Genomic DNA, 144,179 nt, shown 5'->3' with positions numbered 1-144,179 from the left:
TATCAGTAAGTGATAAATACTGTAGTTACATTAGATATAACCGATACAGATGTGCTAAAATTTGTTGGTATCCCTCCTCAAAAAACGAAGAATGCACAGTTTTCTCTGAAATAACTTGAATCTGAAAAAAGTAATTGGCATTCACCCTTGTTTATTTCATATTTAATAGAAATAAGATTTCACTTTTTTATTCAACATAATATTGAAAGTATTAAAACAAATGAAAATGTCATGGCCAAAAATAATGGGACCCCTAACCTTATCTTTTGTTGCACAACCTTTAGAAGCAATGGCTGCAAGCTAAATTTTTCTGTTGCTCTCAATGAGACTTCTGCACCCGTAAACAGGTCGTTTGGCCCACTCTTCCTGAGCAAAATGCTCCAGCTGTCTCAGGTTTGATGGATGCCTTCTCCAGACTGCAAGTTTCAGCTCTTTCCATAGATGTTCGATAGGATTCAGATCAGGACTCATAGAAGGCCACTTCAGAATAGTCCAATGTTTTGATCCGTGACCTGCGACTGAGACGGAGCTTTCTGACACTGGGCAGTACGTTTCGCTCCAAAATGCCTTGATAGTCTTGAGATTTCATTGTGTCTTGCACAGATTCAAGGCACCCTGTACCAAATGCAGCAAAGCAGCCCCAAAACATAACCAAGCTTCCTCCATGTTTCACTGTAGGTATGCTGTTCACTTCTTTGAATGCTTGATTTTTTTTTAGTCTGTGAACATAGAGCTGATTTGACTTGCCAAAAAACTCCAGTTTTGACTAATTTCTCCAAAGGAAATTCTCCCAGAAGGATTGTGGCTTGTCAATATGAATTTAAGCAAATTCCAGTCTTTTTATGTTTTTCTTTCAAAAGTGGAGTCCTCCAGGGTTTTCTTCCATGGAGCCCACTTTTGCTTAAAAGCGACGGATGGTGCGATCAGAAACTGACGTACCTTCACCTTGGAGTTCAGCTTGTATCTGTTTGGCAGTTCTCCTTGGTTCTTTTTCTACCATTCGCACAATTCTGTTCAATCTGGGGTCGATTTTCCTCTTGCGGCCGCGCCCAGGGAGGTTGGCTACACTTCCATGGACCTTAAACTTCTTAATAATATTTGCAAATGTTGTCACAGGAACATTGAGCTGCTTGGAGATGGTCTTGTAGCCTTTACCTTTACAATGCTTGTCTATTATTTTCTTTCTGAGCTCCTCAGACAACTCTATCTTTTTCTTTCTCTGGTCTATGTTGAGTGTGGGGCCATTTTAGGCCATTTTAGAATATCTTTGAAGAATAAGCAATAATTCATATATTTTTCCACAGCTTCTTTGCTTTATTCTATGACATACCAAAGGCATGCAGGTATATATTATCCAATAGCTTTTAATTTCATCACTCATCAGGAGGAATGAAGCATTATTTCAATGAGCTGTAAGGGTACCAACAAAATCGAGCATGTCTGTATCTGCCAAAGTCTGAAAAAGCTGCAATATCAAACTTTGTGTCGGTTAAAATCAAACAAAAAGAAGTTATTAAGTTGTTTGACATCATTTGAAGTTCGACCCATGCGACTGTAAAGTAACCTGTAATTTTATGTTTCAGACAGAGATGGCGATAGAGAGGTAAAAGTTACAGCTTGCTGTTTTAAAGTCTGTTGATAAAACGTAATTACTTGCATAAAATGTAACAGTAAAACTAAATAAATATGATGAATTTTCAATACAGTGCTGACATATTTACAGTGTCATTTTACCTTAAGGTATAGTGACACATTTATATTTATTTTGAAAAAAGCTAATACAAACATTCATAAAGACGCCACAACTAAAAACAAAACTCTATGCATGAACACCAAGAGCGTTCTTTTGTTTCCTGCATGCATAAGCACAGGAGGTCCACCCATCAAACTGGCAGAATTGTTCACTGAGACGGAGCCCAGTTGTGCCAAGGTACATCAGTATACTGCACCTGTCAGGGGGCTGCATGCGGTAGACTCGCTGCTTGACCTGCAGCTCACTCTATTGTCACATTCAGTTTTGCCCTTCAGGTGAAGAGCTCTGATTGGCCGATGTGGATATAGCCGGGCTGTCACATGCTCCTGTGTAGAAAGTGTGAATGGGCCTGGGGCAAGAAGAAGGGATGCATGCAAACAGGTAGAACATACAACTCTGACCCGGGGGGAGGTCGTGCACGGTGGTATATACGCACGCATACAAATGTGAGTCTTTAAAAATTAACTTTTTGTTTTACATGGAAGAGAGAAAAATTTTACAAAATGGGATGTAATTAAATTATTCATGGGTCAGTGTCTCTTTTAAATGTCACTGCAAATAATTACATGACCATTTCCAACATTTGATTGTTTAGTAACCCGCCAATTCAAGGTGAACTCGAGAGCACGCACATGCTAACATAAATGACATTTATCACACCACAACAGAACAATTTACGATAACAAAAAGATTGTTTCTTTTGTAGTGGTTTTGTTATCTCTCCCATTCTGCTTAAATTTAATAAGCCCTGAGGACGGCTGAGAGAAACAGAAAATTTGGCCCTGCTAAGTTGGAAAAGCTTTTGTTTTTCTTTATCATCTCTCGCTCTCTCTCTCTCTCTCTCTCTCTCTCCCTCTCTTATCAGGATGACAAGTGCCATACCATCCTGTGAGATGTGCCAAGACAGAATGAGCATCTGTCAAAACACGTCGGTCCCAGAGGACGCTTCTCTGATGGACGCAGACATGCAGGAGAGAGAGCGCATGAGACAGCAATGTATTGTGGGATGGGTGGGGTCTCCTACCTACCTGATGCTCCCAGTTTTATCTTCACAAATGTGAGTCCACTGCCCAGATTCCTTCTCTCGAAAGTGATGGCATGTAGTTACTGGTAAACTAATGAATTTAACAATAGATTGGGAACAAGAAGTGAAATGGAAATAAATGCTATTGCTGAAAATACAATTAAGTAAAAACAACACATTTGGTTCATCTTTGCAGCCCAACGCATCTCCCCAAGATCTGTGGCATTTGAATTGCAAAGAACTATTTAATATTGCCTGTGCAAATACAACCATAGTGCAATTGAACTCGGTCCCCCTGAGTAGCTTTTGACATCTACTGCCAGACCAGGATCCATTTAAACACATCCACTCTTTGTAATTATGCTTTACTGTGATTGAAAATGTAATTGGTAACGTTAACGCTGTTAATTCGTCATGGTGATAAAGAACATTTGTAGGTTTTTCTTTAAGTTACGCTGAAATTACATTTACCAGGGCCGTGTTGGGTATGGTATCAGCAGTTTTGTAGTACTACAGCGGTATCTAATAATACGTTTTGTTGTACAGTCGTTGGATTGTGTTTCCTTTGCATGTGTGCTGACTCTGTTCCTGTTGGCTACAGGCAACTCGGGCTGCGCGCACAGTGGGAGATCTTCTAAAAAGACAATGTTACATTACCATTGCAAACACAGTAAAGCACACCATGCTAGAAGCGTTAATTACGCCCCCAGACATTTAGCAGCACCGCACGGCCTCGCTGATGTTAGCAAGGATAGGAAAGATTTATGTATCTCTTCGTTTCTTTTTCAGTTTATCATTTATTTATTATATTATTTTTAATTTATACTTTAACGAATAAACAATGGGGACCAAATTGTGACACCACTATTAAAAGGCTTCTGGTTTTACTTTTTGTATCTCCCTTAATACTTGATCGGTCTCCCTCTTGGTTTTATTTGTTAACTTTAGTTAATGGATGAACCTGAACTAATAACGAACATTATATATTCACAGCATTTATGAATCTTTGTTAATGTTAATGCCTTTGTAATACCCTTGTTAATGTTAATTCCTTGTGCATTAACTGATGTGAACACGTACAACTTTAAAAAAATTATTAGTGAATGCTGAAATGAACAATTCCTAAGATTAGTAAATGCGGTAGTTCATGTTAACTGTTGTGGTTTACTATCTTGAATAAATCAAACGTTATTGTAGTGTGTTACCACTTTCTCACTTACCACTTTTTTATCAGATTGACTAACAAGTTAAAAATGTGTACATCTTACACCCAAGCTGGCATAAACTTGATGAGCTGTGTTAACCCAGCATGGTTCGAAAATCTTCAAGAAAGCATTTTGCAACCTTTTTTATGAAGAGGGCTTAACATTATCATTTAAATGTTTTAGCCTTAAAATAGTGCAAAACTGTAAATATTTTCCATTCATCATCACAACCGTTTTGAGTTTTCCAAATGTTTATCCTAACATTATTAGTTTGAATTACAAACATTCACTATCAAACTTTTGAATCCTGCTGTACTCTACTGTACAGTATATGCCGCAGTCCATAACATGCTAAGTTTCTTCCCCTGTGCTCTTGAGCAACAGGCGTCCCCTGACGCCATAGCCGTGACAAGATCGTTTTAAGAAAATTCCATAATCTAAAGTCGAACACGGCTTTTGCGACCTGCTGTTTACATTACTGTTGATTGAGCCGATTGGAATCGTCCCTGAGGCGGTGAGACTTATCATTCACCGCAGAGGAATGAAAAACTGACAGAAGTCTTTGCTTTTTTTCCCCAAGCAAATTACAGCCGGGTACACTAAATGTTCCCATTATCTCACACCTGCAATACAAAGACAAACAGGAGACTCTTTCCCTCTCTCTCTTTCTATCTCTCTCTCTGTCTCACGGCAGGTCTGCTAGATGTTGCTTCATTAGACTTGCAGCTGTTGAGTAGAAAGGCAGTAGGATGAGAGAAAGAGAACCCAGGAGAGGCTAGCAGACGTGACAGATGAAGAGAGAGAAAGAGAGAGAGTGGGAGAGAGTGAGGGAGGGAGGGAGGAAAACTAACAATGGGCTGTCATTCTGAGCGCCTGCCAAGCGATGCCCATAATTGATTGCTTGTCCCATTTTCAAAAGCTTTTTGGACACAGACACACACTGTTTGAACATAGACTATGGTGATATTGGAAGAATCTGTGCAAATGAGGGAGTCACAAACCGTGAATTTGTGAAAAAGAATATTTGGGTTTATTATGGATGGTTGTGGCTCTGTATTATGATAGGACCAGAGACAGTTGAACCCGGTGTGAAATGCTGATAAATGCACATCTGAGACCGTACATGTTATACGAATGCGCTGAGTTGCAGGGTTGCCTGGCAACCGTAAACAGTCTAAAGTTACTACAGTGCTTTGAAGAAAGATTGAAAATGGGCACTGGGGTGTTAGTATAGACCACTGTAAAAGATGGTCCAGAGGAACTTTCTGGTTTAATTTATATTTGAATATTATGGTAAATCTCACATGTTGGTTATATTTTGGTCACATGTTTGTGTAGTGTTAACAAACTGTAACTAAGTTGTTCTAGACCAGCGTTGCACCAGCATTAATTACATCTTCAGAAGTGGTCTATAAGTGTTATTAAATATGCTCTTGATAAAAGGGTCCAAATTATAATCGTATTCTGTGCTGTTTCCTAGTAAATAAAATCTAATATCTAATCTCAGTTTTCCAATTAGAAATATTTACCTAATAAACACATGCAGTACATGTTCAGTCATGCAAGCTCCAGTATAGATTTCATCGCAGTGGTCTAGTTTGTGACATCTTGAGGAAATGAAGAAGCTTATTTGCTTAATTATGACACAACCAACAGATTACAAAATACTGAAGCTTGAATACACCATGAATGTAACAAAGAGATATTAGACGATGAAGATGTCTTGTATATTTGTGTGGTTGGTTGTGATGGGTCAGTGCCTGTTTGTTATTGTAGAAGTCAGTTTGTGCTCTGTTGGTTGACCTAGCCTGCAGCTCTCTAAAGAGACGTCGAAATCTACCAACCATATACCTGCTTTAATACTGTATGACATGCTCAGCCTCCAAGAACCAGCCTGCAGCTTAGGTGAGTTTCTGTTATCCAACCGTGCAAACACACACACACGAGCGCGGTATGATCGACTAATATCAGATACAGGCTTAATACTTTCTAAATAGTTTGCTATGAAAGTAAAAGCAGTAAATATTTAAAACATTTGTGTTCTATATTATTAACGTTATGTGACAATGCTTCCGGTGTACAGCACTTTGTACAGTATTTTGAATCTCAAGTACACTTTCAAGTATCTGTACTTTATCTGTGTGTTTCACTATATTATAAAGCATATATCATACTTTTTATTCCACTACATTTCATTAATGTGTACATTTTTACCTTTAATACTCAAGAATATTATTATTTTTATATTTACAAATATTTTCTCAAATATTTGGCCTCAAAAATGTACCTGAGTATAAGTAAGAAACACTCTGATAAAGTACAGACTTGAAAACAGTACTTAAGAAAAATGTATATACCCTTCACCTCTGCATTGCATTGTGGGATACAGTATTTCATGCAGCAGTTATGTATACCACTCATTTAGGCAAGGATGTCATTACTGTATTCAAGCATGTGGGACATTTGCATACTATGCACAGCATACTGTACATACTGTGGTTATAGTCAGAGTAGTATGATAGAATGCTTTTCTTACATTGCTATTATTTCCTCTCTCTCTATCTCACTCCCCTGGCTTTCCCTGTAGCTCTCTGGCAGTTTTGCGTCAGTGCTGGAACCGCAGGGACGGTTGACATTTCAGTCTGGCTGTGTTTCCAGTCGCTGTGATCAGAAGCATGCTGCCTCCACCATCTTAAAGGTCACAGTTGTTGTTTGTCACAATTTCGAGAAAAAAATTTAAAAGGTAAATGGTGTGTGTGTGTGTGTGGCACACACTGCATCATATTCTTTACTGTTAGCTGATTCTAATGTATGATATGATTGCCAAAATAAATATACCCCAGTACACATAAATGGGTCAAGCAGAGCTTCCCACATTGTAATGAGATTGAAACAGCAATGTTAAACATAGTTGTGAAGAAAGAATGTTGCTCTCAGCTTTACTTTAAAAGAAAATATTCCCAGTATGAAGGATCCTGTACCTATTGGGTAGATTATTTGACTCTGTAGCATGGGGTTTATGGTCTTTTAATCGGCTTTGAAACGTTTTACTTAGTGTCAAAAAAATCTTAATACTTTCGTAGAGGAGATTCCTCCACAATTCTTACAAATCTTTATAACTTGAAAAGTGTTTGCAATCTTTCTTTCATTCTTTCATAGCGTCCCTGCTTGTTTTCAAGCACATGCAAAGATTATCCCATCCCGTTCAGGGCCACTGTCAATGAGCGAGGGAGGAGAAATCGAGCTGGATGATATACGACGTGTCATGTGTTTAAGTGGAGAAGAAGGACAGAGGAGACCTCCAGGGAGCGCTTGATGATCTTGCCCTAAAGACTCTGGACCATTCTATCGCTTCGTCTGTTTGTCTCGCCAGGGCCCGTTCTGTGCATCTGCTCGCTGCCAGAATAATGAACACGTTAAAGGGGGAAAGGAAATACGGAGCTACTGTAAAGAGTCGGTATGTGTGTTCCTCCGACAAACGGAAGTGAAATGTCTTCCATCTCGCCGCCTGCACGTTTGAAGAGAGCGTCACTTCATCCCCAAGCTTTCCAGTGGGACCTACTGGGGTGGGTTGGAGGCAACAGAAGAGACTTTGAAACCATTCCAGAAAAAAACATCCCAGCCTGCAGCGGGGCTTAGGAGTACACGCACAGAAATGTCTGGGAGCTTTGTGGATTATTAGCGGTTTATATTCAGTTTTGCCTGAAAATGTATGTTTGAGGTGTGAGTTTGAACATTGTAAGAGTAATGCGTCTGTAAATTTGGTGTCATTTTGCTCATATATGTTGTGAACATCCCTCAAGGGTTTTGTGACTGTCAGTTTCAGAAGAATACTGATGAATGCGGGATGAATTATAGATGAAGATACTTTAGACCCTGTCCGACACCAAACCACAAGACCCCTAGTCTCAGCCACAAATGGCATGTCGGACCACCATCAGACTGTACACAGATTAACTGTCATATTGACCTCAAAAAAGCAAGAGCTCTCGTAAATGACAAGCAACAATCTGATGCAAAGTAAATAAACTGCTTACATTTTTAACAAGCTCGAGAATGTTTTAAAGTGTATGTTAAAATAAACTGCAAACTAGACCAGACCAGCCCAGATTTACAACACTAACAAGACTTGAATTAGGACAAAACGCCTATAAATAAAAACTGTAAGTGAGAGGAACTTCACATCAATATTTTGGACTGAATAATGAAAGCATAAAACCTTTTCTCTTATGCTATTTTCACGTCTGCCCACTTCCCAACACAAACCCAAAATGCACTAGTTGCTGTGCAAGCCATTATTGCATAAAGAATGGCTGTCATTATTTCTGGGGCATGAGTCTTAAATCTATTTGCACGTTTATTAATGAATGTGTTTCTTGCAACATCATCCAGTGAATAATGCACTGTAAGCGAACCGCAATCCCATATGGTACAATAAAGTTAAATATTACATTTCACCCTGCGTGAGAGGCGTTCAGTAGCATTCTGTGAGTAGAAAAAGAAATGAGATACTAATATTTGCTTTTAAACTGAAAGAAATTGGAATTGAAGTTTTCTTGTCTTTTGTAGTTTCTCTAATCTGAATGATAACACATGGTCAAGACAAATACGTTGAAATAGTTTCCTCATAAACTCATTGAATTAGCAAACACAGTCAAATTTATATGATACAGAAGTGCTCAGCTCATCTTTTTTCACATAGCAGGCTGTTCTTTGGGCAAGGGTTGTACAACATTTAGAATTCAATTGAAAACACCAGTTCAATTTTAGTTGTATTTCTGAATTTGAATTGAGGTGGCAAATATACAGAGTCGTTTGAAGCACTGTACAATTCAAAATGCTATGATATTACATTTATGTATACATTTGAAACACAGTTTGATAAGCTATTTTATTTGTTTTGATAGTATTTTACTTCGTTTTGCGCAATCTTTCTTATTTAGAGAAATGCACAAATGTAAAAAGGTACAATACATGTACAAAATAATTATTAGTTTTGTTGCTAAATTGTGTTGGAGGTATGAAAATCCTATGTGTCATTCCAGTTCAGGTTCCTGTGGGATGTGATTCAAAGTTCAGCTTATGAATCCATGGTTGCGGTCACCTTCAGGTATTTTTGGTTGTTATTATTATTAACTTAATTTTGCATCATTTACTTTTGCATTTCATAGCACTGGTATGTGTTCAATTAGTCAGGGTCATTTTTAAGGTGTTTGTCTGGTTAGCTTCAGTTGCTAATGCGGTTACTATCAAGTAGCCATGTAACTATTGCAATATTTTTGGCATGAATTTAACTTTCCATCAACCAATCCAGAACATTGTTTTGCTATTCACATGCATCCTTTGCTTGTGCTAGCCATGCAGCCACCATTGAGATGAATGACAATGCTAGCGTTTAGCTTCCTCCAGGTATTCCAGACCTCCTTACTGAGGTGCGCCACTGCTCTGGGTTTATTTGCGAGTTTGTTATCTATTGGCTCAGAGTGGTTTGTTTCCCAGCAGTATTCTTTCACCGTATGCTTTTGTCCGTGTGTGGTATGACACCTGACGGCACATGTGTGTGTATCTTTATTTGGAGTGCACCAGATGAGCTCTGATCAGGAGATGGACCATAGAATCGAGTCGAGACGGGGGGTGTGTGTGTCTTATTGGGAATTTGAAGTGTGATTGACAGGAGAGAAGTCTATTAGCCGAGATTGTTAACTCCGGGGCACAGTAAAGGCTGTTATCGGCTGCAGACAGCCGTGAAAGGGCTCGGCTGATTCACAGGAAAGCCATTGTGCATTTCAAAGGTGTTGTCTGAGTGATTCTGGTCTGGGCTGACCAGAATGTGCTGGAATCCAAATGATCAATGGACTTTTAGACATCCTTGAACACCTCCCTACACACACACACACGCACGGTCACCGTCTTTCTGAAGAACTAGCGTGACAGTCATGGATAGAAGGATGGGTTGAGAGGAGAGTTAAATGTTTAAAGTTAAACTGGATTGATTGAGGCGGTTTGTCTGGCTGCCCGCTCGTGTTACTGTGTGGGCCGTGATTGGCGTTACATTGGACTTTTCCATCTGTGGGTCAGACAGTGAAATCAGACTGCGTGAGATGTTGAAGAAATGGTGGCGTGGGGCACCTGAAGCATGTGATAGCTCATAGGAAAAAATATGGATACTAAATACTTTCTTTAAAGTTGCAATCTGTAACTTTTTTTGATGGTTAAAAACCCATTATTGCTCAACAAGAGTTCCTATAGCTCAACTAGGGAATGAGAAACACTGTCTCATCTTCAAAAACCAAACACATTGTTTTGTATAAGTGAGAGTAAGACAAACACGTTATCTGATTAAAAACTCAGGACACTGTTTACTGAGTGAACGCAATTCGCGTAATGTCTTTGTGCAGATTGTTTTTATACGTGACAATACACGGGACAAACGCGTCATATGTTTAAAAACTGAAATCATGACCCATTATTAAGGCAGCATTTTACTATCATTCGTTTGTAAAGCACCCCGGTGTAAAGTGACATCACCTGATGTGTTCTGCACATTCCGGTGAGAAATAAAACTAATCCACAGCGTCTTCAGAGGATCGATGTAGGGAGTAAATGAATTTTATTGAATTTTATTTAGATAGCGTTTTTCACAACGTGCCAATCGTTCCAAAGCAGCTTTGCATGAGAAAAATCCCAGAATAGGTAAAACACAGCACAGTGCATGGTGTTTATAGAAAAAGCAAGATCATTCTAGTACATCATTTCTAATAAACACAGTGATTTGTTGAAATTTCAAAAAAATGTCAACATTATTTGCGGCCAAAGGTGATATTGATGCATTACATTGACAAATCAACTATTTTAACATTGATTCAATAGGTTTTGCATACTCCCGTGCTATCTGGGCTACTGTTAATATGGTCTTAATATTTTACTACATTATATGATATGATATGTTTTAGATGGTTTTAAGAAAATAGACTATAGTGGGGAATGTACTGTACATGTTACAGTGTGGAAAACGGTCAACTTTGTGTAGGCATTTACCACAATGTGTGTCAATAACAGCAAATTTGGTGTACAACCATTTTGATTCGACAAGAATTCTAGTTCTCTTTGAGAACGTGGATATTTTGTACAATATAAAAAACTAATTTTCAAATGATGAATTGTATCAGGCATGGAATGTAATGTAATAATGGAGCGGATAGCGGAATGAGTGGCTCTTTAGCCGGGGGTGGGGTCGAGAGGTGCACCTCAGACGATGAGGGCAGCGGGCAGTGTGCACGCCCTGCTGTAGAATCTTTCTTTGTCTTTATTTAGCCTTTGTAGGCCACTCTTTGGTTGGTTTCCTTTATTTCTATCCTGTTATGCTTTCTTTGTTTCATCTGTTCTTGTATTTGATCTTTTTATGGCTTTTTTCCAGGTCTTATCTCCGGCAGATTGTTTTCTCTCAAGCATGCGCTATAGACAGTTTCCGTTGAAACGGGAGTTTCGTCGCGTCGCGTCGTTCACCGACACAGAATTATAGTTCAGGCGGTGCGTTTTTGATAATACCCAGAAATTTGCAGCACAAGAGGAACTGCTTTTCTATTTCAAATCTGTCTTTTTCTCTTCCCCGTCATAAAGACACGTACAGTGCTTCAAAAATCATTTCCCCAACACAGCAGAGGGATGGAGAGACGTGGCGCTATTTTCCCCGCTCCCCCCGCAGCACAGAGCATACTGTTCTCTAATCAGCCGCTCTCCCTGTGAATTCGCCTCCACTGATGGCAGCATCGGCTCTCTGGAAGCGAACGCTGACTGCATTTTGTTGAATCTCAGCGGTGGAAAAAGCTTCATAAATTGAGATGCGTTCTGTCGCGCTCTCTTTCTCTCTCCGTGCCTCCTCCCCAAACGCATAATCGCTGTAAACAAGCACGCTGAGAGCGAGCGCATGTGTGATTTGGATGTTGTCATGGTTTATTTTCCCCGGCTAGAGACGCTGCCAGCATCATCGTCATCCTCCCTCGTATTCTTCCTCTCCCCGCGCAACCGTCGTGGCAGCAATTTCTCCCGCTGTCACAAAGCAGCTCTCTCTCTCTCTCTCTCTCTCTCGCTGGCTGTCCGCCCGGTAATTTCTTTTCATGCACGCTGCAAATGTTGCTGTTGCTCTGACAGTGGGTAGACAGTAGATTAAGAGAAAGAAATTGCAGAGTGTGGAAGATACGGCGGCCACTCCGCGTTCGCACTGGAAACGCAGATAAGACGTCGGGATGAGTTGAGAGCGCGGGCCGTTCTACAGACGTTATAGTTTTTCACAATCGTGCAGCAAATTATAACAGAATAGCTTAAGGGCTTTTATTGGAGTCGGTAAACCGATGAGACTGCGAATGAAGAATGCATTTATATCCCTGAGCATGAGAAGGCTTGGCTAGTGGTCAGACTTTTACTCCAGTACTGGATGGAGACATGCCTCAAAGTCGTGGCTAAGAAAACATTACCAAGAAGAGGACATTAAACACATGTTGTTTTTTGGGGCATGTTGTCACACCGTATGAGGTTTCGTTATGTTGAAACCTGCCATTAAATGGCCTTTTATAGGGTTTTAACCGTGATGTATGCAGTAAAACTTCCATAAACAATTCGTTAAACCGCATAACATACAATAATAATCCTACTTAAGCAATTGAAATGATACTTTTCACAACTTTCAAAACGTGAAAGCTTCATATTTATAAAATAACCTTGCCTTAGGAATACAGACCAACCTTTCAGTTTAAATGTATTTTTATGACATCATTTGTCATTGTTTGAACGCATGCGGTTGAGATTTTATTGTGTTCACTTGTTTGGCCCACGGCTATAACAAAAATATCACGGTATTGAAAGCTGTTTAGAAGTTATTTACAGAGAATGTTTTGAATGAGTTGTTTAAAAACAAACATATAAAGCCACTGGCTGAAAAAACAAGCTTTTGTGTTTTGGGACTTTTGACCAAACATCATAGTTCATAGAATTTAGTGGTGCTTGTAATGTGTAGTGTAGAGTTTCTTGACACTTTTTCCTCAATCCAAAAAGCAATTTTAACCCAATAGCAAAAACAGCCTGTTTTGATTGTGAGCAATTATTTATAATCAAGAGATCTATCAGTTTGATTTCATATTCATGTCAATGACAGTTGCTTGGCTGGCACAAGACGCAACCTTGCTGCTCGGTATTATATTTTATGTGTTTTTTTAAAGCTGTCTAAAGATGTTTCCTATAAATTATATCAAACAAATAAAACGAAATGTGATCAAATCATTTATATAGCCATTGGGCAAACAAGTAAACAATAATACCATGCTGGCATACATTTAGACGATAGTCAATTACATAATAAAAGTTTAAATAAAAGATTTCAACTTTCATTTTATCTAATCTTTGCTTATGATAACAGATGATTTTTCCCTAAATCTTGAAATCCTGTGAAAATCATGTAGTTAAGTTAGGGTCATCTCTACTTTTTAAATACTTTCTCCTCTCCACTGTTGAGATTTTTATGGTCCTAAATATGAAGTTGTTTCCAGTGAGCCCACTCCATCATAAAGATCTGTGAGGATGTACAGCAGCGTCAGCCTTCGGCTTACGTCCCGTGGGTCATTTTATTCAGCAGCCACAAATAAACAAAGCGCTTTTTCTGAATCTCCAATGAGGAATAAAAAAAAGGTTTTAAAGATATATTTAGTTTGATTATATTAAGTGCAAAGTATGCCCCCCACACTCTCTCCCTCTCTCTGCTCATCTCGCTTTTTCAAGATAAAGTGATCTGGTGTGATGCGTTAGCCATGTCCAATTCTCAAAGGGCAAAATGCTCCAGATCTGAATGCATCCTAAACGCCAAAGCTGGATGCCTGTGTTGGTATTTACACAGCCTTTGTCATTAAAGCTGCGGAAGGTTCGATGACGGTTGGAATCGAGCAAAGCTTCCATAACTGAACATCCAATTTACTGTCACAATAACTACGGCCCCTCGGCGTGATGCAGGGAAACGAGCGGAGAGTGTAACTATGACAACATGCGTCTGTGCGGACACACGGCCTGAGATTCAATATAGATGGCATGATGCGGGGATTTGCCTGAAACGAAGTTGTGGGGGGGATTGAAAGTAGCAACCGCTGGAATGAGTGAACGTGTGGGTCCATTTCCTCGTGCAGCAGTAGGATGGATCCCCAGATTAAAGCTTTACGTGGGAAGGAGGGGATGCGGGCTGTGGCCTGGCAGAGACGATAAGAGAAGGCCTACCCTCACATCTCAGCGGATGCATTATTGATCAAGACGACCGGTACATGAGGGGTTCTCCCATCTGGAAACGTCCCCTCCGGGGATAGGGGCTGTGTTTGCCTATGCGGGAGAAGGCTGGAATTATCATATGATATTATTACAAATGCTCGTCTGTTAAAGTGAATTTAGAGCTTGTTCTGTACATATTTTGATGCAGTATGTGTGCGTGTGTGTGTGTGCGCATGTGTGTGCAATACACTCTCAACTCATATGCGCAATAGCGAAAGTTTTCAGAAAGTCGTCATGAACTTCAAGCTGCTCACACTGAGATGGTTTTTGAACCCTATAAAAATCTTCCCTGCCGCACTCAGAAGACACAAAAGTCACACGAAATAGTTTAAGCTCCAGGTAATGTCGAACAACCTTGGATTTCACCAGGTGTGGTGTTAAGCCCCTCCAAAACAATCTTTTAAAAGATATCATTCCTCCCAGTAAAATGTGTTCACAGTAAAAGAAAGTAAACGTTTTAAAGGAGATCTGTAAAACACGTCCAATCAGACTCAAGGTGTCTCTCTCCTTCTTTTTCTCCCCCTCCATCTCTATCTCTCCACTCGATCTTCCTCTCTCGCTATCGGTCTGCGACGTGGCGTTTCCTGCGCAGAGGCTCCTGGCTTGGGCTAGATTAATTGAACGGCCCCAGCTGTGCTTTAATTAGTGTTAAAAGATCAATGATGTTCGATACCAAGATGCTTGCTTTTAACCCCTTTCGGGCTGCCATGTTTTTCATTTCCCATGATTCCTCCTTCCTGTCAGCTTGGTTCTCACCTGAGAGCGATTAACGCCGGTGTCGTTCCGAGCGTCTGCACGGCTTTTGAATCCCTGGCCTTGAACACGCGAGTGAATAGAGGTATAGAATTGCTCGAGACATTGCTTTGCTTCTCGCCAGGACAATTAATGTTCCTTTGGCAGCAGATCTAATGACAATTAAAAAGAGTTAATTATTTCTGCCACAATGATCAAGAGCATGTTAAGCATTAGGAGGAGGAGGAGAGAGAGCAAGGAGACTTCTTTTAAACAATGTAAAGCCTGAGGCGCAGTGAGCGCTCTGAAGTCTTCCTTTAATAGAAATATATCACGGCAGGTAGAACAATGCATCATGTGTGCTTTCTGGGCTTTTAGAAAGGGGTAAAGGAATAGTTCAACAAATAAAATACATTTATGTTATTTTCTTCCACTTCTGTTTTTTACAATTCTATACTATAGAGCACAAAAGGATTCACTTATCGATACATCACTTGACGACTGACCGGGGATTGTCAAACTCCAAATAATGGGGTAAATAACAATTTAAGCACAATAAACGTTGTACCAAGGTCATATAATAACTTTATGTGAAGAATTGATAAAATTATTTACTGACAATCTCTGTATGAAATATGAATATTTCGGTTGTGAATAGGGTTTGTATTTAGCAGAATGCTTTTAACTTACTTTTAATGCTTAAAATGTTGACATTTTCTGGTTACTGTTAAAGTTTATTGTATACAAAAATGTAAAATTAAGATTTATCTGTTTGTGTTTCAGGCAAAAGGCATACTGGTTAGGAATGATATGAGTATCAGTAAATGATGACAGAAAATGTATTTTCCGGATGAGTTTTTCCTGTAAGTCATCCAGTCATCAAAAGAATATTTAGGTAAGAGCAGCGCCTTGTGGATAGATATTCTTGAAGTGATGGATGCTCTGAATTTGAAGAGTAGTATGTAAATACACCACTAAAGCAGTTTTTTGATAAATGCACGGTTTTTAGAGTAAAATTTATTTCATCTTGCTTGATAGCTAGTTCTCAGTATTTCTCCTTAGTATAAACTTATTGCAGTCTCAGATATTTCTTCTATTGTAAAATGACTTAGTAAAAATAAAAATAGAAACACGATGTTTTAAATAGATGAATAGCTTGGAGCTGTAAAATGATTGTAGATTGTATTTGGATTTGGGTAAATGAACTGGGAAAGGGTACGTTTTTTAAATCAATAATTTTAATATAACATGAATTTATTAATATTAACTCAATATGAATATATTTATCAATAATATTAACTTGTAAACTTGGCTTGCTGAGTTTAGTTTTTGACTTTGTTGAGATGTTATCTGAAACTCTAATGGAGACCCTCTCGGGTCTTTTTCTCAGGAAAAGATAGGAGAAGAATATCTGAGATACAGGCCAATGTTTCCATTTGCTCTCAGTTTAATGTCATTGATATTTTTTGTGGCTATTTGACGTGTTCATGAAAAAACGCTATGATACTAACTTGCAGTAGTTTATTATTGCGTAACGCTGAAGCTGTTTCTTGGTACACTGAATTTAATTTGTGTGTATGAACCTGTTACCCTCTCTCTTACTCATTTCTCTCTCTCTCTCTCTCTCTCTCTCTCTCTCTCTCTCTCTCTCTCTCTCTCTCTCTCTCTCTCTCTCTCTCTCTCTCTCTACTGTTCATTCACCTGGCTTACACTAAGGTTCTGCTGTTCGGCAAAAACATAGTGCCGTTTAATGAATAAGTGTGTCAGAGAGTGAGAGAGAGAAGGAAATGTGACCCAGTGTATTTTCTGCGAGGGTCTGATGGATGTGTGGTGACACATTCACTTGAGCCCAGATCCATCACGGTAACTGGAGACACTACAGACGCAGGAAAATTAAAAGTGCAGCGCTGAGTGGCAGGGGCCAATGGCTGAGGCTAAATATGGACTCAGCTAAATAATTACTCCAGTGATTGGCCAAAACACCTTCAGATCGTCTGCACCGCGACTTTGTTAATAGAACTGGCTTGCTTTTTTGTCTGTTGCTCTCAGAGTTGCATTCAAATGTCTTTTCGGTTTTGATTTTAGGAATGAACGTGGTTTTGCAGAGTCATGCATTTTATGTTGAAGGAGAGTATGTCAGTTTATAGTGTCTTATGTAATGGAATTACTGTCCTGTCGTACAGTATTCTTATTAATAGCACTGTATTTGTGAATCTTGAAATCTGTCACATCTGAAGATACTTCGCACATGTTGAACAGAAACATTTTCATTGTCTCATCTCAGATGTGCTTCAGCTCAATTGCAAAACAGCTCAATAGCCCACAATTGCCTTTTTATGTAATGTTATGACCGTAAATGATAGTGTCATAAACCCTGGGTGAATGCTTAAGCATTTAAATTATCGTCATAATCACCATTACATCGCTGTGTGTCATGTGTATCGCTAGAGGTTGCACAATGAAAAGCGCATGCATTATCAGTGGAGGAAAAGAAACGCTCTATTCTTGGAGCCGAGATTCAAGAAGAGTATGAAGCTGTCTGTGATCCTGGATCAGAGCTCATCTCTTCTCTCTCTCTCTCTCTCTCTCTCTCTCTCTCTCTCTCTCTCTCTCTCTCTCTCTCTCTCTCTCTCTCTCTCTCATCTCTCTTTGTCCCTCTCCCCGTTTTGCTCTTCGCCCGACTCAACGGGAAGCTTTTCTATCCACTTTTCTCCTTTTCGTCTCTTCTCTGAGTGCAGAGTTTAGATTCGCCTTCATAAACAATTTCCTCCCCCTGCCGTTGAGCCATTTTGCCCTGGTAGTGTGTGAACGCCATTCCAATTTCCTGAATCCATACTTCACAGATATTTTTTCCCTCTTGCCATCCTCCCCTCCTAACCTTACCCTCTCTCTCTTTCTGTGTTCTTGTTACAGTACCTGTCTAGCGATGGTTCTGGAGTGTAGTAACACCGGACGGGTTTGTCCCCGGGCTGCTGGTGCACTTGCAATTTACTCCAGCGCACGGGGAACTTCTGTTGCTGCACAAATATGTCCTCTGGACATCTGATCTCATAAACCTTGCATGAATATACTGTATATCCTTTTGCAGAAAAATAATCAGGTCACAATCCAAGCTATTGTGATTTCCCTCATGGTGCAAAAACCAATGAAATGCAACTGTGTGAAGTATAGAGTCCTGAGGCGACGATTTTCTGTTTGGGAGTCACGTTTGCTTGCGCTCCCCTGGCGGACGGGCCCGACTAAATCTCCCGTAACGATATGAGCCATGTGTCACGGCAAGGTTGTGTTTATTAGGCGATGTGTGCGGCTGGATGCTTTCTGACCTCGACGGGAGACGGAGGGTGAGGAGAAAACGGACAACCTGCTATAAAGGGGAATTAGAATAAGATAAAACGGGCGGCGTCTCCTGTTCTTCTCGAGGTGAATAAAGATGAATAACGTTTGCGAGCCTCCAGACCAGATTGCAGTATCTACAGAGCCTTTTTTGCCGATATGAATCCTGATGAGGGCAGCTGGTACGTGGTTTTGTCTGGGGTATTACTGAGAGTAGCGTGTGTGCTCTTCAGAGGCACTGAATGAAGATGGGTTTCACCCTTATCCATCCTTCTTGAAATGAGAAAGGAGAGAACAGCCTTGCTGTAGCTCCCTAATAGTCGAGGCAGATTTTTGTTAACATTGGAGTCCCCAAAACCCTGATGTGTCTGACCACTGGATCTCTTTGCTTACCTCTTTAAGGGACAGTTCATTCGAAAATGAAATTCTGTGATTATTTACTCACCTTTTAGTTTTTCTAAACCTGTATGGCTTTCTTTCTTCTGCAGAACACAAACGAGGATATTTTGAATAAAGTTGGTAACCAAACGGCTTTCACTTGGTTTGTGTCTATACAAGAGAAGTGAATGGGTACCTCGCTGTTGTTTTGTGTTCAGGGCAAGAAAGAAAGTCGTACAGGTTTGGAATGACAAGAGGGGGAGTAAATGATGATAGAATTTTCATTTTTGGGTGAACTATCCCTTTAACAATGACTTGTTGTTGAGTGAACTTGTCCAATGCTAAAGTAAACATTTTATATGTTAAGTTTGCTTACACAGAGCAAAACATGTTAAGTGTTTCATTTTTATTCGTACAAAGTTTTGTTGTGGTCTGGAACTCTGCATCTAAAAGCGTGAATGTAAGCCAGAGGACATTAAATGAGGTTTATTCTTAATGACAGTTTGCAGGACAAGCTCTGTCTCTGTATCTCTCTCTCTCTCTATCTCTCTCTGTCAGGCTGCACACAGATCAAACTTTCTGCTCATAATTTTTTGGATGTCTAAGTACCGAGAAATTCTAATTAACTTGGGGTAATGTGTCATAATTATACTCAATTAAAAGTCAAAGGATCTTCTCAATAACATATTTTCCTAGCCTTAAAAATAGAACAAGAGAATTTTCATTAAAGTACATTGAGTGTCTAAACGTTTTAAAGCTACCCTTTTAACTTTTGAAAATACATATTTTTTTAAGCCGTCACACAAAACTCTCCATACTAAAGGTTTAAATTCTGATCATTATGACATCCAACACGTTTGCGATTACACGACTGCGTTCAGTCACACGCGCAACTACATGAGCGTCATTCAGCATTACAATAAAAAATTACGAGCAGTAAAATCCAAAATGTTATTCGGCCTAAATGAACGTTGATAAAGAATATCGCTTATTGCCCTTCAAATGGCAGAGTTCTTTTGTTTTCATCCAGGGTAGCTGAGGCTCGAGCGAAAGCGTTGGGTCGCGCCTCTCGTAATCACGGGCGAAGAATAATCATTGTGTTACGGCTCTGTTGAGAGATGCCTGTCTGCGGCAGGTTATAAGATGGAGGGGCCGTTTCGCACGCTTTTCCGTGTGAGAATGAGTATTTTCAGAGGCTAATTAACTTGGGGGCCGTCTTCATCACATGGCCATTATACTGAGAGGCAGGACCTAGACGGGTGCCCGTCTCTCTCCGCACTTAGCCCTGCTACTGCTTTAATTGTGCAGAAAATGTAATTTGTGTCTCAGTTCAAGTTCCCTTGGAGAGCGCCGCTCACCGTGGGGGGCTCCCGTCGCATGAATAGCGCTGCCATTCAAGCATCCAGGGGTCAGGTGGTGGGAGTGGGCTTGTGGGTGTACGTGTGTGCGTGTGTGTCCTTGTGTAAATCCGTGATTGTTCACTGTGTGTGGCTGTGTCACCTCTTTTAAAATGGCACAGAAAACCGATTCGGTGCTACAGCCACACACAAAAACTAGCAATCATTAGTTGAATTGTTACTTTTTCTAATTACTAATTACATACACTGTGAGAAGATAATAGGCTGGATCCCGTGTCATTATTTTGTTGGAGACAGCTCAATGGGTAACACTGTTTTATAACAAATGCCATTTGGCACAATCAATCTCTTGTCGGCGAGAAAATGCAGTGGACGGAGAGGAAGGTGGGGAGGCCGGTGGCATAAGAGGGAATCGTTTCATATGTCCCACGGGAACACGTGGTATAGTTTTTAACTGGTCATAATCTAATAGGCTGTGACAGAAAAGCATTATGGGAGTCCAGGAGAGCAGGGGTTTAGATGCTAGGAGAAAAGAAATTGGCAATGGTTGGGGGTGGGTAGAAAATAAAAAAGCTGGAAGAAAGAAGGGACCAAAAAGAAAAAGCAACACGAGATAAGCAAGTTAAAATGAGAGAGACTGTCGCTGGAGAAATCCTGTACACGTGTCACTCTTTACCTGGATCTACTATTCCTGTGGTGGAAAAGTGCTGATGGGTGATGTTCCAGTGAGCTTTTCTGCTCAGAGAAAAGTGCTTACTGGCTTTGGGTGGAATGGAGCAGGGCTTGAACAACTTCCGTCACTTCACGCTTTTGTCTGAGGACTTTGCAGCGGGCAGCATTTTCTATCTTCTCCTTCTATCAGCATGTGTTCTCCTTTTCTTATTCGTTTCATTCGCTGCCTTACTGCTCACAGCTCCATTTTTTTCCGCCATAATATCTTAGAGCACTTACATTTTCTGAGCCGTTTTATAGCACATATCATGGAAAGGATTTCTTTTTTGCTCTTTTGAAATAAAACAGTTTGATGTTCCATACCGACACTATAGAAACTGTAAGCTGCAAAACTGGGTTGTTCAAAATGAATCGAAGAATCGATATTGCAATCGTGAACTCATGAAAGGTATACCCCACCCATAAATGACAATTCTGTCTTAAGTTACTCACCATTAAGTTTTTCTAAACCTGTATATAAATATCTTTGTTCAGATGAACACAAAGAAAGAATGTTAGTAACTGAGATTTCAGGGTATAGTCACAAAATAGTTGTCAAAGGTGCAGCAGAATGGTTTGTTTTCCTTAATTCTTCTAAATAGGTTCTTTGTGCTTAGGAAAACAAGAAAATATTATTATTATATTATGTTGGTCAAAGATGCCACTCAGAGAGAGAGAGACAGAGAGAGAGAGACAGAGAGAGAGAGAGAGAGAGAGAGAGAGAGAGAGAGAGAGAGAGAGAGACAGAGAGAGAGAGAGACAGAGAGACAAAGAGAGAGAGAGACAGAGAGAGACAGAGAGAGAGAGACAGAGAGAGAGAGAGAGGAAATGGTTGTGCAAAAGATTCATACACTTTTGCAAGTGCTTTATATAAAAAGCCTTGGCTTACATCAAGCACTTCTAGGAATTTAAAATATGGCTTCTTAAGTATTTAGTTAGACATCTGTTGTGTACACGTTGCAGTTTATTGTGGCCCAGAACCACTCACTTAGCGAAAAAAACTACTTTAGGGATGAAAGAAGAACAAAAATAGATATCACACATTTGTGTAAAGACTATGGGGTGGTTTCCCGGACAGGGCCTGAAACTAGTCTTGGACTAAATCAAAAGTTAGAGTTGTCTAAAATTAAAATAGCTTGCGATTCCATATTTTAAAACACATAAGTGCCCTTGTTTTGTCTCAAAATGCACACCAAGCTTTGACCACTGCTTAAATGTTCTAATTTATCGAAGGCCTTGTCCTGGTTTGAGAAAATCCTTGTCTGGGAAACCGGCCCTAAATGTCCGAAAATAATCCGTGTTTAAATTATAAATCCAGATATTTTTTAACATCCAGTATGCAAATAGACCCAGTTTTCTTACTTAATATTCTAAACAAACAAACAAACATATCTGATTTGATAGGTTCTGTACTAATATAAACTGTTGACTAGTCTTTGTATTTTTCTTTCAAATTTCTATTTGCAGCTCCCTGATATATTTGCTTAGTTCTACGGCAAAAAGTTTCGGACACCTGTAGGTATTACCACACATAGCAGTGGTTACTGATTTTACATTGAGTCTATTATTTAATCTACTTTAAATTTAATCTTTGTCTCTTTCTGTTTTTCCCCTCTCCTCTTTCACTATTTATATCACTCATTCACGCTCAACCTCTTTTTAGGCCTGAGTCTCAATCTGGGTGTCCATTACTAATCGATTTAGAGGAGAAAGTGCAACGTGAAATAATAGCCCATCCATGAGGAAGAAGAACAAGGGAATTATCCCATCGCAAGGTTTGTCTTCCTATTCAGAAACCCCTATGGCTTTGTAATCAGTCTTTATAAACCACCTTAATCTTTTAATTCACTTGTATCACATCACTGGCTGCCCTTCTTTTATTTCTGGCGGGCACTTTGTAGCCGTTAATCCTCTAAACTGCGGGAGATTTCCTCCCCGTTTCCAAACCGCCGCCCTGACACCCTACAAGACGGGACACACATGAATACGAAGCACAAAATTAATTGTAGTTGTAGGCACTTGTGTTTTGTTTAGAGGCAGAAGTTTTGCAATGGGGGCTTGGTTTATTTTAGTGTTAGCAAATGCTAATGTCATCAGTGAAACTGTCAAACATGTTCGCTGAAATACATTGTATGTCAGAGAGATGCATCACATCAATAATTAAACTATTTTAATAAACACCAGAAAAAAACTATGGCAAGTGCAATAATATTTCAGAAGAACATAGAAAGAAGTGCATAATCCAGTTGCCAGATTAATTGGCTTTCCTAGACGCATCATATACCACATAAATGCAGTATTTTACCATAATTGGATTATTTAAATCAACATCTACATTATCTTCTGGAAGATTACTGTCAACCGACTTCTCATCCACTGTAGGTTTTCTAATATAGTTTTATTTTTAGATGATGCAAGCATTTTAGTCGTTTCCTTGAAAAGCATTAATTCTTCTAAGTAAAGGACTCAAAGTACATGAGCAAATATACCGGAACCAACTTTACAAAGTTTGAAGCTAATAAGAATCTTTCAAGCTACTAAAGCAGTAAACATCTTATTTCGCTAGATACCATTTTTTGCCCTTTGCCACCAGCTTTCATTTGTCTTTAAATAACAGAGAAAAGTTAGAACTTCTTTTGACATCCGAAACAAATTACATGTACAAGATCCAAATTACATTGTTTAACCTCAGAATTATTGGCCCGTACTCCTCTCCCGTGGCCCGGCACTCAATGATGTATGGCTTTAGTTTACTCTCTGCAAATCCCAGGGTGCACTGTAGCCCCGGGGGTGGGTGGAGGGTGCGGCTGCTCGGATGAAGCGGCCTTTAATGTTTTATAAGCCCCCCTTGCACTACTCTTTAATTTAGAAATATGAGACTACGTGTGGAAAAGGAGGATTATTAGCTGCTACTAATCACCATGTTTGCTCTTGTACCCACCGTCCTCCAAACCTCCACTGGTGGGAGAATAGAGAGAGAAAGAGAGAGGAGTGATAACTAAAGAAACAAACAAACAAAAGATAGATATAGATAGATAGATAGATAGATAGATAGATAGATAGATAGATAGATAGATAGATAGATAGATAGATAGATAGATAGATAGATAGATAGATAGATAGATAGATAGATAGATAGATAGATAGATAGATAGATAGATAGATAGATAGATAGATAGATAGATAGATAGATAGATAGATAGATAGATAGATAGATAGATAGATAGATAGATAGATAGATAGATAGATAGATAGATAGATAGATAGATAGATAGATAGATAGATAGATAGATAGATTTCTCTAATTTTCTCTCTCAGTTTGAGAGAAGAGTGTGCATGAGCGGGGAGGATGCACTCTCTCTGGTTGAGACAGCTGTGCAGTCTGTATTTAAAGGGGAGGAAAAGCGCTGACAGAAACACTGCCCTCTCTCCGCTTACCCTTTTGTGAGGAGATTGCAGCGGCCATCATAATCACACACGGACAAAAGACGAGTGCCTCGGTGACCGCATGATGGAACACTCACGGCCTGACAGGCTTTTCACCTTTTCATCCATCTATCAACCCGCCACTGTTATTTGTTTCGAGTCCCAAAAATGATGGAGACAGCCTGCAGGGCTATTTATATTTATACACATATTAGTCACATACGCGGAGTTTTCGCTGTTCCTTTCAGACACCCACACATGACACGCTTCCCACAAACCAATGGCGTGCGTAATGAACGCCGGCGATGGGCGAAAAATGGCCTCATTTAGAACACGCCGCACTAGCGAACAAGCGCTTACCTGTGCCTGCGGATTCAGCACATCGGCGCAGCAATTACAGCCCTGTGCGTTCTCCGAGGCTGGGTGACCAAAGAAAAAGGGGGCATTTATTAGCCCCAGCGGGTGGCAAACTTTGGAAGGCGCACTCTGTTTATTCCCAGTTTCCGTTCCCGCTGACAGCCAGCGTCGCCAGGCTCATCCAGGGCAAGACCCAGCCTTAGCACTTTTTATGAATTCAAATACCTAGAAAGAGCCATCTGGATGGGAAGATATTAATGGCACACGCAGAACCCAGCATGTTTCCCAGTTTTAATCAGCCAGTGCTTTGCTTCGCAATTCTGTTTTCCAGGGAATTGGGGGGGGATGCGGGTAAGTTAGTGGGGGCGCTTGCGCGCAAAGCGCGATTGATGCTTTGTGTGGCATGTGAATACAAATGAAGGATTTGTCAAACCGCAATATTTGGGTCCCCATAGATTAGAATACGGCGGTCAGGTAATTATACACACACACTTGATTGAATGGAGTCGAAACAGGGGGGCGAGTAAACTTCTGACAGCTTTGGATTTCTATGGAAATGGGGCAAACGCGACCAGGTGGGCACCCATGTTTGTTAGTATTAAACACGGACGTTTTCAAACAAATGGTTTCCATTTTGTGTGTCGTGACAGACCTGTCAGTTTTGCTATATAGATGGAAAGATAAATAAATAGATGGATGTGTGGCAAAATGTGAAACATTACCTCTTTGTTACTTTCAGGGGTTGACCAGTGAATGATTTTATCTAACAGTAAAATGACATTTACAGCTGATGGAATAACATTTTACTTTATTGAGTCATATGTTATTGTAATGATGTTTGGAATGTTTGGTGGTAGACATTCTTCGGGTTGTTTCTAGTTACATATGCATGCTGTCCCTTGGTGGCTGCTATTCGAGTTTGCCCAGACGGGTGTCGTCCAAATAGACTGAATTAAATCACACAGAGAGATTTAAGAGACATTTAATTAGGTTTGTATAGGTTTGATAAAAAAGTATTTAATAGGTTTGGTGGATGATGCTGGACTTCAGCCTATTCTCGCAAATAAGGGTTTAGCGTGGATTTCAAATGAGAATACACAGTAATTTAACTCTATTTGATAACGTTAAGCTAATATATTTCTCCTGATTTTAATTCATGTTTCTTTTGATTACTATTCCAACAGAATTAAACCCAGCATGATAAATCCCTGAGGAACTTAATATTTTATTATCAAACAGACACGCGCACAAACACTCTTTCACATCAGTGGATTTCATCATGTTTCCTTTGTTCAAGTGATTTTACTTTCATTTATTTCGGTAATCAGCTGCATTTTTTTTCGCTTCGTATTTTGTTTGGATTTCCAGTGTTGCATTTTTGTGAAACAAATGTATTTTGTGTAAAGACACTGAAGCTTTTAATAAAAAATGTTCTCTAATGTCAATACACAATTCATTTGCAAGATTAATACAATTAATAAGGGGAAGATCTCAACGCGTGTTCTCGTTTATAAAGTTTGGTACGGACTCTTCTCATTTCCTTAAAAAAGTGGGCGGAGCCATTCTAACGGTTGCCCGGCCCATGTGTGGATTGCTAGCCGTATCAGTAGCAGAAATGATAAAGTGAAACAATCAAATGACAAAGTATTGACCTTTCGCTATCTTTCAGGACCTGAATAGTGACTGAGCACAAGCTGGAACGGTTGGTCCTGGCTGACTCAAGTTGTGCCTTATTGCATCAGCACTGTATCTATGACAGACTGTTCTATTCCCCAGAATTCTCGGAGGCGGCTGGCGCTCTCATTCTGAACCCGGTCCGATGTTCTTTCTCTCTCTCTATAGTTGGCAGGGCCATTTTGAGAAGCCGTGCATGGCGGCCTTTAGCAGAGAATGTAATTTCAGGCTCCAGAGAGGGAATATAGAAAAAAGAGAAGAATGATAATACTGTGGAAGGTCAAATATTGATCATGCTATAGAGAGCTGCTTTAGGCAGGCTCAGCATGAGAACTTTCAACCGGCATTCTCTCTCTCTCTCTTCCTCTCCTACTCAGGGACTCGTCCTTCATCTCGGGAGAGAGAGAGCAAGTGGACGAGGGAGGAAAAAGTGCGAGCGAAGGCGAGGGAGAAAGGAAGATGAAGAGGTGGAACATTTGGGTGGAGTGGATGAATGCTGCGTGCCTCCTCGGCTGATTTGAGTGAGTGTAGGTGAAAAAAGAGCTCTTCAATTCCGCGCCTGTCCAATAGTGTTTACACCAGGTGGGAATATCCAGCCTGTGTCCTTGTAAGACAAGAGGCCCCAGTGGATTCAGATGAGGTGGTTTGCCGTCGTTGCGAACACCGGCCCTCCGCATATTTCCCGGCGCTTTATCCAGGCCAGAGAGAGGCTTGAGACCAGAAGAAATGTCCTCTGCAATCAGCGGAAAGCTCCTCAACCTTGGGCTCTTCACCGACCGGAGTCCCCTTCTCGATTTGAGTAACTCAAAGAGACACACAGATAGGGGCTGTTAGCAAGTCTTATTTACGTACTTGGAAATCTCGACCAGTGATAGACCCCTCCGTTCTTCAACCATCTTCTTCAACCATCTGCATGCGCCCCTTTCTTTCAATTTCATGTATTTGTTTTTATTAAGAAAAGGCTCTATGTAGTGAAACAATATCACTGAAGGTTTTGTTGTGATAAACAGTATTTTCATTTCAAATAATTATTTCATAGTATTAGTAGTTTGGACCACCGATGCACAAACACTGGTGCGTGACAGATTCGTACCGTTTACAGTCTATTTACATCGAAGATGGTTGACACTTCATTATTACGGGGCCATTTGAGACAACAGAGGTCTAATTGGCATTTATGTTAAGGTCACTGTATTTTGTTTACTCGACTGAGGGCTATAACAGTATTTGAGTCTGCTGATCTATTGCTCGCATTGGGGGAGTTAAGTAACTTAGCCTTTCTCCACAAGACCGCTCACGGTTAGCGAAAAACAGATTTTTAGTCACTTAACATTCCACTCACTGACAGTGAAAAATCTGAATCATGAAGATGGTCAAAAGATGCATATTTATGCACACGTACCTTCATATTGTCTAAAAAGACCCTCGTAAACAGCAATTTCGCATAAATGGATACATAGCTTTTTTGGGGGGAAATTTGTTTTGGTGTTCACTCACTGAAACGTATTAGATGTTAAGCATGTAGAGTGTAACATATATTTAGCTTGTTTACGAACAGTAAAGGATGACTCAACTTGATAACTTTATTGGAGGAACTTTCATAGAATGACAAGAAATGTCACATTACAATAGAAAATCACTGTATTTATTTACCAAATTCAATTTATGTTTAGAATATAGTTTGTTAATATGTTAATATACATTTTTAATGGTGACACTAGTTTTTTTGTTACATTTACTTGCCATTTCCTACATTAGCGTACATGAACTTGAATAGTATTTTTACAGTCTTGCTAATATAAAATTTAGCATGTATCTTAAAGGGGCAATTCACTAAATTAAAATTCTGTCATTACAGCATGTACTTTGTGTCATTTCAAACATGTATGACTTTCTTTCTTTGGCAGAACACAAAAGAAGATATTTTGAATAATGTCGGTACTTTTTGTTTTGTGTCCATACAATAGAAGTCAATGGGTATCGCCATTCTTCTGTTACCCACATTCTTCAAAATATGTTCTGCAGAAGAAAGAATGATGACAGAATTTTCATTTTTAGATGAACTATCCCTTTAAATCAGAATTCATATCCGTTTACATTAATTAATTCAAGTAATAAATATAAAATGTATTGTTTATTCTATGTTCATGTTAGCCAATCCTCTTTGACCACTCACTAATTCACACCATTTGGGGTTAAGTTTTAGACAAAACTTCTTTAATCTATAGCATAAACATGGGAATATTATGTCAAAGTTTAAAACACAATGTTACATTAAAACAAAAGCACTCCCTGATCACCCGTCCTATATCATCACCACTGTCTGGTTCCTCTCTTCTCTACGTAAAAAGCAAAAAAGCATGCCGTATCTTGTGGGATTACAATGAGCCAGAAGGTTTTTTTTCTTTGAATTACATCTCTTATGCACCATGTAAATTAAAGGTCAAAAGCCCCCTTGCTCTTTTTTTTATCCTGTATCTATTTAAACTCCAGTTCAGTCATTACCTCAAACTAGACTCCAAGGACTGAAATCTATCACCTTTGATAGATTCAGAGCAGAGGCTGGAGGACACAGGGCCTATAAAACAGCATCGCGGCGATCAAATTGTAAAATACGCTGAGATTTCACGAACAGCAGAGCATCAGGTATGCGAGCCATATGGTACGGTAAGTCATTGCATTATTGTACAGCGCCCGGGCCTCTTTAACGGCGCTGTGCAGTTAGCGGAAATAATGACAAATTGAAGCGTGCAAATAAAACGATGTTTTTGAACACACCGTGAGCACACACCGACCAGTAAAGTGTAATTATGGGCAACTCTTAAGTAGCTCTCCTGGAAGATGAGATGCAGGAAAGCAAGTGGCGGTATGAAGACAAAGAGATTCTATTAGCGCGCGAGCGGCGAGTTTTAAAACTTAAATCTCACTTTGCCTGCCGACGGCACAAAGTGGAGGCCGGCAAATGCATTTTATGCACCGTTGCTGGTTTATTCTGTCTGAATGAGTAATTGAACATGCCCTGAGTGATTCTGTTTGGAACGAAATTCATTATTTATGGTGAATAGCTCATTTACTGCTAATTTCTAATGGCTTTATTTGGATGTGACTTGAAATTTTACTAAATGTTCACTCTGCCACCCCTTATTAGCGTAATGCATTTATGAATCTGTAATTTCTGTTAATGTTTTGTGTTTTGAAAATGCACATGGCCACGCTAATGCTCAAGTAAGGGGGGTGAGGTGGGGGGTTCAATAGCGATTTGTTTACTAAAAGTCATTGTGTGCCCCCCACACCCACCCACCCTACATTCATTAGAGTGACTAGACTAATTAAAAGCATAACTCTTGAGCGTGTGTGTTGATCAGATGTTGTTTTGCATTATCTCTGTTGAGTTCCTCTGCCCTCAGTTGAGACTCGCAGAACCTTTGAGGTCCTAAACGAGAGAAGTTGGAAGCTTTTGTTTTTTTGCACCTGTGCTGTTTGGAAGGGGAATAAATATCGAACATGTAGGCCGGTTCTCTTTTTTAGACGTCAAACTGCAGATAAAGGTTCAAGCCACTGGCTAAGCACTTTGACAGCTGCTATAGAAGATATTTTGTCTGTGAAATGCAGTCAGGAGCACAGTCGGGGCAAGAAAGAAACATTTAATCTTGGACGTGAAAAATACTTTCACAGCGTATGAACGCAAACTATCAGGAGTTCATGCCTCATTGCATTGTGAAATGTTTTGGACCTATTGATGCATTGCATGTTACATTTGTTGTTTCATTTGCAGAATAATATCAAATTGGCTTCTTTGGTCTATTTTCTCTTTTAGATCATCTACCGTTATGACCAAGCAGTCTGGAAAACACATCTCAAAGCTTTGAAGGTAATATCATCATAGGTAAAGTATGTAGGCACAGTATGGTCGGTGTTATTGACTTCCATTGACCAAGATTTCACACATGCATTATCTTTATTCATTTACATTAAGCATTGGGAAAAAACTTTTATTCAAAGCAACTTACAGTACATTCAGTTGGTTCATTTTAATGGGATTGAATCCATTACATTTGTACCGCAATGCAATGGTCTACCAATTGACCTTAAGTATGCAATACAGAAATATATATTTCTGTTTGTATAGAAATTTATATTTCTCTGTTTTTCACATTAGCCGTTTAAAGACTTTGGTTAAATATGTCCTTGTTTGAAATTCTCATATATGAATCAAAGGCCTTGTATTCTCAACATGACGGGCTGCACTTCTAAGCATGCTCATAAAAGATTTAATGAACATGTTATTTTATAATATAAAATTTTTAATATATGATTTTTATAATGTTTATAATATTAGCGTTTTGTAAATATGCACCTTACATATATACATATAAGGTAAGTACGCCATCCAGTTTTTGCCCAGTCAGCAAAATCGAACAGTTTGCTTTACAACTATTATTACCTGCAGACTTGATATGCAGCAACTGTCAGTAATATTATTTGTCCATGACAGTTATTTAAGCGTTTGATTGATTATCCGAGGATTTGTGGCTACTATGTAGCTACAGAGCCCTAGGAAACACGGAATTCTAATGTTGAACATAATATAAAATTCCCTCCTTATTCCTTTGTTTACAAGATTTCCTTTCTACGTTGACATTGCATGTCTACATTAATTTTTTAAACTGTAACCTCCAGTTGCAAAAGTTTGCACATTTCTTGGTGTGGCGAAATTGGTACGGTGCATAAAATGTAAGTATTTATTCATAAATCTGTTCTGAAATTGTATTCATTTTTTATTAAAAAAATGTGTGTGTTCAGGTAAACGCGGTCTTTTGTTTGTGTTTACTTGTGTGCGGGGTGTGTGTGTGTTTCTTTAAAAAACAGAACAGATTTCTGTGTGTGTGAATCCACAGAACGCCTAATTAAATTCCTATTCAAATCGAGCAGTATTTCTTGACAGCTTGTGATAAAAACCCCATTGTGTGTAATGATATGCTTTGTGAATGTGTGTGAGTAGAGATGGAACAGAAAGCTTTGGGGGAAGAGGGTGGGGGCGAGCTCACTGCTTCACTCAGTTGAAAGAGGAAATGGTAATGCAAACATGCAAGTAGCCCTTGAACCACTTTTTTACCCGTGTTACAAACCCCGGATTCCTGAATCAGCAAGCGACTTTTATGGCAGGTGTCGGTGAGTCACTCGCATATTAAGGTATGTGGGGCATGAATAGAGGCTCATCTGAATTGCACAAGAGTTTTATTGAGTGCAGTGTGTTATAATAGACCATTCAATGATTTCTAATATCAAAGTCTCATGTCATTAAAACACCTTGTAAATAGCTAGTAAACATGGGATCATCGTTGAACTTTACTGGATTTAATTATGGTTTCCCTTCACTTCATACTGTATCACTATGTGCGAGCTGTTGAATATTCATGACATTTTTAGATAGATTTAATGCTATATTGAAAAATCAGCATCATTGTGAATATCAAAGCTTCATAATGCACTTTCTAGTTGGCCAATATGTTTTTTAGAGAAATGTCATTATTTGTGATTTGCTTCATCTATGATCTTAAAGTGATCACCCAGAAATAAACATTTGGTTATCGGTTATTCACTCTCCTTTACAGAAATGCCTTAGTGTTTTTGTGTCTTGGTTACCAACATTGTTCAAAATATCTTCCATTGTGTTCTGCAGAAGAAAGAAAGTCATACAGTTTGAAAAAAACATGGCGGTGGGTAAGTAATGAATGAATTTAAATATTACTATTTATATTGTGTGTTATTCTGGTGTATATAAATAATTCCTTCATTTTTCTACAACCTGCTATGATTATTTTTATCAAGGTCAAGGAGTTGTACATCTACTGTAGTGACATTTCAATGATTTTTAGTCATTTCAAGCCATCTAAGTTGAAATACAAAAATACTGAGATGTACATTGAATATCATCAAAAGGCTAACAAATGTTAAATCTCTTTTCAGCTGTATCACATTTAGTCTTTTTTCTCAAGCTGTCTTTAACTCATTCCGCCTTCTCCTGCCTTTCTCGCTCGGACAGTCAGTTGTTTCCAGCTGGAGGCAGAGTTCTGTCTGTAAACCTCTGGAGACGTGCTCTCTCTCTTTCTCTCTCTGACAAGTGCTGCAGGGGTAAAGGGCTGTTTTGTTTCTGTGTTTGTTTTGGGGCGACTGCATGTTAAGTGACCTGTCCATCCAAAGCTGTCTTCGTTTGATCTCAGTCAAACATCTCAGTCAAATGCTCAGCTTGGACAGCGGTATTCATTAATATTGCATCAAACCACACGCTCGCGTAACCTCAGCCTAACACACGCACACAAACATACATAGCCAGCGAAAAAACGCAACCCCAACGGGATAGTTCACCCAAAAAATTTTATTCTGTCTTCGTTTTGTCACCCTCTTGTCATTTTAAACCTGTCTATGACTCTTTCTTCTGTGGAACAGAAAAGAAGATGTTTTGAGAATTGTCTCTGTCCCCCATTGGCCCCATTGTATGGACACAAAACAACAATGATGTTTGGTTTCTTCGAAGCACCTTTAGTGTTTTGCAGAAGACAGAACTTCATACAGGTTTGCAATGACATGAGGTTGAGTAAATGAAGGAATTTTTCAATTTTGGGCGAATCTTATAGAAATAAGTTATTTGTGGCCTCATTCAAGTCCACAGCATAAACTGGACAAGTAACTTAACACATAAACTTGATTTATTATTTAAAATAACTCCTAACCCCAAGTATGAGCAACAATAATAGCAAGGCTTTTCTTTGCGTGCACCACTAATAAGGCATGGCGCGGTGAAAGGTCCTGTTGTGTCTCCTGCTCTGAGTGTGTGTTTTTGTTTGCGTTCCCCCTATCTAAATGATGTGGCCAGTGTAGTGAGACAGTGAACCTTGACATGTGTCGGGAAACATTTATCCTCATTAGAGCTGCTCTTTAATGCAGCTGTGTGGTGTAGCCATCGTATGACACTCCATCATGTCTTACCCGTCTCCCCAGGCGCGCCATGGCCGACATCCCTCTCCAGCACCAGCTGTGTACCAAACCACCAATTTAGGCCTTTTTCGGTGCACCAATGCAGTCAGGCTAACCATTTATTTCCGTGAAGCGCCTTCTCTAGAAATGCATTACGCCAGGAGCATCAAGACAAATAGGCGAGAGCTTGCGGCATTGTGACCTCACAGTCACACAAATACATTACAATGCAGCTGGAATGCAAGGTTTCTTAGGTAAGGGAGGCAGTCAGAGCACAGCAGAGGCCAGGTCCGTGGGGGTAGGGATGGTCGAACGCACTGTACCCAGGTGGAAGATGCACAAACAGCCTGTCAAGGTCAATCACATCCGCCCATGTGAGGACCTTGAGGTCTACGTCTGTTCTGTAACAGGAGACTGTCAACCTCAGACCCATGAAGGAAAGGGAGCAAAACAAGGTCTCATGATAGTTCAAACATGCATGAACAACAGATGTACTTGTACTCCTATGTGGATACGATCAGTTTGCAGGTTTATCTCATGAGGTGGCCTACAAGAATGCATTAGTCTGGTTCTGGAGTGGATGCATGTCTGCATGAATACTAAAAAGTTGAATTTTTAGATTCTGAAAATATTTGGCATTGCCAGTCAGTTTTAAATCTGTTAAGATGAATGTTCTTTGTACAGACGTAGGATGTGAATCTGTCCAATATTGCTTGCTTTGATTTATGTTACTGTACTTAAAACATTCTGTAGTAAGAAGCTCTGATTCGATCAGATTCTTAAATGTAACTATTGCCGGTGTAATGTCAAGTTGATTTAGTCATTTTTGACATACGTACGACTAATATAGATGTAGATGTGGATCGATGTGGGCTGTCAAACGATTAATCGCAGTTAATCGCATCCAGAATAAAAGTTTGCGTTTACATCATTTGTCTGTGTACTGTGCAATTTCATTTTGTATTTATAAACACAAAAACATACACATACAAGTATATGTATTTTGGCAATATTTGACAAGATTTATATATTTCGATTTCGAAATTGTATATAAAGTTTATTAATTGTAATATTTTTCTTCAATGTATGCATATATGTGTATGCGTTCATAAATACAAAATGAATATGCACAGTAGACAGACATATTATGTAAACACAAACAATTATTCCGGATGGGATTAATCGCGAATAATCGTTTGACAGCCCTTGTTACAACAACTGACATTGATGTTACAGCATGATGAAAATGTTTAAGTTACCTAACCGAATATATGGACAATTTTACACACGGTATGTGTGTAGTTTCATAGTGGCAGTACACAGTGTCTCAACTCACTACATGAAGGCATTAACTTATCAAACGTATCCGCCATCCAAACAAGGCTAATAATGCTTATCAGGCTAATTGAGTCTTCAGATGTCATTTTTCAAATGAAGGTTATATCTGGTTAGAGGAGTGGCTTAGCAGTTCTCTCTTCAGTGTCTTTGGCTCTCTCTCTCTCTCTCTCTTTCTCCTCTCTATCTAGAGGGAAATGTAATTACTTTTGGGATCAAGAAAATAGCAAAAAATGTGCCTGCACTGCGGGCTATCTGAGAGATTAGTCGTTTTATAGGAGATGTGTTCTGTAATTAGCTCGCTTCTTCCTTCTACAATATTGAATAACCTACAGTTTGAACGATTATAGTTGATAGAAATGAGGACCCATGACACGCAGAAAAAGTATTCTGTGGTTCAGCGCTTTCTAAGATGAGTTTTGAGGAGAAAAACAAATAACAACTGACTGCCAAAATCTAGCATAGACAATTCTGTTAAAGGAATGGTTCCCCCCAAAATAAAATGTATTTAGTCACCCTCATGTCATTCTAAGCCTTATGGGGAATGTTGATAACCAAACAACATTTGCCCCCTTTGATTTCCATTGCATGAAGACACAACCAATGAAACGTTTCTCAAAATATCTTATTTCACTTAAGGATGAATAAATGAAGACTATCCCTTTAAAGTCACTGCATTGCATATCCACATGTTCATCTGTGTGCAAAACATTATTTTAAAGGTTTAAAAACAAAATAAAAGATGCACGCTACTTGTACAACTATTCGCGACACTGCATGCCGTTACTGGTTTCTTCCATAATGGTCTCTTTTGTCAGGTGACCTGTTATGATCAAGAGAGGTGGCCCTGCCAGACACAATAACAGGCAACAGAAGGTTGACTGAATGCTATTCACTCAGATACAACACAATGGATGCAATTATGAGAGCAAAGGCTTTATATGATTAGAATCTATTGTCAAATAGACATGAAACGTTTTAACGCTATTCAACAACAGGTTCATCACAATTCTTTGAAAATAAAATCAGTAATAATACAGCATTTATCAAATCTATTCCTATTGTGTGACTGATTGTCTCACTGTAAGGGGTAAGATAGCGTGGGATGTTAAAAGCACGGCTTAAATTGTGTCTTGAAGTTCTTAACCCATTTGATGTGCTTTAGACCACAGAAAGAGATACGATTTTCATGCTGTTTTGTTCAATAGAATGTAAGTTAATTGTGATCGGAGGCTGTCGAACTCAAAAAGCGTGATAAAAGTATATATAACAGTAATGACTGCTTATTCTTTTGTTCACACAATAGCAGTGATGCATAAAGTACCTTAAAGCAATACTTGAGTTAATGTACAAATATCTTGCCAGAAATTGACTTTGGTAGAAGTGAAAGTAACCTTTTAGAAATAAATTGAGTACATTTCTTTAAGTAAAAAATATTGAGGTTTTTTTTGGTTCTGTTGAACACAAAGTGAGATATTTTGGAAGACCTAAGGAACGCAAACAAACTGGGGCACCTTAGACTACCATTGTAATTTTCCATTCTATGGCAGTCTATGATGTCACAGAATTCTCTCTGTGAGCTCTGTCTCAAGCTCAGTAGTTTTATCTGGAACAACATCTTGTCAAATTGCTAAACTATCAAAATACAAGTTCAGAAACCACACTTTATAAATTATTATTTTATTAAGGGACAGTTCCCTCCCACCCCAATATTATTCTCTAAGAGAACAACTTGGAACAAAATCAGCAAATCTGTTCCTTAGTTCTTTCCTTGCATTTCCCTTACTGTAACAACCCAGTCATTTGATAATTAATTGAAACCGAAAAAAATACCTGTTTATCTTTAAAAGAAGCAGCACATTGACAGGATGGCCAACTTGTCTATTTCTGTTCTGTTTCTATGCTTTTATTTTGTAGTAACGAACATGCTTAGGGAAATTGATCAGAGTAAAAGTATACATTTTGTTCAGGAAATGTAGTGGAGTAAGAGTAAAAGTCTGCAGAAATATAAAGACTCAAGTAAAGTACAGATACTCCCAAAAAAATACTTCAGTATTTTTACTTATTTACATTACAACACTGCACAATAGCTATAGAAGATGGAGCAGCATGAACATTCAGCTAAGGGTAAAACATGAATGGTATTTTTTCTATTATTATTTATTTATTTATTTATTTATTTTTGGATTCGATCATTTAATCAAATTTGAATATATACATTCATAAAACACAGTTCCTTTTAAGGGAAATGTTATTAGACCCCGCAAAAAAGGGACACATTTTTTTAACGCCCCGTCCCTGGTCTTACAGTACCTCAAAGCACGATCATTCACTAGAACATTTGTCTTGAAAATCCTTTGTCCAATTACTAATACATTCTGTGAATGTTTCCTTAGGCTGAACATTTCATAACAGATTCTGTTGGAACCTGCGCCCAAAGGACGTCTCGCACCCGGCCCTCTTCACGGTATGCATGTTTTTCTTTGAACAATAAACAACACAATTTTCAAACCAATTTCCCCTCCCGAAACAATTCGTGTCTAATGGAGCAGGACAGTGGAAACAGTCCCTTCACTCCTCTTGAAATATAAAAAAATTTCAAAGAGAGTTGTCTTTGAAGAACACAGAGAACTAGAGAACACAACGCTCGCTTGATAGAAAACAATAGAAAAATGTTTTGACTGGAGACGCGACTCGGCCCGTGATTGTTTCTTTGCTCCGACTCCTATTGTTTTCCGGAATGCCCCACACGCACAGTGACACAAACAAATTCAAATTCGCACACTTAGTTTGCACGATTTACCGTTTTGACAGCCAATCATCATGCGGATTATTTGTACACAGCCTGGCGCAGAGAACACAACTACCTTGTGCCTTTGTTGGTGACGCTGTGGGAAAAAACCTTCTGTTTCTAGCAAAGGTGTAGCGACACCAATATAACGAAACAAACAAAATATTCCATGATTGATAGACTTCATATCTGCATTGGTTTTCTTTAGGTTCCTCTGCGGTGCTGTTCTCTCTGATGTTAGTGTTGAAGTGATCTACGCTGCGGGGGTTCCTACTATGTTTTTCCACTACCGTTTGCTATCACGTTAATGATGAGCCTACGACAGAAGTCACAGCTAACAGCCGTGGGTGGGAGAGTTATGGGAGCACTTCGTAACAAATTGTGACCCTGGACCAGGAGATACTTCAGGCCACAAAGACGGTTGGTCCAGCTCCTGGTCCCATCCCCCTGTTATTAAGCCAACACAGGAACCTTGAGTTATGGATATCCCAAAACCACCAAGCTAGTGGCGGTGAGCATCCATTGTGTTATTTTCTCCACTCTACTAATTGATTTATTCTCTGACTGTACATACACACAACCAGATGTCTGGGACTGGTTCACAAAGATATTGACTGTAAACCAAAGTGCGCATTAAACTTCTTAAGGGTAAAATGCAGCTCTCGGGTCAGTTTGATCTGTTGAATACTGCTAAAAGCAGTGTTTTGTATGAGGCTAAACTGATGCAATCTTCGCTCTTTTAATTGGTGGTATATCAGAAATTACTGTTACTATTGCTCATACTTTGGGTTTTCTTTTAATTGCTTTCCTAAGCAATCAGACACTATTTTCTGCTGGCAGACAAAAAGCAGGCAAAAATCCCATCTAGAATTGACTTGGACCAGTAATGAACCATCCCAAATGATCCAATAATGAATTACCAAGCACCACATGTTTAGAGCGCCTTAGCAAATATGTAGCAACACCCTGGCAACCATGCACAGCATCAAGGAGGAAGGTTTTGTAAAGGCAAGCACCACTCGTTTCTTTTTTCTATAAAATGGTAGACATGGAATAATAAGGTTCTATTTGTATTCTGAGATATTCTGTTTTCAGATACTGAGCTTCAAATATTTTTTGTTTTCCATTTAACGTTGTAAATAAGTTGTCAGAATAAGAACATTTAATTACTCAATTTTGACAAAAATGACTGATAATTTTTATAAATATTTAAAATTAGCTCACATTTTACTTTTACTTACATTTTCAGCTATTTTTGTTATATACTTTTGACATTGTATTGTTTATTTGTTTATTTTTATCTTGCTATTTAAGATAATTTTTTTATTAGTCTTATTTGGTTTATTATTTATATTATGAAAAATGTAATTGTTGCCTCAAAAATAATCTGAATTAAGTTAAGGTTTTCAAATAATTTTTTTTTTTTTAATTTTAGTAAATTACAGTATAATAACCATGGATAGCACCCTATAATTCCAAAGTGACAAAATGTAAAAATCTACTGTAGTTAAAGACATTTGTCAACTGCCCATCCTTTTTTTCGTCCTGGGTTCCACAAATTTTAACTGACTGTTTGTTTCCAGGGCCACGAGATGAAAGTAGTAAAAACAGTATCTGGACTTTTTCTCATACCTGAGGTCTGTTCTTATTAAACAACGCAGCCAATGTATTGATGTGTACATTTTGCACATGTACAATACTTTGCTACAAGCACTCGGAGTCAGTTTGGCTACATTTCTGAGAAACGCACATCTCACCACGCTAGGCGAAACGCAATTTCTTCTGTGCATCTTTAGCGTGGAATGGATGGAGAGCACTTTGCCAATGCAAAGCGCTTTCATGTAGCCCTCTGTTGCATGAGGTAATTGCTTTGATGCCGTTCCATGTGTGGGATTTCTCGTACATTTGAACGACTCCGCGCGCATATCTCCGTGTCAATAGCCTGGTGCCTGAAAGTCTATTCATGTTGAAAATGAAGCCAGTGAAGAGGAAAGGAGAGAAAGGGAGAGAGAATAAGAGAGAATTTCTGTCACAAATCTCATCTGTCTGACAGCTGTCATCACTCACTTTTGGCTAGAAAAAAGGCTGCTTTAATTCTGCGGATAGATGGAGAAAATGGTATTGAATAACCCCCTTGGTCAAATATTTTTTTCAGGATTTCAGGCAGTGTGATAAATTAGGTGGCCCTCGGATCAATACCTGCTTCTTTCTTCATAGCTCAAGATGGGATTTGTCAAAATAGGAACTAAAGGAAAGTCTATTGAGTTCAGTGTCTAAGGTGCGACCGTAATTTCTGGAAAAGTAGAAAGTGATAGAATGATACGCTTGGATTTGAAAGGGTTGTGTATGTACATGTGTGCGAGTGTGTTTCCTCCGATGTGCGTAATGTTTAAAGTACAAAGAAAATATGCTCTGACTGGGCTGCAAAAGCATCCCAGTTGTATAGTTTTTTTTCTTGTGTATTCGGTTGCCAGCTCTCAGCTGTGCTGATAACCAGCATGTGTTGAGTTTTGGAAGCTGATGCCGGTGTCCCCAACAGGCTTCATTAGAAGCTTAACCAGCTTCACAGAAATATCATGCTGGTCAACTATCTCAACCAGTTAAGTTTAGCTGTCAAACAGCATGGCAGTGCGTGTCTAGACAACAGCACAACTATAAACATAATACCATGACATTGTTACAATTACAAAACATAAACAAGAATGCTTGTACTGCTTGTGCTCTGTAATCTTGTCCTGACATAAAATTTCTGCAGGACCTTCCCTTTTATTCTGCTGCTCATGGTTCATGTGTACACAAAGGAACGGCGTGCCACAGTGTCCCTAGAATCGCGTGCATTTTCAATTGCGGTCTTTTTTTGTCTTTTTACCGCCATTCTGTGCATGTTAATGGGAAAGTCTTAATTAAAATGTCAAAGTAACGCAATGTCCCTTTACGTTTCTCCCCTCCCTTAACCATCTCTCTCGCTTTGAACCTCCCCAGAGGCCTATTAAGCGTTGGCCAGCGTGATTGAAGTTCAAAGGGGTGAGGCTGAAGCGTCCCAACATCCTCTCTGGCTGACCTTTCACAGACAGCCGTCCCGGCTAATGCGCTCGCATATCTAATGAGAGGGTCAGGGATGCTGACAGCCCACAAGCACGATAACACGCAGCCTTCCACCGCCGGGCCGTCTTTAAATGTTAGATCCTCTCCGAGTCTATCCCTCTTTTTTCGTCTCGCTCGTTGTCCCCCATCCTTCGCCTTTCCTTCCTCCTATCTGTTCTTTTGTCTCTGTGAGAGAGAGAAAGGTTACTGGGAAGGACGGGGCACTGACTGCTTTTCATAAATGGGAAGGGTTTCTGTCACGGAGTAGAAGGCAAATTCTAATGAGGCTTTTTCTTACACATGTAATAGAGTTTTGGCCTCATAAATCACGAGCTGTTGGAGGCATCAGTAAGGTTTATGTGGCCATTAAGACTCAGGTTTGCGCTGATTGTTTGACGTCCTTGCCAGGACAGTGACATCATCTGAGGATTGCCCCATTGCCCTAGAAGAGGGCACCTGCTGTTGTTCTGTTTTGAATTTGTTTGATGAGCAGTTGCAAACAAATGTTGTGGTTATGAGTTAAAAGAATTGTTCACACAACAAAAAACATATGTCTATACAAACTTGTATGACTTTCTTCTTCAGAACACAAAAGAAGACCAAACAGCCTTGGCCCCCATTGACTTCCAACGTATGAACACAAAAACACTGAGCCATATTCTCAAAATATCTTCTTTTAAGAAACAAAATCATTCAGGTTTTGAACATGAGGGCTAATAAATGATGACAGAATTTTTATGTGTGTTATGGAACTGAAGGAGAACCCAATGGCAGGCAGCGAAACGGGGATGAAGGGGTAACAGGATTTTAATAAATAATAACACAGGAAACAAAACAAAAACCCACGAGGGGGTAAAAAGCAGAGTACACAATAAACTGATAACTAAACACTCAACAAGAACTTAACTATAAAACACTAAGACTGAAACTAAGACTGAAACAAAACACTAACACAGACTAGAATATACTTAAAAGTATTTCTCAAGACCAAGGTAATACAGAGCAGGAACAATATACAACGAACCAGCACAAGACAATAGACAAGAGGGCATTAAATAGGGAGACTAACAAAGATGACGATGGGCAGGTGTGGGTAATGAGACACTGGAGGAAAGCTATACTAGGAACGAGAGGGGCGGGGCCAAATGACGAGACTGGAGAGAACGCATATTATGTCCTGATTGACAATAATATGTTTCTCTCCACATAAAACACAAGACTTTGTCATGAATCTGCCTCAAGACCAAGAATAGACATGACATGAAGGCAGACTCATGACAATGTGAGTGAACTATATCAAGACATACAATATAAGCAAAGCAGTATTTATCTATTAAAGATAACTGTAGACATTTATTACTATTTCATGGGTTTTCATATTAAACATTATATTATTTAAATGTCATGACGGTATATTTTAAATAAATGGTTGCATGTGGTTTATAATGATAATTTGTATTTATTTGAACAGCTATATTTTGTCATCATACTAAAAACCCTGGATCAGCAGGACTCACGTGTCGACTGCTTGATTGATGATGTTGCACAATTTTCCAAATGAACGAATGTTGTCAAAGTGACAATTATTTATACAAATATCTAAGTGCGTAGGGTTCTGTGAATATTGCACTTCCTAGTGAAACTGAACATTCAGCAAAAAAAGAGACTTTATCCATCGATAATTGGATTATGAAAAGTTGTCTCTACTGTAAATGACTTTGGTTTCAGGGAGGGGGTTGAAAAATAAGAGGGCTTGGTGACATAAACTGAGAAGGAAATGCAATTTATAGGGGGAAAAAATATTACGTTTTGATGAAAGATGAATCATGCACAAAGACTATTTTTGTTTTGGCAATATTGTGGACAGATGATTCACACACAATATGACCAGCAGGGTGTACTTAGAAAGTGAATACGAAGGGTCAATTCTGATTTAATATTTACTTTATTCTCATCTCCCACCACTACCCTGTCACGCAGTTTACACCAGACTTTTATTGTGTAATTTTCTGACGCCTACCTGTTAAAAGTTACGGATGCGCTTGAATTGTTCGTATTTTATGATTACTATACATCAAGTCAGTAAAATTGACAAGTCAGTTAATATTAGCATATTTCTGAGTACACATCCCAGCAGATATGTGAGGTAAACCATGAATAATTCATGTTTTTTTACAAAGCGGATTCAGTGAGTCATATTTCAGTAGGCCTATCTTAGCATTTAAAGTATGTCACAAACTTTTAGATTAAAATAAGTTGACGTTTGTCTGAAAGTTAATGCAGCACGTAGAGTCACGTTTTGCGATTTTCTTTTATCTGAGACTGAGCTTGTATATTTTATGATGCTGCGAGGGACACGGTTGACCTGTACGTTCTTCTTATTTGTGGGGATAAAGGAAAACAAACTTACAATTTACTCCCAACTCCCAAGTTTATTTTGGACCTGCAGGTTTGATTGAATGATCTGATCTGCTTTTTAGATCCGTTTCTCCTGAGCTTCAAGGTCCAATATGTCATTGTTTTGAGGATCTCTTGACAGAAATGCAATATAATTCACACCACTATGTCTTTAGAGGTGTATTAAGACCTTACAAAATGAAGCATTGTGTTTTTATTACCTTATAATGAGCAATTTCTATTTTCTACAGTATACCTAAATGGACAAAATGCTCTACAGAGCATGTTTCAGAAACACGCCATTTCTGCAAAAAAAAAAATGCAAAAACGTGACGTCATCTTAGTCCTCTGTCAGCCTCCGTAGTGCTTTGAAAAGGCAGGGTAAGCGATTGACTGAGCAGTTGGTTGGAACTCGAAACCTCACCACTAGATGCAGCTAAATGTCATACATTGGACCTTTAATGGTGTGATAAAAATTGAACCAATACCCTACTCATGTTTCATATTGCATTTTATTTCAACGTGCATCATAAAACAAGAAAACAAACAACTGTGTTCTGTGTTTAGGCTTGTCTTCCCCTGAACCAAGCGAGAGACGTCTCATCGGGATTTTGACTCCAGTAAGCCTCCTCTGACAAATCACTCCCCGCTGCTCTTTCACCCTCCAGCAGACCTGCAGTCCTTTGCCGAGACCGCCTGCCCCGGACCCGCAGCGTTTCTCCTGACCCCCTCTCATACAATTATCCCCGAGACCGCCGTCGAGCTTTACCACCGGCGCTCCCCGGCCCTGCCTAATGAAGTGTGCAACGGCGGCTAGGCCTGTAATTACCGCAGTATGCAAACGTTCACCTTCTACGGCTCATCGCCGGAGATTACATTCACAAATCAATGAGGGTTGCTCGCCCTAAAAACGATACAATTAATTTGCATCACACGGGTTACAGCTTCTCTTCGGCCCTTTGTTTGACAAGCATCAGCAACACTGCGTTTTGGGCATGGCTTTTTGTAGACATTTTAAAGATGGTCCTGACCCCAGATGACATTACCGTAAGTGTGGTTGTCCTTTCGAATGCAATTATTTGTCAACCTAAACTTGCCTGAATCGCAACTCTTATTCCAATCAAGAACCAAATGTGGTCTCCGTTTCATGCTTTCGATATTAAAAACAGAGAAGCTGTAATCTTAGACCTGCAATGAATGTAACCTGAGTAAAAGTGTACACACACGCATATAGAGCTGCTTCACTGGTCCTATCTTATTAAAGGTTGTCGGCACCGCTACTGAGAAGCTATCATAAGCTTTTCATTATTGACTGAGAAAATATGATAATTTGGAAATCAAATGCTGCCTTCCAAAGGCTCCTCCGTCACTTCCAATTTCACATTCTCTTCTCCGCTTTAATACGAGCAATGTGATAGTGGGAACTTCATAAGCTACTCAAGTTTCCTTTTCCATTTTGCACATTTATTATTATTTTTTTTTAAATTAAAACATTATAATTGAGGTCTCTCACCTATTGCACCTCTGTAAAAAAAAAGAAAAACAAATTTAATTAAAGCTGTATCTCTTTTCATAGAACAAATTGAATTATGTTTGAAGTGGAAGAGATTGCAAACTGACAACATGTTTTCTTTATTAACTCTCGTCCTCTGCGTTTCATTTCTTTCCCTCCAACACCTGACAATATTTCCATGCAATTTCATTTTTTATCATCCCCCACAGACAGATTTTTACACTTTGCTAATTCAACATAACTATTCTTATAATGAGTCGAGAGAAAGTCATTTTGTGTCGTATGCAGTAGATGGAACCGAGAACAGTCTTGAGCGCTATTAAAATGAAACTGATAGCTTCTCTTTGCCTGAAATATTTTAATGAATAAATGATAACGATATTTTCACAGTGTCCCACAGGGAAAGCTTTTTTCTGCCCTCATCCAATACTCTGCAACCATCGTTGTACACCTTCAGTAATCTTTCCATACACCCTTTACCCCATCCGAAGCATCATATACTTCCTACGTAGCTGCCCATTTTGATTTTGTACTCATCTCTAGGATTCCCGCAAATCCCGGCATAATCCTTACTGTGCATATTTTGGGCCAGCCTGCGACGGATCGGGGCCTGCGGAGTAATTCTTTCACCCCTGGATTGCGCTGACCACAGGAAGTGTGATAGCCTGTAAGCTTTGCTCAGGAACCGGGCCTTTTTCCCAGGGCGGAGCTGAGGTAATGTGGAAGAGCTTCTACGGCTGGCCGGCAGTACTGATGCAGAGAGCCTGGGATAAGCCTGATCCATGCTAATCCTTGACACATGCGGTTGCTCGCAGATAATGGTGGCACTCAACACCAGTCCTTATCAATCCCACACCGCTGCAGAATTACCTGGTGTGCTCTTTGCCTGATGGCAGATTTCTTGCTTAAATCCCAGGTGGTGGTTGCTATGCGTACAGGGAGAGGAAAAGTGAAAGCAGACTAATTTGTGAGATTATTTTTATTAGGGATGATAATCAGTCAACCCCAAACGAAAGTTCAGGAAGGATTAGACGAGAGATGTGAATTAATTTCCCAGAATGCCCAAAGTGAAGGACTCATCTTAGGATGCAATAGAGGTTTTTGGTATCCGCATATTATATTTGGAACAACAGCAAGTGCTTTTCTCGCTAATGGCATCTGCTTTGGGTGTAATGAGTCAGAGATTTATTCTGGTTTGACTAATATTCAAACCTAGACCTTCCATTACCATTCAAGCGTTCGGGATGCACTCAAAGAGACACTCTTCTAATGAGAAGCTTTTTTGGATTTGTGTGATCAGTAAACTTCCTTTCTGCCTATTCCCTGATAACCCCACATAAATATTCATGAACACATGAGTCTCTTTTCCTATAGGCCACTTCACAGATTGGCTAAATAACCTCAGCACAAGAGAGTGTACGTGAGAAATGTCTCAGTTTAATGCTGTGTGCTGTCTCTCTGTAATTTCAGACATGTAACAATGCTTTGACTTAATCAGCATTTATGGGGAGAAGCATCTGTAGGGGATGGGTATATGGGTATCGGACCTGTACGTTGTTATAGAAAAAATATGCATTTATGTCCAAGGGGAATTTTCTCCGTCTCGCTTTCTCTCCAGGATCTTAAGGAGAGTAAAGTGAAACATGGAGAATTGGAGGCGAACGGAGGTGAGCTAATGGATCAAAATTACCCCGTCTGAAAGTTTTGACGAGCGCTGACGAAATTGCTTTTCTTCTCCCCCCAGAACCCCCCCCCCTCGTCACCAACAACCCTTCTCAATAGGAGACGCAGACAGTGAAATCCATCTGTAACGCAGGCATTGTCATCGCCTTGCAATTTACACCCATTCCTCTCAACAGCGGTTCCTGTGCCTGATGGCGTGATAAATTAATCTTTTTCTGTGCCACTGCGTCGATTCTTTTAAAAGAATACATTAAGGGGCGTTAGAGACTTTTTTCCCCCTGGAGTAAACATTTTTTTTCATTCTTTCTTTCAGTCACCATGACAAATCATATTCTCTGGAGATGAAGAGAAAGGGCCCACAAAGAAGGAAAAATGAAAGCGGGATGGAAGGACGGAGAAAAAAGCCATTTCGGAAAGCCGTTTTGCTTCTCGGATCGGTCTGAACGCGGCGTATGACAGAGTGCTCTGTGGAAGCCATCACACACACACTGGCAATGATAGTTGTGGTTGTTGTTGAAGAATTAAGTATGACCTTCACTCTAATCGTGTTAGACATTGGAAGGAAAGCGTCTAATCATCAATCACTCAGCAGTCAGCAGAGTGGAAAGATCACCCAACTCAAACACAGCAGGGACAAACAACAGCATGTGGGGCTGTAACTATACCGGCCCACCTTCACTTCCATTACCATTGGGATTGTCCTTCAAGTGTAATCTGTTAACCGGTGCCGTCGCTTTAACATACTCTGTGTGGCAGGAGATCTGTGGTTTTCAACTGGTGGCTTTTTGCTTTGATAATGTCGCGGAGAGCAGAGTAATCTTAAAAGAACGTAATAAAATGCAACTTGGCATTCTTGTGCGAAGGTTTTTCAAACAGAAAACTTGAGTCTTGAGTTGTTGATGTCAAAGGCCAAGTATTCTCTGTGGTGCTAAATTATCTGTCGTAATATGAATCCAGTCAAATTGGTCCTTCGCAAGCAGTCTGATTGACAGATGATCTGACCACTCATAACGTCGATATTGTGTGCACCCGTGACTGACAGCCATTTTGTCCGACAAACAAACCAGTCCGACAAACCTGGTGCAGTAGAGCTTTGGTGGTTAATGTGAAAAAATAGCTTTTTAATAATTGTAATAGTAAACAGGGAGACATATACACAGCTTTAATGGACGTTCACACTATAACGATAACTAAGTTATAACTTTTAATAATCATTCTAAATGAAGGGGAGAATAGCGAAGTTCACATCACATATTGTTTGAATAATTCATCTACGAATTACAGACTGAAGCGTTCAGGAAGGGGTGTTTTATGGCGGAATATTATAGTTATTGACATATTACTTTGTGCAAGCTGGCAATGCTTTGCGTACCTGTGATGTGATGAGTGCACCTTCAGCCTTCAGAGAGCAACATTTGCAGTGACATATTAAAGAAAAGATTTTTTCAGCAATGAAGTCGTAAAGCAACAGCTGTACTTTCGTTTTCACAAAGAAGGATCACGGCCGACCAAAACTTTGCCTGAAATTACAAATTGGACAAATTTCAGAGTAAATAAAAACATTTAGCTCAGCTATTAATCCATTTGTGTGACAGTGGTAGCCTGCATCGCACAAGTTAAATAAAAAGTTACCTACATACAGTACTGATGTCATGTTAATAATTTTGTGTCTTGTTGGGCCTTTGTATTTCATAGTTTAAATACATTTCAATGTCCCAATGAAGACATTTCTACCATTGTGTCGCGTCACCACTCGCTGTTACAGTAAAAGAGTGGGAAACAGTGCTGTCTGTTGAGTAGGAAAAATCAGGCTGAATATACTTTCTACTCCCTATTTTAAATCTCCCAGGAGGACAAGAGAGAGAGCGGGGCGGGCAGGTGAAGCATGGGGCTGAATGCAGATGTAACTCAAGTTCAGAGGGCTCATGGTCCCTGTGGACACCCCTCTGTCTCAGAGCAGTCATAGTGCATCACTTAGTGGAGCCCAATGCAGTGGCCCGCTCATAAAAGTCTCACTTTTTAGGGGATGCAAGGACAAATACATTTTCTTTACAGAGGTTATAAAAGAAAATGCAAAATTAAGCTCCATTTCTGCTTGGCACGACTGCATGTTTACAAACATATATCTTTTTCTATTTCTGGAGGATAACCCCCTCGGGGTTCTGAATGACAGTAGTCTTGCGATACACGACCATGAGACGGGGTCGGTCGACATATACAGACTATAAAAAAATTATTCCTCTGTCTGCAGGTGTGCACATCTCTTGGCTATTTTTATTCCTGACAATACATGGGGCAGTTTGATAATACTGCTGCTTTAACTATGACTCGCTCGGATGCATCCTCTTACCTTCTCATTGGCCTGTTCCCTCTATTTCTCACTCTCTTTCCCTCTCTGTCCCTCAGCTCCCATCTCTATTTAAATACAAATGGAGGGCCTCTTAAAAAGAAATGGTCCTCAAAATGCTGGAGTCCCTGTTGTATTTCACACTCGGGGAGCATGTCGCACCAATCGCACACGTGTTGAAAGTGTGTGCTGAGAATTATTGGCGCCCGTGCCTCGTTTCCAAGGTTACAGGTTATTATTGGTTTGAGTGGGCTTCAAGTGGAATGATGCAGCATGGGCTCTGGGAGGTGTTTATGGCAAAAGATTCAGAATGTAAAAGCAGACTTGGCCCTGGGTACTTGTTGAGTTAAGAGCTCATGACCCATACAGTTTATTTGAGAAATTTTGGATGGAATCATTTCTTTGAGATTTCTCTAGTTGTTCCAAACTTGTATGAATTTATTTGTTTGGTTCAACACAGAGAAAGATATTTGGACAAAAGCTCGTAACCAAAAAGTTTTTGGCCACAATTGACCACTATAAAGGACAAATGACAATGGTAGTCAAAAGGGTAGTCAAAAGTGCCCTAGAAGTGCTTGCTGCCCTAGATTCTTAAAAATATCTGCTTTGTGTTCAACAGAAACAAAAAATATAAAGTAATTTTTCCAACTATGGTAGTCAATGGGGTCCAAGAACTGAACTGTTTGGTTACAAGCATTCTTCCAAATATATTTCTCTGTGTTCACCAGAACAAAGACATTTATACAGCTTTGGAACAACTCAAAGGTGAGTAAATGATGACAGAATTTTTCTTTTTGTGTGAACTATTTCTTTTAAGACGTAATGGGACTCAAATAGTATTGACATCTGAAATAAATATGAAAAAATAATAATAATATGAGAATTGTATATTGATTTAAGATTGTGACCTCTGCATCACTGAGAGCTTGTTATTTAAATCGTTTTATTTTTTTACTATAATAAAATCAATGTTTATTTTATATTTTTATTGCACAGGAAGATTCATCTTTTCTAATGAAAAATGTGAATGCAATTCATAGAGAGAACATTCTTGCATCTGTAAAATGCTTCTGCATGGAACTATCGTAGAGCTTTGCTGCCAAACTGTTATTCGATAGGACAATGAACAAACCGGTTCATTACATCCTCAAAAGACAACAAGCTCACCTGGGCACGATAGCAGAGATGAGAGAAATGTTTCTGCGAGGATTTGCAACCACAGAGCAGCCGCGGACTCCTGTCGAGAAGAACTGTTGTATCTGTCTTTGTTTGGCTGGCTTCAGGGGGCAGGTGCACGGCGGGCTCAAATCCTTTCGCCACGCTTCCTCCTTCTGTAAGTCTTTGTGACGGAATGAAAATAGGAGGGGGGGAAAGAGGGACCTTGTGAAGACGAAGCCTCCTGCAAAGAAGCAATTAACAGCATAGCCCTGTCAAATTCTCTCACTCTCTTTCTCCTCTGTCTCCTCTAACAAGGCCACAAAATGACTCATCTCTCATTGGGCGGGTGAGATGCCCTGAAAAACAGCGCAGAGCAACACACCAGAGTATTTCCACTCTCCAGAACAACAGAGATATGTTTCTCCCAGTCTCCAAGACTTCTCTATGAAAATGAATGCAGTCTGCCAAGGTCAGTAATACTGTAATCTTGTGCAACACTCAGAATAGGGAATGTAAACCTTGCAGCTTTAATGTAGGAGGAGAGGAAGTCGAAATTCCCTCGTCGAAAGCTCACTTGGTGAAAACCGCTCTCATTGCATGTTATGTATGCACATGTGCGATACAAACACATGAATTATGCATCGTGTAAATGACAGCGATGACGGGACAGAACTCTTTAGGTCTGAACTGAAAGCCAGGGGACTATTCCTGCCTGTAGATTCCTTGGGAATTCTTCCCAAATTCACGGGCCACATCACGCTTCTTTGAAATACTTATAAAATATTAATAAATGTTACTTTGTGATGCATATCATTATTGTCAAACTGTAAATTGCATAACAACACAGCATGAAAGGAAAAACAGAGGAGTTGTGAAAGCGGATTTGCATGAAAACACAGAGAACGTTTGCAGAACAACTCTGACCTTAAAGGTTCAGTTCGTGCCGAGCATTGAGTGAACTTTGGGTGTGTAGGATTTTGTGTGTGTGTGCATATCATATATTAGGGATCTAGTCTGTGCATGGCCTAATAAGTAAGATTAATGGAATAGATGGGGATCCGACCTCAGGTTAAAGCTCTTTAGATATATAATCTCTGGATCAGTTTGGCGCAGTAGTTCTTAATGACAGAGTACATTTTCCATTATGAAGTTAGATGTGAGAGTGCATTAGAAATGAATGCAAACGAATGTTGTGCTTGCCCGCATGAAATGTAGTGTAATAATGCTTGGTCGGTTACCAGGGGCATTGCTATGTAGTTGATGTTCTGGGTTCCAGGTCATTCATCGCAACTCAACGTGATATGCCGGTCTTTAGAATTCATAAAGTACATTTATGTGAGTTTTTTTCTATGAGATGATTTTTAGTAGCTACTATCCACAAACTGTAAGTCATATCAATCCAAAGCTAGCAAATCACAGCTTGCCACAACATGCTGTAAGATTTAAGGTGTCATTCATGTGTAATCCAATCCCTATGACAATAGCAATTCTTGCCTAAAACTATACAAGATCTGCAGTTTCATAATACAGAGATTTAAACCGTTCAAATGTTGCATCAATTCACCGTCCTACATACCAAAGCTTTATGAATTGTGGTCTGTCTCAGATTGTGGGAATATAACTCATTATCTTGAATATAATATGGTAATTTCACAGCAAATGTAATTTCAGACATTTGGTAAAGATTACTGGAATGTAATTGTAAATGTTTACTGGCACATAAATATTGTTTGTGTTTGGGGTTTTATGTTTTCTACAAAGCTTTCTGTGTAGCCTATAAACCTCGATGCCTGACTAAAACCTTGATAAATCTATCCAATATTTATTTTTAACAATCTCGGGGCAATTGTTAAAATATCGGATTACAAGTGACAGTTAAATAATTAATCATGTTTATAATTTGTCCTTTGTAGCCTACTGTTTGACGATCGATCTTCTCATAAGCCCAGACTCGCCGCGTCGCTGTCCACGCTTGTCGTCAGTCACGTTTTCCGAAGATAAGTGAGACGTGAACTGTGTGAGGATATTATTTTATGTGTGTTGTTTGCCTTCGCTGTTGTCTCACGCTCTGCCGAAAGGAGGGCGGAAACGTGTGTAATTTGGCTGCGGAAAGAGCGGCAGAAAACAATTACGTGCACGAGGTGGCCGCGGAGATGAGGCAATCGTCGCACGCTGTAATGGAGACTGCGGTTGACATGCGCTTTATCCCGCTCTGCCATTGTTTGAATGTGGACAAAATGACTTCACTATATTGTCAGGACCTAAAATGAATTGCCAATTATATCCGATGGCATCCCATTGGAGAGTGGGTAACATTTAAAGTGATGGATAGAGACAGGGAGGATATTTAGAGGATGGCTTTTTTATTCAGAAATAGCTAAAAAATCCTTCACATTGTGAGTCTTGGGAGGGAGTTGAATGTGAAACAGTGGACAAGAAACCGATTTTAACTGATATTCATTTATTCATATGCTTGCTGTAAGGGGTGAATCGATTGTTACCTTAAGTTGAAAGTTAAGAGTTTTGTAAGACCAGATCAGAAAAATCATTATCATTGCAGTTCTTTACCTTAAAGTCCCTGTGAACCGGAAGTTGCAATCTTTTTTACGTCCCTATCCACCTTTTTCGCAATGCGTGAAATTACCCATTATGCCTTGCATATGCGCGTAGGTCTGATGCTTAAGACTTCTGGTTCGCCACTTGATCTCATCGGTTAGGCAGTACCAAGAAAGCTTTTAAATGGACGTTGTAATACTTTTATGGAATTTAAAACAGCATAATGTCAAAGAGCATTGTCTATATTTTTTTACAGCGGCCGCCGAGCATGAGTTTTTAACCTAGACCGTAAAAAAAACTTTGTTTCTCACCCTGAGAAGTTGGACAGCAACATCTACTTTGATGAGGACATTAAACTCCAGCCAGCAGGCACATTTGATATATCGTCTAATGTATGTATGTTCACATTTCCAAAGCGGAGCTGCTGAGTCCAGTGTTCTTAACAGGGGAGTCACAATCTAACGGAAAGATTTTGATACCCACACCACATATAAATAAACCAGATCACATCGCGTCCTCTAACATAGTAACAAGTACAAAACGAAAGTGCGGAGCATCAAACAGGAGGTCACTCGCGGTAATGGAGACGTCAAGAAAAATTTGGATTCTGACACATTCATTTCAATGGAGAAAACTAGTGGGCATGGCTTGCGTTTTTAACTGCTTTTGAAATGAAACTGGAAGCAGAGGCTGCGGTCTTTGCATTTGACCACTTGACTACTTTCATGACGTATTTCCTGTTTTGTCCCAAGTGTGCTAATGGTGGTGAAGAGCCCAAGAGAGCATGTAGTATTTATAAGCACCAACATGTTATTTATGAATGACCATGATTCCCTTTGTATTTTTTTTACAGATTTACAACTTCTGTAAGGCTTTCTAACGGTGTATTTCCATTCTTATTCAATCAGAAGTGCAAAGCCCACCTTATTCCTTAGAACTTTGGCATCTGGGCATTCAATTTCTATTACAAAATGTCTGCATATCTGTTCCAAGTGGGGGGACAGAAAGTGGGAGAGAGAGAATGTAGGAGCCTAATCCTCTCTCTTCTGTTCACCCAGGGTGCTGCCGAGTGAATGAAGCTCAGGTAATAAGCAGGATCAGCCATGTTCCATTCCAACTTATTTAAGCACATCTCCAAATGCCAAGATATTTTTTCACATGTTCTCTATTTTCCCCTCTCTCTCGTTTTTATAGCTCGTCTCGTTCTCACACTGTTCATTTGAGCAATGTTCAGTGAGCAAAGATCACTATTAGAAGACACCTCACTGCTTCTCCTACACGGCTGCTTCATAACTGATACGAAGCGACCCTGTGACGTTCACTTCTTTTATAAACTTTATTTAAAATAATTTGATGTACTGTGTTAACTTAGGTTCTCAGTACAGTAGTAAAGAGGACAAACTTATTAAAGTTCTCCGAAAGTGTGAGGGCCAGGGAGAGGGTAAAAATGGGTTTGTAAATCAAAATTTGGTGCAAGTGACTTCTTCAACTGAAAAGAAACAAATTGTTTTAAAAAATCCTTCTGATTTTAATAGATATAAGAATACTTATCAATGATATATCATATTGAATACCATAAAATGTTAACAGTGAATTCAAATGACAAACATTATTCCTTCATTTACACATCAGTTTGTCCTCTGGACTAGTTCTTGACATTTTCTGTGTATGAATAACTGTGCTCGTGTTTGATTTTCCATCAGCAGTTGTCTGCGTGTTTGACCCACAAGCTGCAGGTGCCTTGATCGGCCCTGAGTCCCCGTCCTGACACTCGGGACTGACTGACAGGACCGGCGCCAGCAGAATGATGCATTGTACGTCCATCCACCCCGCGCAACCTTCTGCCATGGCCTGGGAAGAGCTTGAAGTCATTAACTTTTAAAGCAGGTAGGCTGAGAGAGAGAAAAACAGAAGGGTCAGTCAGGCACAAGGGCCAATGTCCATACTGCGCTCCGTGGCATACCAATCCCTCCCAAAACCGCCTTAAATGGGCCTGATGGACAAGAGCGAGAGGGCAGGGCGCAACCCTGCAACCGCGGGGTGGCGGGTAGGCTGCCACTATCACCCACCGTGGGCACAGGTGGCATTGAGGATATGGGCGGGTATGTGTATGAGTGTGTGCATCAGTGGAACGAGAAAGTTGATTGACAGGTCTCATCAGAGACAGCCTAATGACACCCCCAACCACCAATTAGGGCTCATCAAGGTCCCCAATTGAATGTCGCTGATAAATAATGTATGCCTTCAGTAATTCCACATAATCTTGATACTGGAGAGTCAAAGGTGTATGCATTATTAATGGGGCCAAATTGGACTTTAATAACTGCCTCAGTGAATCCTACACGGTAGAGGAATTCACTTATGTTAATATGCCTTTATTATTAATGGGGTGACGGTTTTCTAAAATGTTAACTGACTAAAGCACTCCAGAGGCAATTCCCAAGATTGACGAGTCCTCCGTCCGAGAGAAGTGGTGCGTTCTTATTTATTTACCGGTTCACCTGTAGCACATCGGACCGGACCATTAGATCAATAATTTGCTCATCAAATCATTAGCTTGTATCAGAATAGCACAATTATGCGACCAGTGCGTTCAGAAGACGGATGGCCATTAATCCCATATTACCTTAAGAAGGACTGACTTACTTTTAACAAACACAGATGAGCCGATAAAAATGGTGCCAAATAGTTTGTTTGGAGCGTCGCTGCTGCCTTAATTGGGTGTTTGGGTGACAGTTAGCAGGCTGATGGGATCCTAGAGAATATCGCTAAACGCCATTACTTAATGATGAGCGTTTTATCTGAAAGATCTCCTGTGGATTAACGCACCACCACATCGTGCCGTTTTGAGTAGGAAGACTAATATCTGCAGTAAACCTGCTCAGTCATTAGGCTGAGGAGCAATTTCCTTATTCGTTCCTGCTCTTGAGGTCTTAATAAATGCACATTTTACAAACAGAACTTTGTAAGAGTGTTCTGACAGCTATGGTTCTAACACTGATTCTTGGCTTTGTGTGGCATTCGTAAATTTGTTGAAATCTGTGACATCTATGCATGCATCCTGGAAAGGGAAGAAAAATGATTGAACTGTTTATGTTTCCTAGGCATTTGCATACGTCCACAGAGCATCAGAGGCAGGGTTCTGCTTCGCTTCTCTGAACTAATCTAGCTGGCAAAGGCTCTGAGATGCTGCTGGCGTATAAACGGATCAGAGCCCACTTGCACAACATCACAAAGAAGCCAAATGAAAATGCATGTTTTTCAATGTCTGGACACTTCTGTGATGATCAAAAGACAGTATGTTTTCAGACTTATTTGAATTATGAAGGTACAAAGTTAAAATGGTAGCAACAGTTAATGCTGCTGTTGTATGTTCATGTAGCAAAAAATATGTTTTCAAAATGTCTTTAAACTGTTTTTTATTCTACTGACGTTTTCTTTTATACTCTCTGTACGATGTGTCTTGATGTGTCCCTTTGTAAATTGGCCGGTACTACTTTTAAGGTTAGTTAAAGTGTCTTTTAAAGTGTGTTTATCTTTAGGGAATTCAGGCAGCCTTTGTTGCAATATTTCTATTTTACTGTAGGAAGAGTCACAGTACTTTCCAGTAGTAATCCACAAAAATAGTAGTTGTGACCATTTTCTCCATGTTTTTGCAATCCGGTTGGATGACGGTAATTTCCACTGGCAGCTAGAATCTTCTTTTGATTTTGTTTGATGTGTTTGGTCTATGGTCTTCTATCCATTGCGTGTCCCTCTGTTCTTTAAAGCCCATGGGCGTGCTGCGAGTTCCTAAAAAGCTCCTGCAAGCATTTGTTACAGTGGACTATTTTTGATGCCGGTCCAACCGAGAAGTGTCAAATCTTCTAAATATTCCGATACAGGTGTCGTTTTCCATTTGACAAATTTACACGAAAACAAATCATGCTGGTTTGACATTCAGTGTGTGTAGCGAGGTAGGCAGGACGAGAGCCGGGATGCGAGACCGGTCTCGTATCACGGAGGACATTGTGGAGCATAAGAGGACGAGCGACCGGACCGTCAGTGAGAGAGGACCAGGCCTGGATTTTATGTTGTGTTTTATAGTATTTTTTATTTAATTAAAAGTTATTTCATGTTCGCCGGTTCCCGTCTCCTTCCTTCCCTTTTATGGATCATTTTACAGTGTAATTTTAGAATGATGAAAATGAAGATCATTTATATTGAAAACTGATTTTATTTCTGTCACTGTAATCAGAAGTGTATTAAATTCTCCATTTTTGTCTCCAGGTGACTTGAGTGTTTTGAGATTTGCATGTGTATGGATCAGGTCAATCTAACTTGGGCTGATAGCTGTGGTTGCCACGGAAACGCTATTGTGTTTGTGGGATTCATTAACGAGTGAGATTGGATGGTAGACTTTACCGCATCTGGAGTCTCTTTTTACCTTGTTAACCTCTTCCGTCTCTTGCGCTCTCACCTCCATCCCCCACTTTCTCTCTCTTCATTATGTGTTCATATGCCTGTGCGACTCGACTTCGTGTGCACGACTGATACGGAAGATCGAACAGGACAGGTGTTTTCCGTTTCATCAGGGGCAGTGTCTGAGGTTCGGGCAGCCGGAGAAGCAAAGGCAAAGGGGGAAAGATTGTCAGAGGGCTGACAGTTCATCGTCTGCATGCAGCAGGAGCCTAACAGACTTCCTGACATCCCATCAATATATTGACAGCTGCTGTCACTTGTGCGGCTTTAGAGATCTGCAGAGCTCTGGCACATGAGGCTGATGGCCTGCGTTCGATTGGTTGTGTGTCGACTTAAAACCAACAGCATTCTGGGCAGGTCTCTGTGATGGAAACTCTGACACTCCCTCTGCCAACATTCATGCTAGCGCTCACCATTCAATTAAAATGGCCTTTTTCATCTCAAGAATATCCCATATTTAGGTAGGAATGTGCTAGGGAAAGAATTTACTTGATGTTTATTTGCACATTTCATCTGCGTTGTCTTTATCGTCTGATGCATTGTAGACATTATGCAAATAAGGTAACATCACAAACATGTCCACAAAATTAGCGCTGAACCCAATTTGCGTGCCGCGGTTTCTCTTTTTACAGGCTGATGCTGAGCGTTGGGTTGGGAAAGGTGCAGCATATTAGCACGATCTGGCATGCTTAGACTCTACAGCTTCACCCCAGACCACACAGCACCTGAATCAGTTCCAAATTGTGCTCGACAATGGTGTGTATCTGAATATATGCCCAGTTTTAATGCTATAGTCCATTATATAGTTATAATATTTATTTGATGTAAGCCACGATCAATAAAATTGGCTCTTAAAGGTATAGTTCACCCAAAAATGAATCTTTTGTCATTCATTTACTTCTTTTTAGCAGAACATAAAAGGAGACGAGAGCCGTGAGGTGGGGCAGGTGGCGTGAGTGATAGTTGGAATCAGCTGTGCGCGCACCGGTCCCGCATATTTTACGGAGGAGATCGGGAGCTTAAGAGGACAAGCGGCCAGACTGTTGACAAGAGAGGACCGGGCCTGGACAGTTGTTAAGTTTCTGTTTGTGTTTTATGGCATCTTTTACTTCTGTATTATTGTTTATTTCATTTAATTAAAGTACGTTAAATGTTCCCCGATTCCCGCCTCCTTCCTTCCCTTTTATGGGTCTTGTTACAGAGATATTTTGAAGAATGTTGGTAATTGAACATTCCATTCACATCTACTGTAAGGACACAAAGTCAATGGGTACCGGCGTTGTTCTGTGATGTATCCCTTTTTGTGTGAACTGTCCCTTTAATTTATAAAAATGTTAACAGCCTGTTCTTACTGTATTAATAAAACTACATTTACATTATAAATAGTATACCCCGTAAAAACTGTTAATTTTATAATTTGTTACTGTATTGTGTTACTGTAGCTCGAGGTAATAAGCAGGATCAGCCATGTTCCATTCCAACTTATTTAAGCACATCTCCAAATGCCAAGATATTTTTTCACATGTTCTCTATTTTCCCCTCTCTCTCGTTTTTATAGCTCGTCTCGTTCTCACACTGTTCATTTGAGCAATGTTCAGTGAGCAAAGATCACTATTAGAAGACACCTCACTGCTTCTCCTACACGGCTGCTTCATAACTGATACGAAGCGACCCTGTGACTTTCACTCCTTTTATAAACTTTATTTAAAATAATTTGATGTACTGTGTTAACTTAGGTTCTCAGTACAGTAGTAAAGAGGACAAACTTATTAAAGTTCTCCGAAAGTGTGAGGGCCAGGGAGAGGGTAAAAATGGGTTTGTAAATCAAAATTTGGTGCAAGTGACTTCTTCAACTGAAAAGAAACAAATTGTTTTAAAAAATCCTTCTGATTTTAATAGATATAAGAATACTTATCAATGATATATCATATTGAATACCATAAAATGTTAACAGTGAATTCAAATGACAAACATTATTCCTTCATTTACACATCAGTTTGTCCTCTGGACTAGTTCTTGACATTTTCTGTGTATGAATAACTGTGCTCGTGTTTGATTTTCCATCAGCAGTTGTCTGCGTGTTTGACCCACAAGCTGCAGGTGCCTTGATCGGCCCTGAGTCCCCGTCCTGACACTCGGGACTGACTGACAGGACCGGCGCCAGCAGAATGATGCATTGTACGTCCATCCACCCCGCGCAACCTTCTGCCATGGCCTGGGAAGAGCTTGAAGTCATTAACTTTTAAAGCAGGTAGGCTGAGAGAGAGAAAAACAGAAGGGTCAGTCAGGCACAAGGGCCAATGTCCATACTGCGCTCCGTGGCATACCAATCCCTCCCAAAACCGCCTTAAATGGGCCTGATGGACAAGAGCGAGAGGGCAGGGCGCAACCCTGCAACCGCGGGGTGGCGGGTAGGCTGCCACTATCACCCACCGTGGGCACAGGTGGCATTGAGGATATGGGCGGGTATGTGTATGAGTGTGTGCATCAGTGGAACGAGAAAGTTGATTGACAGGTCTCATCAGAGACAGCCTAATGACACCCCCAACCACCAATTAGGGCTCATCAAGGTCCCCAATTGAATATGCCTTTATTATTAATGGGGTGACGGTTTTCTAAAATGTTAACTGACTAAAGCACTCCAGAGGCAATTCCCAAGATTGACGAGTCCTCCGTCCGAGAGAAGTGGTGCGTTCTTATTTATTTACCGGTTCACCTGTAGCACATCGGACCGGACCATTAGATCAATAATTTGCTCATCAAATCATTAGCTTGTATCAGAATAGCACAATTATGCGACCAGTGCGTTCAGAAGACGGATGGCCATTAATCCCATATTACCTTAAGAAGGACTGACTTACTTTTAACAAACACAGATGAGCCGATAAAAATGGTGCCAAATAGTTTGTTTGGAGCGTCGCTGCTGCCTTAATTGGGTGTTTGGGTGACAGTTAGCAGGCTGATGGGATCCTAGAGAATATCGCTAAACGCCATTACTTAATGATGAGCGTTTTATCTGAAAGATCTCCTGTGGATTAACGCACCACCACATCGTGCCGTTTTGAGTAGGAAGACTAATATCTGCAGTAAACCTGCTCAGTCATTAGGCTGAGGAGCAATTTCCTTATTCGTTCCTGCTCTTGAGGTCTTAATAAATGCACATTTTACAAACAGAACTTTGTAAGAGTGTTCTGACAGCTATGGTTCTAACACTGATTCTTGGCTTTGTGTGGCATTCGTAAATTTGTTGAAATCTGTGACATCTATGCATGCATCCTGGAAAGGGAAGAAAAATGATTGAACTGTTTATGTTTCCTAGGCATTTGCATACGTCCACAGAGCATCAGAGGCAGGGTTCTGCTTCGCTTCTCTGAACTAATCTAGCTGGCAAAGGCTCTGAGATGCTGCTGGCGTATAAACGGATCAGAGCCCACTTGCACAACATCACAAAGAAGCCAAATGAAAATGCATGTTTTTCAATGTCTGGACACTTCTGTGATGATCAAAAGACAGTATGTTTTCAGACTTATTTGAATTATGAAGGTACAAAGTTAAAATGGTAGCAACAGTTAATGCTGCTGTTGTATGTTCATGTAGCAAAAAATATGTTTTCAAAATGTCTTTAAACTGTTTTTTATTCTACTGACGTTTTCTTTTATACTCTCTGTACGATGTGTCTTGATGTGTCCCTTTGTAAATTGGCCGGTACTACTTTTAAGGTTAGTTAAAGTGTCTTTTAAAGTGTGTTTATCTTTAGGGAATTCAGGCAGCCTTTGTTGCAATATTTCTATTTTACTGTAGGAAGAGTCACAGTACTTTCCAGTAGTAATCCACAAAAATAGTAGTTGTGACCATTTTCTCCATGTTTTTGCAATCCGGTTGGATGACGGTAATTTCCACTGGCAGCTAGAATCTTCTTTTGATTTTGTTTGATGTGTTTGGTCTATGGTCTTCTATCCATTGCGTGTCCCTCTGTTCTTTAAAGCCCATGGGCGTGCTGCGAGTTCCTAAAAAGCTCCTGCAAGCATTTGTTACAGTGGACTATTTTTGATGCCGGTCCAACCGAGAAGTGTCAAATCTTCTAAATATTCCGATACAGGTGTCGTTTTCCATTTGACAAATTTACACGAAAACAAATCATGCTGGTTTGACATTCAGTGTGTGTAGCGAGGTAGGCAGGACGAGAGCCGGGATGCGAGACCGGTCTCGTATCACGGAGGACATTGTGGAGCATAAGAGGACGAGCGACCGGACCGTCAGTGAGAGAGGACCAGGCCTGGATTTTATGTTGTGTTTTATAGTATTTTTTATTTAATTAAAAGTTATTTCATGTTCGCCGGTTCCCGTCTCCTTCCTTCCCTTTTATGGATCATTTTACAGTGTAATTTTAGAATGATGAAAATGAAGATCATTTATATTGAAAACTGATTTTATTTCTGTCACTGTAATCAGAAGTGTATTAAATTCTCCATTTTTGTCTCCAGGTGACTTGAGTGTTTTGAGATTTGCATGTGTATGGATCAGGTCAATCTAACTTGGGCTGATAGCTGTGGTTGCCACGGAAACGCTATTGTGTTTGTGGGATTCATTAACGAGTGAGATTGGATGGTAGACTTTACCGCATCTGGAGTCTCTTTTTACCTTGTTAACCTCTTCCGTCTCTTGCGCTCTCACCTCCATCCCCCACTTTCTCTCTCTTCATTATGTGTTCATATGCCTGTGCGACTCGACTTCGTGTGCACGACTGATACGGAAGATCGAACAGGACAGGTGTTTTCCGTTTCATCAGGGGCAGTGTCTGAGGTTCGGGCAGCCGGAGAAGCAAAGGCAAAGGGGGAAAGATTGTCAGAGGGCTGACAGTTCATCGTCTGCATGCAGCAGGAGCCTAACAGACTTCCTGACATCCCATCAATATATTGACAGCTGCTGTCACTTGTGCGGCTTTAGAGATCTGCAGAGCTCTGGCACATGAGGCTGATGGCCTGCGTTCGATTGGTTGTGTGTCGACTTAAAACCAACAGCATTCTGGGCAGGTCTCTGTGATGGAAACTCTGACACTCCCTCTGCCAACATTCATGCTAGCGCTCACCATTCAATTAAAATGGCCTTTTTCATCTCAAGAATATCCCATATTTAGGTAGGAATGTGCTAGGGAAAGAATTTACTTGATGTTTATTTGCACATTTCATCTGCGTTGTCTTTATCGTCTGATGCATTGTAGACATTATGCAAATAAGGTAACATCACAAACATGTCCACAAAATTAGCGCTGAACCCAATTTGCGTGCCGCGGTTTCTCTTTTTACAGGCTGATGCTGAGCGTTGGGTTGGGAAAGGTGCAGCATATTAGCACGATCTGGCATGCTTAGACTCTACAGCTTCACCCCAGACCACACAGCACCTGAATCAGTTCCAAATTGTGCTCGACAATGGTGTGTATCTGAATATATGCCCAGTTTTAATGCTATAGTCCATTATATAGTTATAATATTTATTTGATGTAAGCCACGATCAATAAAATTGGCTCTTAAAGGTATAGTTCACCCAAAAATGAATCTTTTGTCATTCATTTACTTCTTTTTAGCAGAACATAAAAGGAGACGAGAGCCGTGAGGTGGGGCAGGTGGCGTGAGTGATAGTTGGAATCAGCTGTGCGCGCACCGGTCCCGCATATTTTACGGAGGAGATCGGGAGCTTAAGAGGACAAGCGGCCAGACTGTTGACAAGAGAGGACCGGGCCTGGACAGTTGTTAAGTTTCTGTTTGTGTTTTATGGCATCTTTTACTTCTGTATTATTGTTTATTTCATTTAATTAAAGTACGTTAAATGTTCCCCGATTCCCGCCTCCTTCCTTCCCTTTTATGGGTCTTGTTACAGAGATATTTTGAAGAATGTTGGTAATTGAACATTCCATTCACATCTACTGTAAGGACACAAAGTCAATGGGTACCGGCGTTGTTCTGTGATGTATCCCTTTTTGTGTGAACTGTCCCTTTAATTTATAAAAATGTTAACAGCCTGTTCTTACTGTATTAATAAAACTACATTTACATTATAAATAGTATACCCCGTAAAAACTGTTAATTTTATAATTTGTTACTGTATTGTGTTACTGTAGCTCGAGAGCATTGCGTTGGCAATATTACATTTCACAAGTTCAATTCCCAGGTAACCCACATAGGCTACTGATACAAATTTATTTTGAATTGAATGCGTTAAAAGTCACAAGCATGTGCCAAGTGCAAAACACAGCATTACTAGATTTTTTTTCTGGTTACTCCGCATTAAGAATGGTTAGTAAATAAGATGTAGATTTTGTGCTGATATACTGCAAAACAGTGTTAAAATGTGTAGTGAATTCACCCGTAAATGTTTTAACATGGCCTCATATATCTCTTTTGTCTGTTTGTTCCCTGAAGTAGATTTAGTAATTGATTTCTCACTAAATCTTGTTCATCAAAGCAAGTTTGGACTTAGGACTGAGCATCCAGTTGTGTGGTGCCCTTCCAATCAGTGAGTATCGCATAAAAAAAATCAACATAAATTACAGTTTGAAAAGGCAAGCTCTCTCTTTTGACCAGCATGAAAAATCTTAATATTTTCTCTTTTGTCTGTGTCCTTTTCTTTTCAATTAAACAGGACATGGAGTATCAGAACAGAGTGTGAGAAACATGTTAAAAAACATGATGATAATGTTCTAAACCCAGTGTGTCCTATTTGCTTTCCTCGAACATAAAAAGTGACATGTAAGGAATTCCAATTGGGCAGAAAACTAAACATGGCACACACTTTTCACTCAAATCGTGATTACGTTTGTTATATACATAATAAGTGAAATTGCAACTAAATAGAGCTACACTCTCAAAAATAAAGGTCCTTCACAATGTCACAGAAGAACCTCTTTTGTTTAAATTGTTCCAAAAAGAACCTGTCCATCCGAAGAACCTGTAACTGTTTCACAAAAGTTTCTCTGTGGCATTTTTTTCAGGTCATAAAAAGAAAGAGATGGATCTGAAATCCTGTGACTGAATGGTTCTTTGTGAAACAAAGAACGGTTCGTCTATGACAGTGCTGTGAAGAACATTTAAAGCACTTTTATAGAGCTACACGATTGAAAATAAGGATGCTTCCTGATCCTTTAAGAACCATTTTGAGCTGAGTGGTGAAGAACTTTTAACATCCAAATACATTTTCACGAATTTTTTTTGTCTGTGTGTGGGATAAAAGGTTATTTAGACTAAATAAAACAAAAGAAATGGTTCTTATGAGAGTCTTTGAATTGCTCTTTGGGGAAACAAAAAAGGTAATTTTATGGCGTCACTATGAATAACCTTTCATAGCACCTTTTTTAAGTGTGCAAGCCTTTGGGATTGTCTTCTCCACAAAAAAATATGCAATGTTGCTTTAAAATTTGACCAAAGAATACAGTACAGTCTTGCTGTTGAATCTACTGAAGCATATACCGTGTCTTAAAATGGTGCCTAGTTAGACAGCTCACTAGTTTTAGAAATTGTCTCTCTCGCTAAGAGGTTTGTCCTTCATATTCGACTTTTCTTTGTTCTTCGAGGAAGAACGAGAAGAGAGCTTCAAGAGCCAACGATGTCACACTCTGAGAAAGCTTATCCCAAGTAAGGATGCCTGAGTGTAGAGTCAACTGTGGAGAGCAGACCCTAAATTTCTGTTAACCTTTTCTGAGAGGCCGCTTCCAATTAACCTTCAAGTGTCTTCTCACCTCCTCAAGCTGATTACATTTTCCCCTAACAAACAGGCTAATTTGTTATTAGCAGCGTGTTGGAGAACTTGCATTCATTTTCATCAATAGAAAATTGCGACGGGGTGGAGGTGGATGATTGCTTTTCTTTCTCTCTGTATATTGTTAGATTTGTCTCTCTGATTTGCTTTTGTTACCAGTAGCACCATCTGAGAGATGCAATATGGGCCTCTGTTGTTGTACTGACTTACCCGAGTACCCAACATGCATGCAACAAAACATTTACTCGCTCACACTCAATTTATAACCCTCTCAGCCCCGATATTCAGCTCCAGAGAGAGTCAATTGTTTTCCACCTGCGCTTTCACCCATCAGAAAATACTTTCATGCAAACGTGTACACACAGAGACAGGCAGATGTTAAGCGCTCTGTACGGAGAGATTTTTCCCATTGGCAGAGCGGGCACAGCAGGGCGGGTGCACAAGCAACACCAGGAAAGAGCCTGGTAAAGTCAAACCAAAAGGGAAAGTTGAAGGAGGGGTTGTATACCCAGCCTGTCTTGTGCTGCCCTGATAACGCTGCTCCCCTCTCCTCACCGCGGGCCTGCGGAGGAGGTCGCGGAGGCCCCCGCCTGCAACCAACCCACCCAGGAATCTTATCTTTCCAGCAGCCTGTGCCGATGCCTGAAACCCCATCAGTACGTGGTCACTCAGCCACACACGCAGGTTTGCAGATGGCAGTGTGTGTTGCAAGTGCATACCAAATTGTTTGGTCGGACAGAGAAGCAGATGCAACCGAAACGCTACAGAGCAGAAGGGTGCGGTACATACATAGACATTGCGCTTTGCCGTAATACGCCACAAACTGCAGGATTGACATATTTACATGTGTGTGACAGCCGTGAGTTTTTCCGCGCCGCTTTTTCTTTTATCGGTTCGGGGGGGGGGCATCTGTCACACTGTGAGCCAGGTGACTCCTGCCTGCTTTCCCACTCTCCAGAAATGTGTATTGACATCTCGCTTTGCTTCAAAACTGTGTCTTGACAAGGCAGGGGAATCCGAGCCAAAAGGAACAGACTGCAGCTGTGTGGGTTTAGAAAACTGGGTTTTTGTGTGTAGCCTCACTGTACAAAGCTTTGCTTTTAATCATTCCTGTTTTGTTGCGTTGATGATGCTGACAGACTACAAGAAAGGAGGAAATGGTCCTTCAAAAACAGCTTGTTTGATTGTTGATGGCTAATTGCTTCTTTTGTTTACTTGGGGGTTTTAGGCTTTTTGTGAAATTGCTAATTTCACCAAGGGGGTTGGAAGGCAGACACAGGGAATGACTTGGTTGGCATCAGGTTGGCCTTACGTGCATTTTTAGTTACCAAATGTAATAGGTGTCTGAGACTTCATATTTATAGATATCACATTATGTCAGCGTGTCTTGGTGTAAGCAAGGCATGGCAAAAATGAAGTGCATTTATATGTAGGCTATGTGATTTTTCAAATGGTTTAATCAAATTGTTTTTTTTTTTCTAGAAATGCGGGGTGGCCACAGGAGAACCTGACCCCTTCCAAAAATGGCTGGAGGTATTGGATCACAAGGTGCTGTTTACACTTGCGTTTGGAACTATATACTTTTGATCTGCCCACCTGGGGCCCCTTTCAATACGGAGGTTCAACCAACACTGAGTTCAAATGTGAACTCTGAGTTGATTTACACCGAGAAGTGAAACTTTTAGTTGTTGGTTTCCGAACATGATTTGGGTCTCATGATATCAACTCTGGGTACGCTCACCTTGAGTTAAGCGCGTGCACCAAGACTATGACAAAGCCATGATCAATGGATCTCCTATATTACGATTCACCATGGCAACGGCAGCAACATGGCGGCAGAAAGAGCGTTCTGCTCTGCGTGCAGTGGATTTACTAATGTGCTTAAAATGACTTATGTTTAAATAAAAAAATAGATAAATGAACCAAAAAAACAAATAAAAAAGTAAATGAATGAACAAATAAAAAAATATTATGTTCTCACTCCCCATGAGTGCTCTAGTTATAATGTGACTAGTCATGGTGTATAGGGTAGTACTCGTATAGGGTTCCAAACACTCGTGTCAAAATCAGACTATCATCGAATCATCGAATCCTGTTCGGTGCAGATTTGGGTCAGAATGCATGCACTTCTAAATGAATTGTTTATTACCTTTATCGCTTAATTGCTGCATTTATGTCTGTTTTTATTCATTTCTTTATTCGTGTACTTTATTTATACATTTTAGTGTCATTTCTCATCGTCCATAGAAGATGTAAGGGAAAGAATATGCCTTTATGTAACACACAACCACAATGGCTGATGTTATTGATGTAAGGATGGATGATATGTTTTAATAAGTGTTTCCCAAAACCCTTGTTCCAACGATCATTTGCGAGCAATTTATAGTGCATTCTATATCCATCATTCCAAATATACAAATTAAAAATTACATCTTTTAGAAACGGGCTTGAGTGTTACCGCTTTTTTTCGAGTTTGACGAACCTCGCATTCTGAAACGGAAAACCCAGCATTTCCCTCATTTCAGGGTTGATATACTCAGAGTTTTCACTAAACCTCCTTTCTGAAACGGGCCCCAGGGGTTTTAAGGCATAGTTTGCCTTAACAAAACATTTTAAACGTGTGTCTTATTAGCAACGGCCTGCCACAGCGCCTCTGATAAACAACTTTAAAGGTGATTTTCTCAATATTTAAAATTGTTATCGCCCTTAAGATTCCGGATTTTTAAATAGTTGTCTCTGGGCCAAATATTGTCTTGTATTGTACAGGTTTGGAATGATATGAGGGTGTTCAAATGATTAACAAACTTAAATTTTGGGGTGAACTATCCCTTTAATACCAGACAGATTTGTCATATGTCATAACAGGGGGAACACAGTGACCACTCTAATGTTTATTGAGTGTGAATTGTATGTGGACCCCTGGGTTCCTCTAGTATGTATGTGTTGGTGCTGCAACCCCAGAAACCCCCCAAGCATGAAACAAATTACTAACACATTAGAGTAAAAACCGAGATATTCTTTGTGTATGGGCAATTTAAAGAGTAATGGCGGCCCAGAGGCCTTTTCCCTAAACTTTATATCTAATTAATATCGCCCCCAGATATCAACTTGCAAAACACTTTTAGGCTATTACCCCAACTGCAGTGTTTATTATAAGTCAGAAATATCAAGTTGAACAGGAGTCAGATTGCTTTCAAGGCCTCCTGCGAGTTGAGACATCAAGGCGACACTAAAAGGGGTCAATGTTCCGGGATACTGGACACTTGACCTGCTTTTATATGGTAATGAGGTACATTCCTGTACAAATCCCATATGGCACAGAAGGAGATCTGATAGAATAATAGCAACTGAGTCTCCACGGTCCGCAGGCACCTGTGTGAGACCCCAGTCCCATGGGAGTGTGATCTTAAGGGCCCAGTTGACGATCCATGTTATTTTTGATGTGTGTGTGTGAGGGTGATAGACATACGGAGGTCATTTGGAGGAAGGAGCGCAACTGGAAATGGACCTCGACAGCTGTGTCCACATTGCATACATCTGTTTCAGAGGGAAAACTCTGAGGAGTACGTGTGCGTGCGTGTGTGAGAGAGACGCAGAGAGAGGAAGAGAGAGAAAGAGAGAGAGAGGAAGAGAGAGAGAGAGAGAGAGAGAGAGAGAGAGAGAGGAAGAGAGAGAGAGATAGAGAGAGAGAGAGAGAGAGAGAGAGAGAGAGAGAGAGAAAGAGAGAGAGAAAGAGAGAGAGAGTGAACACACTTAAGGAAGTTTGTGAGAGCTCTTATGTAAGACTGAAGTTTTCTCGCTTTCCATCAAGTTACCAAGGAAATAACTTTCTGATGTATCACATGGCAAAGAATGTCTTAATGAGTTGTGTTTTGCCACATTTCTGCTAATTAAGATGTTTAAGAAGCCTACAGTAAATATCAAGTTCTTCTTCCTTCCTAATTACAGATAGAAGAATTTAAAAAAGAATAACTCTATTTTAAAAAGGATTTGTCCTTTTGTCTTAAGGGTTTTGTGCAGACCATATATGCATACTTAGGCGGTCACCACATTAAAAACAAAACCAAATGAATGTGGACTCTAAATTAGATTTAAACTCAGTTATTACTATAGCTACAGAAATGTTCCTCTAAAATATCATGAATATATTTGACCTGTTATTAAAATAACTCTTACCTGCTAAACATAATTATCTAGATTTCTTTATCACAAATTTTCATCACCTTAGCAGCTGTGTTTTGCTTTAGAGTAGCAAGTGCAGCAAACAGCCAAGGTTTGGCATATTTTCTTCACTTTTCATTCTTCTTATTTAGAATGTTCGAGTTTAAAAACAAGTTATTAAGTTAAAACATTTTTACAGTGTAGTGTAATTCAGTTCACTGGCTGTCACTAGGAACCAGGAACGACTGATTCCCATACCAAGAATTTTCAAGCAAAATCCTTGACAAAAAGAGGCATAACCTTATTGCCCATAATTCCACAGGCTATAGTTAGACTGTTTTTGTCTTCTTATGTCTGCTGCCAAATTTGGAGGAAAGATACTAATGAGGGTTTTTTCAAGAAAACAGAGAGCAATCTCAACATCCTGTGAAAGTCATGAAATGATTCATTCGCGCTACCTCTCTCTCTCTTTCTCTCTCATCCTGTATTCTGTCTGCTCACAGCACGTATTGTATGATAATACTGTAAGTGTATAGGTTGTTTTATCTTATTTACAATTGCATAATCTACAGTTCAGGATATATGTGAATAACACACATAACACATAAATTCAGTGACTCACCGTTCAAAAAGTTGAAATAAAAAGTAATTATTCGACCAAACTTAATTTTATTTCTGTAATTATTATTAGAGAAAGAAAATCACGTGAATGCAGACTTTTAAGAAGTCAGCAGATCCTCTAACAGGCTTTGAACTAGTTGCAGTGACTTAAGACGACAGTGCAAACCAGTTTAAAGATATCTGACAGATGCTCCTTCAGGAGCTGCGATGAAAGAGATCTTTTTGCTATACTGTGTGTGTGCCTGCCTGTGTGCATGGCAAATGTGCAATGACGTCTTTAAAATTTGCTCTACGGTTGAGCCACTCTGTGTGTGTGTGTGTGTGTGTATCAGGGACGGGCAGAGCCTCTCTGCCGTCTCCCGGGCGGCTGGCATTTGATGCCAGCTATCTCATCATTCCCCATTCTCATGCTAATGAAGCTAAAGATCATGGCTGTGACGGATGGACGGATAGAAGGGGGTAAGGCGTGTGGAGTGCGAGGCTCTGTCACTTTCTATCCTGATACACACACAAACAGTCACAAAAATTCATGCCCACGTATGTGAAGGGATATTTGTTCTGGATAAGAAAGGCATCCGGGGTGCTATGGGCACTCTACTGTAGTCGGACACATGGAATATAGTTGTGTCGTTTTATATGGGAGTTTTATTATTTCAACCTGAATTAAATATTTTATATCACAGGGGCATTTTAGTAAATGGCAAAAATGCTAAAAAGGTGATTTAAATCAAGCTCTGAAAATGTTTTCAATAAAAGTGTCTGCCAAATGCATAAAAATTTACAATTGTTTAAAAGCCAGTTGCTTTGATATTTGTAATGTAATTTGTTTGTACAATGACATTCTTACTTTCAAATTTTGGAGGCCATTGTGTATATGATTTTAGGTTTATATCAGTCTGAATGCGCTCTGTGTATATCTCTCGCTCTCTCTACCCCACTCATTTCACGAATCATCCAGGTGTGTTTGCCTGACGTCTGAAGGGACGCTTTCCCTAATAATGCTTTTAAGAAGCAAAGCCAAGTCTAATAGCTCCGGCAAGGTGCCAAAGAGAAGGTCGAGTCAGGGTCAACGAATGTTAACCTCCTAAAAAGCACCCAGGGGCCAGATCTAAATATACAGCATGTGCATGCAGCATCTCGGACCCGTCATTAGATAATGGCTTTACTGTTGCTCTGCAATCTCCCAGGAGCGGAGCGAGATTAGATCGTGCTGATGCTGAGGACATGGCCCATGTCAAATGTCAGAGACTATGGGTTGGATGGCTGCAGACGCAAACATTTGCTCTTGTAATCCGATAGAGGTTTTGTAATGCTCTTTAACTGCCTTGTGTGCAGGTGTAGAAGGCCTGGTGATGTTGGACATCTAATTGACCCCATTTCCTGTGGTTTGTGCCACATTTACTTGGTGAGTGACTTTTCACATTGTAGTGCCGTCCGATTGTTTAACTGGAGCCAAAAGTGTCTTGCACACTCTTGACATGCTTTCAGGGAGAACAATACGCATTCACAACCACAGAATATCAAAGACACTACGGTGTAGAAGGTAGACTAAATGCAAATAATATTTTGTGTTTTCAGTGTTTGTGCTGATTCTACATACATTTAATAGCTTTAAAGTGCTAAAACTTTAGGGTATTTATTATGTTTTGTTGGGATAAAAGCAAGTAAAAATCACCATAGTTCAAGTTTTAGTTTACCTAAAAGTGAAAATACTATCTTCATTCACTCACCCTCGAGTTTTCCAAATCTGTATAAATGTATTTGTTCTGATGAACACAAAGACATATTGTCATGGAACTGAAGGAGAACCCAATTGCAGGCAGCGAAACAGGGATGAAGGGGTTAACAAATAGACTTTAATATATATACACAAAACCGAAAACAAAAGCCCACAATGGGGTAAAAGAACATACAAGAACCCGAAGGAGGACTTAACAAAACAGACTAGAACTAACACTCACAAAGACTAACTAATACAAAACACTAAGACTAGACTTGACTATACTATAGAAGGTTTAAGGGTACAAGGCAACGAGAACAGGGTACAAGGCAACGAGAACAGGGTACAAGGCAACGAGAACAGGGTACAAGGCAACGAGAACAGGGTACAAGGCAACGAGAACAGGGTACAAGGCAACGAGAACAGGGTACAAGGCAACGAGAACAGGGTACAAGGCAACGAGAACAGGGTACAAGGCAACGAGAACAGGGTACAAGGCAACGAGAACAGGGTACAAGGCAACGAGAACAGGGTACAAGGCAACGAGAACAGGGTACAAGGCAACGAGAACAGGGTACAAGGCAACGAGAACAGGGTACAAGGCAACGAGAACAGGGTACAAGGCAACGAGAACAGGGTACAAGGCAACGAGAACAGGGTACAAGGCAACGAGAACAGGGTACAAGGCAACGAGAACAGGGTACAAGGCAACGAGAACAGGGTACAAGGCAACGAGAACAGGGTACAAGGCAACGAGAACAGGGTACAAGTATATCCAAGTTAACACGTACAACAAACGAGCACAAGACAATAGACAAGAGGGCATTAAATAGGGAGACTAACAAAGGAGATAACAATGGGCAGGTGTGGGTAATGAGACACAGGAGGAAAGCAATACTAGGAACGAGAGGGGCGGGGCCAATGACGAGACTGGAGAGAACACATATTATGTCCTGATTGACCATAATATGTTTCTCTCCACATAAAACACGTGGGTCTGTCATGATTCTGCCCCTAGACCAGAAAACTAAGACAAGATTAGGCCGAATCATGACACATATATTTGGAAGAATGCTTGTAACCAAACAGTTACCGACATTGACTACAATAGCAGAAAGAAATATTTGTAAATTTCTTTGTTGAACACAATAGAAGATATTTTGAAGAGTGTAAGCGAACAGTTCTCAGGCACTTTTGACTAGCACTGTAATTTTTCCTACTATGGTAGTCAATAGTGTCCAAGAACTGTTTGGTTACAAGCATTCTTCCAAATATCTTTCTCTGTGTCCATCAGAACAAAGAAATCTATACAGAATTTGAACAACCCCAGTTGAGTTATGACAGATTTATATTGTGGGGAACTGTCCCTTTATGCTATGATACTTAAGTATGTAATTTCTGCAAATCATATATCGGCTCCATGTGAGTTACATTAATGCCTTTTAACAAACTGTCAAAACCCTCGGTTTACTGTTGTGATATGTTTTAGTTGTGCTTGTCAAGCCACACGTTTAGCTTTTGTTTAACTCAGTTTAACAATAAGGATTTTTTTATCAAATGTCATACTAATTGTAAATCAAATAAATGTACAAAGATACAAATACAAATGGTTGAAACCCTTGCTCAGGATTTTAGTAGTATTTCCCTCGCTGCTATGTCTACGAACCCCCTTTTCACTATAAGTACTGTAAACTGCAATAGGCAGGGGACACATGATTTGTTGTTTTATCTGCAGTTAATGGACGTCTGTACAAATTACATTGTCCCATATGTAGTCTAAAATTCTTTATAACTGTGCATTCCATTGCATTCTCCACACAAAATGAATGTATATGGCTCTTACAAGGAGTCCCCAAAGGACTGGAAGTAATTTAGCTCAGCGGCAGTATTTTGAAATCCCCCCTGGGTCTTTTTAAAGGAGACAACAGTTAAAAGGTACAACAGGTTGTTTATGCCTTCTTGTAGCGGCAGACAGGTCGGCTATATTCACAGAAATACCTCATAAAGCATGTCAGAGTTTTTTCTATTGTCACCTTTCTCTCCCTTTGGAGTGGATGCTGCCCAGAAACGGCACCTGAAACATAAACACATGATAGAAAGTTTATGATGCCTTCCGAGTATTTGAGACTGACTGATTGTCCAATCATTTCATGTAATTGCTTGCACCTGGTTTAGCAGAAGGAAAATTGGTCCTGAGTGACTTTGCTGTCTCCATAGGCGCAGTTTTTCCATTCGAAGGAGCCAACATTGTCATTCGTTGCAGCAGTGCAGTAATTTTGCCTCTTCTTTTTCCATCTTTCTCTCTCCTTTCCTTTTTCAGCATTTCTTTTATTGCACTGGTCTTGGGCAGCACCATGTTTTGTATTTCTTCGTTTCAGCAGTCATGATGAGCCCCAGGCCTCAGGTCCCAGAAGCTTCCATTGCTGTTGGGCCATGGCAGGTGGCTTCGCCCACCTCTATAACACCTTCCCAGGGGAGCAATCAGGGGCTCTTTGGGGCCAGACACCCAGACAACCACAGTCACTGTAAAGGAGCCGTGTGGAGCTGACATGACAGCGAGGTGACACGTCTGGCGGTGGCACAGGTGCTGTGAGACAGTCCAGGGGTCAAAGTTCACTGGATTCAAAACCACTGATTAAAAAGATGGGCCTGACATGGAGAGAAGTTAGGATCCACATGCAGGTGAAAATCTCTCTCTCTCTCTCTCTCTCTCTCCCTACACAGCAAAATCCCCAGTGTAAAAAAAGGTTGAATAAACACTCACAGGAACACTTCTTTCCATTAATTTCAACAACATAGCCTAAATCACCCTATACTCTTAAAGTGTGGATTATATATACACTGTGAGAGTTAATTTAACCTTTTTTAACACTGCTGATTTTGCTGTGTACTTCAGGAGCAACAAAAAATGACAATACATGAATGTTTTATGGTATTCTACAATTATATGGATGGTTTATAATTATTAAAATGGGACTGAAAATATTGTTATTTATATTCATAACGTCAAAAAGGCCATCAGTTGATTTGAAATTGTTCATCCAAAATGGATACATATGTTTATTATGAAATTATCACATTTTGGCAGAGGTAATGACATTTAAATTACTTAAAATTCCTCTTGTAAAGCTGTCAAATGGCTTTAGTGGACTAAAGAGCATATAGTCATATGTGTTTATTTTACTAAACTTTTCTGTGTCCACATTTACCTAACTGGAAGATAACTTAAAATGTTTGTGTTTCTTGATCAAAAGCATGGTTTTGATCATAGATTTGTAATATAAGGGGTGTGGTTTTTATCAAATTTCTTCGACTACGGGGGTGTGGCTTAGGCTACTCCCATGTGTGTATTTCCTTTGTTGCATGCCTTCTGAATGGCAATACTGTTGTTGATGTGCCATGTTTTCTTTTATAGTGTGGTGGAAACCAAGAGTGAGCCGAGAATTTAGATCTGAATTTAAGCTTAAAAGAAACGCCCGAGTGGTAAAGCACTAATCTGTTTTCAATACTGCGCTAACAACCCGCAGCTCCCATCTGACGCAAACAACTCGCCACTTGCACGATAAACGACTTCTGAAGAGTAAACAATAATTAAAAGGGAAAGCTCCCAACAATCCCACCAATTTCTGCATATACTGTAGATGTGCCTTGGTGTAGATTATTTAGATCTTTCTATTTCTTTTTTATTTAAGAAAAATAAGATATTTTTCCAGTATGGAGTTGTTAGGTTTGTAAAGTGTGTGCATGCGTGTGTAACAATGTCTCTAAAAGTTTTCTCAGACTGGCATGTGCGTTAGTCTCACTAAATATGATAATTATCACCCTCTTATACACTTGTTTGGTAAGTTGGCTTTGTTGTTTTTTTCTGTCTGCGTTTGACCCCAGTCAAGTTTTTTTCTGCTCCTACCTCACATTTATCGGTTCCAGTTAGCTCGCATCTTTTTCAATATACCACTCTGGGTTTTTAGGAGTTCTGCATTCCTCTGCCCTTTCCCTGCTTGTCCTCCTAAATTACAAAGAGATGATGAAGCACCTCCTAGGCTCAAGGTTCCTGAGATTTAGAACTTTGTCCTGTATGAAGGACAGGTTGGGAGAGACATTATTATGCAGAACAGGTAATATCGAAACCTCAACGTACTTGGTGGCGGCTGGTGCACATTATCAATCTATTTGCGCAAGCTGCCCTGCAAGAATTTCATTTGCCACTCGTTTATTTGCCTTCCTCAACAATTATGCTGCCGGAACGGGATTTGATTCCAAGTAATGGTCCAAGGGCATATTGTTGTTTTGGTGCACTCGATTGTCAGTTAAGAGTGAGAGGTGTCAGGAGGAGACTTTCGTTGCTTTCTATCTGAGAGAGGGTTTAGAGTGGGTTAGTCATCACATCAACGTACATCAACGTATAATCACAACGCTTGTGGCACCGAGAGAATATATCAGCACCCTGGACAGCGGCTTACTGTCGTTCAGGCAGCCATGCACAAGCAACGCCAGTACTTATTTTTAGCAGCATGCCTGCTGTCGAAGAAAATAACATTTGAATTCATTATTTATTTCCTTGAAGAAAAAACACCATGGTTGTCATTTGATTTTAAGGCTCAGTTGGATATCCACACCGCTGAGATCAAATTTTAGGATGAAGACGTGCACGTGTCTCCTCTTGAGACCACTCCTCAGTGGAGATTTAGATTGGAGCATTATGTTTCCCTCTCCAGATTCATTTGAGCCGCATCAAACCGAGCTCTCGGTGACCTCTGGGGCACCCTCCATAGGCCAATCGGTCCGTAAATTATCCATTAATTGCAAATGATTATTATTATCATGTCCATGGACACGCTCATCAGGAGCATCTCATGTGGGGCGGCTCGTCGCATGTTGAGAACACAGAAAGAGACGAGAGAGAGGCTAACGTAAAGACCATCGGGAACAATAATGGTAACATTACTTATATAATCGTTGCTATAGTAAGCGCGGAACATAATTACAATGATTTGTACCAATACATTTCGCCCTTAAAAATATGACTCAAGGCTATTCAAGCTGCATCTCGGGCAGTTTGGCCCCAAGGGTATGCTTGCAGAACCGAGCACGGTGCCCTGCCAAAGAAAGCGAACTGACTCAGCTGGGCTGGGTTATACTGACAGTCCGAAATGACATTAACGGACCATTACAGCCTCCGTGAGCGGTAGGTGAGAGGGCCACGGAGTGCATCTCGTTTCCATTTTAATGCAGTGTTGGAGTTCGTCCAGCTTTTTAAATCATATCGTTAAGACCAAACATAAACAATATTATACTCTGTTTTAATATTTTGCCACTTGACCTTTGGTAAAGTAAATAAAATGATGCAATGACGCTTGCAGCTGAGCTCCAAATGGTTTTATGCGTTGTTAATTAAGAAAAGTCCAAAGAGACGTAGCATGGTGATATTCATTGTGTTACTATTTTCTACCCATGACCTTTGCACTGCTGTTATTTTGTCTTGTGGTAATATCAAACACAAATTAGACAGACGTCCACATGTAGTGCTTGCTTTAATGCAAGGTTGTGGGTTCGAGGTCAGGGGATTGCAGATACCATAGGATAATGCAATGTAAGTTTCTTTGGATAAAAGCGTCTGCCAAATGTAAATGTAAACAACCACGTTACAGTACTTTTCCCACCTTTCAGAAGAACTCATCCAAAGTGGTTTTAAATTTTCCTCCATCTTGACTTCGCCTGAGCGCCCCTACCTGCCGTCGTGCCGGTGTGAACACATGTAAGCCTGTTGTTCTCCGTGTGCCTCGTGCTCAGCGGGAACTCTGAGGCAGTCTACAATTTCCCATCATTATGAGCAGGTGCTTTGGGTTCGACAGTGGTGTGTCATTGTCAGCATGAAAAACGCTGTGGTTGTGTGTTCTCGTGTGGAAATAGGAGGCTTGCATGCAACGTTTGTACTTGTGCATACGCGCTCCGACTGACAACAGTGTTCACATCGTGGATAAGTGTGGCGTTTTAGATGCGTTCTTGCCTGCCGCTGGATGTTTAGAGGCGTTGCTCAAATCTCCAAGCAGTCTTCATTACATGTGAAAGGCTTTTGTTCCTGATCAGAAAGAACACTAGATCTCCGTAGAGTTCTTGATGAGTTTGTGCTATTAAATTGGAGAGACACGTTATGTCTTTCTCTGGCTAGGAGGCAAGAGAGTTCATTGTAGAAGCAAGCGATTAAATGCTCCGTAATAGCCTAGTCATTTGCAACAACATTTTGTCTGATGAAATCCGAAGACACAGTGAAAATAACGCCTGAAAAGATGACTATAAATAATTTCTTTTAAGTGTACTTGTAAATGTCTCGCGTCAGCTATTAAGCTTCCTTTTCAGATCTAGAGCTCTGCTAAATAGTACACGGTGCAGTTGATTTTGTGTTTATTACCCCACTCATGAGTACACGCACAACACGCACACACACGTCGATCGTCGTCCGTGAGGCTTCAGGGCAGTGATTTGATTATCCCTGCCAGTACACACCGCGCGGAGGAGCTCACATCCCTCTTTCTCAAACATGGTTCGTGTATTTGAAGACAGCCATCGTCGCTTCTAAATCCAAAGAATCATTATTATATGTTGCTAGATTTGATATGTGCTGCTTTTAATGATTTCAATTATTAATCCCGCGGAGGTTACGCGGTTGAGTTTGCCCGTGGACTTTCCGAGCGTTTCAGCACCGGAGCTGTCCACGCCGCCGAGCGCATTCGTTTGCCTCTGCGCTTTAAAAGCGAATTTTGTGAATCCTTTCAAGCTCCCACGAGAAATTGACAAAAAACGAACATTAAGTATGAACGAGTGCTTTGGGATGTCAAATGCATACAGTGATTGTTACGCGTCCACACAACAAATATTTGATTTATTTCATTAAGAAATGTCACCATATAGTCTAAACTCGTATTCAACGATGCGTCATTCACAAGGCAACGTACAAAGAGCTGGGTAGATTGTGATATTTTCTTTATTTATAGTCCCTCTCCTTCGGCGGAACATACCATGTTACTGTATAACGACGAGAGGGGGAGAGAGCTCGTCGTTTGTCACAATAGCGAGATCCTGGGCGCTGCTTTTTTCCCTCTACCACCCCATTGCACTGAGCGCGCTTGAGCCAGCCCTGTCTGTTTAAACCGGGAGGACACCCATACCGACTTCTCAATGCAAAAAATAAAAGGGTAGCTAGAAGCAGGGGCGAGGGGAACTGGAGGTGTGAGTAGAAAGCGAAAGCTCTCGGTCCGTCTCTCCTTTTTATTACATGAATGAATGAATGAATTAATTATTGAACAGTAGGGCACACGTACAGGGAAACACGCCTCCGCCTGGACGACCAAACGCCGAAGACTTTGATATTTGACTTCTATTCAATGGTACGTGGTCGTGTCTGTACATATTTGTCTCGAGAGTAGGATCTGTGTCACGTCTCATCCCCGTCATCTGAAACACTCGATAAGATTTTGCGCGAACCACCGCTACTGTCTGAAACTCCTCGCCGTGAATATGACAACTTTAACGAACGGACAGGTGGACGGCACGGTGCACGGAGGAGCGGCCAGTACGAACGGGCTCGTGAACGGAATAAGCCACAGTCACAGTCCCGCGAGCTGCGCCACTATTCCCATGAAGGACCACGATGCCATCAAACTGTTCATCGGACAGATACCGCGCAACCTGGACGAGAAGGACCTCCGGCCGCTCTTCGAGGAATTTGGCAAGATCTACGAGCTCACCGTGCTAAAAGACCGTTTCACTGGCATGCACAAAGGTACGAGCAGTTTGAAGCCCTTTCCCCACTCATCTCCTGTCAAGCTGTTATGTCTTTATTTGCGTTTACCTTCGTTTCGGGAGATACGAAACAACAGGCTTGGATTTACACACCATTTTGTAATAGATCGATGAAACGTATGAAAACGTGTTAATGTGTTCAATCGTTACGCAAAGTTGGGTTTTGGAGAAACATTTTTGTAATTCGCTATTTTAGGGATTGTTTTACGTTTATGTTTTATAAATATGTATTTTTTCCCAAACGTTAGTGGGTACGTTGAGTTTAAGAAATGCATGGCACCGATGGGCGTTCTGTTTCGTACAAGTTCTCTTGGGTTTCAGGTCGCTTATAGCTTGATCACTTTTACATCAAAAATTCATTGAGGATCATACTCTGACTGTTCGTGTACGCCTGTGCAAACATTTTCCCCCAATTAGTTTTCTCTCGAAATCACTTTCACTTTGTCTTAAACCTAATTACTGTACAACGCATAAGTAAAACCACCTCTCATATACTATCGAGTTCATATACCATCACGTTTTTTTTTGTCCAACTATGATTATCCAAGAACCAAAGGTAAATGGCAGCCCTCAAGACAAAGACTAATGACAATAAGAAGATGAATAGAATCTGAAGGTGTGTGAGCTCTGTTCAGTAATCTCTTAATTGGAGTTGTATAGCCATGATTGTTCCTGTTCTACAGCTTGGTCATAAAATATTAATTTAAGGTGACAGTTTGCACAATTGCATTTTGATGTGGTGTGTTCAACCAGTAACAGCAGATGAACTATAATTACCTCCTGCTTATCTTCTCCTTGCCAGTTGGTGTCATGCGCAGCTACTGGCGTCTCCGGTTAGGTTCGGCCACAACTGTGCCTTGTTTGTGCACTTGCTCTCTCCTGCGGTGCGGTAATTACTGTTGAAGCCGTGTACCTGTGGTGTATTCGGAAGGATCGATTCCTGAAACCCTGAGGCAGGGGTCCAGAGGGGGTCTTCCCAGGGGTGTCATTATTTCACAGGCTTTGTTTAATTGATCCCCGACCCGGAGGACCAAGTTTGACTTTTGGGTCGCATCAGTGCCTAATTTACCCATCTAAACCTGGAAGAGTTGCCCTAGGGACGAGGTCCCTCTGTTGTAGTAAACAAAGCTGTCCTCCGTATGTGCCTGCAAAAATGTGGCTTTGAGAAGTGGGTCTGGGGAGGGTAGGAGGTTATCTTTTATTAATAGCACCACTGGAGTACTCCCCGTTCGGTGGTTAATCATGTTGCTTGTGAACTATGGGGAGTCGTGCCGGCTGATTCTAGGAACTGTCTCCTTTCTGCAATATATATGGTCCCTGGCACCCATCCCCCAAAGCCTGGCAGGGCCTGTAATCAGTAGTGTGGCCATCGGGCCTGGTTGGCTTTGTTAGCTTAGGTACCGGTTCACTCCTTCCCCACAACCCCTGGTCTCATAAACACTGGCGTCAGTGTCTCTCAAAATCCATTTCCCTTTGGCAGCCGTTCTGTCCTCTTCCTATACCCTAGCTGAGGCCTGCCTGCTCTGGAGTTCTCATTGGTTAAGCTGACCTTGATACTTCCAAGTGATTTAATTTTCATTGTTGGGGTCAAACCTCTATAAATCTTCTGTGCCTGCAGTTTTTCAGGCTTCTATCCACAGGAATCATCAACATTATCATACCGCCTTGCTTGTCAGCACTATAGAAAGTTCTCCATCTTGGCTTCATCCTTCTCCACCTCCACCCACTTTCTCTCCTCACACGTTATCACCTCCTCCAGCCTGCTGCATCTCTCCGTCATCTCCCCGCTCCCAATCACGCGGTTTCTCTTTCAATTCACAGGCTGCAAGGGGTTTGTCATCCATTTATTCACTCGCTTACCCACCCACACACGAGCACAAAAAAACACACACACGCATCCGTCTTTGTAGAGACATTACGCTGTGCCGAGCCGAGGTCCTGAGAGCGGGTCTTTGGCTCTCCGCTCGGTGCTGTAAACAGTGGGATAATGGACAAACACAAGAAAAAGAAATGCCATGTGAAAATGGTTTCTTCTTGTGGGTGATTTGTTTAGATTGCAATATTTTCACGATGGGAAGTTTGGCAAGGCAGTGTAGAATATCGAGAGCACATCCTAACATAAAATAATTAAATTATACAGGCATTCATTGATAGAGTTGCAGATTCAGTTTGCAACTTTTTCTTCCGTATTGTTGACAGATTCTAAATATCTTGCTCTCTTCCTCGCTTCTGACTCTCCACATGGGTGGCAGATCATAATGCCACATAAACTTCCACTTCTAAGTGTCTTCATGACATACTATCTCCTCCTTTAAAACTGAACTATAGCCATTTTAGCTTAGTAGTATTGTTTTCTTTTTTCTATAATGCTTTTTTGCTGAGTATTAGTAGTATTAGATATTATTTTTACAATAATAATACTAATAATAACCATAATAATTATAATTATTAGTATTAAGCATTATTGTTAGTTTAAATAGTATTAGTAGTAGTAGTAGTAGTAGTAGTAGTATTAAAATCTGTCAAGAAAATTATCTTGCTACGCATGTAAACCAGAAGGGACTCATATAGAAGCATGAGCACTTGAAGTTGTGATGAATGGAGGGGGAGAGGGAACGTGTTTGATGCTATAAAGAAACATGTAGGAGGAGATGCTTTACGTTATCACACCGCCAAATTCATGCCATCTATTTTTGATAGTCATTATTCTCATGTGCATGGTCTACTTTACCACTCTTTTTTTTTAAATATGCAGATGCGGTACGCTGGCACACATTTGGCACGCCGCATCTCCGGCATTGTCTGAATAGGGTTTCATGCGTGGACTCTAATGAGACACTGAGCAGGAGGAGCTCCATTCATCCTTATGTCTGAGCAGCCAGAGTAATGATTCTGTACATCAGTTATCTAGTCTTAAGACTCCTGTCTCTTGGGAGAAGGGCAGAAAGTGAGAAAGAGGAGAATGGTACAAGACCGGCTAAAGGACTGAGATAGGGATAGTGATAGATAGAGAAAGAAGAGAGAGGAAAATGTTGGACGGGCTTAGATTTAAAAGGTGGAGATAGAGAGTAAGATGGATGAAAATAGACAAAAGGAAAGTTTAGCACAGCAATAGGACCCTGTTTTAAATTGAATAATAGAAGGAGACACAAGAAAGAAAGAGAGAGCTGTTTGGAGGAAAACCGAGGACCGGGCGGGCCTGAGCTTAGGGGCTTTCTTGAGTACTCTGTTCTTCGGTACTTTCATTTGGTTGCTCTGCGTGACTCAGCACAGCTAATAGAGGCCATTTGTACTGGTCACCAGCAGCTGCTGAAACATATGAGGATTGTAACGTCTTCTGTTCGTACATCCTTTAGCGTAGGGGAGATGTGCCCCTGTATGGCCAGGAGAATGTCCCAAAAATCAATGCAGTTAGAGACATCAAACATTGAAAACTTTTCGGTTTAGCCCACAGCTTGCCTCCATGTTTGTTTATTATTATGGTCACACTTTAGGATAAAGTCTAGCTAACATGAGCTGACAATCAGGAATATATTTTATGCCATAAAAAAATCGTTGTACAACCTTTGATTAAAAAAGTATTGGAAAATGAGTTCACCCAAAAATGAAAATTCTGTCATCATTTATTCTGCCTCTTGTCATTCCAAACCTGTACGATTTTTTCAGCAGAATACAAAAGAAGATATTTTGAAGAATGTTGGTAACCAAACAATGTTGGTGGTACCCATTGACTTGCATTGGTATTGTGTCCATACAATAGAAGTGAATGGGTACCGCTGTTGTTTGATTATCAACATTTTTCAAAATATCATCTTTTGTGTTCTGCTGAAAAAATATTGGAATGACAAGAGGCAGAATAAACGATGACAAATTTTCATTTTTGGGTGAACTATCTCTTTAACTAAGATTAATGTATCCCTTTCAAGCAGTGTTTTTTGTTAGTTCATGTTACCTATTCAATCAACTAATGTTAACAAATGACATCTTATTGTAAAAGATTAGTATAGAGACGTGCATTCATAGTAATATTAACATTGTAGTTGCTGTATACTAGCCTGCCCTCCGCTGGGTTCTAAATCACGAAACAAGCACTCCCTAAAAATATAACCTTGCGAATGTTTTGCTTTAAGGTGATGTGTTATCCAGAGACCGTATTAGCAGGACAAATTCTGTTGGATAAACCTGAGTTTCTGGGCAGGATTTTTCTGAAAGACAATTGGACGTCCTTGCCGGAGAAAGCGGAAAAAGCTGGGTTTTTCCTCCTGCGGCTGGGTGTTAATTCAGCTCGCGTCCTGGCTTCGCCATTGCATTGCTGTTGCATCATCTGCACACACAGCGTTTCACTTTTTTTCTCCCTACCTCGTTTGGATCCGCAGATGTTCCGAGCCTCAGCCCATCCCAAATCCTCTCAAGCCTCTAGTCTCCAATCGCTCATCCCCACAGAGAAAGAACAAGCAAGCTCCCTCTCTGCGGTTTCTGAGACGCATGATCAATGCGACTGCTTTGTATATGTGAGCGTGTCACCGCGGAGGTCGTGGCTGGCCGTAAGGTTGACCGCCTCTCAATATGCGGCACTGCATCGGAATATAAGTAGCACTAACATGCATGTAAATGTGCAGCCATAAGGGCAGGCCCATTTTTCAGCCAGACAGTCGAGAGGGTGGTAGCACTGTTTTTGTTCAGGATTATTTGAGGTGTTGGCCACAGAGGTCGGCCATCAGGAGGAGAGATAGTTATTCAAAGTGAGCAATGACTTGCGGGTGAAGGAGACTAGGGGAGAGACGAGGATTGGGAGGGGAAAGGTAAAAGAGGAAATTTGTTCTGGCTGCAGGTTTAGAGTTGCGACCTTATTAACCACAATGTGACCCTGTTGTGCTCTATAAATTAGGCCAGAACGTTACCGCTCTTTCATACCTGAAAGTCTGATAAAACTTTGATCAGTTGCTCAAACTACATACGTTTGTGTGCCCCTTATCTCATGAACTCCAATCTCATCTAATATCTCTTTCTTTCCTTGCTGTGTTGTGATAGGTCTTGTGAACATTTAAACTGTAAGTAATAACGTTTGACGAAAGCAAATTACTTTCTAAATTGGAAAATATGCAAATATGCTACGCTGCGCGGCGTTGACAGGCTTCCTTAAATTGTATCCTGTAGGATTTACGTCCGACGTAATGGCCTTGTTGTGTTTTCATATATTTAAACAGCGGGTCTTGCAGAGGAAGGCAGGGCTAAACGGGTTCAGCCTTAATAGTTTTATAAGTTTTAGCTGTAATTTTGTATTTAAACTGCGCCTATGAAAAGCTTGAGGCCACACCCCCTATGCAGCACACGCAGCTTTATCTCGCCCCGACTGTGAATCACGATTTTGTTTTAAGAAGCCTTGCAGTGTTGTGACAACAACTCTAGCAAAATTAATAGTTTCTGTTTTCAAACTAGTTGCATCATCTGAATGTTATTGTGGGGTGTGTGTGTGTGTGTGTTAAATATTTAAAGGGTTTATGAGCGGTTTGTGCACTGTCTAGGCAGGAGTGAAGAAAATGTGTCGTGGTTCCAACAATACAAGAAGAAGAAATCAGAGATGACATCCGTCAGAATGCTTTAGTTTTATCAGGAGAAGCTTTTTCCCTGAACAGCAGGCTTTAAACTGCATTTCATAAATGTTTTCTGTCTGGATTTGAACCTTTTTAACATATTCAGTCAGATTTATAGAATATTTTAAAATATCTATTTTATAATATGTTTTCTTCCATATTATAATCAGGTGGTCAGGGTTTTGCATTTGCTGGTAGGTTCCATTTCCACTGCATCTGGCAGCAAAATAACGTTTTTGCCAGCAACGTATATTATTGTAGATGTTGTATCAGTGCCTGTTTTTTACTGACTTATTGTTATTATTCCCTGTTTGTTGCCTTTTAATGTCAAAGCCCATTCACCAGCATTAGCGTGTTCTAGACTGTGCGTGTCCTTGTGGTGCCATCAGCCAATCAGCTGTCATGATATCTGTGCCTCTGTAGTAATAAGTCACATGACATTCCCATTCAAGTGAGTATAGATGGGTTGCGTCATGTGCTGGCCAACTGACAGCCGCGAAAAAATTAAGAGTCCATTCTAAATTTACATTCAATCAGCATTTCTAGGTGTATTTTGGCCATTCCAGTCTACAGTCTGTTCAACCACATCAAACCTCAGTAGTGAAATGAAGTCCAAAAGCAATGTGAAAGACTGGCAGCATGACAAGACACATGAACTGTGATAAAAACCGAAGTTATCTCAAAAAACATAATTTTTTTACTTTTCCTACATACATGTACAAATATTACAGTTTTATTGCTTAAAATATAAATATAAACTTGTTTTCCTTAGAGTATTTGAGGTATAAAGAAATACAGAGCATGTTTTCTGTTATTTTGACACGTTTCTCCGGTGTTCATTTTCTGCAAATAAATGCAAAAAGAAACAATATTTTTATTTTAACTTTGGCAGGAATGTTGTTAGTAATAAAACAAAAGTGATCATTTTACCTAAACACATCCTATAAATAGTAAATTCAGAAAAATTGAAAATTTCGAAATGGTCTCTTATTTTTTTCCACGGCTAAATTGTTTAATAAGAATGTTATGAAATAGCTCTCTTCATGTATCATAAGACAATCTTGCTTGAAATCATCTCTTTTGTGCAAAAGCCTGTTTAGACTCTTGATTTCTACTTTGTTTCTCAAAAACGTTTGTCACGTTTCCACTCTGCCAGCAAAATACAAATATACCACCAGCTATTGTCATTGCAATTTAACTTTTAATTATTTTTTAAATTCATTACACCGAATGCGATCTCAGAATCTGCACAGCATCCATCTTGTTAAACATACACCAGCGTACCCTTTGTGTGAGCCATTTACATCATTTGAAATTCTTTTTTTCGCATTATGTGAAGCGTTCAATTCGTTACCTATTTGTTATTCTAATGATGCTGTATTCAAACTCCATTAATTAGCAGAGCGCAAAGAGAAAGACGGGGTAGAGAACTAAAAGGAGACAAAAGCCTAGGTAATAGCTTAGATCATTTTCATTGTATGGACTGATTTAAGCTAGCAACATTTTAATTACTTTTTGCTGTAGATGGGCACAAAGAAAGATGAAAACGTGAGCAAACTATTTACAAAGAAATGAAGGGGCCATGTATCATTAATCGGGTTAAATCGGGATTTGAGATGGGAGAGCTGTGAGATTTAGTACTTCTACTAAAAAATACATTTTTTGTTTTTTGAGTAGACAGTCTTGCTAGGTGAAGTTGGACTGTGTGTATTAAGTTTAAAATCGTTCCATCCCAATTTCACTCATGTTGATAATCACCTTGGGGACTACAGGTGGATATTAGCAACTGTTTCTATAACCTGGCCTGAGACATATTCTCTTGTTTTAACAAGTTTAATGTTTATTTGTGCACCGTCCCTGTTTAAAATAAAACAATTTCCATTCCATTCCTTGTATTTTTTTGTAATGGTGGTCTGTTGTTTATTCAGCTATGAGGAATATATCTGAACGCATTTTTTTCACACACACAAACAGCTGTCAGGCTTGTTATGAAGTGCAGTAAAGTAATACTTGAGTTTCCATGCCTACCACTGGTTGAGCATTCTGTTGAGCTTTAAATGAACCTGTTTTATGGGCTGAACTCTGTCACTTTTCCAATCACCCAACTTTTTAATACAATAATACTTTCTTTGGGGTTTGTTTTAGTGGTAGGTTTATGGTTATGATAATATATAGGCCATTATGTCTATTAAAAGACCCTGTTAAAAATGAAGGGTACAATGTGTGTGTGTGTGGTTGCTAAACTATGGTTTTCATTCATTACATTTCCCCCATCTTACACTTGACTGATCCGACATTTGTTTTGGTAATATTGAATATTTAAACAGAAAAGCTATATTAAGCACGATTCATCTTTTTTCATGACAGAAACAATAGGGCATTAAAAACTGCTGTTTGCGAGCTGCATGTCAGAAAAGCCATCCATCTGTATTTTTATTATTTGGAAGACTTACCACAGAGTACAGCTGTACGGACGCAGTTTAAAACAAGATGTTTTCGTGCCTATGCTAATGCACCATATTGTGCAGAGCTGTATTGAGTTTTATCACGCAGGGTTTGATGTAAGATAGGATGCGTGGAGGCTAGTCATTTCCATAGAAGCGGGCGGGCAGGAGGGCATTGTGGGATACGTGAGGTTGGCCTGGTACGATACACTTCATCTGCACCGCGAAGAGCAGATGGAGCAGATCGAGATGGAGATAGGATATCGGCCGACTCCAGCTCGTGAAGATTGCAATGTTTATGCATGCCGCATATATGCAGTACACGCATAAGCTTGTACGTACAGTATTTAAATTACTCTGAAAGTGTAAATAAAATGGCAGATGAGTGTATATGTATTAGTTTTGCTGTTGCGGTAGATTTACAGTAGTCATTTTCAATGCAAGTATATTGCTTCCGCTGTAAAAGAGGGCGTGGGATAGATTTCACGACGCTCACGTATCCTAAGAAAAACGCGTAATGATTATGAAACAGCCCCCATAAAAACCATTATGAGATTATAATTAGCTTGACGTCTACTGAAACAGTCTATTTGTTATTCATGGGGGACAATTTTTTTTTATTGAGGCACTGTTAACAAATAAATCCTCATTAGTGAATTTTCCCACTCAGCGTTATTGCATATAAATAGGATTTTAACACAATGATATACAGTATATTGGACTGAAATCCTGTTTGGGTTACAATGATCAAAGATCAGCCGGACTACGAGCACATAGCCTTTTCCAAAGAGCTCAGAGCCGTAGTATTGTGCCGCAAAGCATTATGGGTAGTTTGTATACCATGACAGGTTGAAATGGCAAAAAGGTCAACGAGTTCAAAATGAACTTTGTTGTGTGCTTGTCTTTTCAAACTTCCAGTAATGAAATATTCAATGTAATGAAGTTCAGGGTCAGGGTCAAACGCCCGCTAAATTGCCGGCAGTGTAGATCTATAAAAAATGGTGTGTGGCTTAAAATCAGTAGGATCTAATTTGCCAGGTACCTTTTACCTCTCATTTCGTTTCATGAATTATAAGTGCACGAAGCTTGTAAGATGTAGGTGAGTTGTTGCGGGTGAGCTCTCAGCTATTGCAGGCCTAGAAGGTTTGTTTTGGAAATTAGAGGAATATATGAATAAGTTATATCTTTCTTGTCTTTTTTCGTGGGGAGGTGAGGCCAGAGAATGCTGCTGGGACTAAACTCAAGAATCTGCGAGTCTGAAAGCGACGGCATGGATTTAAAGGGAGCGGTGAAAGTCTCCGTGGCGATTTAAAGTGCGGAGAGCTCGTTCTCGGAGACAGGAAATCTGTTTTCCAAGCCCAAAATGGGCATTAAACCTTCACTGGAAATGATGCCATGAAAGCCTGTATGCTTTAGAAGCCCTCGTGTCAAAATATGTGCAACATAACATTTTCTCATGAATTTTAATATGTTTGGGTTTAGTGGGAGGACCTTCATTTGCAAGAGAGCACGAGGGAGTGTGATAAAGACGGACAGGCTTGTGTGTGTGTGTGTGTGTGTGTGTGTGTGTTATGTGGTAAAAGGGAAAGGGAGGAAGGCAAAACGGTGAACAGGGAAGTCCCTGAGATAGATCTCACCCTGACTGCAGATTGATGGCTCTTGGCTGGTTTCCACGCCAGGCTTTGACCCCTCTGTCCTTTGCAGTAATTTATAGGTGACGTTTTTAAAGATTTAAGCACTATTTTGTGCCATCACGGCCTTGGACCGAGAACGACCTTCTAATGCAGGGTCTGAGTCAGTCCAGAGCTAAAATCGGCCCACCTGCAGTCATGCAGATCTAATAGACGATGCGGTGCTAAACGTAAGCGACTGTTGTTGTTTACGCTTGCTGTGACTGCTCTCACGGGCCGGACTGATTAATTAAAGACCTGTTTGTTTAAAGGATGTGGATTTATTTAAAGTATAAAGTGTGCGGATGACATTCAGGCCGGTTCTGCAGCCGGGTCATGACTTTCAGCTGAGAAACAGAAAGGAATGGCAAGAGGAAGTTGGGGGGGGAGGAAGTGTGGGGGACTAGACACCCCGCATAGCTTTTGGCTTTGCCTCCAATGAACCCAGCAGTGTCTGGTGTTGGCCGAAGCATATGAGAGGCTCTCACGTTAACGCTGGGTCGTGATCAGGGGGAGCTTCTCTAGCACATCATCACTCATTTGCAATTTAATGGCACCAGAGATCACCTCTGCCTCGGCCCATTCTCAGCATGGCAAAGCTTATTAGCAGAGTGTTTAAATCTCAGCACCAAATCTCACATGAATTCACCACAAACACTGATGCGTACCTATTGTAAATGCTTGGTCAGCTATAGGGCGGCGCTAGAGAGTTTGAGAGCCAAAACACAACACGCAAAGTTGTTTCGACTCCCTTTAAAATATATATCTTGTAAGTCGCTTTGCATAAAAGCATTCACCAGATGCATAAATGTAAATTTAAGTGACGTGCCACTTTTTGCTAGTGCAACAAACTTTTCCCGTTTACGAAATTGCCATAAGCACAATATATGCACTTTCGCTTCCTTGCATTTCTCAGACAGCGTCTTTCGAGACTGTGGTTTTCAAATTTAATTGTGAGCACTATGTTTCTGTTTTCCCTGTAGATCTCCAGTTGATTCAGACATATTTAGGCCTGTCTGGAGATATCAGACTGCATTATTGTTCTCCACGGAGCATTATGGCTTTGTAATGATGTCTCAGGCCTTGATAACGTCAAAACCAAACTCAACTACTTAAAATATGCTGCTTTTAGCGGGCCAATTTTCAAGACATTCTTGTCTATACAAACCATTCTCCGATAAGGATGGTCGCAATGGTAGTTTAGTCATCCAACAACCAATAAGTCAATTGTTCAGGTCGACAAGTTAATCTAGTTAATCTAGTTTTCACGATAAAACAATAAAAAAGAGAACACACATACACTTTAAACATTTAAAAAATACAGCACTTTATTTTTATAATGCATTTACATTTTGCAGTTAATTGTGCTGTTTTAACGTAAAATGTCCATTAAGTTACCCAGTACATTTTTTTATTTTTTACAGTGTATCCTAATAAAATATATACAGTACCTTGAAGATATTACTTTGAATAAAAGCATTTAGCAAAATATAATGTAATGTCTTTCAATGTTGTGTCACATCACTTACTATTTTTAAACATACCACGTTGCTTTTTATGTTTCAAACTTTTTTTGTGCGTCTTAAACTTAAATTGTTGTTTTTTGTTAAGGATAAAATGTTGTGTTCTGTTGAACACGTCTCTTCTTTCTGATTTGAATCTAATGCTCATGTCACACATGTCTGCTCGCGCACATCTATACTACTACACCTGCCCTGCCCAAGGGCATTCAATTCACAAAAAAAGACTTTCTGTTTGAAATCGAAGCTTTGCAGTCCTACTTATTCAAGGAGAGGGAGATAACGCCGAAGGTTCTGGCTTGCCGAACGGATAAATATTACGCGTTTGAAGGATTGTGACAATATTTTCCACCATGGGTCTCCTCACCCAGAGCTGCTTAGCTGTCCTCTTTTAAAAGAGTGAGGAACATGGGTATCAGCATGATGCAGCCACGAGAGGCCTTCACAGCGAGTGTGTGTGTGTGTGTGTGCAGGATTTTAGGAGTGCAGCCATAATGCTTCGCTTCCTACAGAGAGTCAGGCTGACTTCCTGTCTGGGCCGCGCTCATCTCTCCCGCACACATTGGAAAGGATCGCGCGTGTGTGTTTGATAAAACGTTGCCTGTTTACAAATCCTATTATGTGCATTTCGCGTGTCCTTGGTGTTGATTGCCGGTCCATGTTAGCTTTAGTAAACGTCTTAATTGTGTTAAATGGGTAGAAAAGCTGGCAGATTAGAGACCATTAATGAGCGTTGTGCGAGCAGGCGTATTCCCGCGATGGCACTTTTGTCGGGTTGGCAAGGAAGGAGGGAGAGAGTGCGCTCGCGTCACCTTGAAACTCGAAAACACTGGAGAAACAGGTCATTGTGTCTCTGCTGAGAAGAGGTACACATCGCTCTCTCGCTCTTTCTCTCTCTCTTTCACTGGCTCTCTGCACCCTTTACAATCTCTCTCCCTCTACCTTTCCATCTGAACGGCAGATAAGCTCACAGAGGGAGACTTTAAAAGACTCTCCATTTGTGTATAAATAGCTTAGGATGAATTATTGAGGGGCCCAGGGTTACTAATAATCCCCCAGGACCCATCCGACAATGACACAGAAGATAGAGGGAAAACAATTACACAAGGTTTCTCTTGAGGAGAGCTGGATTGAGGGGCCGAGTGTTGGAGGAGGGGCGTTTTTTTATGGGGGGGGGGTGCTATGGAAGCCCCTTTCGGGCTTCCCGTCTTGGCTAATAAAGCCAATTAAGTCGGCGGAATCAATGGGCCTGCGAGCGGTCCCGGAAAGCAAAAGCGTAATGATTCATGTCCTCCACCCGGAACGTCCCGTCTCTTTTGTCCACACAGGCGGGAGGACAGCAGGACACTGACGGAATGAGACAAGGGGACAGCGGGGGAATATTAAGGAGCTGTTTGTGTCAACGCAAGGACGGCACCGATAGGGCGCGAGGTGCAGACGGACGTTGCGGGCACCCTGTCGCATACTCGTCCGCTTTCAGCGGGACTGTCTTTAAAGCCTCTGGGGGGCGGATCTTGTTTTTTCGTTACCTGATTTCCATCAATGCTGATTTTGTACTGTTGGCCACTAGTTGGCATTACCGTGGCTGGATCCTCTAATGTTATCGGTGGGATCTGCAACAGGGCAATATTGTATTGCTGGAAAAATACGATTTATTTTTTACGATTTATTCTTTTTGACCCCAAAAAAGTATTTTTATTGCTGCTAACCGTCTTCAAAGTTCATAAAATGCAGCAGATCATAACAATGTTAATCTATTTCTATCAATGCATGAAACAAACGTATTTCATTGCTGCAGATAATTGACATTTGTTTAAATCTATTTTAGTATCATACGGGCAGAGAACGGGCTCTCCTGATTCCTCTCAAACATCCTAAAATAGTTTTTCTTGACACAGTCGCCTTTGGCCTGCTGGCTGGAGGCATTAAAGCACGGTTTTCCGTAAAGCTGCTTTGATACGGTATGTATTGTGAAAAGCACTATACAAATTAAATAGACCTGACTTGACAAGCTGTCTGTATTAAACACGCTCCCTCCCTCATAATCTAACAACACTATGGGTATATTTGGTAAGCAGACAATATTTTCTGCCCTCTTTAAGTGCAACCTTCAGTTCTTGTATTCCAGAGCCGGCCACACGAGCTTATCCTTGATACGTCTGTGTAGCCCACAGAGCCATAATGTAATTGACTGTCCACATCTGAACACCACATGGCTGAATTTTATATTAGCTGCCCAAAAGGTGATGTAAATTTAATTCAAAAAGGCTTTGTGGAATAAAGAAACGTGTGTGTGTAGTAGTAGTAGTAAAGAGAAAGTTGTGTGTGTGTGTGTGTGTAAACAAGTTCTGCTCTGGAAGATCATTTGCACATCCTGTCCAGTATAGACAATATCAAAACATGTATTGTCATTGGTTGTTAACAAGTGTTGTGTCTTACATGTATGAGTTATACTTGTCACACGTGTGTGTGTGTGTGTGTGTGTGTGTTCATACTGTCTCCTGGTCCGTTGGGAATGGTGTGTGGGGGGGACTCTGTCCTAATGATGGTTTTCTACACCATTGATTCAGTAGCTCTTCTCCACAGTAAATCCTTCACATACAACACATTAGAGGCGAGGCTTTTTCCTCCGCCAATCGATTTGATAAACTTACTCCATGCTCCTCACCTCCATGATCCTCACCTTCCTCTTTCTTTTGTTTCCTTTTCTTTCATTTCCCTTCTAATCTTTATTTCTGGTCTGTCCGGTTTTCAATTCTTTTCTCTATTTTATTTCCCATCTTTTCTTACCTTTCCTTGCTTTCCTTTTCTTTCTTCCATCCTTTCTTTCTTTCCTTCCAGCCATTTCTTTCTATATTTCCTTCTCCCAGCCATTTCCTTCTTTTTTCTTTATGTCTTTCCTTCCAGCCATTTCTTTCCTTCCCTCCTTCTTTCTTTCCTTCCAGCCATTTCTTTCCTTCCCTCCTTCCCTTCTTCCTTCCTTCCTTCCTTCCTCCATTCCTTCCATCCCTCCATCCATCCATTTCTTTCTTCCATCCTTTCTTTTTTCTTTCCTTCCAACCATTTCTTTCTTTATTTCCTTGCTCCCAAACATTTCCTTCATTCTTTGTTTCTTTCTTTCCTTCCAGACATTTCTTTCCTTCCCTCCCTCCCTCCTTCCTTCCTTCCTTCCTTCCTTCCTTCCTTCCTTCCTTCCTTCCTTCCTTCCTTCCTTCCTTCCTTCCTTCTTTCTTTCTTTCTTTCTTTCTTTCCAGCCATTTCTTTTCTTCCCTCCTTCCTTTCTTCCTTCCTCCATTCCTTCCATCCATCCATTTCTTTCTTCCAACCTTTCTTTCCTTAATCCATCCATTTCTTTATTATTTCCCTCCCTTCCTTCCTTCTTTCCTTCCTTCCTTCCTTCCTTCCTTTTATTTGATTTAATTTTCTGATCTTTTATGGTTTTCTTTTTTCTTCCTTTTGTCATTTTACTTCTTTCAGGTTGTTGCCACGCAGGGAGTTGAGAGAAAATGCATCTCAAGGTTGTTTAATGCCAGCGGAGGCAGCGAGGGTTGCGCAGGGACGCAGGTTTAGTATTAGACCCCATTAGAAATGCATCCCGACCTCCTCAAATATTCTCTCACTACCACTTCATTCCACTGGAATAATATCACTCACAGAGAGGACTCATTAGTCCCAGAAACAGCTCCTGAATATTTAAGACCTATTTTATTGAATAAAAAAAGCTTGACGTGGTTTCGGCACAGTAATTGAAGATCTCTCTCTCTCATATTACTCTCAGCGCTCATATTGCTCTCTTCAAAGTGCATTTTTATTTAATCAGGGGTTTACTGCTTCCAATTAAATATTTTAAGAAGACGTGTTGTTTGTAGGTGAAGACAGGGCGGAGAGACGCAAAGATATCCCGGTGTATTTCAGAAGACCTTGAATTGTCAGACCTTGGAGGGCAGTTTATTTAAATTACCCGAGGCCTGTGGGGATACTTGGGTTAAAGGAAGGAGGGGAACTTTGGAAATTTGTTTCCTCTGCTCAATCTTTATAGTGGAATTGATATGCACTGGTAGGGTGACAGGACGGTCAAATAAAATGACACAAACAAACATGACAGGAATGCGCTCGTACAGACTCGCAAGACATTAAAGGTCTGATCAGCACATATCGATTTGAATAGGATACATAGAGAGAAGTTGGGGGTGTTCTACATTTATGGTTTATCTTGTGTGTGTGACATCATGTACTGTCGTATTTTGTGGACATTACAGTGCAGGAAAATTGCACTTACAAAAAGTTTTTTTGCATGTACTTTTTTTATTCGTTTATGTTTGCAGAGGTGATCAATTGTTTTTCGTGATCACAGGTTTAACTGATGACAGTAATAACCGAAAACAAATTAAAATGCACCTATAATTTATTATTCATATTATGCGTTCAAATTATTATAAATGTTGCCTGCGCCGTTCCATTGCTCTGCATTGTGCAAATGAAATGAAAACCCCAAGGCTTTGTTCTGTTTTGTTGTAGTTTTAAGACCGTAGTATGCCATGTATAAGAGTGCTGAAATCATCACATTTCATTTGGGCTTGTATGAATATATGATCATCCATTTGCAAATAAGTTCTGTGGAGAATTTAAATCATTTGTACTTTTTCATACCTAAATGCCAATGTCATGTAATAAATATTTCCTATCACAGATTTCAAGAAGTCTAATGTGAGATTTTATACTGGTGTTTTAAAGCTTCAAATCTGCACTGGAGTCATAATTTATCTAAGAAAGTATTTGGCGATATTTATGTTTTTAAAGCCTAGCACTTTAAAAATGTGAAGAATCTCTATAAATTCCCTTCTATTCAGTTAACGTGGCAACACATTTTCCCTCTCTTTCACACCATTAACATACTTTTAGTTAATCACACATGCAGAGATGTGCAAAGTTCATGCTAGGTGAGCACTCTATTGAAATTCATGCAAAGTTCAGCAAATCTGCAAAAGTCATTTGCACAGAAGCAAGATCTCGAGCTTGTCTGAAACTTTCTTTTGTAGCCTTTCCGCCATTAATATTTCCCTCAGAAAATGCAAGTCTGATTTTTGTCGCCAAGGGACATTGAATGAAGTCTTTACACATCTGATGATCAGCAGATTCATTTAGGTGCTGTTGATGGAATGACGTCTTCCTTCCTCAAACATGTTACTGCTAAACTACATCTATTTCATATATGTGACGTTTATAAACAAGCTTTTAACGTGCACACCTAAATCTACTTCTTAAACTACAACAATGCGTCAACTCTGTATTCTGTATTTGTAATTTTGTGAACTCGGGAGATACGCTTCTCAGAGTCACACCTGATACCGGCACATAAAACTGTAGGTATATCTTCATAACACTCAAACTAAATCCGTACAGCTATGTAAAATTGTTCACAGTTACAACATTGTGAACGTTTCTCTATAAATATGTTGTAATTCATCATTCTCACATTTTCCGGATAAGGCAAATGTAGTGACTAATCCAGATTTGATTTCACTTGTTGAAATCTTATGGGGTAGAGACACCTGATTCATTTTTTCTGCTGAGCTGAAAATAATTTCAACTAAACTCTTGCAATCTAATGACAGTCTTGTTAAGACCCTTCGGTCACATTTCGTTTACTCTGAATGATTCCAATCATGAACGTTTTCGGTTCATTTCATTCTTTCACTGTCAGTCTTCATTCTTATTTACTCCAGCAGTCTGTGTATGTGCCTGTGTCCCTTAAGGGTGTCTGCAGAAGGAGAGATAAGCCGCACGTGTAGGACACTAGTGGATAATGTTCACAAGAGCCTGGTGATCTCATCTTCCCTCTCTTTCTCCTTTCCCCCTCATCCCTTCTTGGTCCTTAAATCTTTTCTTTTTTTCTATAGAATCAACATTGAAAATAGTATTGCTATTAATTGTGGATGTGATATTGAACAACGTTTGTTTATGGATTGTTTATATACTAATATTTATACTCAGTTTATCAACACTGTCCACATGTGAACGTTAATGCAAAGAGGTTGCTACACTGTAAAACAGTATGTGCTCAATAAATCATGTTGACATTTTAAGTCACATTTTTCCATCGCTTAAACTTTTTTCAACTTCGTTTTATAGGTTAAGTGCAACTTAAAGTTATAGTTCACCCATCAATGAAAATTCTGTCATCATTTACCTGTACGACTTTCTTCCTTCAATGAAGAAAATAATAAACGTTTGAAATGATGACAGAACTTTCAAGATTTTCCATTTTTTTGTTGATTCTTTTGACTTCACAAATTTAGGTTGTTCTGTAGTTGTATATCATTGTGTATGTGAGTGCCATGTTTATATTGTGTATTCGGTTAGAAGGAGACTGTTTGGATGACAGCATGTGTCTCCATCATGTATATCAAAACTTTTTCATAACTTTATGATACTCTGTAGCTGTGCCCGAGGCCTTAGCCAGGAATTGTAAGCCTACCTGACTGTACAGTACATTGCTCTGGGCCCAATTAAACACAATACATGTAAGTCAGAAGATGGGCTGACAGACACAGATTGTGTGCTGGTGTCTAAATGGGCAAATAAAGTTCGATTCCTCCTCGATTCATTATAAATCTGCTCAAGTGTTTCCCATCATTTTCAGACATGAGCTGTCTTATATTTCTATAATTTTAAACTTAAGTCAAACTGCTTTCATCCTCTCTTTTTTTCCGTCCTCACAACATGACTCGCTTATCATGTGAAATTCTCTCATCTGTTCAGTTTCAGATCGTGAACAGTGTATTGCGGAGCATCAGAATGTTTTTATGTAAGGGTGAAGGGAACATGTCAGGATCACATTTATTTCAATAAAGAATATATCGTTTTGAATTTTGGGTTATCTTACTTGTCTTGTTATTGTATTATCGTTATTATTATCATCTTTTTATTAACAACAGCATACCAGAAGTTACATCAGTGTGATCTGAAATGGTTTTGGATGTCCGTCTCCCTGCATTGGTGCCCAAAATCGTTCCCATGTTTTACTCCTTTAGCTACGGCCTTGCCTACGCCCACAGCCTGTTTGCTCCCATGCTTTGAAATGAGTTTAATGGGAGATCAAAACACAGATTCTCTGTTCGTATCACAAACAGGTTACTCCTGCTTTTATTTTGAAGGCCCTACATTACCATCCAAGCATTCACTTTCATCTTTCCAGCTCCCTGTGTTTTGTTTATCTCTCTCCTCTCTCTGTCGTCTTTTAAGTGCTGTCGTGACCAGAGAGAAAGGAGCAATATTGCTTCTAAAGGACAAATAAATAGAGGTTCCCCATTATCTTTCGGTTCATCTCGTAGATTTGCGTGCACCGCTCCTCGTCAATTGGGACAGGCAAGTGTGCACAAGTGTCCCCTGAGAGCCCGAGCATATTCTGTAACATGACAGGCCCTCAGAGGAGCGCGCGAGCTGTCACGCTGAGCTCTCCCTTACGCTAATGAGTCGGAGATAATTAAAAAAGCCAGGCTGGACTGCAGGAGACGCACACGTGCGCACACACATACAGACAAATATACATGCACTCAGTCAACCCGACCGGGGTTAAACACACATACCGGACAGCGGAGAGGAATATTACTGAGTCATGCTCATCCCTCGAGGGGGATGAGTGTGTGTACGGCAGCGTGTGTGTGTCCCCCGTGTGTGTTTAGCATCCCTGTGGCGCTACGGCTTTTATGGGGCTGTAGGAAGAAAGCTACACTGCTTCTATTTAAAAAATCTCCTCGAGATTTAGTTGCCCTCTGTCTGGGTTCATGTTTCCCCCTGCAAAAATGTATACCAGTTAACTATGGTTACCATGATATATTGTGAAAGGGTTGGTTTACTTCATCAAAAGGATTTTTTAAGCGATTAGAATCTCACCACGAAGAGGTCTTGTCTGAAAATAAATTAACATTTTTATTTCATTTGCAAATTCGCGTTATTCATTTTATCAGCGTTTGTGGCCACTATTAGCATGCAGGCGGAAATGTCAGCGCCAGATTATCATGTTTACTCAGCATATTAGTATATTAGCATTTTTTTTATATTAATCGAAGATTAGCATAAACATTAGCATCCATTAACAAACCTTTGCATATTCAAATTTGCTTTACATACAAATGCGATGCTAATCGTTTCGGCTTTTGTTCGCTGGTTATTCTGCACAGTGTCCATCCCGGTGGGATTTTGGGGTAAATTGGTGGTGAAATCATTCACGGTTGTGTTTTAGCAAAATATTCTGGCAGTTGGAAGTGCAGGAGTGTGTGCTTGTTTGTAGCACCGTGTGCACCTTTAACACAAACACCGTTGTTTACTTTTTGCTTTTCATCCTGACACACATTTCTTCATAGTGTAATTCATTTTCCAATTTAAAGTTTTGTGGTTAAAAGACAGATGTATATTATATTGCATTTCTGTCAATAGATCCTTTAAAAAATTATACATTGGACATTTAAAATGTGTCTTTTTTATTTCAATAAAGAAACATTTTAAATTGTAATTGTAGTGTGAAAAGGGTTTCGTAAAACAATATTATCATGTAATATTTACCTGACAAACAGTCATTGTTGTCTATCAGTATCTAGGCCTTTGCATTTTTATAAACCAGGTTGTGTAACAAATGCATGGACAAGCAAACAAATTTAAAAATCTTGAAGCAAATTATTACCGACAAGGCCTTCTAGCCTAAAATATACAGAAAGGGGCTATTTTAATCAACAAACACACCTTTGCATGCACACACTTTCTCTGAGGGGATTCTTGTATATCGCTGTGGGCATGTGTTTCTTTTAATCTCAGATTCCCTTCATCTCTTCTGTCATTCAGTTCCTGTCTGCTACAAATGTACAGTTTACATTGCATTTGAGGTATGCATGTTATTAGTATTGTATCCATTCCTTCGGAATCAAACTTGTGACTCTGACGTTGCCAGCGCCACACCAGTTGAGCAACAAGAATGTGAATGCAGTATAAAAGATATTTATGCGAAAACATTCTATGATTTTGATAAAATGATTTGACGGTAGAGAACTCGGCTCTTTTCAAACGCACACCTGCTTGTACACAAACCTCTCTGACCTGTCTTTAATGCATCTCTTTCTGTCTTCTTTTATCCGAACAGGCTGTGCCTTCCTCACATACTGTGCAAGAGAATCAGCGCTAAAAGCTCAGACCGCGCTTCATGAGCAGAAGACGCTACCTGGGGTAGGTCATCAGCAATAAAAATCATGCACATGCACACAAACACCCAGTAAACACACATTCAGAACACACACCAGAACACATGCAAGTACAATAACTTATTACATTGCACGGATGTCAAAAGTACCAGTGAAAGAGTAACAAAGGAGGTCTTTCGATGTTATCAGACTTTGGTACTAGCGTGAAATTTTTTCGCCTGGAGTGTGTCAACAGTCAACATTATGTTTCATGGGCAAATTTGTGATGTGAGGTACTTATGTGAACAGTCAATTAAACATGAAACATTTGGAAAAGTGTGTCAAAATATTTAATCTATGCATTGGTAGTTGATCTCTCAATGTTTACTTGGATACGTGATATTCCTTTTAGATTTCTTGATTTAAATCTTTGTTTCAGCGTTTGTTGCCTGGTTCTTTATTTTACTACTGACTGTTTACTTGGCATAGAAAAATGAATAGCAATGTTCTTTTTATTTGTAAAATGCTTAAAGGCTACATAACATGACTGTAATTTATTTGTTAATATTTGTATTCCTATTTAATATTATTAATACACTTGTGTATTCAAGCAAGTAGGTTTTTGCTTGCTTGAATAAATTGGTATAAAGAATCATGAAATTGTTGATATTGATATTACGATATTAGCTAACTTTGGTAATTTAGGGTTTGGTGTAAAGATGTATAGTAACATTGTTTTTTATATTATTTACACATTTTATCAGATTTTTTCTTCTACGTCTTCTCATACTCTTTCTTTCTACCACTTTCTCTTCGTCTCTCTCTTTCTACCTCTCTCTGGAAGAGCCTTGTACCTAAGGGCAAGAACTACACAGCACCACATTAGAGCTGTCCTATTTATAGTGTCTTTCAGTGAGTGTGCGCGAAATGTGTGTTGTGTGGTTGTGTGCATCTGTGTGCGAGTGTACCGTATGAATGTCTGCAGGCACGTGTGTGTGTGTGTGTGTGCGTGTGCGTGTGCGTGTGCGTGTGCGTGTGCGTATGCCTTTGTCACTCCTCTCTGAGTTCAGTAATATCTTGCTGTGCCTGTCCCACTATAACATTGTTTGGTTTCCGCGTATGTGTGTTTTGAAGTTTCTCCATTAGCTCTCGCTCAGCTCGGTCTGGTGTATTCTGTTTTAATTACGCCTCCAGGGAGAGTGACAGTTGCCGTTGCGAGTGATTATGACATCATAGATGTTGAATGCAGGGTGAGCACTTTTGCTGGAGTTCCACTTCCATTCTTATATAAAAAACTAAGCAGATACCATCCTGTACAGCAAGATATGTTTTGCTCGCTTTTTAGTGTGCAAGTCATCGTGTCATATATTTTCGACTTAAGAAAGCACAACCAGCTCAATAACTAGATCAGTTTGTTATAAAGGCTTCTACGGGCTGAAATGCAAACGCAGCAGCTTCAAATGAATTCACTTGAAGTCTCCGCCCATCACAAATCAGCTTCATAACAATGCTTATTACCCAGTGGATCATTTAATTGCTCAGAGGTTACTCATACGAAGCTTAGGAGACTTAATAGCGGTCTCAGTTGCATTGCGCTTCAATATCACCTTTGTCTGAAATTTCTAACAATAAAAACTAACTACACAACTGTTGGTATTTACTGTATTTTGTCAGAATGTAGCATAGCAAGGGTATTTGTAGAATATTTTTGCTTTTTTGCCAACATTGTGCCTTGGTAAATATGAGCATAAGTTCAGACAATGTTGGGATCTCTAATGAATCTCAGCAGAAGACAAATGTGACTTACTTTTTTGCTTAGTTTTGTTTCTTCAAAAGGATTTGAGAGGCAGGAGATATCAAAGCGTATACATGCTCTCCCGTTATCCTTCAGAGAAATCCTCCCTTGTGGTTTTTCACTTCAGTGGCCATGTTGCTAAAGGGCCAAAATAATAACACTTTTAAATAAGCACATTTTTGCTGCCTTCAATTCTCAAGTACAATCAAACTGGCTTCACAAGTGCAGCACATTTTTAGAGTGAATAGTAAATGTAGAAAAATAGAAGAAATAAATAAGTCTGCCATTAATGCTCATAGAAAACTCTGTTGAAAATGTGAGAAAGTCATTGGAACATTGTATCTGCAGAAGAATCTAGAGCCATCAGCCCATCTCTTTGCCTCTCTCGCTTTTTCTTTCTCCCAGCCCCTGCCCCCACTCTGCCTTTATGCAGTAATCTCTCTCATTTTTCCACTTCACTTGACAGCTTGATGGTTTTTAGGAAAGTGGTTTTCATGTTGGAAAGTTCTGTCAGGACCACGATGGCATCGCAGGCTCTAGAGCTCAAATAGGAAGAGTGCGAAAAAGTGGGACACTCCTGAAGCTTCTGAATCATGTCTCAACACTGTTAATGGCAAAGTCAACCAGACGCCGTGAACGAGCGTTAAAAAATCAACTGGAGGCTGTTATCACGAAGCCACACTGTCTGTGCCACTTTCTTCTGGGTTGTGTGAGATCATCTCGCTGAGACTAAAGCGAAGCCAACATTTATATTGTGTTTATCGAGCATTTACGCCATATTAACATCACAAATATTGCAACTATAAAGCAGTGCTAGACAGAATGCAACGTTTATATATGTGTAGTTTGATTTGAGGTGATTTACCTACCGGTTTGATACGACGAAATAGCGGCAGTTTTATTCACATGTAGCTCACGTTTATTGCTGGATTATTATATGGTGTATTATCTTTTCACATGTTTTTTGGTGAGGTTGCTTGAAGAGGTTATATTCTATACTTTTGTATATTTTTCTCCTGAAGTCCAGTCATAACGTTGTCAACAAAAACAGTCATAATTTCGTTTGTATCAACCTTCCTTAAAGGGGTAGTTCACCCCAAAATTAACATTTTGTCATCGTTTACTCACGTCTTATCATTTCGAACATGGATTACTTTCTTTCCTCTACAGAACACAAAAGAAGATATTTTGGAGAGAGTTGGTATCCAAACAAATGTGGTACCCATTAATTTCGATTGTACAGACAAAGTCAATGGCAACCGCTGTTGTTCGATCACCAACATTCTTGAAAATATCTTTTGATTTCTGCAGAAGCAAGAAAGGCATACGGGTTTGAAATGACATGAGAGTGTCAGTAAATGATAACAGAATTTTCATCTTTGGTGGAACTATAACAAGCTACAGTTTATATCATGTCTGAATAGCTTATTGTTTATTGTAGGTCCTTGTGTTCTTTTATCAGTTTTACGGAGCCTTCATTTATATCTGTAATAACAAACAGTATTTTTTAAGACATTTGAGTTTTACCCTCATGCAAATACTATAGCGTGATTATGAAGATGACACAGCGTTTGAAGTGCATGTAGTCTATATATATGTAGGTTACAGGAGGAGAGAGAGATTTTTTGGGCCGCTTCCAGTGACAGGTTTCAAAGCACAGCCAGACCAGGCCGGGCTCTCATGCATGCTGCATTTATTTAAAATCTCCTCTGGCCGCTCTCGTTCTACGGTATGATGCTCAGAGCACTCTATTGATTCTGGCACCGGGCCTCATCATCGAGAGGGTGTATGTACACACCCACGAACATTCTCTCGCTCATGTTAAAATACAAACGTGCGCACAAATACAAACCGACCAGCTATTACTCACTGGAATGCACACAAATGCAAAATGTTCACAAATATCCATTCATGCGTATGAATATTCATGTAGAAATATTTGCCAGAGACTCATGCAGTAATGCATTTTGTGGTTGCGTTGTTGTTACACAGATCTGCGTTTAAAATGGAATACTAACACATTGCTTAGTGTATATTTAACAGCATATACTGTAAACTGGTTATTATATCGTGATGGATCAAACAGTATTAATATGTTACTAGTGTGCTAGTGGTCCATCACATACATTTTTAGATTGACAAAGATGTGTACAGTCATTATTTTGTGTTAAAATATTTGGAGTCAATGTTTAAAATTTGATTTGATGAAATGGAAAAGTATGTCAAGTACATTGCATTTTGGCATACAACATTTTAATCAGTATGCATATGGCTTCTTGCATAATATGCAAAAAATACATACCTTCGAACAAAAGTTAGTATGCCATTGCAAAAACATAATTACAAATGCACATGCTCATTTGCACATATGTCCGTTGACCACTGACCACAGAGACTGGATATGATAGAAGGATTTGGATCGATGCATCATTTAGGAACTCATATAGGAGCACACACACAGACATCTGCTTGCAGCCCCCTCATATTAGTCTGGGCAATGTCTCCTAGAAAAAAGATGAGAATGGAGAATGAATGAATGAATGGAGACGGGATTGAAAAACATGATGGGAAAAAGAAAGGGACAGAACAGGAAATGGCAGGCGATGTGATTCTGTACTCTGATTTATGTTCATTAACTTACATTTTCACTCTCACTCTCTTTCTCTCTGGCAGTTGTGTGAGACCCAGAAATCCATACCATTGACCAGCTGTGCGACCTACTTTTGTAGCAGGTCTTTCAATAAGTCCGTGGGCTGGTCAATATAGACCTATTGCCCAAGAGTGGTCTGAGAAAGGAGGGGGTGTGATGCGCTTTACATGTGAAATTACCCTAGCAGTCAAAAGTTTAAACACATCTGCTTATTTTTTTATTGTTAATGTTTTCTACAATTTAAAATGATAGTAATCACCAGAATGAAATCACATGAATGTAAGGTTGAGCAAATAATGGTAAACTAGCCTATTTTCTAGTCACCTGTTGTCTATTGTTCTTTCTTACAAACACCATTGGATCTCATTCTTTCATTATTCAATGAAAGAAAAAAAATTACATTTAAAAATAACAGTTTGATTCAATGTTATGCCAATGTTACAATGTCTACAAAACTAATTATAGACGTTTATGCATTAACCTTTAGATCATGACAAGCATGAATTTAGATGTCCAAACTAATGACTGCTGCCATTTATTTTAATTTGCCACTTTTCATAGTAACTAAACACAAACCTGTTGAAATGCAAAAATAATTATATATTATTTAAATCATAAAGTGTTATTTCTTTCTGCCTATGAATGATATTGACTTAAGAGGTAAATACTGTATTACAGTAATGAAATTCTGATGAGATTCACAGTTGAGAACCACAAAAATGTTCCCCCTCAAAAGTAAAGCATTGATGTATAACAGTTATTGAAAATAAACATGCTTAATTGCCGTGTAAATGTTGTTATCAATACAAAAATCCTAATGGTCCTGAAAATAAACTTAATTTTCTGTGCAAAACACTTATTTTCTCTCTTGTAATCTCCCTTCTGTCTTTCTCTGGGTGACCTCCTTCCTTGAAGAGAGCCTTACCCAGAATCACCTGCGAGATCACAAACCTTACATAATCACTCACGGCTCTCAGTGATTAAACCCGAGAGCTGGTTGCTGAGAGAGATACGTTTTGACAGATACGCGTCTGCCGTCGTGAAAAATAGATGCTCTTCTCAACTTGTGAAGCTTGTTGCCTCCACTGTGGGGGCTGTACTGATTACAACATTATGCAATACGGAAGAGACGCTCTATATTATGAATTCACCGTGAAAATGCTTGTGACAGCACGATGGCCCAGGAAAAAAAATCCTTAGCTGCCGAAAGTCGTGCTGACTTCGTCTAAACACGGTGCGGGCGCCCGGAGCGGATGAGACAATAGCTTTGACGTATCGGCTCATAATGGCGTCGTCGAGCAGACAGCAGTGGTGTAAAACGATTTGTTGTTTGTTAATAAGACTTCGCTGTGGTCGGAGCTTTCCGCGATCGACGTACCGTATGCCGACGGAATAATAAACTTTGCTGCGAAGGGCATTCATCCGCCGTGATTGGATTTATTGAAGTACGCCTTTTCACAAATCTCATTCGAACCGTTGTGGCGCAACAGTTTGGTAGCCACGGCTGCGGACACGAATACAAACAATGACGGCACGGGAATAACAGCGGAATTGAAGGCCGCGACTCGGCTGGCTTTTAATTATTGATGGCCACTTCGGCTCCGCATTGGCCAGTAATTGCATTACAGGTCACTTCTCAATAGCAATCTGTGAAAGTTGTGGTGATGTGTGCTGGTAGACGATCGATGGCCGCTGTCCAGGGTGCTGGATTCAGACACACTTTCTTTCTGTCGTTATCTCTCTCTCTCTTTCGCCCTCTCTCACAGTGTTTTCGCTCTTTTTCTCACCTGTATATTTTTTCCATGCTCAGGTCCCCTTCATAGTGGCCTACATGCTTGAACCTGCAGGTGCCATAAAGCAATTGGAAAACTCTCATCTCTTTTTGAGATTCGGAGAATGGAAAAATAGATTTTCGGCGTGTGGGCATACAGCAGATCGGTCATCACTTGAATAGGTGTTGCATTTATTTTACCCATGTGTGTTAGAGAAACCTGTTTTTATTCTTTTTATTTTGCACGATATACCACATAAAATCGTAAGCCATTCGAGCCATCAAATAATCGGGGGTCAGCTGTGGCCTAGTGGTTAGAGCGTTGGGCTTGTGCATAAGGTTGCCGGTTCGAATCTCAGTGCCAGCAGGTCATGACTGAAGTGCCCTTGAGCAAGGCACCTTACCCCTGATTGCTCTGCAGTAATGTGCCACTGTAAAAAACTACTTGTAAGTCTCTTTGGATAAAAGCGTCTGCCAAATTAATAAATGTAAATGTAAATAATAGACTTTCCATTTAGAGATAAAATAATTGAGGCAAAACAATTATGTGCCACAAGAATTGTTTTATTTCTTTTTATTATTTTAAATTATGTATTCAAATCTATGCATTCATCTATATGAAGTTAAAGTAGTTCATTTTTATTTGTTATTAAGTTAAATTTTGTTTATTGAAATTATTGATAGATAATCTCTATTTAATGACCTCGTTTCCATAGTCAATAGGTAATCGTGGTTAATAATCGTTATCTCAACATTGGCCAAAAGAAATCAATTTTTGCCATAATCAAGCAGCCTAGGCTTTACACTTGTATTAAATTGTGTTTCTTATCTTTCTTATTTTTTTAATAATAACATTTAAAATGTAGGGTTTTTGCCTACTGAGCAAATTCTGTTCAAATTACATTCAAAGATTACTTCTGTTGGTAAATCCTCAAGATTGATCAATTGGTCAAATTAAATAATAATTTATTTAAATAATACAATTTTCCCCAGTATAGAAACATTTAAATGTATAGGAAACTTGTAGCTTGTATCTACACTACCTCCCCAAATACACACGAAACCAACATTTACTTTATTCATCTTGGCTGTGATTTCACTTGGCGTTGTTCCCATGTCGCTCCTATACGTTGCTTTCTCATTGCCACTTACATTAACTTCCACGCTTAATTTCTTTTGCCGTCCCTCCGTCTCCCTCTGTTACACATTTGCTGTGTCATGCCGTCTCTCTCTCTTTATCCTGTTCGTGCTAGATCTCGTTTTATCCTTCAGCCTCCCCCTCTGAAGTCTTTGCAAGGCGTAGAGTTGAGGAGACAGTGGATTTTGCATGCTCTACATACACTTGGTACGTGTGTAAATGCGTGTGTGTTTCGAGATGGTGTCATAACGGGAAGGAGGGAGCCGGGTTTGTAAAATCATGATTTTGTGGTCCCTCACAGGAGGGGAGGGGTGAAAGGGATAGAAGCTTGGAGAGATGTGGGCAGAGTGTGTCCAGGCTGCTTGGCAGATATCGAAGCCTCCTGCTCTATTTGTTCTAGCCTTTCTCCATCCCTGTCTTATTTCTGTGTCTTCTGGCTCTTGCTTTATTCAGTTTCTTCTTTCTTTGTCCTCTTTTCTGTGTGTGGTGCCACTTATTTATTCATTTATTTATTTCACAGGTGGTACTTTCTATTTTAGGCCTGTTCATCCCCCAGGCCTGGACTGCGCTGTGCCGTGCATTGTTGTGGCAGACTGTGGCCGAATATTGCTTTATGCTGCATCATGGTCTGTTTTGTACTGGGTTTTTCTGTGTTGTGACATTTTCCTCTTTCAAAACCTAGCTGGCTTATTGTCTACTGTATCCAACCTGAAAAAAACCTAATGAGTGACTAGTTTGCAATGCTCTATACAGGCAGCAACAATGCACAACATACAGATAGACTCAACCTTGTTTCCAAAAAAGCTTGCTCTTTGCATGTTGGTAAATGAATGATACTATACTCTATTTACCACCACTTGGCACCAGTGGCGTAACTTTGTTTTGAAAAGTGTTATGGACAAAGACGACACAAACATAAATTATATAAATTGTTCATCACAAGCGTGAAAAATCCTCCACCAAAACAGCATAAAAAATGCGCTGCTTTATCGACGGCTTCAGTGGTGTAAAGCAGGTTCGAATCCACTGAACCCACAATCTCATATCAGATCTGCCTCCATTTGTTTACTGAAACAGTCTATTTTCGTCTGCATTTCTTACATTTAGTCTATTCTAATCTGAAACTGATGGGTTAAAGTTAGTATAAATAGCCTCTGCTTTCAAAGCGGGCAACTTGCACAGTAAATACACACTGTATTTTTTATTTCTTAAAAAGTGGTGGGACAAAATTGACTTTGGCAAAAAGTGGTGGGGACATGTCCCGCCTGTCCACCCGCAAATTATGCCTATGCTTGGTACTCAAAGATATCTGGGATTAGTTGCACTTTGACCATAACTAGGAGGATGTCTAGTAAAAAAATATTTATGTAAAAGCCTTTATATTGGCAACGTATTTATGATGCCTAAATGTATAGATAAGCAGCACACTAAGTTTTATTATGTTTACACATATATTCAAATCATATAGTTTTGTGCAATTTTGCAACTTTTATCATTCCTTTCCCCATTTTTCCTTTAAGCAACTTTACATACAAAAGTATAGAGTGGTAATAAAGATAAAAGATGTAGAAGTAAAGAGAAAGATTACTGAATTGATCGCAAATACATTATAATTAAAACTTTTCTGTTTTTGGATGGGCATAAGGTAAACAAATATACATAACACGTGTCCTATGGTGTGACAGCAACAAAACTAACAATGAAGATAGACTAAATTTCTCTTATGCTATTTTATATTTTAAATACATTAATAATATAAAATAATATAGTATTAACAGTTTGTTTTCTAAATTTCAGCTAAGCACTTTACAAAAAGATAATAAGAGCAGTAATACGTTGGTCTTTGTTTTGTGAATGTACAAAAATGTTTGAAAATATTTGAACATCTGTCTGTTGTCTGTCTGTTGTCTGTCTGTTGTCTCTCCTCTATAGTCCTGAAAGTCTCTCTCGATCAGCTCTTGCCTGTTTGTGATTGTGTGTTTGATTTTGTGTGTTCAAACTGCCAGACTGTGCTCAATGAGGCATCTCTTTTGCTCTGAGTTCCTGCCGCAGGCATCCTCTCAGTTAGCCAGTCACCGCTGCTTTTGTGTGTAGAATCCGGACTTGGTCTTTTGTGTTCTTGTATTGTGTTGTTTTATTTTGTATCAATATCACATCACTTGTGTTCAATAACAAGCAATCATCTCTATTTTTCATTGAGGGTTCTGGAATATTATGAAAATTGAAGCTTATCGTAGAAGTTCTCCTCCTGACTTGCTCGTTCACTCTTCACCTTTCCGCATGGCCGAACAATTTTTCACTTGCTTGGTTTATTTCATTTTTCGCTGTCTCTCTCTTCTCGTCACTTACAACCCTCCGCCACCCCAAAAGGAAACTAACAGCTGTGGACATTAGAGCACCACCAATGTGTCATCCTCTGTTAGCTCCCTCTCTGGCTTATTTTCTCACGTTCTGTATGTCAGGCGCTCTGTGAAATCCTCATCCGGAGGATCCCAAAATCTGCTGATGAGACAGGGTTTGATGTCCATTATTAGTCAGATCAGCACATGAGAAGGGCATTAGCTTAGCATTCATTAATATGCGGCATTAGCATTTATGCTAAAACATAGAAGAGCTATTGCTGCATTCAGGTCCCCTTTGGGAAGTTTCTACTTATGACTTGAGTACTTGCAAGTAATTACAGCGTGATGTGCTTACAAGTGATTTTGAACGGAATGAAATGGACGTGTTAGCAAGTAGCCTACTTCTCTCTTTGTGAATCGTACGCCCTGTTGAGAAACCAGCATATGCTGGGTTGGGTATGTTTTGATGATTTGCTTGCTTGTGCTGGTTTAAACTGGTCATATGCTGGTCATGTGCTGGTCACGTTCTGGTTTAAGTCAAGTCAGCTTTATTTATATAGCGCTTTTTACAATTTTTATTGTTACAAAGCAGCTGTACAAGAAAACATTGACTATAAGTAAAACATAAAAGGTTATGGAAGTCAAAACACGGGTCAAATATCAGACACACAATAAATTCCTATATGCAGTGTTAATTAAATAAGACTATCAAATTCTAGCAGCCCCCCGGCCAGGCAAACGGTGGCGAGGAACCCAAAACTCCATTGGAGGAGAAAAAAACCTCAGAGGGAAACCAGGCCTAACCAGGGGATTCCAGTTCCCTTCTGGCAAAAGCTGCTGCCTCTGCACAAGCTCGACAGTGCTTGCACAACAAGGCAAAATAAAAAAAGTTCGAATTAAAATTATCATTAATAATCTAATAGCGACTGAAGTTTTGAAGAGTCGCCACGTCCTTCGTCCAGCATTTGTCAGGTCTGGGAATGGATTGCGCCCTGCCCGCTCCGGTAACCTTGGACTGCATCCTGCCCGCTCTAGTAACCTTGGAACAATGGTTTAAGCTGGCAAGGAACCAGCACATGACCAGCTTAAACCAGCACAAACCAGCATCAAAACATCTATTTTAGCATATGCTGTTTTTTATCAGGGACTTTGACTTCAGATTTTTATCAGAAGTTTCAGAAGTTTAAAATTTTATATACTCAGAACAAAAATTTGTATAAAGTATGGGATTGAAGCCTTATGCATATATTGTTGCAGTCCTGTACTGACGCAGTGAATTATGGAAAATATGATTGATGTATATATTTTGTTGTGCAAGCCAGTTTTTTTTTTATATTTTATTTTTTATAAAAAAAATGGTGTAAAACTGTGTTTCCCCAAGTTCGCTAAAATATGTATGTTAGTAAAGGTATGTCATCAATATTTAAATCCGTGAAATCAAATTATATATTTGTTTTACTTTTTTATATGTTTCCATAAATTAAAAAATTCATAAGATTTCTATATTAATATAGATATTCAACAGTTTGAATTATACAGTGTAAAAAACAAAAATGTACATTATACTCATGATCAATTGACCTAAACTCTGATAAGTTACATTCATGGTCACATGACCCAAAATGCCTCTCTCCCGAGCTCAGACTTACACAGATGTGCTACACCACGTGTGAGTTCTGTAGCTTTATTAACCTCTCTGCAGAGCGAGCTATGAGCGGATTATGCTTTCTTACCCTTCTGAGCTGGATTCTCTGATTAGACCTGTCCTCCTGTCAGACCCTTGGAACCTGGTTAAGTCCCCTCAGAGCCAGAGGATCATCGACATCCTTTTACTGCATCAGCACGGCGGCCCAAGGTCACGGTTCTCCAAACCTCAAGCCCTGACCTATTGGTCCCTTGATATGACACATCCCCTGCTAATACTGAAAGGCTAAACGCTATTGGCTCCAACAGAAAAGATAGAGAAAGCTCCGCTTTGCGCAATCTCAAGAGCTTGCACAAACTCAACAACACTACCAAAACTCTGGCATGCCTTGGCACCTGCAGCAAAGTACTTTATGAATCAATGTCACTCCCAGTGAGAAGAAAATGACTACGTTGCAAAGAAGAAGAGGACTGGAGGTGTGGAGGACGGAAATATCACTTTGATGGATTGGGCGCCTCATGGGACAACCTTGTAATGTTTTTGGACAGGAACCCAACTCCAAAAGAGTTTCTTGCTGTGGGCAGACGGTTTCGTACCATCGCTCTCTGCACCAGGTCGCCACTGGCAAAAATTAGACGTCGGCTACGCGCGGCTAATGACACAGAACAGAGAAAGTAATTTAGAAAGGTGATTAAAAAGGGAGACCTAGTCCTGCCTCACACTGAGGCTTTCGGGTCCTCTAATTGCCTGGTGCCAAGTAAATGATGGTCGGAGATGTATGAGATGACGACATGTGGCGGAGTCCTGGCAAAGAGGTGGCGGTGGCCTCGGCGCAGAATGATGATGCGTACGACAGCGCCAACAGAGACGAAACAGACGGATGAGTCACGGAGCACCACAGCCACACGGGGGCTCTGACACACAGATGGTGCAACCATTCTTACAATCTTACGTACAAATGTATGCATAATAACCATTGTTTTTGTGCTAAATTTTCGAGATGGGTTTTGTTTTACCTGCGGAATGAAAATTAAGAGCTTGAAGAATTTATTTAATAATGTGTAGGTTGGTATCTGTTGTCTACACAAATAATAGACAATGTCTCAGTTCATGTTCACAAACGTAGTTCAGCACCGTTCATTCCCCATACAGAGTGATGTGTAGAGGCAGATAAAATTGCATAAATGCTTGTTTGCATACTGCTTCCATTACATGAGCGTATTGGCCTAAATGCACACACGCACAGCGATGAGTTCCCCGGTCACAGCATGCACGCGTGTTCTGCTGACACATTCAACCCATTACAGATGACAGAAACAGGGTGAGCGTGTAACCATGGAGAAAGAGCGCAGACTTAAAGAGAAGAATTCAGTAGGAAAAAAAAAGTTGAAGAGCCGTCACACAGAAACGGGCTCTGTATTTGCTACCGAAGTGATTTACCAAATAATGATCGAATGGATCAGCATATTCTTGCATTTTCAGCATTTTAAAACGCTATTTCAGGCACAGTCTGGTAAACGGTCACAGTAAAGTCTCCCGCATTCTCCACAACCTGTCACTCAGAGCTGATCTGCAAGATCAGGAATTGCGATGTGCAAATTGCTCCAGCACAAAGTTTTAGGCTGTGTGCGCCGTTATCCGATTTGCATAATTCCTATAGTGAATCAGGTGCTAAAACAACCCAGACAGCGTGTGAAAATAAACCGCGCATTCAGTCATGGTAAATTCCCCCGTGTTTGTGTGCAAAACCACCGTCCCTCCTTTATGCAGAGCCCACAGTAATGACATATAGAGGAATTGTTTCTCGTCAGTCTTCGCTTAGTTCTTTCCCTGAGTTCCCGTTTTATTTTCTTGTGTCTTCATCTTGTTACATCAGGACTTTTACGGCTCTTTCATTAAAGTTTTCAATCTACAACCCTCTATGAAGCCATTTTGATGAATTAAACAAGCGCTGTTTTCTACACACACGCGCATGCATACGTACATCCACTGCCATCCCTTTCGCTCTCTTACTGTCTCCCACAATCCCTTGCCTTTCTCCCCAATTGACACTTTCTCATTTCCTCCTCTCTCTCTTTTTTTTCACTGTCCTAAATTCATCTGTTTATACTGTCTCATATGGAGGACCCAGACCATAGAGGGTTTTGTCTCGCATATGAAACAGCAGGCATGCTGTTGGGAGCCGCACAGCGGCCCAGATGTTTAAGAGGGATGTCGTCTCTGTGAAGACACTATTTTTCTTTGATTAAACTTTGGAATCACTTCTATTCCCTCCTCTCATAGAAATCCGCCTCAATCACAGCTTACGCACGCTATCTGGAGCAGCAAACCAGGTGCTGAGAAGTGTTTTGTGTGTGTGTAGGGTGTTAGAGAGCGATGGAGGGACCACATCTGTTCATTTTGACTGTCAGAAACAGACAGCATGTGCTGTGTGGACGATAGCCTTTTTTGTGTGTGTGTGTGTTTGATTTTGCATGTGTGTTTGTTTGTGTGTACCTTTGGAAAACTTTGATTATGTACTGTAGACTTGTTTACTTTATGCTGTTATTCTGGCGTGTGGTGTTGCTTCAACGCAGTCTCACGGGAATTCGTGACATTGTCACGAACTGTAATCTATTTGTGTTTGCTGACACGAATTTCCTCCATTTTTCGTGTCAGTCAGCACAACTGTTTTTCCATCTCCATCTCCAACGTCATTTGTATATATGATCTTATTAAATCATTATTCTTTTTTTTTATTATTCTGTAAACGGTTAACACTATTTCTACCGAATTTCAAATAAAATGTTGTATATTTTTGAATGACCTCTTAATATTTTCTACAATTGTACAAAAGGTACTTCAAAAGGTTCTTCGATGCCATAAAAGAACCTTTAACATCTGATTCCAGATTATAAAAAAGTGAGAAAGATATGGTTCTTTAAAGACCCTTTGACTAAGTGGTTCTTTGTGTAACCAAAAATGGTTTGTCTATGGCATCGCTGTGAAGAACCTTTATTTTTAAGAGTATATGTTGAAGTACACTATTGTACTTCACAATATCTTCTGTGTTCTTCAGAAGTCATACAGGCCTTAATGACATGAGGGTGAATAAATGAAGAATTTTAATATTTGTCAAACATATAAGCAACTTTGAACAAAACTATTATCCAAATGTAAAATTATATATAGTATACAGTATATGTTTATCTATCTATATAATATCTGAACAACAAACTATAACTGTGACGTTGACAGCCCTTCCCCAGACAGTTTCAGCGCAGGCCAGGTGCCGGTTAACGTGTTTTTCCCCTGCTGACGGATGTATAATTCTTCATTTCTGGAGTGCAGTCTGCCCTGTGTCCCAGCGCGTGTCTTCTTTGTGAGATGATAATGAAGTGATTACACAGAATGCTGATCCATCATAGATCTGAAGAGGGGGCCTTTGTTGTGACAGATCTTATGCCTACACACACACACTGTGTGCACACGGTTACGCAAACACCGAAGCCCTCTTATACATTATGCTGCCGGTGAATTAAGACTTTGATAAAAACTTAGGCACGATGATGTGCTCTGCGTGTACATTCGCTGTAGACTTCAGCACCACTGGATATTTTCTGTAATCTCGTTTCCAAACTAAACTAATCACGACAAATTTAGGCCCCTTTAAATTCATTCACGTTCATCTATGGAATATAGAAAAATAGATGGCTTGTTTTTATTCGGCCTACGGCAGCAGCATCTTGGCAACCCTCTGTTTTACAATAAGCTGAGTAATGAATTATAAACATCAAACTATCGAGTGTTCTATAAACCCCTTGATTGGAATTTATGATCCCAAGTAAAGTTTCCACGAGGTCGAAGTAAGGACAATTCGGATATTTGATTTTTTTTCAAATTGCGTCTAAGTGCATTCCACTCTAATGGATGCAACTAGTGCTGACTGAACGCCGTGGGCTTTTCTAGTTTCATATCATATTTGTGCAGTTTGTTCATCGTGCGGAGATGCTGTCTAAAGTGCAAAAACACAATGAAGAGAGGTGCGTACAAAGAAACCTAATGCATTTCTTTTCAAAGCGCTGTTATTTTGCTCTTTGTTGCATTCTCTGGATGTTCTAGCGCAGTGGATCTCAACCTTATTTATGTCAAGGCCCCATGTTGTCTACAATGACATGCCCTACCCAACAAAATATTCATATAGAGTTTGGCATAACCATATTTGTTATACCATAACCATACACCATAATATTATCTTAAAGAGATGGTTCACCCAAACAAAGGAAGATATTTTGAAAAATGATCAAATAATTTTGTTCCCCATTGACTACTGTTGTATGCACATAAATATCTATTCAAGTCATTGGGGGTCAGTTACCAACATTCTTCAAAATATCTTAATTTGTGTTCTGCTGAAGAAAGAAACTCCCGTTAAAGCCCCTTTAGGATTGGGTAACGCTGTTCTTGCACACGAAAAAATAACCTCGCTGTCAAAACGTCTTAGCTTAACAACTAGCGTCACAACACATGGCCGCCTCGCAGAGGGACCAGTCTTTGTTTTCCGCGCTGAGATTGCATGCGCTTCGCTGTGCTCCGTGCTAATTGCCGGCTCTTGTCAGTTAATTGTGAGTTGTGCGGTTTGAAGTGCTCTGATGTATCACGGCTCAGATGCGAGCGAGTGTTCACCGGTCAGCACGTTCTGAGGCCGCCATGGTGCGGTTCACTCACTAATAACGTGGAAGGGGGAGCGATCAGGTGTGGCCATGTTTTAATCATCGAGAGAGTCAAAGTTTCATTGCAGGATTGTCAACAGAGCAGAGGGAAGTTATTAATTCACCCATCATTGGGTTAAAACACGGCATAAGTTAAAGGGATAGTCTACCCAAAAAGTCTTTCGTCATTTACTCACCGTGAGGTTGTTTCAAACCTGTATAAATGTATTTGTTCTGAGAAACACAAAGAAAGATATTTGGAAGAATGTCAGGAACCAAACAGATGTAATCCCCCATTTACTGCCATAGTAGTGAAAATAAATACTATGGGAATCAATGGGGGATGACACCTGTTTGGTTACGACAAAATGTCTCCTTTTGACCTAACGCTGACTTCTTGAAATGTATAGTCATGTCCATGAGCTTTTTTTTATTGCTTAAAATGCAGGACAATTTAGCTTACTGTAAATACCACAGTATCATGTTAGAGAAAAGCGCTATACAAATAAATGTGAAACGTGAATTATTCTCTAACTTTGGCATCAAATGCAGTTCATCCAGACAGAATTTAGTAAAAACTGTCTATTTTAAAACTGTATCTGTTTTCTTATAGTGCATATGATTTACAAATAATTTATATCGTTACACGTTATACCTTTAGTGACAACTCTTTTCTTAGAAGTGATCTAAATCTGACCAGTTTATAATTGAAGAACATTTACTTTTTTTTCAACAAATGCAAAACGTTTTCAATCATAGTTGGGGTTTGGTTTAATCTACAGTAATTATAATTAGCTCTGCATTAAACAATAGAAGTGTATCATACGTTCCTATTCAGCCAAGTGCGTGTGTGCGTGCAACGGTTGCAAAAAGTAATCAGCAAAAGACTATATATAATTCCATCTTCATTTTTTTTCTTTTATGCTTACTTGTGCTTTCTCTCTCTCTCTCTCTCTCTCTCTCTCTCTCTCTCTCTCTCTCTCTCTTTATCTATCCGTCTCTCGTTCTCCTTCTCCCTGGTCCCTAAGAGTTTTTTTTAATTAAAAGGACTGTACTTGTGTGTATGTGTATGCATGTGTGTGGATAGAGAGGAAAAGGCCTTCTATAAAGATCCAGGCCTGCTCCCTCGGCCAGGTTATGGCCATCAGTAATTACCCTGCTCATTATCGCAGAGAGGATGGGAGACAGGCATTTTGGACCCTCCGGGGATGACAGGGCCGAATTTCTCGGAGGGGCATAGAGTTTGTAATCTATTAGGCAGTCGCTACAAAGTTACAGGATCTCGCCGAGCCCTGCAGAAGAGCAGGTAGGCGGCCGGTAAAGCACAGCACACCATTAAACCCGATTAGGTGACGTTATCAAGACGCTTTATGAGAAATGATGGCCGTGACTGGAGCAGGTCGACTCAGGTTGAGTGCCCATCTGGCTTTTATCAGCACAAAATACACAGTTGCAAGATACACATTTATAAAGCGCAGTGAAGGTGTGTTTAGGAATGTTTAAGCAAAGGTTATGATTTCTTTTTTTGACACATTTGATCGAAACGAATTAATAAATTAAATTAAATATTATGCCTACACATATTTCTTAAAGCTAGCTTGTCTCTTATTTAACTGCAACTGTCATAAACATTTGGACGATCATTCTCAGCCGTATAAATCATATATTTTGTTGTGTTGAAAAGAAATCCGACAGCAATTTACTTGCCATAGTGTTTATTTTTACCCTGGTGCTAGACCATTGGTGCACTGGTGCTTTATGGCCTCTAATATGATCATACATAGCATGAAAAACATCAATTTATCATGGTACCTTTTGGCCTGGAACAGCTGTTATGTGGGTGTGTATGTGGAGCAGCAGCCTGCTGTGTGTGGGCACCACACCATGTCACCCCCCATTTGGAGAACAGAGGTCTGCATCTGGGTAAGGTTTTCCAGGCGTGAGCTGCAGGCATCCGACAGACCCACCCGCCTCTCTTCTCCACCCTCCCTGCTGATTTGATTAGGCCACTGTCTCTCTGTGCCTGTAATTGCATTTGCCTGTTGCTGTGTGTTTAAGAATAGCCTCGGTCCCCGTTGCCCTCCCCTCCTGATTCCCCAACTGCCTCTCGGAGCGCTCGGGATAACAAGTCGTCATGACAACCCCGCTCACATTGTGGAACCGTTCTATACTCTCTGACTTTGCATTTTCAGACCTGGGTAAATGTGTTTTTACTGATTATACATATGTATTACACATATTTGAATAAGTGTGTATATGCTTACATACTTTACATATATTTAAAGTCAATTTCTGCTAAGATGGATGTATTTAAATCCACAAGAAAATTGGATTCCGCCAACATTTACTTTATTGAGATAAGTTTTATTGTATTTATTTACTTAGTTTTGCACAAGAGCAAAAATATGATGAAATAGTATTAGTAGAAAAATATAAGATAAAAGATCAGGATTCAATTCATAAAAAGTAGAAATCAACAGAAAAATAACAATTGACAAAATCTTTTTAACACATTTGTCTTGGTATTTTTGGTTGTGATTTGCCATAGACTTCTATTGTTTTTATGGACACCTAATGGTTTTCTATTCTTTACCATTTTAACATTTTCAAATAAGCATAATTTATGGTTTTTATTGACCAGTTTTATTCACCTAGGGTTTTACTATCCTTGTGGGGACATATATGCAGGCTTGTTATTGTTTTAATTAAATACTGTTTTAATCATTGTTTTTGCGTATTGTTCATTGTTTTATTTCACTGGTTTATCCTTTATCATTCATTTATTTACATTTATATTTTCTCATCTTTGTAATTTATTGTTTCTCATGCCCGTGTCTTTCTCCAGAGGACTAGACAAACTTAAAATTTAATTGAATCAAAGTACAGATAACAATAAAGACCTAGAAATTACTTTTATACACTATACACATACAAATTGTGGTGTGACTGTATTCGACAGAATTCGTCAAAGGACACATTAATAGTCCCTATAAGAGCTTATATATAATGTGTTCATGGGCTCATTTTAACATTTCCCATAGTTCATCACTATACTTGAGAGATTGATGTTTCTCCCTGCATGTTGCAGTCGCAAATCTGTACACGCGACCCCATTTTTGTCACCCGCTCCATTACGTCATGTTTCTAAACAGCCTTATCATCTTTACAGCCGGTTCAAGGCCCGTCCTGCCGATGACATGTGGCGCCCCTGTGTTTTATTTCAGAGCAGACGCAGGCAGTGAAGTGTAATACGGTGGCCCTATATGGCCTCTCTCATACAGCTTACAACCACAGCCTTGTGATCTTTTACAAGCGATGGGCAGGGTATAAATCATTAAGTATGAGCTGTCCACTAATCGCTAAATAACCTACGGAAGGCGGGCATCCACCGCCGCCCCAGTTCAGAAAGAAACGCTGTTTCCCCTGCCAACCCACCGCTAGCTGCTGTTAGATGCGTATAAATTGAGCTGAGCAGATGGGTCAAGGTTTTGATTTGGTCGTGACCCGTGCTTATAAATCTGTATGATATAAGCTGAGCGAGTCTAGTGCCCGCTCTGTGGCTCATCGTTTATTTTGGTGTCATCCCAGTTCAGAGTCCCAGCGCAGTCCCAGAAGTCTTTGCAGTAGGGCACGGCATCGGGGAGCGTGAAGACAACCGGACAAAAACAGGCAATCAGTAAATCGATACGTTTTGCAACACTAAGCCGACATACACACACACGTGCACATACAGGAAAGAGTTGCACTTGCCAAAAGACATTTTATTGTTTCAGAGGGTGTGCAGGATTTTTTTCATCTCTTTCTATTACCGGTTTTGGATCATTAGGCTATTGATTTTTGTTTGGCCGTGTAAGTGGTTTGCCTGCTCCCTGCAGGGAGAGCAAGGCAGGACTTTTTCTGGTTGTGACAGAAAGCCTAATCCTCCCGTGGGCCGCGCAGCGCTCCAGGCCTGCACAGGAACAGAGAAACCGTAGAGAGGACTTTGTTTAAAACCTTAGTGAGCCAGGGATTAGTCAGCAAACAATGACTACGGAATACAAGCCTACTACTTACTATGCAGAAAATACGGTGATGCTCTGAACTGCATATTTTGAAGTAAGTAGGTCATCTGGTTATTGCAAGCACACTATATAATGCAAACATGGTAGAGTTAGTAGTACATTAGAATGCTATTTCATCAAATAGTGCACTTGATGTGGATTTGCATACTGTAAGTTTTCCCGTTTGCCATTCCGGACGGGGACTGCATACTGCATGGACAGCTTTGGCACTGCATGAAGTCAGTTTTGAAAATCATTAAAGACCTGTTTATTCATGGCAAGAGTCCATCGTATTTATTATTCATAATTCATTGGGTACATTCAGTGCAGATTATTTTTATCATACCGTACCCGAGTACAGTGTCATGTTAACACATCATTTTTAGACTTCGCGATGCCAGGCCAACAGTCAATTAAGAGAACTTTCCAAAGCCAATTTTCAAAGCTAACGTAATTGAAATTCTGCCACTGTACGCAACGGTGGTCTTTTGTAAAGCGCTGACGTTCTTTGTCGTGACAATAAAAGCTCCCTTCTGAGCCTCACAAACCATCCAACCCGTTCGTGACCCCCAACGCGGGACACTCGGCGTACTGACACAGGTCTTCATTATAAATTCACGGATGCAGTTTGGGTGAAATTATTTTACATTAATAATGAAAGCCGTGTCCTCGCTGCATGGAGGCAAAGCTGGCAGCCTTGGCCGCCCTCCTGACTGTGCAGAGGGTGTCTGCAAATGAAAGCGAGTAAATTAAGGAGAAAAAGCATCACCCGTGCTGCTCCTGCGCCCCGTGGGGAGAGGACGCTATTTCATTTCTTTTCAAAGAGCAGAAATGTGAAACAATGTTTCCTTTCAGAAGCCACAATACCTCTCTCTTTCTCCCTCCCTCTATCTCTTTCTCTCGGTTTTTTTACCTCGCCTCTTCTCCCTTCCTTTTTGAGGTCTGTGTTTTAAATTATTAAAGATTTTAATCATTCTTCTAAAATGTTACAGACTGGCTGGCAGGGGGTGTAGTGAAATGCTGCCGGTCGGTTTCGAGAGGTGGTGGGGTGCCTGCAGAGATGGGAACAATTATGTTTTAGAAAGTGCTTGAAGTGACTGCTGTCCTTGCCTTTCTGAAAGACATTATTCTTTCCATCTTTTCTTTGTTTACATTGTTTTTGTGTGTGTGGGGTCAATATTCAGACTATGAGTGGTCCATGGCCAGTTTCTGTTAAACATTTATTTAGTTTACTTCTTCCAATATCCATTAAACTTAACTAAGACAAATGTCTGGGTCTGCCAAAGCGGACTGTTTATTGTTGCTGCTGTACTGCGACTTTTAGAGACTTTGGCAAAGCGTGTTGTAAGAGCACCGACTGTAAATCAATACACAATTCATGCAAATATCCGACTCCCGCGCTTCTTTTATCCCTGATTGTAACTGAAACATTTCTGGTTCCTTGTTCTCGGGGGGTTTGAATCTCTCAATAGTCTGGTGCTGATTTAAAAAAATATTTTAATCAATGCCGAGGATTAAACTGGGAACCTATCCGTTTCACTTTACTTTTGGCAGGTCTTCCTGCTGTCACACTTAGAGCTACCCAGAATCCTCAGAGGTGATAATCAGATTAGCTTCAGTAGGTAAACACACATGCAAACATCTGTCATCACGGGAGCAGGGAGGATGCTGTAAACCCTCGGAGACTGAATCAAAATAACCCAGCTGGGCTCTGCGCTCGGATTGAAGGGCTGTGTTGATCTTTGCTAAGGAATATTGTCATTTTGGTGTTAGTCACATGAATGACAGCCGTATGTGTGTGCGGCTTTTGCTTACTGTGGTTCAACTGGTAGAGCCTGGTGGTAGCAACGCCAGTATCATGGGTTCCATTCTCAGTAAAGTGAAATGCTTAGGGGTGTCACAATCAGTGGCGGTTTTAGGCACGGGCGAACCGGGCAGTCGCCCGGGGCGGCATTTTTTCATGTCACGTGGGGGGCGGCACCGGCACGAGCAGTAAAAGAAACTCTGGGCCGCCGCAAATCGGTTATCTATTGTCTATTCATTCATTGTGTGGGGAATTGGCAAATTGGCGCCCCTGTATTCTGAAAAGATAAAGGTATGCAACTATAATGTTCTCTCTGTGTTATGATTACTGTATCCATGTTGCCATGTTGTGTGAAAAGACACTGCGGTGTTTAGCCTAGTCGCATGACTCTCATTCGGACAGACGCTGGTTCGAGGCCCGCGCAGGGCAGGTAGTCGACAACACTTATACAACAAATTTGGTTTTAAGTCAACAAACACAAGATCTAATTTCACCATAATATTGTGCTTTGCAACAAAACTGTTACAAGTTCAGTTATTATTATTTATTTCTATCAGTTGGGTTAACGTAAGGTCCCGCAATGAGCAAACAGAATTTTCCAATCTGTAGCTAGTTTCTAAGACCAACATAACCTTTGCTATTTATTTGCTACATCACACATGTCATGAATATGAAGGTTTTATGCATGTTTATGACAACTGTCATTAAGTGTCATTCGCTCAATTATGAAATTTTTAATGCAAATATTGTTTGTTTGTGGTCTTTGTTGACAACTCTACATTAACCAATACATCTTAACCTGTCATAATTGTCATAAAAACATGACATAGCAGATTAATAATTGAATGTAAGACACTACTTAGCTGGTGTTTCGGCATCTAACCATATTGCCTTGAGACTGAGAAACGGGGACACTTCTGTACGCGTCACAGTTGTTTTATTTGACAGAACAAACATTTTACTTGTACGGTCAACAGAAAGTTTGCCATCCCATCGCTCACCCCCTACCAACCACGACAAACAATATAACACACCGGATATAAAGGAAACGGAAGTGAACACAACAAAACACGTGATTACAAATAACCAATAAGAAGATAAATGAATTAAGGCCACTAAAGCTGGGTTAACTGTCATATTGGTTTTGACATTGGCTGTCATGAGGCCATTATAACTGTCATGAATCTTTTTCTGACCACTTTTTTTCCACTGGTACAAATTGAATGTCAGTAAAATATCATTAAGTGTTAATACTCTGTTAAATTGTTTTATAACAATGTCATGTATACTTTTCTTGACCTCAACTACAGTGGTACAATTACATTTTAATGACAAATTCAATTTGTACCACTGTAGTTTAGGTCAAGAAAAATATGACATAATTTAGTTTTTTCGAGGGGGGGGGCGCTTAAAGATGTTCTTGCCCGGGGTGCAATTCAATGTAGAACCGCCACTGGTCACAATAGAAAGCATTGAGAACTACAGTGGAAATAATAAAACAAAATCATACCTAAACAGTTTTAAACAAATGTTAATTCTATAAATCACCACTAATGGTCACTAATACTCAAAAGTCACTGCAGCTGTCATGCATCAGAGGAGAACTGGCCCTCCTGGCTGAGGCTGGTTTCTCTTGAGGTTTCTGCAAATCCATAACCATTACTTTTATTAGGATGGTCCTCTCTGTTTGGAATCTTTACACTATTTTTCTTCTTTTGTGTTTTCTTTTTCACGTAAAGCTTTAAACAATGCAGCATTGTAATGACTTGACTTGACTTGACTTTTGACTTTACTTAATATTAATAATACAGTCATTTTTTTAATTGTTTTAACGCTACACATGATGATATTGTAGATAATTAAATTTCACTATCTGTTTAAGGCTTCAACATAGTGGGTGGTGGTTACAAACTCTCTCTGCCTCTCTACACTTGTATTTTGGGAGTGATTCGTTGGCCAGAAATAAAAAAATAGAAAATAAACAACATGAAAGATGAATTTGACTGATAGTATTTTTCAACAGAAATCACAACGGTATCATTATTTGAATAGTTTTGTGTGCATCAATGTAAATGTGTGTGTTAGGTTTATTTAAAACAGCGGCATAGAGAGATAGCAAGAGCATTCACTGGGAAGCAATAATCTAAGAACATGCATGTGAGTTTATTGTTAAGGAGCGGAAGGCAGAGCATCTGCACGACCGTCTCTTCTAATAAGTGCAGATGGAATCTGAGATTCCAAAAGTGACCATGTGACGTCACTGCAACACACGCTTATTTGATGCAGTGTTAGTCTACCCAGCATTCACTTTACAATGTCATTATCGTCCCAAAATAGAGAAGCATCTCAGAAAGGCAGAATATTTAACTTATATTTAAATATAGTCGACTTGGAGTGTATATAAAAGGTCTATAATACCTGCACGAAATCTGTTACTAGTACCATTCATCTCAATAGGAATGGCTTCCCGCACGCAAATGGAATTCATATGGGTTTTTTCAGCCAATCACATGAGCCGTAATTGGCACGTCATGAAGTCATTCCATTTGGTTATATAAAAAAATTGGAATTGGTTTTGAAAAAGATCTGGCTGGCATTCACTCTTACTTTCTCACTTTTTCCTATTCTCCGGCTTAGATTTAATGGAGTACCTGGGTATCTCGAGATGCTATTAGCGATGGCAGTGCACAACCCTCTAGTACAGAAGACGTATTGTGTGTGTGCCTACCTGCCTGAGCATGTCACCGTGCCCTTTTTGGGAAATGGAGAAAGAGCGTGTGTTCTTTAGCGTGTGCCGTGATGTTGGTGTGTGTATGTGTTGGTGTGGGCGATCTTCTGTTTCAGCCCGTGTGTTTAACTCCATTTAAAGCGAGGCAGTTCTTTGCTGTAATGATTGCTTACTGCTGTAAGAGTGTTAAATAGTCCCTGAGGACCGGGTTGCAGTGGCCTCTCTCTCTGAAAAAAGCTTATGCGTCACACGCAGCACAAGAAGACAAGCCGCTTCTGATGTTCGGAGACTTTCCCGTTCTTCTCTACGACTCTGTCGTCTTTATATTCCCCACCAGTTTGACCTTTCTGGTACTGTGGAGAGAGAAACGAGGTGAGATGACTGCTTTTCACATGCCAGCCGATGACAAACCTGACGTGTCACGTGATCAACATTTGACCCATTTATGTCTAACATAAGACATCAAGGCGCTGGATGTTAGTGGGTATGCGGGTTTCTTAGAGGGGGTTACAATTGAATAAATTGACTAAATAAAAAATTAGCTTTCTTATAAAAGCCCATTTAAAGGACAGTTACCGTAATAATAGTATCCGTATTATTTATATTCAAAGTATGTATATGCTGACTGTGCCTTTAATTTCATGTCAAAGAAGCATTCGAAAGGTCACAGAGAAAGAATAGTCTATTAAAGGATGTCACCACAATTGGCCTAGTAGTAAAAACCTCATAAATAATCTCCAGGCAAATACGCAAGTCCACTTAGTGCATCACTTTTGTGTCTTGTCACTGAGAGGAGAGAAAGAAAGAGAAAAAATGCACAGAAAGAGGGAGAGAGAGTCCCCAATTTGACAGCTTTTGGGCTTGTTTTTCATTTTTTATTCATTAGATAAGTAAAAGCAAATACAAGGAAGGCAGGGGGTGGTGTTGTGCTGTGATTTATGTATACTTCTCAGAGAAAACACAGGATTTATTTGCAGCCGGTGCTATGCATCACACACAGTACAGCAAATCTTTGCATCACTGGGAATGAGAAAGAGAGAGAGAGAAAGGTTGTAATGTAATAAAGTGGGACGTATTCTTATTCTTCTGACTGTCAGTTTCTTTCCCCGTGTTGTCAAATAAATGCTCTCTTTTTATCGTCACTATCATAATGACCGGAGGCGGCTTATTGCAGCTGTTTATTGCTTTCATATGTGTAATTATGCAGTGATGGGAGAGAGTGTGTGTGTTTGTGATGTGTAATCTTGCTCTCTAATGGATTAGGCCCAACTTTAATGAGCTCATCACACACAGGCACGTTGGTGGCAGTGCTAAAAAGGTGCATTGTGATAATTAACATCTATCTGTAAATAGATGGTAGACTAAAATCTATATGAATATATTTATAAACATGTGTGTGTGTGTTTGCATGTGTGACAATGAAAGTTTCTTGAAATTGTATGTAGACAGTATATATATGTATATATCATATAATGTTTATATGTTGTGAAATATCAAAAATGTAACAAACCTTTACACACCTGCTGGGATAACATGAGTAACACATTGAGTTGAGTTCTGTATCTAGTTAAAACACGGTAGAACACTTCAACAAAGTGGTTCAAAGAAAGTTGAGTTTATTCATTATCGTGTCTCAGGATAGAAATCAAGAAGCTATTATTCACTTGCAGACAGCCACACGAGTAAAGGTGAAAGATCTCGCGTTTCAAATTCAGTTTCAGCTTAATTCCTATAGGAGCTTCCTGTTGCACTTTATAAATAGACAAAATATTATTGTGCTGTGGAAGAGCTGTTATGCACCCACATCATAGTTTAGAAACAACAAAGGAGATTTCAATGAAATATAACACATTCATAAATTTAAAGATGGCATGAAATCAAGATTGGCCTCAAAGCTAATTTTTTCCAAAATAAACGTGTATTGCACATGATTCATCAATGCCTTTGTTTTTAAAAAGAGGAAAATTGTTTTCATAATCTTTCATCAGAATGCAATAACGTTCTCTGCCTCTCAAACAAATATTTGTTTGTCCTGATGTATCCAAGGCCAAATGGGTGGAGGAAAACAATGTTAACATGTTGAACTTGAATTCTGCACTACATTATTTCCATGCACGGAATATGAACTTTTATTAAAAAATATCCCAAACACCGCAAATTCATGTGTTAATATCTTCAAACCTCTAATGTCTTTTATTGACATCGCACAGAAGTTCTTAATCGAAATATGCTTTTCATTTTCCAGCACGCCTTTGTGGCAAAAATAGTTTTTTCTGCCGAATTATCCAGGTGTTTCAGAACACACCTGTTATTGCAGAGTTTCTGTGGAGATTGAAATCACACCGGTCGGGCCCTGAAAGACCAATCCCTGTCCCCCCTCCGGTAAAGTTGTCTCATTTTCATTTGACACAATTTATGGACGTGCCTCCAAAGCCATGCAATATTTTACACTGCTGGATCATTAAACTGAACCCTTCGGAAGCTTTTGAGGTGCAAAGCACTTTTGCGTGAGGTGTAAAATGCGCAGGGTCTTTACGGGCGTCCCGGGTGCCGGTAGAGGAGGAAGAAGAGGGTGGCGGGATTTAAAGAGGCAGCCACGCGTGTAGTTTGGGAAGGTTACAAGGAGCCACGGGAGTCCGATGCTTTAAAGACTTACCTCAGGACATGCTGCAGTGAGAGAGAGAGCGAGAGAAAGAATGCAAGTGAGTTATAGGCACTGGGGTGGTTTAATAATTTAGTAGAATCCAAATTTGAGCAGATGCCCCTTGTGCTCTGGAGAAAATAAGGCGGTGTTGAATGGGGAAGTGAAGGTTCCTGGAACCTTAAAAGGCTAAATCAAGCAGTAAGACTTAGAGACTGTCAAGTGGAAATTGTGGTTGCGCGGAGGTCATTGGGTTGCTGTAGATATTTTTCTCATTGAAGAGGTTTGTGACACACCGTACACATTTAATGTCAACAGCAAATCAAGCGTATAGTGAGAGTTCTGGCAGGACATGTGAAGCTTGCATCAGATCCTCCTCTACCTATAGAAATATGAAATGTAACTTATCGCGTGGCTCAGGAGCAAATTACCCTCCTCCATCCCCAGTTCCACATCACATTTACAAACTTCTGTGATTCTACAGCTACATTTGAATTATGTGTTACACTTAAATGTCTTTGAGAAACCCTAAGGGTATGGTATCGCTGCACTCTCTGCTTTTATTCATGGGCAGGGAATTTTGCCCAGAACAGAACCATACCACCAATCTAAACCGTATGCTGATTCTCAATCATTTTTGACGGTAGTGAGCCTGACAGAAATAAACATTGTTCATATTACATGTTATATTGTGAACAATCCATTGTTGAATGTCATTCCAAAGAAAGAATCTGTGTTTGTAATCTTTAATCAAAATGTAATAACTTGTTCTTGTTCAAAAACATGTAAAAAACATTCTGTGAGGCACAAGAGAATACATTTTTATTGAATCGCTATAGAGCTCTAGCCAAACAATGTCAATTTCTGTTGACTGTAGGCTGTGAAAATGATAGTTCACCCAAAAATTTAAATTCTGTCATAAATTTTTCAACTTGAAAAAGGTCTCAGTGGTTTTGTCTATAATGAAAGTCAATGGGGTCCAATGTCTGAGGGTGAGGTAATAATGAAATCAATTTGTGTACTGTCCCTTTAAAAATGACACGAACATCAAAAATGTGCCATTATAGCGATCCAAAGGGTCAGATTTTGAACTCTGCGCACAAATACAATATATTTCAGTCTGGTATATAGCACATGATTCATTTATGCATTTCCTTAAAAAAAAGAAAAAATGAAGAACAATTATTTTGAACGTGTTTGTATGTGTGTTACTGTGTGTTTAAAGCAGCTATGTTGTGCCCTGGAACGACAGTTTCGCTCGTAGCTCATTTATTATAAAAATCTATATGAAAAAAAACTATGACATTTTTAGAAAAGTGTACTACTCCGCAGTATCATTGCACATGGGTGTTTCTGTGCTTGTTTGTCAGTCAGGAAAAACACAAGACTGTGCAGATTCATAATTTATCTTTATGTATTTATTTAGTATTTGCTTGCTGGCTCTCTTGTCTTGAATGACTCTCAATGCAATCTGAGCGCAGCACAATAAAGGCAGGGTACCTCATCTTTCAAAAATTACCCACAAAGCCTGAAAGAGCTCGTCCCTTTGTGAGGAAATGAAAGGAATATTGTTCCTATACTGTAAGGATGAACTTTGAGTTTTTTTCTCTGCTTTAGTTTGTAGGAAAGTTTGTTCCCTACACCCCCTACGTGACTGCAATTCAGAGACTGCAGCGTTCTTTTGAAGCTCACTGTAACACTGTTTTACGGACAGTCGTTTATTTGAATATAAATGGTGTGATATTTATCATACTTATTTTTCTCAGGGAGAGCAGTAGGAAAGTGATAGATTATTCATTGGATTCCTTTCATTTATAAAAAACAGAGGCAGAAAGGGTCAGATGGGATACAGCTTTTACCAAAAGCACTGTTCTGCAGACACAAGCGATTTTTACAATGTGATGATTAATAAAGATTTGAATACTGGCAATAGCAGAACTGCATCTGTCTGTATATTGATCTAAATCCAATTTTCGTGTTTCCTGACCATCAGATTGTTTAATGTGAAAGTTAAGACATGTGGTAAAGATCTAAAATTGACACTTATCAAAAATAAGCAATGGACAAAACAACATAAAAACTATAGACGGTTTCATTGGATGCATGTGAGTTGCTGAAGTTAACTGGTGTGTGGTTATAATTAAACAAACAATTTGGTAATAATTTTATAATTTGGTTATTTCTCTCATTAGCAGTTACTATATCTAATAACTAATATATAGCAGAAATATCTATAAAGGCCTGACATAAACTGTTTTTAACTGCCAAAGCTCCGTCAATACCAGCACAGGAGCGTGAATTTGTAATCCACATCATTGTTTATCGGTTTACACTTTACAGTGGTCTAATAATGCTGTTGTATATGTTACATTTGTGGCCAGCGGTTAATGTGTTCATGCATTTGCAGATATTAGTACCATTTTATTGGCTCTTGTAATGCAATCACAAGCCATGAATCCTCTGAATCCTCTCGTATCATCAGGGGACGTGTTAACAGAGATTAAACTCATTTACTATAATGTATAGATGGACTGTAGAATATGTCAGAGCCGTGGACTTGTGGTTAGCATTTATCTCTCAGACATATTTAACCATGTTGGTAACGGTTCAGATGCCACAGATGTGTTCCTTAAGCATCTCTAATCATTTGTGTCTCCCGGGCCTGTGCACTTCCTGTAAGTTAAAACAATAATAATTATAATAATACATCAACTTTGTGTAAAAATATGCTAATTCTACATTGAACATTCTTAACCAGCCCAGTTTGCATCCCCCAAGAGGATGCAGAGGTACTTAAAGGGATACTCTCCCAAATTCCTCAAAATATCAAATTTTGGGCAAAGCACAGTTCTAGGGCACAGTTTTCCAAATATCTTTCTTTGTGTTCAACAGAACAAAGAAATGTATACAGATTTGGAACAATTTGGGGGGAGTAATCCATGACAAAATCTAAATTATGGGGGGGAGTATCCATTTAATATGGGAAATATTTAACTTAACTAATAAAATATGAAAGTAACTGCTCGTGCAATTGCAATCTATTCAAGAAAATAAAACACGTGCATATAAGCTATGTTGAGTTTTACATATGTGTTGTGGACACATCACACCCGCACCCGCATCTTTACCCGCACTATTGCTCTCTTTTTTACATTCGAAGTAGTGAGACGTGATATGAGATGTACCACTGCTAAACAAATGCATGTTAGAAACACAACAACAAAAGAAAGGAGATTGTGAGAATATTGTGAATCAAACACACAGGTGGTGCATTACGGCTCATCTGTGTCCCGGGCGGTTCAAAAAGGCTAACAGGAGGAAAGACAGCCCTGTGGTGAAGGACACTCCCTCATAGATGCGAATCCCACATGTACGTTTCTGTGGCCATTTAGCCCGGCGTGTGTGTCCCAGCATGCCAGAGAGTGACATCATCATAATGCCACACCACGCTGCGTCTCAGTGGTGGAGATGCTTAAAGCAGAGCCTGTACAGATGGAGAGAAGACGTATGGTGAGGGTGTGTGTCTGTAGGAAGAGTGAAAGTGTTTTGTGGTTCTGTATGGCTGGGTAATTTTGTGGGATTATATGTGATTATGTCGAGTTTGTGTTGTGTTGTGTGTGTTTGCGCGTGTTTGCGCATCTCTGCGATGAAGGCATGTTCTGCCTCTACCACTTTTGTGTTTCCTTTGTGTAAAAGGTTTTGCCCTCTTTGAATATGGAGCTAGGCGTAACTCATCTCATTTTGGGCTGCTCGATGGTGCCATCTAGCTGTGGCCGACGAAAGTCCCCAAGGGGCCAGGCATCACGGTTATAAAGTTGAAGCCCACGGCGCCGGGCGATGACAAATGTCTCCAAATGCCACATTATGTTTCATTCGGCTAAATTTTACGACTTGCCATCGCAATCGGTTTTAGTGAGTATGTGTGCATGAGACCGTTTCACACGTCAGTTTTAACCTGGCACTGTGAGTGCATTTCATACGTGTCCGCCGGACTGGAAACATAAAGACTGAGCGTGTTAATGTGTGTGTGTGGAGCTTCAATACGAGTGTGGAGGCAAACATTAAAATGTATGTGAGTAGCCTGCTGGGATATCGAATGTGTGTGTGTTTGAGGCTGTGACCTTGTTCCACTCCCGATCTCCGTCCCGATCTACCTCTCTTTCCCTCCTCCTCCTCCCTCTCTCTCTTTTCACTATTCCCTCCTCCCTCACTATCAGCAGCTATGGTAAAATAAATAATGCATCAAAACACATTAAAAACATTAGCTGGGCTTTACTGCCAATAAAACAGTAGGATCCTGAGGATGGAGTGAAATAAGGAGTCGAGTGATGGGGAGTGAAAAACCTAGTGAACTTTATGAAGTGAAAAGCCCCAGAGCTGTTTGCTCATTTGGCCTCGAGCCAGGGCGACACAGGTGTGCTGATCAGGTGCACCGTGGGTATTTTTCTGTCCTAATTGAGTGACTGGGAGTCCGGTAAAATATGCGATTGGAAGAGGACTTTAATAAACATAATTGGGGGTTTATTGGCATAGTGTATTGAATTAGTTTATCATTATTATGCATCAGCAAAGACGACCGCAGAAGAGCATACACAACTTTGTCCAGAGGGTTGTTTTAACTGTTGATCGATCTTGCTCGTTGCAGCCTTTTTATTGTAGTGCTGTATACGTAGTGTACTTAGTTTATTAATGCTGATATATGTGGAAATCTATTTCAGTCTGTTTAAGAAAGCTGCTTTCGAATGGCTTTATGGGTGGGGTGAGGTAGGGTGTGGATGTCCGTTCGTGCAAATCAAACACCGGACGAAGTTACCCACTCTGTCACAACTCTTTTTTAATTAGAAGTACGAACAGAACAAATAGTAGGTGGACCTGTGCAATCCCAGCAGGTTGGCCATAGTGAAATGCAGCGTGCATCTGATGCAGATGGAGGGGAGCCAGTGAACATCGATGCTCTAAGCGACCGCTGATTTCGCCGATGACAGGATCCGTCACTCCGCATGTGTTTCATCTCTCGTCTCTTCTGCTTTCTCTCTTGTCCTCTGCTATTTTCATCTCCGCTCTCTTGGTGGCAGAGTAAGAATTATAAAAGATTTATTGCTGAGACCGTTTCATAGCTTACGTGTATTGTTGAGCCGCAGTGGGTTGGGAATCTACAGTACCATCAGTGAGAGAGGCTGGGTAAAAGTACTCTTTGTGATGGTAAACTGATTTCGGGAAGACTATACACACATGTATACATTTAAATAGCACAAACATCCACAAATAAACACATTTGGAAATTTGCAAATACAGTATAAGTTGTGTTGTGCATGCTGTGATGTCATTCGTCAAGCTAAACTCTTGCTCTCTGTACTTTTGTAAACCTGTGTATAAGTCATTCGATAAAACTGTGCCTTTTACATTTAAAATGATGGTTATCCATTGATTTTGTATTGATATTAAGGGTGGCAGATAGTCTCAAATTTCCTCTAAATTTGGCATGCTTGTGATTCACGAAGTTATAGATTTGCCGCAAGAATCAGTACAGCAAACGTTTTAAAAAAGTCCACCGATTCTGTCTGGGCTCCGTAATGACTCATATACTTCCATAGTCGTTCTTTTCACTGTGCAAATGTGATCACTTCACTTGACTAGTTTTTATGCTCATCTACAAATCTAACGTCTTCTGTCTCTTTTCTTTCCTTTATCTTCCCCCGTCACTTTCCCTCCCTCCTTCTTTCTCTGCTGCACAGATGAACAGGCCGATCCAGGTGAAGCCGGCTGACAGTGAGAGCAGGGGAGGTGATTGCCAACTTATCTTTTTTTTCTATCTTTTCTTTTTTCCCCACCTTCCTGTCACTGTGAATCAGCGTCACCATTACCGGTAGATGTCCCGTTCTTAGGTGTCATATTTAATGACGCAACTCTTCGGGACCAGACAGTCGTACGGGCCCCAGAGGATCTTGGCGCCGGCCCTTGCACGACTTATATAAATGCTGGACACTCCTTTTGTCGGATTACCCTTTATGTAGATAGGACAAAGTGCTGGCGTTTTATTTTTTATTCCACACACTGAAAAATGTGTGGAAAGCGTAAAATGTTTCTAGAGGTTGTCAGGTTTTATGGTAAAAATATGGTTTCATGGTTAAACATACTTTTAAATTATTTCATTGTTGGCTCGCTGGTTCTTTATAGATTAAAAAGTCTTTAATGTTACATTATAGAATTTTCATTAACAAGAGCTTTATGGGAACTAAAAGGGTTTCCCTATAGCATCATGCACATAAACGATTTTCTGGATGTAAACTTTAAGGGTATTTTCTATGGCACATGCCAAAAGTTTTTGTACCATTTATTCTAAAGTATGTTGTGTTGGTCTTTGTGCGTGGATTGGACAGTTTGATTGAGTCTCCAGTGTGGCATAGGTTTTGTATTGCACACACCATAGCATGTGGGTATCTGTATGTCACTTACAGGCGAAGGGGAAGTGGTTTGGTAAGAGTTAGCTTGTCTTTTCCCCCCTTTTGGATCCGATTTTCCAGATAACCAAGATTGATGGACCCACAGAGAGAGCGACACGTACGCGTGGAAAGTCAGAGACGGAGGCACCTCTCCCGCCTTCCATTTCATCCCATACGTTCCTTCCTCTAATTGAGAGTCTCTTCCCTTACTCGCACTTGACAGATCAATTGTCTTTCTCTTGACGGACAGCCAAATTTATCCCCCTGTTAGCCCTGTAAAAACGCAATATATGTCCCCTCAAAGCCCTCTGATTCCACTGGCAAAACTGACGCGACCGATCCAATCACTAGTCACTTAAAGTGAATCGCTGGGACGGAGAGAGAGAGAGAGAGAGAGAGAGAGAGAGAGAGAGAGAGAGCTAAAGGTCAAAGTGGGGAAGACAAGGAAAGGAAGTGAGAGATGGAAAGACAGAGCGGGCGAGAGACAGAGAGTCAGGAGAGAGAAAGCAGTCATGGGAATGGAATAAGGATGGATATCAGACAGAATGAAAGGAAACAGTTGGAAATACTGGTTAGAGAAAAGAAGAAAAGTTGCTAAAGCAAAGATCTTCTGAATAGAGTAGCCTATTTCAACTCATCCCAGACATAAAATCCAAGATGTGAAGAATGTTCCAGTGGCCACCGTAATATATTTCAAGAACTTCTCGAACAGCATTGGTTTCAAGCAATTATAGCCGTGCACCTCTTCTCTGAACTCACTGAACATACTGAATTCTTCATTCGTTTTTTCTCTCTCTTTTTTGTCTCTTTGAATAAAAGCATCTGCTATATTTAAATATATGTAAATGTGAAATGTAAATGCTGATTGTTCTAATGCTGAGAGTGTCAAGAGCGTTATTCTGCTCATATAAATTATCCATTAAGTCCATTAAGATGGACAGAGGATAGACAGCGGTACTTTTGGTCAATCGGGGAAAAAGACAAAAATAGACAAATGCTCTAGGATTCAGAAAATCAGATTCAGCTCATACGTACATTCTCACATTCGCTCTCTCCCTTTTGACACTGTTTGATTCTGAGCCAAATGCATGTGTGTTCAATGACATTTCTCTTACCTCTGTTTAGTGTGTGTGCGTGTGTGTTTGTGCATTCTGGATATGTGGACCACACTTGTAAACATTCCCCACTGTGAAAGGCCAGAGTGGAGATTAGTCTTGTTGACCGGGCAAGGACACCCTGTCAGAGAATGTTAGTGAGCGACGGACGTTAAAAAAAACTTGTGAACACACATTTCTGCACACAATTGTGAACATTAATATATCTACTGGATCATCCATCATGGACACAATCAGACATTAGATACACTTTAACCACGCAAAACAATAAAGATGAGTTTCCATGCAAAAGCACTTACTCAAACAACAGATTATTTAGTCACTTACATCAAATGATGCTGTATGCACAGAAGCCACTATGTGGACGCACTGTGTGTGTTATATAGAGCGATATCATTGTTCACTAAGTTGCAAAACTTGATTTTACTAGAGTAAAAAAATACAGTAAGGGTATCAGACGATAATACTTTGGATACCATGTTAACATGGCACACTTCTGTAAGTAAACAATAGTAATACTATATTATTACCAAATAATATGGTAATACCAAGCTACCTTTTGTTAGGAGACAAAAGTAATTCATGAATAAATTAACTTAAAATAACATTTTAACTTAAATATTTTAGCGATATTGTATGTAGCCATAGATTCATTTTTTATGTTCCCAGATGTCCGGAGACATTTGGGAATTAAAAGACATGAATAAACAACAATTGTTCTCAAAATGCAAAACATTTGCTTTCGGAGGAAGGATTACGTTTTGGAGTCAGTATCATTTATAGACGTGTCATCGGACGCAAGCCTGAAGTTAACCTCCGGTCGGTGTTTGTTTATCAGTCTGTCAAGTTTTTAATAACATAATTTATTATATTTTAATCAATTTATATTCATTTTAATTGATATACATTTTTTATTGCACGATAATTGTATTTAATAAACAATTTGTTGATTTAGCCAAGTAACGGTTATTTTACTGGTAACCCAAAAGAACACAACCTAGAAATACTTTTAACTTGCTAATGCAATTTACTTTGTATTTCTTAGCTTGCTATCAGCTTGCTATTTTTTGCGGATGTGTACCCGAAGTTAAGTTTGGGCCACAAAAGCGTCCATGCGCAGTAACGTTTCTTTGTTATTGCTTTGAAACCATCTATAATTAGCTATATATTAAAACCGAAGTGTATGTTCTCATTAAGATTGAATTAAGCTAAATAAATGTGTGCGTGAATATTTATACACTGCCATTCCCACTCCCTGAACATCCTATAAATATGCGTCTTGTTTTGTCCTTGTCTCCGGTTTAAAACACGCAGCATCGACAGCGCAATTACAAGCTAATAAAACCCTGAAACAATACACCTTTTGTTTCCCTCACACTGATGGGTAATTCAATAATGTCTACATAATCTGATAAATAAAAGCACAAACAATAAACATGGTCTCCTGAGGTGGCGGGATCGACTAGGCGAAAGGTTCTCCACAGATTTCTCGCTCATGAACCCATTTCATTATACAGTAACACAGACTATGTGTTCGGCTGTTTGCTCGATTTAGACACAGAAATGTGTATATTGGATAAAACAAGCATGCATTGTGGGATTGATTATGTGAATGTGTTTGGAGATCCTCTGCTGCAGTTTGAGATGGGATTCGCTGTATTTACTTTAGGGCTTTACACTTTGTCTGTGCTGTTGCACTTCAGTTGGTGTTTTTTCATTTCAAAAGAGTCTTTCATTTTGCTTTTATAAATTTGGTTAGAAAAGCTAAAAATATCAAAGAGAAGAACAATACAGAGGGCATATTATAAAATAGAATAATATTCTTGAAAATCCTATTTAAGTAAAGTTGTTTCTTTCTATGTGTTATGTCACGACTTCACTTTGTTCGTTTCAGAAGACAGAAAGCTGTTTGTAGGCATGCTAAACAAGCAGCAGTGCGAGGACGACGTGCGGCGTCTATTCGAATCGTTTGGCAGTATCGAGGAGTGCACCATCCTCAGAGGTCCTGACGGAAACAGCAAAGGTCCCGTTCATCTCTTTATTTGGCCTAGGAACATCTTTCAACTTGATGAGGATTTTTTTTCCCATAAAGATCTGAATAAATGCAAGCGGTGTACATTCAAATCTCTCTCTCAAGAGATCATCCTTGATCTGTTTAGAATATCGAATATCATGTCATTCCAATGCCCTGCTAATATTCAAGTGTTTCTGATTGTGGTTTTTTCACTACAGGTTGTGCGTTTGTGAAATATTCCACTCATGCAGAGGCTCAGGCCGCTATTAGTGCTTTACACGGCAGCCAAACCATGCCTGTGAGTGCCAAAAGTCGATCGTGCACTTTTGTATCATTAGCACATTGAATAGGATCCTCATTCTGTCTCTGTGTGTGTGTTTTAGGGCGCTTCCTCTAGCCTGGTGGTGAAGTTTGCAGACACAGATAAGGAAAGGACTATTCGACGTATGCAGCAGATGGCTGGTCAGATGGGCATCTTCAATCCGATGGCCCTGCAGTTTGGAGCGTACGGTGCCTATGCACAGGCAAGTGCTTGCTTTCTCTCTCTCTCTCTCTCTCTCTCTCTCTCTCTCTCTCTCTCTCTCTCTCTCTTTCTCTCTTTCTGTTGCTCTCTGATTCTCTTATTAAACACTATTTCTCCCCAAAACTGCGGCGTCTCTGTGTTATTCGGTGAAAAAAATATCTTGCTGATACACAATGCTCTTTGTATTGTGTTATCGTAGCATGGTCTTATATTTATTTTCAGTGGCGTGTGTGTTTGGCTGGGTGTTTTCCCTCAGGTCCAGCAGCAGGCCGCACTGATGGCATCAGTAGGTCAGGGAGGATATCTAAGCCCCATGGCTGCTTTTGCTGCCGCACAGATGCAACACATGGCCACCATCAACGGCCTCCCAGGGGCTCCCATGACCCCAACATCAGGTGAGATCATAAGCACACACAAATGTACTTACATATAGCAAAGTGTTTTGATGTTTAATGTATGAGAACAAAATAAAAAGATTTTTTTTGTCAGAGCTGTGATCAACTTGGTCATGTAACTATTTAAAATATATTTTAACATAAATATAATCATATTTTGACCAAAAATAAAAATGTCATAACAAAAATGTATTGTAGTTTATTAATATTTTGAAATTGCTTTCATACTTTTTTATATATAAATAAAATATATCTATATTTTACTTTGTTAGTTTTGTTATTTGCTTTAGTAATTTTATTATTTATGTATAGGTTTGAATTTAATTCATTTCAGTTTTAGCATTAGTTTAGTATTTATTTAGTTCCAGTTAATAATATTAGTGCCTCAGCTAAATATCATGTTCGTTTTATGATAATTTAAATTTATAAACTTCCAGTTAATAAACTTAGTGCCCCCGATTTTGTTTACTGCTATGGTAAAATTTTATCTCATTTTTGTTTACTCTATGTTTTTCAAATAATTATTTATGTCCACTTATCAGAAATGTTTGAATAACTGTAGTACCCTGCTTTGTAGTCAGCTCATTTTTTTCTTGTTTGATAAAAGCCTTGGGCATTTTACAAGGAACGTTCTGTGTAAATAGATGCTTAGTTTTTCAACAGCCTGCTCAGAAGCATATCCTCTCTTTTGTCTGTTGCCACCCCCCAGGTGGTAGCACGCCCCCTGGCATCACAGCTCCCACGGTGACTAGCATTCCATCTCCAATCAGTGTCAATGGTTTCACAGGACTGCCACCACCTCAGGCTAACGGTCAGCCCCCAGCAGAGGCCATGTTTACCAATGGAATCCATCCTTACCCGGGTATATCCCTGTCAAAGACGCATTTACACATTAAGTTTCTATTAACCGTTATTTTCATCCACAAATATATAGCAGATTTTGAATAATGCATGGTTATAGTGCGTGTCTTGTGTAAATGTTGATGATTTTAGTGAGTCATTGTTTTGATTAATGTTTGCAGTATAACTGCGGTTGATATTTGTAATTTACGGCAGTTTATCTTGTTGGCTGTTCATTAGATGATCGGATGTATCGTATTATGTGTCATCCACCACAGCCTTCTTTTAGGACTTTTTTTGGAGTTACTCTTAGCCGGTCCGCAGTTAGCTGTCGCGCTCCGAGTCTGTGTGTGTTGTGGAGTTGTTTTTATGTCCAGTGTCACAGAGAGAATCAAACCGCTTGTCTCTCGGCTGTATCTCAGTTTTACAGGAGGTGGTCTTTAGGGAAGACTCGGAGAAGGGCGGCCTGGGCGTGGCGCAGCGGAGTTGTTTTGGGGTGCAGGGAAGCTGTTTCCTGTCGTCGCTCTCAGAAGGTATCGACCTCCCTCAAATCTCAACAGAGACCCGTTGTTAGTGTCGTGCAGTGTTGTATTACCGTTTGTGTTAGTGTGTATGTGTGTTTATGAGTGCACAATGGAAAATACTACAATATAGAAAGAGATAAAAGAAATGTGGGATGTTTATCTATGTTTGTTTAGTCAGTTTAGTTTTTGCTGTATTTGTAGTGTTGCTATTGTTGTGTTTTGTGCATGCATTTGAATACATTTTAATCTATTGGTATTCACATTTCCATTACCAGCCCAAAACGCTAGACTGTAAGCAATTACCAACAAAACATTGAATTAATCAAAATTATCCATTTTTCTTCTATGCCTAAAATCATTAGGATAGTAAGGATATAATATTCATGTTCCATGAAGACATTTTTTTAATTCCCTACCGTATTATATCAAAATGTAATTTTTGTAAGGAGGTGCAGCAAAATGGCAAACAAAATGGCCGATAACGCGCCTACAAGCTTCGCTTGCCGCTGCCCGCTCTTTGGAAATGACCCACTCAAGTTTGGTGTATATATAAAGCTTCGAATTTCTGCTCTCGTGTTCATCTACTCTCCACAACATCATTACAGTGGTTAGCCAATAGAGAGTGTTGAAACAAGGCCCCTCTGATAGATTTTAATACGTTTTCAATTGTTGTATCTCGGCCAAATATTAGGATATGTCCTATCCTAACAAACCATACAAGCTTATTTATTCAGCTTTCAGATGATGTATAAATCTAAATGTCGAAATATTAACTGGTTTTGTGGTCCAGTGTCACATAAAAAGATTTCCTCATACCTTATCTTTCTATTACTTTTGTATTTACTAACTTACATGACTTCAAACCCGTAAGCTTTTCTTTCTCTCAATAAAGCGTGACGGAGTCTCTCATGTATATAATGAACGCATTGAGTGACCAGGGGTTGTCAAACCTTTTTACGTCTTATGTTTTCAATCTATTTAAGTCAAGCCAGACTTTTGACCATCTGCTTAATGATACGCTATCGTTACAACAAACATTATCAGCATAATGTCTTTTATTTCGGAAAACAAAGTAGAAGCTCATTTAAATTATGTATGTTGTGCAGACACCACCACGTACATGAAACCCATTTGTTGACCTCGCGGTCAAAGTCTCCATCCATCTCGAAGTAATACACGCTGAATATTTAAAGGCACTCTAGTAACAATAGTCGAGGAATTTCTGGGTGATCATAAAGACGCGAGTCAGGACAACCTTTACAAAGAAACTTGACATTTTGTTGATGGCTATGATCTTTGGCAGGGATGGCTAAAGTTGGTGGACTTTTAGTTTGGTTTTGGACAGTTATATTGAGCACTATGTTTATAGAGATAGTATGTAATAAAGAAAGTGTGTCATATTTCACTATTTTGTGGGTTTGGAACGACATAAGGGTGAGTAAATGATGACCGATATCGTGTTCTTGGGCAACTTTTACTTTAACTGCTTTCGGTGTGACATTACCCATCCATCAAATAAGCCCCAAACAATCCAGAGATGGGGTGCCGAGATCTTTACCCTGATAGTGTTCACTATTAAGTGACTGAGTCGTACATCTGTGTATTGGTGTTTAGACGAAAAGTAAATATAGGATCTTAGCGGGCCGGGGTAGAACTGCCTTTATTACAGTGAAAGCTCGCAGCTGATTGATGTGCTGTGGAGAGGTGTGGGTCTATATTGTTCTCCACACGCTCTCTGGCTGCTTTTCCAACTCTCAGGGAAAAGCTTGGCAGGGCCCTGCTATAGAGCTCCACGGCTTAATTGTTTAGGGTGAACTGTGTGGAGGGATGATGAGAGGGAGGGATTGTGAGGTAAGCTGCCGAAACGCACTCGATGACCCCCACTGTGTCTCTAACGCTCTCGTCTATTATATCTCTCTCTCTTTCTCTGCAGCTCAGAGTCCCACCGCAGCCGATCCCCTTCAGCAGGCCTATGCAGGAGTCCAACAGTATGCAGGTCTGTCACTCCGTCGGTCGGCCACTCGTGATTTTTCTGCATCTGAACGTGCCGCGTCTACATAAATAAACATTAAGCGTGTTAAGTTAATGAACACGGCCCTGCTTTTATGCGCATTATCTGACACGCCGGCGTGTGTGTGTGTGTCTCAGCAGCCTTCCCCGCTGCATACGGACAGATCAGCCAGGCTTTTCCCCAGCCGCCTCCTATCATTCCCCAACAACAGAGAGAAGGTGAGTGTGACAGTACCAGACATGCAAGACATGTTCAGAATAATAGAGTTGATTCTGCATCAAGTTGCTTTTTTTCCTATTAAAACAAGATTTGTGTATAGATAGAGTTACATTGAAGCTGTCACGATGTCACTGTCAAGTACAGTGTACATGTACAGTATACGTTAATGGAGGACTATTCTGGGTTATTTTAAACTGTCTGTGGACTGCTTGCTGGTGATATGTTGTTTGTTATCCGATGAAAAGCAAGAATTTGTGCAAGCAAGTGCTACATGTCTGCTTTTACACCCACTAGCCATTTTGGCTTTTATGTAAGCACACTGTAAGTATATTACCATCAATTATTTTTTAAATCAAAATGAGTGGTAAGCGATAGTATGATAAAGACATCCATACACATAAAATTGACATTACACTGCAATGTTCCCTGGCTTAGGTTGTATAAGATTGTGGCATCATCTCCCTCCAGTGGTTGATATTGTGAAAGATCCATTACTTGCAAACATAAGTCATTGAAACGTTTTAGGATGAATAACTAGTTGATCTTCATCAGAAGCCATACGACTGCTGTCCTGATTTACTCTATGTGCGTGATTTGTTAAATATGCAATTTTCCATTTATAAAGTACAGATCTAGATAGACAACCTTTGAAGTTCTAGCCGTTTTATTTCTGCTATTTGTGCAAATAATGAAATAATAAAAATCTGTTCTCTACTTTTCTTTTTTTTTGTCCTCTTGGTTTTTGTCTCCTTGTCTCTCTGTCTCCAGGGCCGGAGGGCTGTAACCTGTTTATTTATCACCTGCCTCAGGAGTTTGGGGACGGCGAGCTGATGCAGATGTTCCTGCCTTTCGGTAATGTCATCTCCTCCAAAGTGTTTGTGGATCGGGCGACAAACCAAAGTAAATGCTTTGGTGGGTAAAAATGATTAGACACCTGTGAAGATTACTTTCATTCCTACTCACACTATTAACATTTTTACCACATTTCTCTACCACAGCGAAGCTTTTCCAATAAGACAAAAAACACAAAGTTTAGCATATTTATGTCCTCACATTGCAAAAATATATATTTTTTATTTGAATTTTTGTGTTTCCTCCCCTTAAGCATTTATCTAAAGATAACTAAATGTATTTCGGAAAAAAAAAACATACTTTTAATTTGTAATTTACTTCTTTTTTTAGTTGTTAAAGGCACATAGGAAATTATATGGTTTATTCTTATTACTTACTCATCCTGTTTAAAAAATGTTTTTCAATTTATTTTGTGGAACACAAAACTAGATGTTAAGCATAATGTTAGTGACTGACAGCCTCAGTCCCCATGAACAAAAATAGTTTGCCAATTGTTTTAAGCAAAATCTTTCTTTACAAATATATTTAATAATCTAAAAGCAAAACAATGTTGTTTTTAAGTTCATTTAGTTTGTTTTAGAGAGTTTTAGCTTGTGTTCCTGAAAAACCAGGCAAAAATACTGATTGAGAGACTGATTTTTTGCAGTGTCATCATTGGAGGACATTAGGCTGTAGGGAGAACTGCGGAAGCGTGTTTGTATATCCCGTTTGTAATGAACGTAAACCTGTGTATTTTAATTAGTGCTATCTTAAGCTTCAGTGGCTCCTTGACTTATCAGAGGCATCGCATGCATGAACAAACAGCGCTACTCGGTTTGAACTTAGAATATAAACCTACGCTGTTAGCAGGGGGAGCGCCGAAGAATTAGACGGCATGATGTGATATGCTGAGCTGGCTGAAAATATGGCACCACCTCAAGACGAAGAGAATGAGAAAACGGGGGAAAAAATTAGTGTTGAAGTGTTCATGTGCTAACTGGCAGAAATTTGCTGTCAAGTCAGCAGAAGTTCTTCCATTGTACGGCAAAATACGTTTATTGATATTGATAATGTAATAGCAAGTCGTTTCTTTGGTACAAAAAAGATAGAACAGAATAATATGCGGTACATCCAAAGACTGTGATTACATTTCTAAGACCCCATATAGCCAACTATTAACTAATCGTTTACAAATTGCTGACAAGACTAAGAAACTATGAAGCTGTTAACAGTTTTTCTTTAGAATCTCATAGTACATTTACACTTTTGGTTTAATGCCAAATACGTGAAGATATGAAAGCAGACGTTCTTGTAAATAAATGCAGTAACTACAATACAAGCTATAAAGTAAATTGCTTACATGGCAAATAATTGTTTATTTTTATTAAAGCTTACTAATTTAACTCAATTTATATATTTTTCTTTAGCGCTTTCATATTTTTGCGTTGATCTTTGCAGAAAATGCATTTTAGAAAAGACAGTAGAGACACAAAGAAAAAAATAGAAAGAAATATAGAAAACGTATAAAATGCATCACAATCTCACGGCAAAAACGTAAAGTAACTATTTTACGAGGTGGCGAATTTTGGGTCATTCGTATGAATTCGTATGATCTTATTCGTACATTTTAGTACGATTTACTTTTGCGCCATTGACGTTAGGTTTGGTGGCCGAGTTAGGGGTGGGGCTTCAGAATCGATTTTTTTCTAGTAATCGTACATTTTCGTACGAATTTGTCAGATCGTAAAATAGTTACGAATTCCTGTGAGATCAGGTTGGAAGAATGTGCAATAATGTATGCCATGTATTCCATATAATTCATAAGTTTCTGTAAGATTTTACCCGTAGGATTGTACTACAAAAGCAAACTGTTAATCTATATTTACTCGTCTGAATATGAAAATTAAGTTAGCAGTGTCGCTAGTTGAGTTAGCTAACTACTCCACACAGTGTTCCCTCAGTAAATAGCCTCCTGATTGGATTTAATCTTAACCTTACAAATATTATTCTAGGGTTTTCCGAGACATTAAGCCGGTACTCAAACGCTGCCAATTCGTTGCGACTTTTTGATGTTGCATGTTGTCTGAAAGGGACGTTTGGCCTCTCTCTAAGCCTCGGAGTGACTGGATATTGTGTTTTTAGGTCTGCATGTTCTCTGTGCTTCTGATTCTTGATGACCTTGTATCACACGTATGCTGTTGTATTGTATGTATTGACTTTGTGCATATCTGTTGGATGTTAAACATGTATCTGCTGAATCTGTGACATGATAATTTGAGTAAACATTACAATGCTCTTCTGCCCATTCACTTGTCACCCTTTCTCATTAAAACCTTTCTGTGACCTATTTCTCACATTTCTGCCTTCCCTCCATCCTATCTATCCATCTGTCCATCGCATTTCCTGTGGTTAACTCTCTCATCCATCTGGTGCTTATCTTCTCCTTCCTTCGTTCCCAGGTTTTGTGAGTTTCGATAACCCGGGCAGCGCCCAGGCGGCCATCCAGTCCATGAACGGCTTTCAGATCGGCATGAAGAGACTCAAAGTGCAGTTGAAGAGGCCAAAGGATGCCAACCGCCCATATTAGCCCCGCCCCCTTGCCCCAGCCACCCCTGACCCGGGGGGTGAAGGCCACCGCCGCTCACAGGGAACAACAGGTCAGTGCTGTTTAACGTCAACATGAAAATCAAATCATCCTGTTTTCATTCTTAATATGCATTCTTGTATTACATGTATTGTACGTGGTTTATCAGAGCAATAAAATTGTTTTTCTCCGTAATCTTTCATCAAAATGTAATAACGTGCTCCGTCTGTGAAACATATTTTCGGGTTGATGCTATGTAGGCCTTCAGGCTGCACCCTTTCTGTGTGAATTCGGTAATTTATCGCAGGGTAATGTGAATGTAATATTATGATAATAAATAAAGATAGATTTGAGAAAGAATCTCAAACACGAACTTCACCTTCAGTCCTTACAAAAAATGTCTGTTTAGGAGATTTTTGGT

The 144,179-nt window shown here is 39.8% G+C and overlaps 1 protein-coding gene across 1 annotated transcript; it reads left to right on the top strand.

The window, feature by feature from the left end:
• Positions 1–77,988: 77,988 nt before the first annotated feature.
• celf4 (CUGBP, Elav-like family member 4) lies at positions 77,989–143,761 on the top strand (the record flags this gene model as incomplete). Its single annotated transcript, XM_079487027.1, is given in 14 exon segments — positions 77,989–78,593; positions 98,978–99,060; positions 131,995–132,043; positions 135,712–135,840; positions 136,050–136,129; positions 136,215–136,355; positions 136,611–136,749; positions 137,459–137,611; positions 137,951–137,976; positions 137,978–138,122; positions 140,047–140,109; positions 140,262–140,342; positions 141,112–141,243; positions 143,634–143,761. Coding segments are annotated over 14 exon segments (1,614 nt in total). The 5' UTR covers positions 77,989–78,328.
• Positions 143,762–144,179: the final 418 nt, after the last annotated feature.

The sequence above is a fragment of the Barbatula barbatula genome, assembly GCF_947034865.1.
Source record: "Barbatula barbatula genome assembly, chromosome: 22".
NCBI classification, from domain to species: Eukaryota; Metazoa; Chordata; class Actinopteri; order Cypriniformes; family Nemacheilidae; genus Barbatula; species Barbatula barbatula.
The sequence above is the reverse complement of the archived record's forward strand: the minus strand, read 5'-3'. Positions and strand labels throughout refer to the sequence as shown.